This window comes from Petromyzon marinus, chromosome 68 (genome assembly GCF_048934315.1).
Source record: "Petromyzon marinus isolate PM22_M1 ecotype Great Lakes invasive population chromosome 68, UKy_Petmar_22M1.pri1.0, whole genome shotgun sequence".
In the NCBI taxonomy this organism is placed as follows: Eukaryota; Metazoa; Chordata; class Hyperoartia; order Petromyzontiformes; family Petromyzontidae; genus Petromyzon; species Petromyzon marinus.
In genome coordinates this window covers 5399233-5542483 of record NC_133734.1, presented here as the reverse complement: position 1 = coordinate 5542483, position 143251 = coordinate 5399233, and the positions used below count along the sequence as shown (strand labels likewise).

General features: G+C 46.7%; 11 protein-coding genes across 26 annotated transcripts in view; 5 read left to right on the top strand and 6 right to left on the bottom strand.

Moving 5' to 3' along the window:
• The first annotated feature begins 19063 nt into the window (after window positions 1–19063).
• LOC116956894 (aerolysin-like protein) lies at window positions 19064–20003 on the top strand. The gene is made up of 2 exons (XM_076054929.1): window positions 19064–19667; window positions 19819–20003. The coding sequence occupies exons 1-2, from the start codon at window positions 19064–19066 to the stop codon at window positions 20001–20003; spliced, it is 789 nt and encodes a 262-aa protein (XP_075911044.1).
• Window positions 20004–38490: 18487 nt separating this feature from the next.
• Window positions 38491–40818, top strand: LOC116956885 (aerolysin-like protein). The gene is made up of 3 exons (XM_032978749.2): window positions 38491–38526; window positions 39209–39272; window positions 39788–40818. Exon 3 carries the CDS (start codon window positions 39797–39799, stop codon window positions 40736–40738), a length of 942 nt encoding a protein of 313 aa, XP_032834640.2. The 5' UTR covers window positions 38491–38526; window positions 39209–39272; window positions 39788–39796; the 3' UTR covers window positions 40739–40818.
• A 2819-nt stretch (window positions 40819–43637) lies between these two features.
• On the top strand, window positions 43638–45959 carry LOC116956893 (aerolysin-like protein). Its single transcript, XM_032978761.2, has 3 exons — window positions 43638–43668; window positions 44353–44416; window positions 44932–45959. The coding sequence occupies exon 3, from the start codon at window positions 44941–44943 to the stop codon at window positions 45880–45882; it is 942 nt and encodes a 313-aa protein (XP_032834652.2). The 5' UTR covers window positions 43638–43668; window positions 44353–44416; window positions 44932–44940; the 3' UTR covers window positions 45883–45959.
• A 3114-nt stretch (window positions 45960–49073) lies between these two features.
• LOC116956890 (aerolysin-like protein) lies at window positions 49074–51480 on the top strand. Its single transcript, XM_032978755.2, has 3 exons — window positions 49074–49163; window positions 49839–49901; window positions 50446–51480. Exons 1-3 carry the CDS (start codon window positions 49089–49091, stop codon window positions 51394–51396), a joined length of 1089 nt encoding a protein of 362 aa, XP_032834646.2. The 5' UTR covers window positions 49074–49088; the 3' UTR covers window positions 51397–51480.
• Window positions 51481–56643: 5163 nt separating this feature from the next.
• Window positions 56644–65173, top strand: LOC116956876 (aerolysin-like protein). 6 transcript variants are annotated; one of them, XM_076054837.1, is made up of 3 exons: window positions 56644–56766; window positions 57524–57583; window positions 63298–65173. In XM_076054837.1, exons 1-3 carry the CDS (start codon window positions 56659–56661, stop codon window positions 64369–64371), a joined length of 1242 nt encoding a protein of 413 aa, XP_075910952.1. In that variant the 5' UTR covers window positions 56644–56658; the 3' UTR covers window positions 64372–65173. The 6 variants fall into 6 exon arrangements, with proteins under 6 accessions (XP_075910952.1, XP_032834621.2, XP_075910953.1 ...); XM_032978730.2 differs by lacking the exon at window positions 63298–65173 and adding an exon at window positions 58144–59176; XM_076054839.1 differs by having other exon boundaries at window positions 56734–56773.
• A 7532-nt stretch (window positions 65174–72705) lies between these two features.
• Window positions 72706–91111, bottom strand: LOC116956881 (aerolysin-like protein). Of its 5 annotated transcripts, none has more exons than XM_076054844.1 (3): window positions 75262–75302; window positions 74239–74301; window positions 72706–73718 (listed from the first exon to the last, which is right to left on the bottom strand). In XM_076054844.1, the coding sequence occupies exon 3, from the start codon at window positions 73707–73709 to the stop codon at window positions 72768–72770; it is 942 nt and encodes a 313-aa protein (XP_075910959.1). In that variant the 5' UTR covers window positions 73710–73718; window positions 74239–74301; window positions 75262–75302; the 3' UTR covers window positions 72706–72767. The 5 variants fall into 5 exon arrangements, with proteins under 5 accessions (XP_075910959.1, XP_075910961.1, XP_075910960.1 ...); XM_076054845.1 differs by lacking the exons at window positions 72706–73718; window positions 74239–74301; window positions 75262–75302 and adding exons at window positions 81788–82812; window positions 83335–83397; window positions 91069–91090; XM_032978742.2 differs by lacking the exons at window positions 72706–73718; window positions 74239–74301; window positions 75262–75302 and adding exons at window positions 88565–89589; window positions 90146–90208; window positions 91069–91111.
• A 3563-nt stretch (window positions 91112–94674) lies between these two features.
• On the bottom strand, window positions 94675–103225 carry LOC116956879 (aerolysin-like protein). Of its 5 annotated transcripts, none has more exons than XM_076054840.1 (3): window positions 103136–103173; window positions 102399–102463; window positions 94675–95706 (listed from the first exon to the last, which is right to left on the bottom strand). In XM_076054840.1, the coding sequence occupies exon 3, from the start codon at window positions 95695–95697 to the stop codon at window positions 94756–94758; it is 942 nt and encodes a 313-aa protein (XP_075910955.1). In that variant the 5' UTR covers window positions 95698–95706; window positions 102399–102463; window positions 103136–103173; the 3' UTR covers window positions 94675–94755. The 5 variants fall into 5 exon arrangements, with proteins under 5 accessions (XP_075910955.1, XP_032834639.2, XP_032834638.2 ...); XM_032978748.2 differs by lacking the exons at window positions 102399–102463; window positions 103136–103173 and adding exons at window positions 96263–96326; window positions 96954–97108; XM_032978747.2 differs by lacking the exons at window positions 102399–102463; window positions 103136–103173 and adding exons at window positions 96263–96326; window positions 96986–97074.
• Window positions 103226–107034: 3809 nt separating this feature from the next.
• Window positions 107035–109397, bottom strand: LOC116956889 (aerolysin-like protein). Of its 2 annotated transcripts, XM_032978754.2 has the most exons (3): window positions 109308–109351; window positions 108571–108635; window positions 107035–108065 (listed from the first exon to the last, which is right to left on the bottom strand). In XM_032978754.2, the coding sequence occupies exon 3, from the start codon at window positions 108054–108056 to the stop codon at window positions 107115–107117; it is 942 nt and encodes a 313-aa protein (XP_032834645.1). In that variant the 5' UTR covers window positions 108057–108065; window positions 108571–108635; window positions 109308–109351; the 3' UTR covers window positions 107035–107114. The 2 variants fall into 2 exon arrangements, with proteins under 2 accessions (XP_032834645.1, XP_075910956.1); XM_076054841.1 differs by lacking the exon at window positions 108571–108635 and having other exon boundaries at window positions 109308–109397.
• A 3299-nt stretch (window positions 109398–112696) lies between these two features.
• LOC116956886 (aerolysin-like protein) lies at window positions 112697–115023 on the bottom strand. The gene is made up of 3 exons (XM_032978751.2): window positions 114980–115023; window positions 114239–114302; window positions 112697–113724 (listed from the first exon to the last, which is right to left on the bottom strand). Exon 3 carries the CDS (start codon window positions 113716–113718, stop codon window positions 112777–112779), a length of 942 nt encoding a protein of 313 aa, XP_032834642.2. The 5' UTR covers window positions 113719–113724; window positions 114239–114302; window positions 114980–115023; the 3' UTR covers window positions 112697–112776.
• A 4477-nt stretch (window positions 115024–119500) lies between these two features.
• LOC116956887 (aerolysin-like protein) lies at window positions 119501–121626 on the bottom strand. Of its 2 annotated transcripts, XM_032978752.2 has the most exons (3): window positions 121590–121626; window positions 120974–121024; window positions 119501–120531 (listed from the first exon to the last, which is right to left on the bottom strand). In XM_032978752.2, exon 3 carries the CDS (start codon window positions 120520–120522, stop codon window positions 119581–119583), a length of 942 nt encoding a protein of 313 aa, XP_032834643.2. In that variant the 5' UTR covers window positions 120523–120531; window positions 120974–121024; window positions 121590–121626; the 3' UTR covers window positions 119501–119580. The 2 variants fall into 2 exon arrangements, with proteins under 2 accessions (XP_032834643.2, XP_075910958.1); XM_076054843.1 differs by lacking the exons at window positions 120974–121024; window positions 121590–121626 and adding an exon at window positions 120850–120897.
• Window positions 121627–129135: 7509 nt separating this feature from the next.
• LOC116956895 (tripartite motif-containing protein 14-like) overlaps window positions 129136–143251 on the bottom strand; it is an 18133-nt gene continuing 4017 nt past the window's right edge. The window contains exons 2-6 of the mRNA XM_032978763.2: window positions 142007–142114; window positions 137244–137357; window positions 135797–135876; window positions 132771–133089; window positions 129136–131465 (exon numbers count right to left, since the gene is read on the bottom strand). Coding sequence (XP_032834654.2) covers window positions 130936–131465; window positions 132771–133089; window positions 135797–135868 — 921 coding nt within the window. The 5' untranslated portion in view covers window positions 135869–135876; window positions 137244–137357; window positions 142007–142114 and the 3' untranslated portion in view covers window positions 129136–130935. The remainder of the gene's footprint in view (window positions 131466–132770; window positions 133090–135796; window positions 135877–137243; window positions 137358–142006; window positions 142115–143251) is intronic.

Genomic DNA, 143251 nt, shown 5'->3' with positions numbered 1-143251 from the left:
TGGTGTGTGTGTATGTGTGTATATGTGTGTATGTATGTGTGTATATATGTGTGTGTGTATGTATGTGTGTGTATGTGTGTGTATGTATGTGTGTGTGTATGTGTGTGTGTATGTGTGTATGTATGTGTGTGTATGTATGTGTATGTGTGTGTGTGTATGTGTGTGTGTATGTGTGTGTATGTGTGTGTATGTGTATGTATGTATGTGTGTATGTGTGTATGTGTGTGTGTATGTGTGTGTATGTGTATGTATGTGTGTGTGTATGTGTGTATGTGTGTGTGTATGTGTGTGTATGTGTATGTATGTGTGTGTGTATGTGTGTGTGTGTGTATGTGTGTGTATGTGTGTGTGTGTATGTGTGTGTATGTATGTGTGTATGTGTGTGTGTGTGTATGTGTGTGTATGTGTGTGTATGTGTGTGTGTGTGATGGGGGTGGGGGGGTGACACAGGGAAGGGGTGGCGACGTGGTCAGCGCTGCGCTCCGAACCCACGGGAGTCCCGGGTCCGATTCCCGCTCACGGCCACCAACACGACGATTGTTTGCAAAATTCCTCGCCCTCCCTTAGGTTGACTCAGCCTCAAACGAGTGTCTGGTCCAGTGGTGTGTAACAAAAAATAACATTGCCACTGGGGAGACAAAGGCGGCCGGGCGTCGCGCTGGTCACCCACCCTACCTTGCCTGGTATGTATAGCACTTGCCCCCATCAATCTGTTCAGGCTATACGGGGGATTTTTGTCTTTGATTTTTGTTTTTCGTGTCTCTCTGTGTGCTTCTGTGTGTGTCTGTGTACTTCCTCAACAGATGGCACCTCAGCCAGCCACTCACAGGGGGTGACTTCTTCCAAATATTTGAGGCACCGCAGCCTCAGCAGGGTCATCCCCACTTGTGCTACGATGTTTTCCTGGCTGAGGAATTTTCCCTCCCCAAAGAACTTACAGAAATGTTCAGCAAATCTGCAAACCTGTTCCTGGGGGTCGGAGATTGGATCATCGTTTTTTCCCCTAATGATGGTAATAGGTGTGGTGCTGTAGGTTACTTTTTTGATGGAGTTAAATAGAGATTTGTGATCGCGGGCCACTGAGGCAGACTCCATCTCCTCAGCAACCCGCGACCACCACCCATCCTTGCAGCGCCTCACGGCTCTCCGAACCTCCGAGCGAAGGCTGCGGTAAGCCTCCTCATTCTCTGACGTGGGATTCTGTAGCTGATGACAGTGGGCCTGTCGCTTTTTCTCAACTATCCTGAACACCTCCTCTGTCAGCCAGAGTCTCTGAGGAGATCTGGACCAGGTACACAAAGCAGCCAATGCAGCTGCATGAGTGACAGTCATAAACCTCACCCATTTGCCCTCGACATCAGGAGGAGTGGTGGACGATGCCAACCCCAGCCGCAAGCGATGATGAAATTCTCGCTTGCAACTTTCATCAGATAACTAAGACCAGGCCACTTTAGGTTGGAATGGGGTCCTGGGTGTACACCCACCACCGGAGCGGAAGAATGGCAGGCGCATCTTACAGATGACAAGTCGATGGTCAGAGGGCAGATCAGCTCCACGGTAGGTCCTGGTGTCAAGGACATGGGCTCGCATCCCCTGGTCCGTCACTATGTAGTCCAGCAGATGTTCTTGCTTGGACCCGGCATGCATCCATGATGTTGTGGATGCGCCGATGCTGGAACAGCGTGTTGGTAATTACAAGCCCATGGGCTGCACAAAAATCTAGCAGCCTCCTACCGTTGTTATTGAGCTGATCTGGCCAATGCCCTCCAATCACTCCAGACCAGGTGCCAGTATCATGACCAACTCGGGCATTGAAGTCACCCAACATGATGACTCTATCCCGAGGGGCCACTTTAGCCAGCACCTGTGACAGGAGGTCACAGAAGGCATCTGACTCATCGGCTTTGCCTGCATCCCTCCACGGATGTTCGTCTTCGGGGGGGAGAATAAGTAACCACAACCACCACTCCTCGCCTCCGGTTCATGGGAAGGCGAGTCCAAAGTAGCCTGGGGCTTACCGCTTCCCACACCTCACCGCCACGCTCCCCCGCCCCCTTCATTATTTTGTTCAAAAGAAGAGCCACACCCTGTTGATTGGCAGTCTGCTGCCCCGAGTAGAGGACTGTCCACCCCTCATGGTGGCAGGAGCCAGAACCGGTCCACTGGACCTCCTGAATGCCACAGAGATCCTGGCGGTACCGGGCCAGCTCCCGACAGAGGAGTGGCAGCCTCTCCTCCGCAGTGAGCGTTCGAACATTCCACATGGTCACACGAAGTGGCTTTTCGTTGTTTCTGGAGGAGCCCCGAGGGTAGAGATTCAATCTCCTGGCTCCGCCAATTGGGGTTTGGCCAGGAGACGTCATAGACGCCTGTCCCCCCGGGGCCTCCGGCACAAGCTTAATAGATAGATATTTTAGACGTGGTTTAGTGGTAAATTTTTGAAGGTGGAGGGGTTACCAGCCCATCGCACCCGTCCAGAGCCCCCCTTTAGCCCCTGTGGTGGTCACAGATGCCATGAGGGGAGGAGCCAATCGGAATTGGCCCTCCCCCCACAGCACTGTCCACGACAGAGTTGCCCGTCCGGCACCGCGAGCAGGTAGGGGTTGTTTTGCTTTATTGACCTGGTCAAGGCCTATGATACCATCAGTAGGCCTGGGCTCTGGGTTGTTCTTCGTGCTTTTGGAGTACCTGACCCTCTGCTCACGATCATTAAGGACCTTCATGATGGTGAGCGGGCCCGGGTAAAACTACGTGGCCGGGAGTCAGAGCCATTCCCTGTACACCTTGGGGTGCGACAGGGATGTCCTCTGGCCTCCACATTATTTAACATCTATTTTGACCACGTAGTTCGTGAAGCCTTCAATAGCTGTACCGGGGAATCTCCATATGGTACAGATATAATGGGAGGCTGATCGATGCCCGGGTGCGGTCTAGGGATGGCTCCCTATTGCTCAACCACGTTATGTATGCTGATGGTTCGGTAATAGCTGCTCATTCAGAGGAGGAGTTGGAGACGCTGCTGCTGAGGCTGGAGCGTGCCACTAAGAGGTGGGACCTTACCATCAGCCCCACCAAAACTAAGCACCTGCCTGGGTATTTTGTACCATCGGACACTCCACCCCCACAACTCCCAATCGGTGATGGGGCAGTTGTGGAGAGAGTGGAGAGTTTCCCATACCTGGGCAGTGTGCTTATGACTGGCTCCAGTTTAACAGCAGAGGTCTCACTCCGAATCAGTCGAGCGGCAATATCTTTTCATCGGTGGCGTAACGCTGTGTGGAAGCTACCTGGTCTGTCGTTCCGCACTAAGCTTCAGGTCTTCTCGGCCACGGTCATTCCCTCCCTTCTCTACGCTTGCGAAACGTGGACCCCCCTAATGGAACATCTTCGCCGGTTAGAAACATTTAGGCTGGCCTGCCTACGATCCATCCTGGGTTTAACCAGACTGGATTGTGCGAGGAGCTCACAAATCCTTGAAAGATCAGGGCAAGGTCCCATCGGTGAGCTCCTCCGGCGGGCAAGGCTGCCGTGGCTGGGTCATGTAGCCCGCATGCCCAGCCACCGCATGACGAAACAGCTTTTGTTCGGCCAGATTGAGGGGGCTAAACGGGCGCAGCATGGGCTAGAGAAGAGATGGAGTGATGTGGCACAGGAGGACCTGGAGCTGAGTGGACTTGCCGATAACTGGTACCAGCGGTGTCAAGATCGGCCTCTGTGGAGGAGGCTCGTGAAGGACGCTACTGGGCAGTTGGAGGCAGTCGCCCTCCAACAACAACGGAGGGCGGAGGAGCGACGCTCACAACAACGAGCGGAGCGCCGGGTGGCTGAAGCACAGTGGGTTGGCACAGTAGGGGGCACAGGTGATGCATCAGCCAGTCATCTCAGTCAGTCGACCCGTGGCACCTGGGTCTGCCCCGTGACCTCCTGCCAGCGGGCATTCGACACTTCACGTGGCCTCAGGGTGCACATAGCCTGGCACAAGCGTCGTGGTGACGTCACCGCCACTTAGTGGCGAATGGCGGTTGTTGTTGTGTGTGTGTCTTGTGTGTGTGTGTGTCTGCGTGTGTGTCTCTGTGTGTGTGTGTGTGTCTGTGTGTCTATGTGTGTGTGTGTGTGTCTCTGTGTCTGTGTGTGTGTCTGTTTGTGTGTCTGTGTGTGTCTGTTTGTGTGTCTGTGTGTGTGTCTGTATGTGTGACTCTGAGTGTGTGTCTGTGTGTGTCTGTGTCTGTCTGTGTGCGGCGTAACGGTAGCTCGGAGATGTTAACTACATCGCCTGGTACGCAGGAGGTCGTGGATTCGATCCCGACCCTGACGCCAAACCACCCACTCAGCGACCCACTAACTCACTCATCCACTCACCCACACCCACTCACCCACCACCCACTCACCCACTCACCCACCACCCACTCACCCACTCACCCACTCAGCCACCCACTCGCCCATGCACTCACTCATTCACTCACCCACCCACTCACAAACTCACTCATCCACTCACCAACCCACTCACTCACAAACTCACTCACTCATCCACTCACTCACCCATCCACTCACTCACCCATCCACTCACTCATTCACTCACCCACCCACTCACAAACTCACTCACTCATCCACTCACCAACCCACTCACTCACTCACAAACTCACTCATCCACTCACTCACCCACTCACTCACTCACCCATCCACTCACTCACCCACGAAACCTATTTTTTTTTCACGGAAGACAGAGAGAGAGGGATTACTTTGGAAGTTAGACATCGGCACTTCACGCTCTGATTGCCGTAACAAATAAAATATTCCACAGAGGTGGCCGCTTAGGCACCGAGGTCAGAGAGAGGAGAGCTGACTGCAGACATTTTGAACAACGCCGGGATTCGATTCCATGTCGCAGGCGTTTGCGATATCTGAGTGAGGGGGTGAGTGGCTGAGTAGGTGGGTGGGTGGGTTAGTGAGTCAGTGGGTGGGTGTGGATGAGCGTGTGGGTGTGCGAGTGAGTGGGTCAGTGGCTGGGTGGTTGGGTGAGTAGGTGGGTGAGTAGGTGGGTGGGTGAGTGAGTGTCTGGGTGAGTGAGTGGGTGTGAGTGTGAATGAGCGTGTGGGTGTGTGAGTGAGTGGGTGGATGAGTGAGTGGGTCAGTGGCTGGGTGGTTGGGTGAGTAGGTGGGTGAGTAGGTGGGTGGGTGAGTGAGTGACTGGGTGAATGAGCGTGTGGGTGTGTGAGTGAGTGGGTGGATGAGTGAGTGGGTCAGTGGCTGGGTGGTTTGGTGAGTAGGTGGGTGATTGCGTGAGTGAGTGGGTGAGTGTGTGAGTCAATAGGTGAGTGTGGCTGTGACTGTGTGAGTGAATGTGTGACTGCGTGAGTGAGTGTGTGAGTGTTTGTGTGTTTGAGTGAGTGAGTGTGCGAGTGTTTGAGTGAGAGGGTGGGTGAGTGAGTGGATGAGTGAATGAGTCAGTGTGCGTGAGTGGGTAGGTCAGTTAGAGTGTGGTTACGTGAATGAGTGAGTGATTGCATGAGTGTTTGTATGAGTGGGTGAGTGTGTGAGTGTGTGAGTCAATGGGTGAGTGTTTGTGTGACTGAGTGAGTGGGTGAGTGAGTCAGTGGGTGCTTGTGTGTGAGTGAGTATTTAAGTGAGTGTGTGAGTGTGACTGTGTGGGTAAGTGAGTGAGTGTATGTGAGTGTGCGAATGAGTGTGTGACTGTGTGGGTAAGTGAGTGAGTCAGTGGGTGCTTGTGTGTGTAAGTATATTTAGGCGATCGGACCACAACAAACGCCTCTATTGTGGATAATCTTAGCCGGTAATGGACGCTACTGCTGCTACTGCTGCTACTGCTGCTGCTACTGGATGTTAAACAAGAAAGGAAATGCAAATTTGCGTAAGAGAAGTTGTAACAAATTCTGGAAGGTGACTTTGGCTCCTTCTCTGATCTTAACTTGACCGGCATGGGCCAGTTCTGGACAGCATCGAGAAGTTCATCACCTGGGTGGTGGTGGTGGTGGAAGTTGTGGTGGTGGTGGTCGTGGTAGTGGTGGAAATGGTCATAGTGGTTGTAGTGGTGGTGGTAGTGGTGATGGTTGTAGTGGTGTAGGCGTGGGTGGTAGTGGTGGTGGTAGTGGCGGTTTGGGGCTGAGTCGACTTAGGGGAGGCCCAGGACCGGTTCAGATAATCGTCAGCGGTGTTTGCTGGCCGTGAGCGGGAATCGAACCCGGGTCGTCAGGTTCGTAGCGCAGCGCCACCGCAACCACCACCACCACAACCACCACAACCACCACCACGTACTTCCTCCCGAAACCGGTACAGACACAGACACATACACACATATACGCACATACATACACGCATACAAGCGAGCACCTATGAAGGCAGGAACGGTACACGAGGGGTGGGTGGCCAGCACCACGCCCAACCGCCTTTGTCTCCCTAGTCGCAATGTTTACACACTGCACCAGGTACTCATTTGATGCTGAGTCGACCTAGGGGAGGCCCGGAACCGGTTCAGATAATCGTAACTGGTGTTGGCCGTGAGCGGGAATCGAACCCGGGTCGCCAGGTTCATAGCGCAGCGCGCTAACCGCTACACTACCGCTCCCCACACACGCACACACACATGCACACACACGCACGCACACACACACATACACACAAAGCGCACGCACACACACACGTATGCACACACGCACGCACACACAGCGCACGCACACACACACAGCGCACGCACACGCGCACACACACGCACACACACACCGGTACACGCACAGACACACCGGTACACGCACAGACACGCGCACACAAACACACGCACGCACACGCGCACACACGCACACAAACGCACGCACGCACACGCACGCACACGCACGCACACGCACGCACACACACACCGGTACACGCACAGACACGCGCACGCACACACACGCGCACACAAACACACGCACACACACGCACACACACACGCGCACACAAACACACGCACGCACACGCACGCACACACACGCGCACACACGCACACAAACACACGCACGCACACACACGCGCACACACGCACACAAACACACGCACACGCACACACGCGCACATACACGCATACATGCACACACAAACACGCACGCACATACGCACACGCGCACACACGCGCGCCCGTATTTTTTTGCATCGAGGTTCAAAGCCTTCGCCCGCATGCGAGAGGCATCCCTGGCACGGCGATACGCCAACCGCCCTCGCCGCATATCTCTCTCATCATCATCATTCATCTCTGTGTTGATCGCACAGAGATGTTGACTACCTCGCCTGGTCTGCAGGAGGTCGTGGGTTCAATCCCGACCGTGACGATGCCTGCTGCTGTATATTTGGAGTGTGCGTCTCTCTGTCTCTCTCATCATCATTCATCTCTGTGTTGATCGCACAAATATGTTGACTACCTCTCTCTGTGTGTCTCTCTCTGTATGCGTCTCTCTTTCTGTATGTGTGTCTCTGTCTCTCTCTGTATGCGTCTCTCTCTCTGTGACTCTCTCTGTGTCTCTCTCTCTCTGTGTCTCTCTGTCTATGTGTGTCTCTCTCTGTTTCTCTCTCTGTATGCGTCTCTGTTTGCCCCTTTATCTGTGTGTGTCTCTCTCTGTGTGTCTCTCTGTATGCGTCTCTCTCTCTGTGTCTCTCTCTCTGTGTCTCTCTGTCTGTGTCTCTCTGTCTATGTGTGTCTCTCTCTGTGTCTCTCTCTGTATGCGTCTCTCTCCGTGTCTGTGTGTCCCTCTCTCTGTGTGTCTCTCTCTCTGTGTCTCTCTCTGTATGTGTGTCTCTCTCTGTGTCTCTCTCTCTCTGTGTCTCTCTCTGTGTGTCTCTCTCTGTGTGTCTCTCTCTATGTGTGTCTCTCTCTGTTTCTCTCTGTGTATGCGTCTCTGTGTGTCCCTCTCTCTGTGTGTGTCTCTCTCTGTGTCTCTCTCTGTGTGTCTCTCTCTATGTGTGTCTCTCTCTGTTTCTCGCTGTGTGCGCGTCTCTGTTTGTCCCTCTATCTGTGTGTCTCTCTGTATGCGTCTCTCTCTCTCTGTATGTGTGTCTCTCTCTATGTGTGTCTCTCTCTGTGTCTCTCTGTATGCGTCTCTCTCTCTCTTTGTATGTGTGTCTCTCTCTTTGTATGTGTGTCTCTCTCTGTATGTGTGTCTCTCTCTGTGTCTCTCTCTCTGTGTCTCTCTGTGTGTGTGTGTGTCTCTCTATGTGTCTCTCTCTCTCTCTCTGTTTCTCTCTGTGTATGCGTCTCTGTGTGTCCCTCTCTCTGTGTGTCTCTCTCTGTGTGTCTCTCTCTCTCTGTGTCTCTCTCTGTGTGTCTCTTTCTCTATGTGTCTCTCTGTTTCTCGCTGTGTGCGCGTCTCTGTGTGTCCCTCTCTCTGTGTGTCTCTATGTATGCGTCTCTCTCTCTCTCTGTATGTGTGTCTCTCTCTGTGTGTCCCTCTCTCTGTATGCGTCTCTTTCCATGTCTGTATGTCCCTCTCTCTGTGTGTGTCTCTCTCTCTGTCTCTCTGTATGTGTCTCTCCCTCTCTCTGTATGTGTCTCTCTCCGTGTTTGTATGTCCCTCTCTCTGTGTGTCTCTCTCTCCCTGTGTCTCTCTCTGTATGTGTGTCTCTCTCTGTGTCTCTCTCTCTCTGTGTCTCTCTCTGTATGTGTGTCTCTCTCTGTGTCTCTTTCTCTCTGTGTGTCTCTCTGTATGTGTCTCTCTCCGTGTTTGTATGTCCCTCTCTCTGTGTGTCTCTCTCTCTGTGTCTCTCTCTGTATGTGTGTCTCTCTCTGTGTCTCTCTCTCTGTGTCTCTCTCTGTATGTGTGTCTCTCTCTGTGTCTCTCTCTCTCTCTGTGTCTCTCTGTATGTGTCTCTCTCCGTGTTTGTATGTCCCTCTCTCTGTGTGTCCCTCTCTCTGTGTGTCTCTCTCTCTGTCTGTGTCTCTCTCTGTGTGTCACTCTGTGTGTCACTCTCTCTGTCTCTCTCTCTGTGTGTCTCTCTCTCTGTGTATCACTCTCTCTGTGTCTCTCTCTCTCTCTGTGTCTCTCTCTGTGTATCACTCTCTCTGTGTGTCTCTCTCTCTCTGTGTCTCTCTCTGTGTCTCTCTCTGTGTGTCTCTCTCTCTCTCTGTGCCTCTCTCCGAGCTTGCATTCATTCACACCTGATGACGGTTGCTTGTGTTGCAATCGAAACGTCGCATTCTATTATTATTTATTTTATTTCTACGTGGAAAGAACCAAAGAGTAATTCCTGCAGTCACGAAAGCTTAAAACAATAGTTTAGTTTTGTTTACATAGATCACCGGGGTTGATGTTCAAGGGTTCCTGCACCAAACTAACGGGGGCGCCTGCCTAAGCTTCGCGTGGTGGGGGGAGCGGCGGTGGGAAGGGAGTGACGACCACAATCCATCCGGTGGATGACGCCGAAAAGTCCACAAGCAAGGGTTGTGTCACGTAAACAGAACGTGGCAGATTCGTGGCGCTAACCGCTGCACCACCGCTCAACCTCCTACCACAACCGCCAGGACACGGGCGGGTGGTGGGGGGGGGGGCGGGGCTCCACCTGACGCCCCCCCTGAACAAAAACCGTCGCCAAGATCGGCGATCCACGCTCTCCCAGGCCTTCGAATGCCGAGCAAGCGCGGTCGCGCCCGCACACAGAGGGACAACTCCGAGCGTCGCCGCGCGCCTCGTGAGAGGGGTGACCGCATGTTTGGGATGCAGCGAGATCCAATGATTGGGCCCATTTAGATGATACTCGTGTCTGGCGAAGGCTGTTAGTTGTTCACAATTGCATCCGGTAAGATATTTGCCCGGTAACATATTTTTCGTGGATGCAGGAATTCATATTTGCTTGGGTCTTTCGGTAAAGTCCACGTTAGATGGTTTCAAAGAAAATAACCAAAAAAATAAATAGATATAATTTGTGGCTATCACGATTTGAATTTGTTATTTTCTGTGAACCTATCTACGTGACTTTACCGAAAGACCCAAGAATAGAATGCTTATTTGTTTGTTATTTTTGTTAAACTTTCAACAACCACGAATCCTCGCTTCCACACCCCCATCATCTCTCCCATACCCATCGGCTCTATTCATTGGGGCCAGGGCCGGGTCAAGGCGTGGGGGGCTTTAGGCGCTGCAGCCCAGGGGCGTCTGCCAGCTGGAGCGCCTCCAGAGAAATTAAGTGAAAAGTGATTTCATTCGTGAACGCTGAATTTTATTTGTTGTTTAGCCTTGTAAAAAAAAAGTATTTTAAAATTTTCTTGAACTCTTTTTTTTTCTTTTTAAAATATTACAGGGGGGAGGGGAGGGGGAGGGCTCTCTACATGGGGAGGGCAGGTCCATTCCCGAGCCTGAGAACAGTCTTACAATACCTGAACATTAGACAAGTTTCACAATACCTGAACATTAGACCAGCCTTACAATACCTGAAAATTAGACCAGTCTTACAACACCTGAAGATTCTACCAGTTTTACAATACCTGAACATTCTACCAGTTTTACAATACCTGAACATTCTACCAGTTTTACAATACCTGAATATTAGACCGGTCTCACAATACCTGAACATTAGACCAGTATTAAAATACCTGAACATTCTACCAGTCTTACAATACCTGAACACTCTACCAGTCTTACAATACCTGAACATTAGACCAGTTTTACAATACCTGAACATTAGACCAGTCTTACAATACCTGAGCTTTAGACCAGTCTTACAATACCTGAGCTTTAGACCAGTCTTACAATACCTGAACATTAGACCGGTCTTACAATACCTGAGCTTTAGACCAGTCTTGCAATACTTGAACATTGGACCAGTCTTACAATACCTGAGCTTTAGACCAGTATTGCAATACCTGAACATTAGACCAGTTTTACAATACCTGAGCTTTAGACCAGTCTTACAATACCTGAGCTTTAGACCAGTCTTACAATACCTGAACATTAGACCGGTCTTACAATACCTGAGCTTTAGACCAGTCTTACAATACTTGAACATTGGACCAGTCTTACAATACCTGAGCTTTAGACCAGTATTACAATACCTGAACATTAGACCAGTCTTACAATACCTGAGCTTTAGACCAGCATTGCAATACCTGAACATTAGACCAGTATTACAATACCTGAACATTAGACCAGTTTCACAATACCTGAACATTAGACCAGCCTTACAATACCTGAAAATTAGACCAGTCTTACAATACCTGAAGATTCTACCAGTTTTACAATACCTGAACATTCTACCAGTTTTACAATACCTGAACATTAGACCAGCCTTACAATACCTGAAAATTAGACCAGTCTTACAATACCTGAAGATTCTACCAGTTTTACAATACCTGAACATTCTACCAGTTTTACAATACCTGAACATTAGACCAGTCTTACAATACCTGAACAATAGACCAGTTTCACAATACCTGAAAATTAGACCAGTGTTACAATACCTGAACATTAGACCAGTCTTACAATACCTGAACATTAGACCAGTATTACAATACCTGAACATTAGACCAGTTTCACAATACCTGAAAATTAGACCAGTGTTACAATACCGGAACATTACAATACCTGAACATTCTACCAGTTTTACAATACCTGAACATTAGACCAGTCTTACAATACCTGAACATTAGACCAGTATTATAATACCTGAGCTTTAGACCAGTATTACAATACCTGAACATTAGACCAGTATTACAATACCTGCACATTAGACCAGTTTCACAATACCTGAACATTAGACCAGCCTTACAATACCTGAAAATTAGACCAGTCTTACAATACCTGAAGATTCTACCAGTTTTACAATACCTGAACATTCTACCAGTTTTACAATACCTGAACATTAGACCAGTCTTACAATACCTGAACATTAGACCAGTATTACAATACCTGGACATTAGACCAGTTTCACAATACCTGAAAATTAGACCAGTGTTACAATACCTGAACATTAGACCAGTTTTACAATACCTGAACATTCTACCAGTTTTACAATACCTGAACATTAGACCAGTCTTACAATACCTGAACATTAGACCAGTATTACAATACCTGAACATTAGATCAGTATTACAATACCTGAACATTAGACCAGTCTTATAATACCTGAACATTAGACCAGTTTCACAATACCTGGACATTAGACCAGTCTTACGATACCTGAACATTAGACCAGTCTTACAATACCTGAACATTAGACCAGTCTTATAATATCTGAACATTAGACCAGTCTTAGTATACCTGAACATTAGACCAGTCTTACTATACCTGAACATTAGACCAGTCTTACAATACCTGAATATTAGACCAGTCTTACCATACCTGAACATTAGACCACTCTTACAATACCTGAACATTCGACCAGTCTTATAATACCTGAATATTAGACCAGTCTTAAAATAAATGAACATTAGACCCGTATTACAATACCTGAGATTTAGACCAGTCTTACAATACCTGAACATTAGACCAGTCTTACAATATTGAACATTGGACCAGTCTTACAATACCTGAGCTTTAGACCAGTATTACAATACCTGAACATTAGACAAGTTTCACAATACCTGAACATTAGACCAGTATTACAATACCTGAACATTCGACCAGTCTTACAATAAATGAACATTAGACAAGTCTTACAATAAATGAATATTAGACCAGTCACAAAACACCTGAAACTTAGTCAGTCTTACAATATCTAGACATTAGACCAGTCTTACAATACCTGAACCTTAGACGGTATGTTGGAGAGCAAACCCACAACAACATTTACAATTCGAGTCCTTGGTAACGTTTCGCTGATGATTGCGACAACATCAATAACAACAGCCAGCTCAAAATCAGGAGACTGTTTTTTTTTGCCAGCATTGTCGAAACAATAATAATCACACAATAAAACCGGAGTTTTTTTGGGGGGGCGGGTGGAATTAGATCCCGTAAAAATGAATATTTAGTTAAACCCACCATTACCACCGGACACAATAATTATTACTTGCATACACTTGCATAGTAGTCATTGACAATAACTGTAATCATGCCAAGTGCCCGTATGTATACTCACGAATATGTCTGTAGATCTGTTTACACCGCTGTCACCACGTGTGTCGGTCTGGCTGTCCTTTGCATATGACCTTGGCTTGACATCAGTCCATGGAGTTGCAGCCGCGTTCCCCTCCTCATATATAGGCCAGGGCGTCACCCAGCCTTCTGACGTCTCTAAGTGTTTGGGGAGCGGTGGCGCAGCGGTTAGCGCTACGAATCCGGCGGAGGACCCGGGTTCGATTTCCGCTCATGGCCACCACCAGCAGAACGAGTTATAGCAGCGAGTTTATCTGATCAACCGATCCTGCTGAACCTCCCCTACGTGTGGTGGTATGTCGGTGTGGAGTAAGCGTCGCTAGCACTGGGGGAGAGACAAAGGCGGCTGGGCGTGGCGGTGGTGCTGGTCACCCACCCCCTCTGTGTGTGTAGCCACAGTGCCGGGAGCCTTCATAGGCAGCTGCTGCTACTCGCTACCAGCAGCACTTGCAACCTACAGATCTGTTGCAGGCTACACGGGGGATCTTTGTTCGGGGTTGACCGAAGTGCATGTGCGGGTGAGGTTATGCAGGGTCGTCTGGAGAGGCGAGGCTTGCCCCCATTGGGAACCCGTCCAACCAGTGTCGTGTCAATAACAAAGCTCAGCAATGTATAACAATCAGGGTATCGGTCATGCAGGATGGTCCAAAAGTCAGGACACGTAGGGGTTGTTGTTGTTGTTGTGCAGGGTGGCCCAAAAGTCAAGACACACGGGGGTTGTTGTTGTTGTTGTGCAGGGTGGCCCAAAAGTCAAGACACGCAGGGGTTGTTGTTGTTGTTGTGCAGGGTGGGCCAAAAGTCAGGACACATAGGGGTTGTTGTTGTTGTTGTACAGGGTGGCCCAAAAGTCAGGACACATAGGGGTTGTTGTTGTTGTTGTACAGGGTGGCCCAAAAGTCAGGACACACAGGGGTTGTTGTTGTTGTACAGGGTGGCCCACAAGTCAGGACACACAGGGGTTGTTGTTGTTGTACAGGGTGGCCTAAAAGTCAGGACACCGGGTTATTATAACTACTATTATACAGGGTAGCCTAAAAGTCAGGACAGACAGTGATATTATTATACAGTGGCCCAAAAGTCAGGACACAGGGTTGTCATAACAGTGTCCCAAACGTCAGTATCCATATGGTTATTATTATACAGGGTGGCCCAAAAATAAAGACACGTAGGGCTGTTATTCATTTTAGCACTGGCATAAAAAAATGTTCATGCTTTTACTCATTTTAAATGTCGATTTAAAGCTTTCGTGACTGCAGGGATTCATCTTCGTGGTTCTTTCGGTAAAGTCACGTAGAATGGAAATAAAATAATAAAAATAAAACATGATTAAATAAAATTCTCACGACGTTTCGGCCAAAACACAAGTAGCCTTCTACAGGTGGAGAAACAGGACTGTCCAGAAGACAGCGCTTGAGTGAACACTGCCAAGCATGGACCGCGTCTTTTAAGCTGTGTGGGCGTAATTAAAATGTGAATTAGCATGTTGCCCAGCCCCACCTCAGGAGTGGAGGAGGGGGGCTGGGTGCACAAGAAAGAAAAACAGCCACGGTGCGCTGCTCTGTCCTTTGTTGCGTTTGCAACTATGCTTTAAACTGGACTACTATACAATACAATAGTATACATTCCAATCTAAAATACATTGTGTAATATCATATCCATAGACAAATTCTACCTTTGAATTATACAATGCGTTACTATACACTACCCTATATTTTAGACTATAAAATATTAGACTTGTAATATTACACTGTCTTATTCTATCGACCATACTGTTTACCACACTGCTGTATATTCACTATACAATTATGATACTATATATTGCCTTATGAATTATGTTAAACATTACAATGTTATGCTATTTATTATACCACATGCTATAAACCATACCATTGGCCGTTGTGTGAAAGGTATTAAGAGGCAGTGCCAGCGAATGGACTGCGGTCTGAAGATCACCGTAAAATACAATCAATTAAGAACCGAAATGGTTTATAACATCTTTCCAATGGTTACTAAGCCAGAATCCATCTTCTCGGTTGAAATTGTCTCTGTGTTTGTATATGTGGATGGCCTCATGAACGAATCTCTCATGGTAGCCGGATGGCTTGCAGAGAACCTCCGTCTTGGAGAAGTCAATGCCATGTGAGCCCACTGAATTATAACAGTGATCTGCCACGGCAGTGGAGTTCATCCTGCCGTGTTTCAAGTCTGCTTTATGTTCACGGATGCGGTCCGAGATATGTCGTTTAGTTTCTCCAATGTAGCTGTTACCACAGAGGCAACTTAGTTTGTAAACGCCCGGGTACTGTATGTCTGGAACTACATCTTTTACAGATGGAACCAAATCACGGATTTTATGTACTGTGTTGAATCGGACCTGGATCTTGTGTTTATTCAGGATTTTGGAGATCTTTTTGTGACCCCCACAATGTAGGGTAAGGTGATGGTTTTGAATGACTCCTCAAGAGGATCCTTCTTCATGACTGGAGTGATGGCTTTGCGGATTGTGTAGTCAGAGTAACCATTAGCCTTGAGAGCTTGGTGTACGTGCTTGAGTTCACTGGCAATGTGTTCCTGGTCGGAAATGCATTGGGCTCTATGGCATAGAGTCTTGATGAGGGAGTTCTTCTGGGATGGATGGTGGTGGGAATCCGGTTTTAAGTAAGCATCCGTATGGGTAGCTTTCCTGTAGACAGAGTGGCTCATTGAACCATCAGGTCTCCTTTTAATTAGGACATCCAAAAAGGATAGCTTGCCATCTTTTTCGACATCCTTGGTAAATCTGATGGCTGGGTGTATGGAATTGATGTGGTCGAGGAATTGGTCTAGAGCAGGTCGGCCATGTGGCCAGATGACAAAAGTGTCATCCACGTACCTCTTCCATAAGGTCGGGCATAAAGTGGCAGTCTGGATGGCGTCAGTTTCAAATTTTTCCATGAACACGTTGGCTACAACCGGAGATAGGGAGGAGCCCATTGGGGTGCCCTCAGTTTGTTTGTAGAAAGTTCCATTCCAGGTGAAGAATGTGTTGGTTAAGCAGTGCCTCACCAGAGGGGGGGGGGGGGGGTACATCAGTAGGCAGTCCATGATGAACCAAGTCTTCAATTATTACGATGGTGTCAGGTACCGGAACTTTGGTTAATAAGGAAACCACATCAAAACTGACAAGCAGGTCGTCTGGGGACAGGGAAATACCCTTGATTGTCGATACCAGGTGAGTAGAGTTTAGTACCGCAGAGGTGTTTTTTCCAGTAAAAGGTCGCAGGATGTCAGACAGAAAACGAGCCAGTTTGTAGTTGGGGGAGTTGATAGTGGTGACGATGGGACGAAGGGGTGTATCTTCTTTATGTGGGGATTTGCAGAGCAGCGGTCGCAACAATTTGGCGTCAGAAGGGCACACAACAGTTGCTGTTGTGTGCCCTGTTCAGACCATGGTGGGAACGTTATGGTTACTCCTTTTTTACACACTTTCTTTGAACTTTCTGTTTTTTTTTCTGTTACACAAGCAGCTCGCAAGACTTCAATATTTCCTTTATATAAAAAGCACCTGCCCAGGTATTGGGCATTGTGCTAATTATCGCGTTTTAACTAAACTAATAATGACGCCTTCCTTTTCATCGACACGCTTAACTTTCTTTTGCGCAAGCCAAACGCTTGTTAGGCACACCAAATTTGTAAAACTTCAGGGTCAAGAACACTTTATAATTGGCGTGCAAAAAGAGTGCGTTGAAAAGATTGTTTACCTAATTTTTCCCTTGCCTACATCAACAAGAGGCTTGTGTTGTGGTTTGCTCAATAGATTATTTCTAGGATAGGTCTGTTTTGATCTCCCCTGGAATATTCTTATACCATGCCTATTCTGTACCGTTTTCATATTCTCACCTGACACTTCCAGCAGACTAATGTTGTAAAAATCGTTTCCTAGCATAGTGCCTGACCTATTTACGTTTTACCGACCTGGAGTCTGAGGGTTGTATGGCTGAAGCTGAAAGCCCGTTTAAATTTGATTTGCAGTTGATGGACTTCTCAATTCATTTTATTTAGCCTGCCACTTGGTATTTTAAAAATAAGATGTGTCTAATTTGACCCCTTTTCAAACAGTACTATCGTCTATTTCTGCAGCCCTCATATGATGCAACTCCTCATGACTACTGGATTGTGCCTGCTCTCTAAAATACCTCTGCTAGGAATGAGCCAGGATGGTTCTTGCATGGGCGAATCTGGATATGCAAAATTCCTTGCCTTGAAGGGTTAATCTGGTTTCCCCACACTACCGTAACCCAACTGCTTCTGTCCCTATGACCCGTGTAGGTCGATTGCAGCCAAGTCCCTGGATCGTCTATCCGAGCTTTTGATTGTTCGTGGAAAGAAAAAAGGTATTTGTGCTACCGCTCCCTGCAATCTGACACATGCAGCCCTCTTGTATTGCCAATGTTTGATGGGTTACTGTGGGTGAGTGGATTGAGGGTTGTAGAATGGACCATGAACAATATCCTGTTGTTTTTAGTAAGAAAGTAAAGTTAATTATTTTTGATACTCCCATCCACCAATAATGCCCCACAGTTCCATGAGCACGCACACTTGTGCTTAAAGGACTAATTGTTAATTGATCAGCGGAAAGTTCATTGTGTAGTGCACTCTCTGCTGTAATTGATTCCACAAATTGAAATCTAAAACGGTGTTGATTTTGACGGATTAGGTTTGCTTTGCATACTTGACAAAGATTTTTAAAAAATGACTTTGATTTTACGTGTGAAATGGTTATTGCGCACTATTTGGTGCCCACTATGTTTCAGCCCTTCCGAAACATTTAAATGTCAAATTTTCAAGACACGAATGGTACACTGAACTGGTGTAATGCCACTTTTATTATACTAAGGTGGCCATAATGGGGTTGGGCTTTACACGTCCTTGCCATGCTCCACCTTGATTTGAAGCTTTTGTGACTGCAAGAATCCAAACTCTTTGGTTCTTTCGGTAAAGTCACGTAGGTATAAAATAAATCGCGACGTTTTGGTCGCAACACCAAGCGTCCTTCATCAGGTGGGAAAGCATGGGCTGAGGCAGACCGTTTTAATAGGTTTGAAATGGGTGGAGCCCAAGGGTCCTAAAGAAGTGGGCGGGGCTATTGATGTTAATGTGAGAAATTATGTAACTAAGATAGGAGGAGAGCGGCCTCCTCGACGAGGGCACGGAAGTGGCCATGTTAATGTAAAATCGAAGAGTGGTGCAATCCAAAGGATGTGAGGTATGAGAGTGCAATGCAAAGGACATGTGAACATGAGAGGTCTAAGAGAACCACAGAGAGACAGTCGGAAATAACAGGTGACATAGGCAGGTAGGATTAAAACACCACAGTCAAGACTTTACCTGGTAATAACGTCCTTCCAATGATTGCTCAGTTTGTACCCATCCTCTCGGTTGGCGTTAAGTCTGTTTATACATCTGGATGGCTTCATGAACACATCCTCTGAAGGTAGCCAGTACGTTTGCAGAGTACCTTCGTCTTGGGAAAAATCAATTTCGTGTCAGCCCACAGCTTTAAAACAATTATCAGCAATGCAGAGGTTTTGGTCCTACCGTGTTTCAGATCTCCTTGTGTTCATGGCCGTGGTCCGAGACGTTGTTTCGTTTCCCCAATGTAACTGCTGCCACAACTCTTTGTAGACACCAGGGTATTGCATGTCAGGCATAGTATCCTTTACAGATAGGATTGAATAACGGATAGTGTGCTGTGAAACGAACCTGGATCTCACAGTTGCATGCTAATTTCTCACATTAACATCACTAGCCCCGGTCACTTCTTTATGACCCTTGGACTACACCTATTTCAAACCTTTTAAAACGGTCTGCCTCAGCAGCAGACCATGCTTTCCCACCTGATGACGGACGCTTGTGTTGCACCTGAAACGTCGTGATTTATTTTATACCTACGTGCCCTTTACCGAAAGAACCAAACACTTTGCTCTACCCTCTGTCCCCTCCAGGTTGACATAATGTCGTACCCACTTACGCTGCACATCATTGGAGGCCAAGGTGGAAATGCGTTCTCGTTTGATGGGAGGAGCAATGCGGCCACGCTGCAGAAACTCTCCGTGAGCGTTGGAGGCTGGCAAGTGAGGGGCGTGGAGGTGTGGCTGACTGACGGGCGAAGGCAGAAATTCGGCACCGTGGACTCCTCTGCTCAGCAGTTTGAATTCCAGTCGGGCGAGTTCATGTCGCAGCTCTCCCTGTGGGGCAATGGGGCCGGCACGCGTCTGGGTGCCATCAAGTTCAGAACGAGCCGCAACCGCGAGTTCTTTGCAAAGATGACAGACGAGGATCTCAATACCGAGTTCAAGATCGACGTGGGCTCTGGTGTCTGCTTGCGTGTTGAGGGCCGATCGGGGACCGACATCGACTGCATGGGCTTCCTGTTCCTCAATGCTATAAAGTCGTCGATGATTGATAACATGAACTACCCAACTATGCACCAGGTTATTCCAAACGTGCAGATAGAGGAGAGTAAAAATAAGGTGTACGAAAACGACACCACTATCGTGCAGTCTCACACCTTCCAGACCTCCAAGAAGCTAACCAGAACGTCATCGTGGTCTACAAGCAACAAAATCGACTACCTTCAGCCTAACAGTGTCTGCAGGCATTCCCCTAATTATGGAGATGGAGGCTGGATTCAGCTTCACCGTGAGCTCTGTGAAAACGCACGCATTGGTGGAATCTGTGGAGTGGATGGAAACTCTCACGTTCCCAGTCCTAATTCCACCGTGCAAGACCGTCACCGTTGTCGCCAACATCGGGCGTGCAAACATCGACCTCCCGTACAAGGCCCTGCTGCGCATCACCTGCATGAACGGCGCTCTCTTTGACGTTCCCCTGAGTGGCGTCTACAAGGGGCTCTCGTACACCAAAATGACCGCTCGTGCTACCCAGAGCTAGAGAAGCATTTTGTACCGTTTTTGACCAAATGTTCTGAAATAATACTTGCGGCTGACTACGAATTAAAGCCTTCTGCATTGCACTGCCATTTTCTCTGCATACTTGTAGCTGCATGTAAAGCCTTTCACCTTCAGTGTAGTACGCGTTACACACCTAGGCATTTAACTTGACAGCAGGCCTTTTGTAGGTCCATGGTGCTCGCATGGTCCCCATTGCAACTCTTGAAACGGGCTTGGTGGCATGGTATGCTTCCAGTAGATTTACAGCATTTTCAAATTACAGTCCTATGCAGATCTTCAAGTAGGATTTATTTTAATAGTAATAGGTTTTTACCCTTTTAGCTGGCAGAAAAACTGACGCCTTTATACAAGGGATCATGTTTGCAATAACCACAACACAAGCAGTCAAAAATTCAAACAAAAAAAGACAACTCTGATAATGATATGCCCTGTCCTTAAATTTGATTGGTCCACACCCGAGACAGCTTTTCTTAGCGCCTAGTCTCCACTGGTGTTGGACCAGTTTGACATAATGTCGTACCTACTTACGCTGCACATGACGCATTTTGGTGTCATGTGCAGCGTAAGTACCCTGGGACCCTCAACCGAGGCTCTCGTAAGAGCCGGGTTGTAGCGGACCAGCAGTGAGACCAGTACCCTGGCTAGGTCAGGTCAGCCTAGCCTCCCCTAGCTCCCGTAGCAGAGGACCCATGAGAGCGTAGCCCGGAGTCTGTAGGGCCCGCTAGAAGGGAGACTGTGCCTCCCTTAGGTTATCGGGTGAAGGGGCCGTACCCCTTAGTGTTACAGGGGCCATTCCCCTCAGTGTTACGGTTATTATTTATCAGAAATAAACGCGTTGCCTCTAAGAAGACGTCCCCTCATAGTTTATGCCCACAACACAAGTACACCAACGGACGCCTGTTATGTCGACGTGCTGGTGTCACGATTGGCCCCTCAATACAGATCTCAAATCCCTGTCCAGTGGTCACGTGACTGCAAATTGAATCACGTGCCTGCCTATCCTGAGAGGATGAAGGGCGTGGCCAATTTACCCCAGAAACATAAGGTATAAAAACCACAATATTGCAGTGCGAATGGATGCACCATTTATTCGTAACACAACCACGCTGGTTACACTATCAATCCCACTGTTGCGCTTGCTGCAATTTAGTTGCAACTGAGCCCACAAATGAAAAAGGGACGTTATTCGAATCGTCGTGTTGGTGTGGTTAATTATAAATAGCATTGACGACGTCAATCCCTGTACCGAGATTAAACCCTGAGACGTGAAGATGGGGAATTGTGGCTGAGAAATGATGAGAGAGGTGTGAGCGGAGGGAACGAGAGAGGGTCCATGGAGATGATAGGAGACATCGGCAAGAGTGACGAGAGCAGAGATCTGTGGATTGAGATATAACGGTACATGGAGGAGGGAGCTGTGTGGGATGGACGTGGAATAAAGAAACTGGAACCCTTACCTATCTCTGCGTGTTCGTGTGAAAACTATCCACTCCACCCCAGTAAGAATGGAAATTCTTAATAAGCATTATAATAGTTTCGCAATAGTACAGTGACATTATAAAGTCACGTAATGAAGAAATGAGACCACACATGAAAGTTTGATTCATCTGTTAAGTCGATTAACTACGTGCAATTGAGACGCACCTTTCCCACATCCTCAATGTCGTTTTGGATCATACCTATTGAAGGTATTGAAGGTATTTGATGTCAGAAAACACGTTACATCAGAATCAGATGTTTAGTTCTCAGGTAAAACAACTTGAGGTGAGTAGTGTTTTTCAGGCAAGACTCGGCCAGCAGACAACATCAAAGCATTCCACAATTTATCAAATTAGTTACAAGAGTGTAAAACTAGTTACTACTGGCTAAGACTAATTCGAAAATATTTATAAATTGAGGGAAGTAAAAATATTTTTTTACCATTCGTATAGCTACAAACTGAGTGCTTCTTGTAAGCGAATCATCAAAATAAACATTGTTTAAATGCAAGCCTATACAGGTCACCATACTTCAATGGAGATTCACCGTTGAACAATAACAGGGACTCATATTCTTAGTTCTTTCGGTAAAGTCACGTTGAAGGGAAACAACAAAATAATAAAATATATATAAAACAATAAAAATTCTCACGACGTTTCGACCATAACACAAACGGTCGTCTTCAGGTGTGTCGGTTTGCATAAATTTATTTATTTTCAAACGGCATATTTATTTAGTTATTTAAAAAAAAACGTTAGCGCCACATGCAGCAATTTGGCAGTTTATTTAGACGGACTAGTCCATCTATGTTCTGAAAAGAGGAGGGGGGAGACGATTTTTTTTGTATTCTGTATGAAAGCCACTGTAAGCGTGAACAATCAATTAAGACATGAAATGGTTTATCAAATCTTTCCAATGATTGCTAAGCCAGAATCCATCTTCTCGGTTGAAATTGTCTCTGTGCTTGTATATGTGAATAGCCTCATGAACGAATCTCTCATGGTAGCCAGATGGCTTACAAAGAACCTCTGTCTTGGAAAAGTCAATGTCATGTGAGCCTACTGAATTATAACAATGATCTGCCACGGCCGAGGTGCTGGTCCTACCGTGTTTAAGGTCTGCTTTGTGTTCACGAATGCGGTCCGAGACATGGCGTTTGGTTTCTCCAATGTAACTACTACCACAGAGGCAACTTAGTTTGTAGACACCAGGGTATTGTATGTCCGGAATCACATCTTTTACAGACGGAAGCAGATCATGGATTTTATGTAATGTGTTGAAACGGACCTGGATCTTGTGTTTATTCAAGATTTTGGAGATCTTTTTTGTGATCCCCACAATGTAGGGTAAAGTTATGGTTTTGAAAGGCTCCTCAAGAGGGTCCTTCTTCATGGTTTGAGTGATAGCTTTGCGGATTGTATAGTCGGAGTAACCATTAGCCTTAAGAGCTTGGTATACGTGCTTGAGTTCACTGCCTATGTGTTCCTGGTCGGATATGCATTGGGCTCTATGATACAGAGTCTTGATGAGAGAATTCTTCTGTGATGGATGGTGGTGGGAATCCGGTTTCAGATAAGCATCCGTATGGGTAGCTTTCCTGTAGACAGAGTGGCTCATTGAACCATCAGGTCTCTTTTTAATTAGGACATCCAAAAAAGGTAGCTTGCCATCTATTTCGACTTCCATGGTAAATCTGATGGAATTCATGTGGTCGAAAAATTGGTCTAGAGCAGGCCGGCCATGTGGCCAGATGACAAAAGTGTCATCCACGTACCTCTTCCATAAGGTTGGGCGCAGAGTGGCAGTCTGGATGGCGTCAGTCTCAAATTTCTCCATGAAAATGTTAGCTATAACCGGAGATAGGGGGGAGCCCATTGGGGTGCCCTCAGTTTGTTTGTAGAAAGTTCCATTCCAAGTGAAGTATGTATTGGTTAAACAGTGTCTCACCAGGGGGGGTACCTCAGTGTTTAGTCCTTGATGAACCAAGTCTTCAATGATTGCAATGGTGTCAGGTACAGGAACCTTGGTGAATAAGGAAACTACATCAAAACTGACAAGCAGGTCGTCTGGGGACAGGGAAATACCCTTGATTGTCGATACCAGGTGAGTAGAATTTTGTACCGCAGAGGTGGTTTTTTCAGTGAAAGGACGCAGGATTTCAGACAAAAAACGAGCCAGTTTGTAAGTGGGGGAGTTGATAGTAGAGGCGATGGGACGAAGGGGTGTATCTACTTTATGTATTTTTGGTAAGCCGTGTAATTTTCGATTTAAAGCTTTCGTGACTGCAATGATTCATCTTCTTTGGTTCTTTCGGTAAAGTCACATAGAATGAGAATAAAATAATAAATTGATAAAATAAAATAACACAATAATATTCTCACGACGTTTCGGCCACAACACAAGCGGCCTTCATCAGGTGAAGGGATGAGACTGTCTGATAGGACAGCGCTGGAGTGAAAGACCCACGTTCAGATCACAGCCTTTAAGCTGTGTGAGAGGAACAAAGCGCCTTTACAAAGGAATTAGCATATAATTTAGCATTGAAATGGCTGAATGATTAGCTTGTGACTGGTCACAGAAATAGCTATGTTAAAAGTTAAAGCATACACATCCGCAGAGGCACCCCTTGATAAAGGAATTATGCTTTAACTTAGCTATTTCAATGCTAAATTCTATGCTAATTCCTTTATCAAGGGGTGCCTCTGCGGATGTGTATGCTTTAACTTTTAACATAGCTATTTCTGTGACCAGTCACAAGCTAATCATTCAGCCATTTCAATGCTAAATTATATGCTAATTCCTTTGTTCCTCTCACATAGCTTAAAGGTCGTGATCTGAACGTGGCTCTTTCACTCCAGCGCTGTCCTACCAGAGAGTCTCGTCCCTTCACCTGATGAAGGCCGCTTGTGTTGTGGCCGAAACGTCATGAGAATATTATTGTGTTATTTTATTTTATCAATTTATTATTTTATTCTCATTCTACGTGACTTTACCGAAAGAACCAAAGAAGCCGTATAATCTTGGTGGCCTGGCAGGGACGTCTATTTTAATGCACACAGAAGGAACATGAACAATCGCCTTGCATAGATCGCATGTTTCATGTACGTTGAGTTCCATCTAAATAACCCAACTGGAAATGGATACTCAGTCTTGATTTGAAGCTTTCGTGATTGCAGGAATCCAAACTCTTTGGTTCTTTCGGTAAAGTCACGTTGGAATAAAATATCATAAATCACGACGTTTCTGGCGAAACACAAGCGTCCGTCATCAGCTGAGTAATTTATATGCATTAATTACCCCCATCCCTCTAAATTCGTGCAAGAAGGCCTCACAAGTGATGTCATCACATATACCTATTTATTTAATGAACGAAACAGGAGAATTTATCCACAAATCTGGCTGGCACCTGATGCTGCTACCTGTAATTATTGGCGAAACGTCGTACTCAGATTGTAAATGTTGTGGCGTTGCTCTCCAATACACCAGTGTGCAGTACAATTAACGAATTGACGTGTTTACGTGAAAAAACATAATAATTTGCTGTTTTTTCTGTGGTGGTGGGCTTCCCGACACATTTATATACTAATGCAATCTAACAACAACAAAGTAAACCTCTATAATGAATGGTATTGGTCATGAAAGCCCACGTGTTCAAGAAGACAAGATGGCCGCCTGAGGCGCGCGCACTCCCAGCAGAGGCTGGCGGGGGCCGTTTGTGAGGGGGCCGAGGGAGCCAGGGGGGGGCCGACGGAGCTGGGGGGGCTGACGGAGCTGGGGGAGGGGGGGCGACGGCGCGAGCAGAGGGAGCCGACACTGACACACTCACACATCATACACTGACTCACTCACACATCATACACTGACTCACTCACACATCATACACTGACTCATTCACACATCATACACTGACTCACTCACACATCATACACTGACTCACACATCATACACTGACTCACTCACACATCATACACTGACTCACTCACACATCATACACTGACTCACTCACACATCATACACTGACTCACTCACACATCATACACTGACTCACTCACACATCATACACTGACTCACACATCATACACTGACTCACTCACACATCGTGCACTGACTCACTCACACATCGTGCACTGACTCACTCACATCATGCACTGACTCACTCACATCATGCACTGACTCACTCACACATCATACACTGACTCACTCACACATCATACACTGACTCACACATCATACACTGACTCACTCACACATCATGCACTGACTCACTCACACATCGTGCACTGACTCACTCACACATCGTGCACTGACTCACTCACACGTCATACACTGACTCACTCACACATCATACACTGACTCACTCACACATCGTACACTGACTCACTCACACATCGTGCACTGACTCACTCACACATCATGCACTGACTCACTCACACATCATGCACTGACTCACTCACATCATGCACTGACTCACTCACACATCATACACTGACTCACTCACACATCATACACTGACTCACTCACATAATGCACTGACTCACTCACACACCATACACTGACTCACTCACACACCATACACTGACTCACTCACACATCATGCACTGACTCGCTCACACATCATGCACTGACTCACTCACATCATACACTGACTCACTCACACATCATGCACTGACTCACTCACACATCATACACTGACTCACTCACACATCATACACTGACTCACTCACACCATACACTGACTCACTCACACATCATACACTGACTCACTCACACATCATACACTGACTCACTCACACATCATGCACTGACTCACTCACACATCATACACTGACTCACTCACACATCATACACTGACTCACTCACACATCATACACTGACTCACTCACACACCATACACTGACTCACTCACATCATGCACTGACTCACTCACACATCATACACTGACTCACTCACACATCATACACTGACTCACTCACACATCATACACTGACTCACTCACACACCATACACTGACTCACTCACACATCATACACTGACTCACTCACACATTATACACTGACTCACTCACACATCATGCACTAACTCACTCACACATCATACACTGACTCACTCACACATCATACACTGACTCACTCACACATCATACACTGACTCACTCACACACCATACACTGACTCACTCACATCATGCACTGACTCACTCACACATCATACACTGACTCACTCACACACCATACACTGACTCACTCACACATCATACACTGACTCACTCACACATCATACACTGACTCACTCACATCATGCACTGACTCACTCACACATCATACACTGACTCACTCACACATCATACACTGACTCACACATCGTACACTGACTCACTCACACATCATACACTGACTCACTCACACATCATACACTGACTCACTCACACATCGTACACTGACTCACTCACACATCATGCACTGACTCTCTCACACATCGTGCACTGACTCACTCACACACCATACACTGACTCACTCACACATCGTACACTGACTCACTCACACATCGTGCACTGACTCACTCACACACCATACACTGACTCACTCACACATCATGCACTGACTCACTCACACATCATGCACTGACTCACTCACATCATGCACTGACTCACTCACACATCATACACTGACTCACTCACACATCATACACTGACTCACTCACATAATGCACTGACTCACTCACACACCATACACTGACTCACTCACACACCATACACTGACTCACTCACACATCATGCACTGACTCACTCACACATCATACACTGACTCACTCACACATCATACACTGACTCACTCACACATCATGCACTGACTCACTCACACATCATACACTGACTCACTCACACATCATACACTGACTCACTCACACATCATACACTGACTCACTCACACACCATACACTGACTCACTCACATCATGCACTGACTCACTCACACATCATACACTGACTCACTCACACACCATACACTGACTCACTCACACATCATACACTGACTCACTCACACACCATACACTGACTCACTCACATCATGCACTGACTCACTCACACATCATACACTGTCTCACTCACACATCATTCACTGACTCACTCACACATCATACACTGACTCACTCACACATCATACACTGACTCACTCACACATCATACACTGACTCACTCACACATCATGCACTGACTCACTCACACATCATACACTGACTCACTCACACATCATACACTGACTCACTCACACATCATACACTGACTCACTCACACACCATACACTGACTCACTCACATCATGCACTGACTCACTCACACATCATACACTGACTCACTCACACATCATACACTGACTCACTCACACATCATACACTGACTCACTCACACACCATACACTGACTCACTCACACATCATACACTGACTCACTCACACATCATACACTGACTCACTCACACATCATGCACTAACTCACTCACACATCATACACTGACTCACTCACACATCATACACTGACTCACTCACACACCATACACTGACTCACTCACATCATGCACTGACTCACTCACACATCATACACTGACTCACTCACACACCATACACTGACTCACTCACACATCATACACTGACTCACTCACACATCATACACTGACTCACTCACACATCATACACTGACTCACTCACACATCATACACTGACTCACTCACACATCATACACTGACTCACTCACACATCATACACTGACTCACTCACACATCATGCACTAACTCACTCACACATCATACACTGACTCACTCACACATCATACACTGACTCACTCACACATCATACACTGACTCACTCACACACCATACACTGACTCACTCACATCATGCACTGACTCACTCACACATCATACACTGACTCACTCACACACCATACACTGACTCACTCACACATCATACACTGACTCACTCACACATCATACACTGACTCACTCACACATCATACACTGACTCACTCACACATCATACACTGACTCACTCACACATCATACACTGACTCACTCACACATCATACACTGACTCACTCACACCATACACTGACTCACTCACACATCATACACTGACTCACTCACACATCATACACTGACTCACTCACATCATGCACTGACTCACTCACACATCATACACTGACTCACTCACACACCATACACTGACTCACTCACATCATGCACTGACTCACTCACACATCATACACTGACTCACTCACACACCATACACTGACTCACTCACACATCATACACTGACTCACTCACACACCATACACTGACTCACTCACATCATGCACTGACTCACTCACACATCATACACTGACTCACTCACACATCATACACTGACTCACTCACACACCATACACTGACTCACTCACATCATGCACTGACTCACTCACACATCATACACTGACTCACTCACACATCATACACTGACTCACTCACACATCATACACTGACTCACTCACACATCATACACTGACTCACTCACACATCATGCACTGACTCACTCACATCATGCACTGACTCACTCACACATCATACACTGACTCACTCACACATCATACACTGACTCACTCACACATCATACACTGACTCACTCACACATCATACACTGACTCACTCACACACCATACACTGACTCACTCACACATCATACACTGACTCACTCACACACCATACACTGACTCACTCACACATCATGCACTGACTCACTCACACATCATGCACTGACTCACTCACACATCATACACTGACTCACTCACACGTCATACACTGACTTTCTCATACACCATACACTGACTCACTCACACATCATACACTGACTCACTCACATCATGCACTGACTCACTCACACCATGTGCTTACTCATTCACACATCAAACACTCACTCAAGCTACTACTGACTCAATCATCATACACTTGCTCACACATCATACACTGACTCATCATGCGCTGACTAACACATCGTGCGCTGAATCACACATCATACACTCATTCACACTGCCGCTGACTCGCTCACACATCTGTAGTGGGGAGCCTTAGCGGACGTTGTTGTAGCCACCAAGGTGTGGGTGAACCACACCTTCCTGTGCCATGTGTTTATTCCCCATAGCACCCCTACATCACCCGCTCCTGTGTAACCCGCAGCCGTCCCGGCTGCAACAATACTCGAACAATAAACACAACAAACCCCCACCCGTGCGTGCCTCATAAGAACGAACACCCCAATAAATAACCCAACCCACCTATACAAAATTACACTATATACACATATACATTGTACCCCCCCCCCCCCCCCCCCCATCAACGCAGCAAGAAAACTTAACAGTGAACAACAAGAGTAACAAGAACCATTTTTACAACAAGCGGCGCATTTTGGCGCGAGTCCGATTTGCGGGTCCATCGTAGGGGGAGGGTCCGGTCGGCCCGGCAGTGGGCACCGGCTGTGCAGGTGCACCGTCTTCCGTCACCCCGGAAGGGCAAACTCCGTCCCCACCGGGTGGCGCAGGCGCGCTGGAAGCCGTCATTCTTGAGGCGCCTGAAGGTGGAACAGTTAGCGAAGCATCAAGGGCAGGTGACGAAGACGCCGTCCGGGAGTCAGCGGAGACATCACATGCTCGGCCTGTGTAATGTGGTGGAGGGACGCGCGGCGCCACAAACGGCTTCAGACGCGAGGGGTGTACGTACCAGCGGCGTTTCCCCCACTGGATACGAACGCACTGCGGCCGCATAACCTTCACAATAACCACAGGGCCCCTCCAAGGCCGCAACAATTTCGCCGAGGTCGCCAACGGCACCTGAGGGCAGTGCAGCCAGGCTTGATCGCCTGGCTTCCACGCATGTGTGCGTGATTGGCGCGATCGCAACCTCTCGTTGGCCTTCTGCCGAGAGGAAGAGTTTTGGGCCGCTGCCTCCCGCGCCATTTAACGTGGTTGGCCAATTTCGATTTTCTGCTGGTTTTCGAGATGCGGAGCTGATTCGCAATTGGTGGGTCAACGTCGCGACCGTACATCAAAAAGAACGGCGAGAAGCCGGTTGCCGCGTGAGGAGCCATTCTATAGGCGGCCAAAACCCCCGGAATGTGAAGGTCCCAATCGGTCTGGGAGTCACACACCTGGTGACACAACATAGATGTGAGCGTCCTATGCAGCCGCTCCACCATGCCATCGGTTTGTGGGTGATAGGGGGAAGTGCGAATCTTTTTCGTACCAAGAAGCGCACACACCTCGTGCAGAAGGACGCCAGAGAAGTTCTTCCCTTGGTCAGTCAGCAGCCGTTCGGGAGCACCCTTGTCGAGGACATAGCCCTGGACAAAGGCCTCGGCAACGGCTGCTGCTGACTGGTTAGCAAGAGGCCATGCCATAGGCCATCGGGTGAAATATTCCACGCCAACCAGCAGGTACTTGTTACCCCTAGGGGTCGCAGGGAAGGGCCCCAATATATCGAGTGCGACGAGTTCGTTAACCCGAGAGACCGTGATAGATTGTAGCGGTGGGCAGGCGCCTTTCGCTGGTGGTTTTCGTTGGGCGCACTGAGTGCATGCACCCAGGAGGTCATCCACATCCCTTGCCATACCCGGCCAGAAGAAATCCAGCTGGAGCACGGCAAGGGTCTTGTGGGTCCCCAGGTGCAAAAGTCGCTCGTGTGCGGCCCAAACGGCCTTACCCCGCAAAGCGGATGGCACCACAAGCCTGTGACGGCAGGCCCTCCCATCCCAATGCATTAGGAGCCCCTGGAGCAGCCCGTACTAATCAATCCCCGTGACCCCCCGCACGGAACCCCCTGCGCGACGACGCAACGCGAGGAGGGATGCGTCCTCCATCTGGAGGCGCCCCCATTCCGCAACGGACAACCCCAGCAAGGAGTCCGCACCTCCCTCCCCGACAGGACCCTCAGGCAAGGGGTCCTCAGTGGCAGCAGCGAGAACCGGGATATCTAAGGGGGGGCTATCCTCTGGCGGCTTACAACGCCCCGATCCCCTGAGACAAGCGCAATCTGAGGCGGGCGGCAGGCGAGACAGCGCATCCGCATTAGTGTGCCGAGCACCCTTACGATATGTGGTCGTGAAATCATAATCCTGAAGGATTTCGAGCCATCGGGACAATTGCCCCGAAGGCTGTGTCACCCGCAAGGCATATTGTAATGCCGCATGGTCCGTACGGACAGTAAAATGCCGACCGTACAGGTATGGGCGATACTGTTGCATAAAAAATACAATAGCCAAGAGTTCCCGACGCGTGACGCAGTATCTCTGTTCCGCCGGAGACAAAACCCTACTGCCATAAGCCACGACGCGTTCCACACCACAGATCACCTGTGAGAGCACACCCCCAATGCCCGTATTGCTGGCGTCTGTATCGAGCAGGAAGGGTTCCGAAAAATCGGGGTAGCTCAATGGAGGGGCCCGCACGAGAGCGTCGCGAAGGGAACAAAAAGCGACCTCCTCCTCCTGGCCCCAGTGAAATTTCACTCCCTTCGCCGTCAGAGCGTGTAAGGGCTTAGCAATGGTCGTGAAATCCGCGACGAACCGCCGGTAATAAGACGCAAATCCAATGAAACTCCTGACCTCAGCCACCGAGGTGGGGGTTGGCCAGGAGTTGACACACTGCGTCTTTGCGGGATCGGTGGATATGCCCGAGCGGCTGACGATGTGCCCCAAATAGCGTACGGATTCCCGTAGCAGGTGGCACATTTGCGGCTTAAATTTCAAATTCGCAGCACGCATTTTGAGGAACACGGCGCGCAAGCGCAAAAGGTGTTCGTCAAATGTCTTGCTGAACACGATGACGTCATCCAGATAGATCAAACAGACGTTCCACTGTAAGCCAGCCAAAACCAGTTCCATAAGGCGCTGAAATGTCGCCGGAGCGGAGTGTAATCCCATAGGTAACCGGTTAAATTGGAATAGGCCGTGTGGTGTGCGAAACGCAGTCTTTGGCTTGGACTCATCATCCAATGGGAGTTGCCAGAATCCGGATAACAAGTCCAACGTAGAAAAAAAACGTGCGCCAGCCAGAGCATCCAGAGATTCGTCCATCCGGGGAAGTGGATACGCGTCGGCCACGGAGATCTTATTAAGGCGGCGAAAATCCACACAGAATCACAAGGACCCATCGTGCTTTTTGACAAGCACTATGGGTGCTCCCCATGGACTGGTGGAAGGGGCTATAATGTCTGCAGCCAGCATGTCATCCACTGCCAATTTGACATGATCTTTTTCGGCCGGACTTAACCGAAAAGGATTCTGGCGTACCGGGGCATTGTCACCCGTGTCAATGTGGTGACGCAACAATTTCGTGCACCCAATGTCATATTTGTGTTTGCTAAAAACATCGGAAAATTCCGTCAGAAGGGTGCGTAGGCCGGCACGCTGGGAGTCGGACAGATCACTCGTGCCCGAACATAGTGCGTCCATCCAACTATCGTCCCCCTCAGAATGCGGTTGAGCCAGAGGATCGGTCCCCACATTACCCATAACCGTGTCTACCACGGGGACCGGTGTCGCGTGCGCGAGCACAGTTCCCTGAGGAACGACGGCCGTCTGTACGCCAACGTTAAGGACGAGGATAAACGGGTCATCGCTCCCCTTAACGAGCGTTTGAGCGGCCACCAGATCCAGCCCGTTTTCCCCAGCCCTCGAGGGCCCTAACAGAATTCCCTGGTCCAGAACACCGGGCACGAAAGGCCGACGCAAGCGAAGGGGCACGAGCATTTGCGCCCCGGGAGGTACACGCACCGTCCGAGTGACGAACGCTTGTATCGACGCGCACGCTGCCCTTGAGGTGACAGGGGAAGGCAGGAATGTTACCCGTCGGCCCGAGGGAAGCTCGATGCAACCCTGATCAATTAGAATTTTAATCGGCATTTTGCCCAAAAAGTCCGTCCCCAACAAGCACGGAACCGCCAGCGAGGACGAGACTAATAACGGCCCGGAGAGTTTGATATCGCCAATGCAAATTTGTGCTCGAATTTGGCCTATGATACCCAGCGAACCCCCGTTCGCTGCGTAACACGGAACGGTGACTGGGAGCAAGGGGCGGCTTTGAACGGGAAGAATATTATAAATCAAGTCTGACACAATGGTCGCCGAAGCTCCCGTATCGACGAGGATACGCACCTCGACCCCGTCAATGCGACCCGCGACCACGGACGAGCCTGCCGACGCAGCAACAATGCGGTGGGCCAATTCCGTCCACTGCCCGGGCCCGAGCACCCTCTCGACCCCGCCGCCACCCAACAAACCAATGGGCGTACCCCGAGGCCCGTACACCGAAACGCGCGAGGTGGGGACAGGTGTGTGCACAGGCCGAGCATGTGGGGTGCCGTGACTTGCCGGGTTGCGATGCGGAGGCCTGTAGGCTGGAGCGCCGTCCGACCGTCCCGGCTGTCGTTGACGAGGCGCCCGGCATTCCGCAGCCACGTGGCCCTTGCGGCCACAGTTGTAGCACGTGATGAGCGCCTTGGGGTGCTCCTGGCGATCCGGTGTGGTCCGAGCCGGCCTCCCTCCGGATCTCCACTCCACCGGGCGACCCGCCGCGAAGACCTCCTCGGAGGGGGGGATGGTCGGCGTCCCAGCGCACACCGCAGCTGCGCCCTTGGGGACGAGAGGTGATCGACGCTGCGCTATCAGGTGCGCGTGGATGTGTCTTGCTGCCCGCAAGGAGCACATGTCCGCGTCGTCCTCTGCGACGATGACGATCTGTAGCTCCTGGGCCAACGCCAGGAGCTTCTCCGTCACCATCGCGTCCACCCCTTCGCCGTCCATCCGCGGGAAAGCCGCTTTTGCGAGGGCCAGGAGAGCCGTGCGATACGCCAGCGGTGGCTCCTTCTGGCCCCTGCACCGCTCGTGGAAGAGTTTGCGGCAGTCCGACGATGGCCCGTAGACTATGGTGAGGACCTGGAGCGCCGACTGTAGCGTAGATCGCGTTGATCTGGGAGCTGTGATGAGCATAGCAAGGGCGTCATCGTCCAGCATGGCCGGTAGCGCACTCAACGCCTCATTGTCCGTCCAGCCAGCCATCTCTTGATGAGCGAGAAAGCGGCGTTGAAAGGCCCCCCAGTCGCCACCGTCTGAAACGAACTCCTTCAACACCGGCAGGCGTTGTTGAAACGATGGCTTCGTCTCTGAGAGGTGCCGCGCGCCATTTCCGGCCTCTCCACCGGTGTTTGAGGGGTTGGGGACACCCATCGGCGGTCGCGCAGGTGATGACGATGCGCCCGCCGATTGGTCCTGACAGCGGGCGTCCGTTGGGGTCGACGTCACCACCGCTGATTGGCCCACAGCATCCACGTGGAGCTGCGACCCTCCAATCGCCGTGGCGGACACTGTCATGGCGGCAAATCCGAAATCTGGTGGCTGTGTTTCGGCGGGAATGGCCGTTGAACGGCGTTCGTCTCTCTGCCGCCTTTGCGCCCGCAGCCCCGCGCGGTTGATTTCCTCCAGCGTGGAAGCCGCGGCATACAGCAGCTCAGCCAGTCGAGAGTGAGCCGCCTGCAACCCGTCCTCCATCGGCGGCCACTCCTCCAGCGGCGGCTGCTGTTGGGGCGTCTGGGACATCCCAGGATCGTCGGCCGCGGCCTCTGGCGCAATCCCAGGCGAGCCGTCCCCCTCCTGGGGTTCCTGTGATCGGTTTGTACTCCTTGTGTCCATTTTAAGACCACTTCTGACACCAGTTGTAGTGGATTCCAGGACACGGAGACGACAGAATAGAAGCAGCACTATTTATTTAAACCTTAACAAGGGTTACACTAGAAGGGGTAGCGGCCCCTCCACCCGTATAACTCAGGAACACACCCCAGGCTCTCTAGCCTAAGCTCTAGGCTCCCAGTTCCTCCTGGTAGGGCTCTAAGGGAGGCTATCAGATCCGGCCCTGGTTAGGCACAGATCTCGGCACCCCGCCGACCAGACCGGCCCTTAGAAGGACTCTGACTCTGGGGCTCTGGGGCCGCACCACTGGCTTGCTGTGCCGGCCCTGAAAAGGGCAGCGGTCACAGGAGTTCCAGGGTCTCACCTAGCTGGCCTTCTTTCTTCACTGGTTGCTTCAGCCTCGGGCCCCACACTCTGCCCCGAGCTCCCTGGCTCCCCGCACTTTATACCCACTGGAGCCTTAGCGGACGTTGTTGTAGCCACCAAGGTGTGGGTGAACCACACCTTCCCGTGCCATGTGTTTATTCCCCATAGCACCCCTACACATCATACACTGGGAGTGTCGTGCTGCCAGCTATGGCTGCAGTTTTTGTCGTACCTGTTATGTATATCGTTTATTGCTAAATTAAAAATCACAGTTCCTATGATCACTGTTGTTACATTGTTTTAATAGCTTTATTTTGGTGATTCGAAAACATGGTTTATCTATATTCTTAGTTTTTTCGGTAAAGTCACGTTGAAGAGAAACAACAAAATAACAAAATATATATATAAAACAATAAAAAATTCTCACGACGTTTCGACCATAACTCAAACGGTCATCATCAGGTGTGTCGGTTTGCATAAATTTATTTTTAAAACGGCATATTTATTTATTTATTTAAAAAAACCGTTTGCGTCACGCGCAGCGATTGGCAGTTTGCCCAGGACTAGTCCATCTATTTTTTGAAAAGAGGAGGGGGGAGACGAATTTTTGTTTTTAATGTATGCTGTCTGAAAGCCACTGTAAGCGTGAACAATCAATCAAGAACTGAAATGATTTATCAAATCTTTCCAATGATTGCTAAGATAGAATCCATCTTCTCGGTTGAAATTGTCTCTGTGCTTGTATATGTGGATAGCCTCATGAACGAATCTCTCATGGAAGCCAGATGGCTTACAAAGAACCTCCGTCTTGGAAAAGTCAATGGCATGTGAGCCTACTGAATTAGAACAATGATCTGCTACGGCCGAGGTGTTGGTCCTACCGTGTTTAAGGTCTGCTTTATGTTCACGAATGCGGTCCGAGATATGGCGTTTGGTTTCTCCAATGTAACTACTACCACAGAGGCAACTTAGTTTGTAGACACCAGGGTATTGTATGTCCGGAATCACATCTTTTACAGACGGAACCAGATCACGGATTTTATGTAATGTGTTGAAACGGACCTGGATCTTGTGTTTATTCAAGATTTTGGAGATCTTTTTTGTGATCCCAGCAATGTAGGGTAAAGTGATGGTTTTGAAAGGCTCCTCAAGAGGGTTCTTCTTCATGGTTTGAGTGATAACCATCACTTTACCCTACATTGCTGGGATCACAAAAAAGATCTCCAAAATCTTGAATAAACACAAGATCCAGGTCCGTTTCAACACATTACATAAAATCCGTGATCTGGTTCCGTCTGTAAAAGATGTGATTCCGGACATACAATACCCTGGTGTCTACAAACTAAGTTGCCTCTGTGGTAGTAGTTACATTGGAGAAACCAAACGCCATATCTCGGACCGCATTCGTGAACATAAAGCAGACCTTAAACACGGTAGGACCAACACCTCGGCCGTAGCAGATCATTGTTCTAATTCAGTAGGCTCACATGCCATTGACTTTTCCAAGACGGAGGTTCTTTGTAAGCCATCTGGCTTCCATGAGAGATTCGTTCATGAGGCTATCCACATATACAAGCACAGAGACAATTTCAACCGAGAAGATGGATTCTATCTTAGCAATCATTGGAAAGATTTGATAAATCATTTCAGTTCTTGATTGATTGTTCACGCTTACAGTGGCTTTCAGACAGCATACATTAAAAACAAAAATTCGTCTCCCCCCTCCTCTTTTCAAAAAATAGATGGACTAGTCCTGGGCAAACTGCCAATCGCTGCGCGTGACGCAAACGGTTTTTTTAAATAAATAAATAAATATGCCGTTTTAAAAATAAATTTATGCAAACCGACACACCTGATGATGACCGTTTGAGTTATGGTCGAAATGTCGTGAGAATTTTTTATTGTTTTATATATATTTTGTTATTTTGTTGTTTCTCTTCAACGTGACTTTACCGAAAAAACTAAGAATATGAATTACTGCAGTCACGAAAGCTTTAAATCAAAATTTATGGTTTATCTAATTTGTCTTATGGTTGTTGTTGGCTTGCACCACATTGTGATTTTTGAACACAGCGTTTTAAAAAATATATATTTGTGTGGAGTATTTGCTGGTGTATTCCAGGATGTTTCTGTTGCGCGTTGTCACTTTGGGATGTCCTGTGTTCATATTTTGTTTGTTGCGGTTGCACCCGACTTAAGAGGCGCATGGCTCACAGGGCTATACCTAAAAAATGAAACTTGAATCTTGAAACTTGAGTTACGAATAAAGTCACTAGAGGCACGTACAGTTCAAAGGTCATTACAAAATATGGCACTCATCACAACTATGAATTTCAAAATGGCGATTGTAGTGAGGCTAATTTGACCTATTACGTTGGGGTCATGTTAAAAAGTTTAGACAAAAACTCTAAAATCACTTGAATCCACAACTCAATTGACTCTCTCGGCCTCGTATCAGGACCGTGATTGCATTAACGAGGCGCGTGACCGTAGCTCGGCTGATAAACGGCGGCTCACACAATGGGAGCGCTTGCACGGACCGACCACCATGCAATGAGCGAATCCTCGTTGTGATTGGCTCGCAGTGATTGGCCTGGAGGAGAAGATGGTCGGAAGCACGCGAGCGCAATCATGCCACGTGCCGTGAGCTCCCACAATGGACTATCAACAGACTCATAACGGATCCGTGATTAAACTCATCAGGCGCCAGCGCGTCGCTCGGCTAATTAACGGCTGCCCACACCAAATGGGTACGCGGTCAGGAAGCGCCACCCATTCAAAAAGTGAATCCTCGCGATGATTGGCTCGCCATGATTGCCTTATCTCTGCCACCCCCACGAATGGCCAGGGATGTGAAGGCACACCCACGTAATTATACCACGTGATGTGTACTCCATTGTATTTAAAGGAGGGCAGAACCAACACAAAATATCAGCGCTTCACCGATTTGACGCTTAAGGTAAGTGTGGTGCACAGCTTAAATGTTGGTGCTGGGTTTTTGCGGTGGACGTTGCAAACCATGTTGAAAGCGTTCACGAAAAACTTCAAATTGCGCCTCTTTGCCCATAGACCCATTAACTGGTTGCTATTGCCGTTTAATGGTTTGCAGTTTTTTTTTATTTGTAGATTTTATCGCTCCGCATTTTTCTCAACCATCCCTGCTCTGCACCGTTTCTAATTCTCAACCACCACGAATAATTACCGCGGTTGAGAATCTGCTGTATTTTGGTTCATTAGCATAGTGTGCCTATCCACTGGGAAAAGCCCTTTTAAACTGACCTGAAATCCGAGGGTTTCATGGAGGAAGCTGAAAGACCTGGAACTTTTGAATTGAAATTCATGGGAGTTCTCGGATTTCAGTAAATTGTGGTGTGCCCCTTAATGTTTAAAACTGATCTAATTTGACATGTATACAAACCGTCTTGTCTTATATTGCCTTAACCCGAATACCCTTCGATGCCAAAATAACTGCTCTGGATTGTGCCTACTCTCTAAAAGACCTCTGCTAGGCATTTTTGAACCAGGATGGTTTTGTCTGGCCCATCTGCATATTGATCTTTAGTTCTTGGATAATAGGTTTAATCTCATTTCTTACCCTTGCCACCTTAACCCAACTGCTCCTCTTACTATGAACTGTGTAGGTCGACTGCAGCCAAGTGCCTGGATCGTCTCTCGGAGCTTTTGATTATTCGTGGAAAGAATAAGGTATCTGTGCTACAGCTCCCCACACTGTAACACGTGCTGTCCTCTTGCGTTGCCAATACTAGAAGGGTTACTCTGACGGTGTGGATTAAGAGTTGTGGACTGCACTGTACATCTTGCTGGTTGATGTCGGGAGGTAAAGTTAATTAAGTAATGACTCGCAGTTCCATGAGCATGCACACTCGTGCTTGCGTTTAATTGTTCAGTTGTGGGATCGCTAGCATGCACTTTTTACTGTAAGTTAGCTTCTGCAAGATTGCTCAATCTAAAATGGTAGGACTGAGATTTGCTTCTTTTTTTCCAAATTGCAAAACCATTATTCTAATGATGACCCAAAAAAGGAATGTTTATTGGGTATAAATGTGGTGCCCAATGGTTTTCAGCCCTTCCGAATTGCAAAATGTTCAACTTTAAGATGAATGGTGTACTGTACGAATGCTTGTGTTTTATATTCGGACAGCCATGATTGTTCATGCTTCAAGCATTCTTGTGCTTGCTCTCCCTGCTGTCTCTTCCAGGTTGACATAATGTCGTACCCACTTACGCTGCACATTATTGGAGGCCAAGGTGGAAATGCGTTCTCGTTTGATGGGAGGAGCAATGCGGCCACGCTGCAGAAACTCTCCGTGAGCGTTGGAGGCTGGCAAGTGAGGGGCGTGGAGGTGTGGCTGACTGACGGGCGAAGGCAGAAATTCGGCACCGTGGACTCCTCTGCTCAGCAGTTTGAATTCCAGTCGGGCGAGTTCATGTCGCAGCTCTCCCTGTGGGGCAATGGGGCCGGCACGCGTCTGGGTGCCATCAAGTTCAGAACGAGCCGCAACCGCGAGTTCTTTGCCAAGATGACGGACTGGGGGCTCAAGACCGAGTACAAGATCGACGTGGGCTCCGGCGTCTGCTTGGGCGTTCAGGGCCGAGCGGGGGCCGACATCGACTGCATGGGCTTCCTGTTCATCAATGATATAAAGTCGTCGGTGATCCAGAACATGAACTACCCAACTATGCACCAGGTTCTCCCCAACGTGCAGATGGAGGAGATTAAAGAAATGGAGTACATAAACGACACCAGCGTCATGCAGTCTCACACGTTCGAGAGCTCCAAGAAAATAACCAAAACGTCATCGTGGTCTACAACCAACAAGATTGAGTCTACCTTCAGCCTTACTGTCTCGGCAGGCATCCCGGAGGTCGTGGAGGTGGAAACTGGGTTCAGCTTCACCTTGAGCTCTGAGACCACGCACGCATTGGAGGAATCTGAGGAGCGGATGGAAACTCTCACGTTCCCCGTCTCTGTTCCTCCGCACAAGACCGTCACCGTTGTCGCTAAAATTGGGCGTGCAAACATCGACCTCCCGTACACGGCCCTGCTGCGCATCACCTGCATGAACGGGGCTCTCTTTGACGTTCCCCTGCGTGGCGTCTACAAGGGGCTCACCTACACCAAGATGACCGCCCGTGCGACTGAGAAATAGAGCAGCATTTTGTGCCCTGTTTGATCAAGTGTTCTGAGAATAATTGTGACTGACTACGAATAAAAGCCTTCTGCACTGCACTTTTCGCCTTTCCATGTTTTGTGGTTGCTTGTAAGGACTATTACTTTTCCCATTTTCAGTTTAAGGGTTTACAAACATGAACATTTCACTTGCCAGCAGGCCTTTTGTAAGTCCATGCTGCTGACGTCCTCCCGCATTGCAATTCTTGACCGTTGATGGCATGGTATGTTTCCCGTAGATTTCAGTGTTAAATTACAATCCTTTGCAGAGCATCGAATAGGCTTTTATTTGGAGATCGAGTAAATTCTGAAACGGTCGCTGGCCATCATACCCCACTAGCGAATAAGTAAAGATTGAATGGAAACGTCCCTGGTTCAAGCATTTGCAAAACTTGTCAAGCCACACTTAATTATTATTGCTTCAGGGAGCCTTGTCTCAATTGTGCAGAGAAGCAGTTTTCCAAGGACGAACCAAAATTATTCTTTGACAATGAGCTGCTTTGCTATTTGCCCTGAATAGTTCTAACCAAGTTACAAGAGTGTAAAACTAGTTACTACTGGCAAAGACCTATTCGAGAATCTATAGAAATTTAGGGAAGCAAAAATAATTGTAACTGATCGTATAGCAACAAACTGAGTTTCTTGGAAGCGAATCGTCAAAACAAACATTGTTTAAATGCAAGCCTATACAGGTCCTCATACTTCAATGGGGATTTACCTTTGAACAATAACAGGGTCGACTATTTTAGTGCACACAGAAGGAACAAGAACAACGGCCTTGCATAGATCGCATGTTTCATGTACGTTGAGTACCATCTAAATAACCCAACTTGAAATGGATACTCAGTCTTGATTTGAAGCTTTCGTGACTGCAGGAATCTGTACTCTTTGGTTCTGTCGGTAAAGTCACAAAGGAATAAAATATCATAAATCGCGACGTTTCCGACGCAACACAAGCGTCCGTCATCGGCTGAGCAATTTACAAACATTAACCCCCATACCCGTAAATTCGCGCAAGAAGGCCTCACACGTGATGTTATCACATATACCTATTTATTTGAATAAAACAGGAGCATTTATCCACAAATCTGGCTGGCTCCTGATGCTGCTAGTTGTAATTATTGGCGAAACGTAATCAGATTGTAAATGTTGTGGCGTTGCTCTCCAATACACCAGTGTGCTGTACTAGTAACGAATTGGAATGTGTTTACGTGACAAACCATAATCAATGGCTGTTTTTTTGTGGTGGTGGTGGGCTTCCCGACACATTTATATACTTATGTAATCTAACAAGAACAAAATAAACCTCTTATGAATGGTATTGGTCATGAAAGCCCACGTGTTCAAGAAGACAAGATGGCCGCCTGAGGCGCGTGCGCTCCCAGCAGAGGCTGGCGGGGGCCGTTTATGAGGGGGCCGAGGGAGCCGGGGGGGGGCCGACGGAGCCAGGGGGGGGGGGCGACGGCGCGAGCAGAGGGTTCCGACACTGACTCACTCACACATCATACACTGTCTCACTCACACCATGCGCTTACTCATTCGCACATCATACACTCGCACAACCACTGACTCATTCACTCATCATACACAGGTTCACTCATCGTGTGCTGGCTGACTCGCACATCATACACTCACTCAACCTAATACTGACTCACACATCATACGCTGACTCGCACATCATACGCTGACTCGCACATCATACACTCACTCAACCTAATACTGACTCGCACATCATACACTCACTCAACCTAATACTGAATCACACATCATACACTCGCTCACACTGCCGCTGACTCGCTCACACGTCATACACTGGGAGTGTCGTGCTGCCACCTATGGCTGCAGTTTTTGTCGTACGTGTTATGTATATCGTTAATTGTTAAATTTCAATCACAGTTCCTATGATCACTGTTGTTACATTTTTTAATAGCTTTATTTTGGTGATTCGAAAACATATGGTTAATCTAATTTGTCTTATGGTTGTTGTTGTTGGCTTGCACCACATTGTGATTTTTGAACACAGCGTTTTAAAAAAAAAACATTTGTGTGGACTATTTGCTGGTTCATTCCAGGATGTTTCTGTTGCGCATTGTCACTTTGGGATGTTCTGTGTTCATATTTTGTTTGTTGCGGTTGCACCCGATTTGAGAGGCGCATGGCTCACAGGGCTATACCTAAAAAATGAAACTTGAATCTTGAAACTTGAGTTACGAATAAAGTCACCAGAGGCACGTACAGTTCAAAGGTCATTACAAAATATGGCACTCATCACAACTATGAATTTCAAAATGGCGATTGTAGTGAGGCTAAATTGACCTTTTACGTTGGGGTCATGTTAAAAGGTTTAGACAAAAACTCTAAAATCACTTGAATCCACAACTCAATTGAATCTCTCGGCCTCGTATCAGGACCGTGATTGCATTAACGAGGCGCGTGACCGTAGCTCGGCTGATAAACGGCGGCTCACACAATGGGAGCGCTTGCACGGACCGACCACCCATGCAATGAGCAAATCCTCTTGGTGATTGTCTCGCAGTGATTGGCCTGGAGGGGAAGATGTTCGGAAGCACGCGATCGCAATCATGCCACGTGCCGTGAGCTCCCACAATAGACTATCAACAGACTCATAACGGATCCGTTATTAAATTCATCAGGCGCCAGCGCGTCGCTCGGCTAATTAACGGCTGCCCACACCAAATGGGCACGCGGTCAGAAAGAGCCACCCATTCAAAAAGTGAATCCTCGCGATGATTGGCTCGCCATGATTGCCTTATCTCTCCCACCCCTACAAATGGTCAGGGATGTGAAGGCACACCCACGTAATTATACCACGTGATGTGTGCTCCACTGTATTTAAAGGAGGGCAGAACCAACACAAAATATCTGCGCTTCACCGATTCGACACCTAAGGTAAGTGTTGTGCGCAGCTTAAATGTTGGTGCAGGTTTTTGCATTGGACGTTGCAAACCATGTTGAAAGCGTTCACGAAAAACTTCAAATTGCGCTTCCTTGCCCATAGACCCATTAACTGGTTGCTATTGCCGTTTAATGATTTGAAGTTTTTATTTTTTAATTTGTAGATTTTATCGCTCCGCATTTTTCTCAACCGTCCCTGCTCCACACCGTTTCTAATTCTCACCCACCACGAATAATTACCGCGGTTGAGAAGCTGCTGTATTTTGGTTCATTAGCATAGTGTGCCTATCCACTGGGAAAAGCCTTTTAAACTGACCTGAAATCCGAGGGTTTCATGGAGGAAGCTGAAAGACCTGGAACTTTTGAATTGCGATTCATGGGAGTTCTCGGATTTCAGTTGATTGTGGTGTGCCCCTTAATGTTTAAAACTGATCTAATTTGACATGTATACAAACCGTCTTGTCTTATATTGCTTTAACCCGAATACCCTTCGATGCCAAAATAACTGCTCTGGATTGTGCCTACTCTCTAAAAGACCTCTGCTAGGCATTTTTGAAACAGGATGGTTTTGTCTGGCCCATCTGCAAATTGATATTTAGTTCTTGGATAATAGGTTTAATCTCATTTCTTACCCTTGCCACCTTAACCCAACTGCTCCTCTTACTATGAACTGTGTAGGTCGACTGCAGCCAAGTGCCTGGATCGTCTCTCCGAGCTTTTGATTATTCGTGGAAAGAATAAGGTATCTGTGCTACAGCTCCCCACACCGTAACACGTGCTGCCCTCTTGCATTGCCAATACTAGAAAGGTTACTCTGACGGTGTGGATTAAGAGTTGTGGACTGCACTGTACATCTTGCTGGTTGATGTTGGAAGGTAAAGTTAATTAAGTAATGCCCCGCAGTTCCATGAGCATGCACACTCGTGCTTGCGTTTAATTGTTCAGTTGTGGGATCGCTAGCATGCACTTTTTACTGTAAGTTAGCTTCTGCAAGATTGCTCAATCTAAAATGGTAGGACTGAGATTTGCTTATTTTTTTCCAAATTGCAAAACCATAATTCTAATGATGACCCAAAAAAGGAATGTTTATTGGGTATAAATGTGGTGCCCAATGGTTTTCAGCCCTTCCGAATTGCAAAATGTTCAACTTTAAGATGAATGGTGTACTGTACGAATGCTTGTGTTTTATATTCGGACAGCCATGATTGTTCATGCTTCAAGCATTCTTGTGCTTGCTCTCCCTTCTGTCTCCTCCAGGTTGACATAATGTCGTACCCACTTACGCTGCACATCATTGGAGGCCAAGGTGGAAATGCGTTCTCGTTTGATGGGAGGAGCAATGCGGCCACGCTGCAGAAACTCTCCGTGAGCGTTGGAGGCTGGCAAGTGAGGGGCGTGGAGGTGTGGCTGACTGACGGGCGAAGGCAGAAATTCGGCACCGTGGACTCCTCTGCTCAGCAGTTTGAATTCCAGTCGGGCGAGTTCATGTCGCAGCTCTCCCTGTGGGGCAATGGGGCCGGCACGCGTCTGGGTGCCATCAAGTTCAGAACGAGCCGCAACCGCGAGTTCTTTGCCAAGATGACGGACTGGGGGCTCAAGACCGAGTACAAAATCGACGTGGGCTCCGGCGTCTGCTTGGGCGTTCAGGGCCGAGCGGGGGCCGACATCGACTGCATGGGCTTCCTGTTCATCAATGCTATAAAGTCGTCGGTGATCCAGAACATGAACTACCCAACTATGCACCAGGTTCTTCCTAACGTGCAGATGGAGGAGATTAAAGAAATGGAGTACATAAACGACACCAGCGTCATGCAGTCTCACACGTTCGAGAGCTCCAAGAAGATAATCAAAACGTCATCGTGGTCTACAACCAACAAGATCGAGTTTACCTTCAGCCTGACTGTCTCGGCAGGCATCCCGGAGGTCGTGGAGGTGGAAACTGGGTTCAGCTTCACCTTGAGCTCTGAGACCACGCACGCATTGGAGGAATCTGAGGAGCGGATGGAAACTCTCACGTTCCCCGTCTCTGTTCCTCCGCACAAGACCGTCACCGTTGTCGCTAAAATCGGGCGTGCAAACATCGACCTCCCGTACAAGGCCCTGCTGCGCATCACCTGCATGAACGGCGCTCTCTTTGACGTTCCCCTGAGTGGCGTCTACAAGGGGCTCACCTACACCAAGATGACCGCCCGTGCTATTGAGAAATAAAGCAGCATTTTGTATCGTGTTTGATCAAATGTTCTGAGAATTGTGGCTGACTACGAATAAAAGCCTTCTGCACTGCAGTTTTTGCCTTTCCATGTTTTGTGGTTGCTTGTAAGGACTTACTTTTCCCATTTTCAGTTTAAGGGTTTACAAACATGGGCATTTCACTTGCCAGCAGGCCTTTTGTAAGTCCATGCTGCTGACGTCCTCCCGAATTGCAATTCTTGACCGTTGATGGCATGGTCTGTTTCCCCTAGGTTTCGGTGTTTAAATTACAATCCTATGCAGAGCATCGAATAGGCTTTTATTTGGAGATCGCGTAAATTCTGAAACGGTCGCCGGCCATCATACCCCACTAGTGAATAAGTACAGATTGAATGGAAACGTCCCTGGTTCAAGCATTTGCAAAACTTGTCAAGCCACACTTAATTATTATTGTTTCAGGGAGCCTTGTCTCAATTGTGCAGAGAAGCAGTTTTCCAAGGACGAACCAAAATTAATCTTTGACAATGAGCTGCTCTGCTATATGCCCTGAATAGTTCTAACCAAGTTACAAGAGTGCAAAACTAGTTACTACTGGCAAAGACCTATTCGAGAATCTATAGAAATTGAGGGAAGCAAAAATAATTGTAACTGATCGTATAGCAACAAACTGAGTTTCTTGGACGTGAATCGTCAAAACAAACATTGTTTAAATGCAAGCCTATACAGGTCCCCATACTTCAATGGGGATTTACCTTTGAACAATAACAGGGACGACTATTTTAGTGCACACAGAAGGAACAAGAACAACGGCCTTGCATAGATCGCATGTTTCATGTACGTTGAGTACCATCTAAATAACCCAACTTGAAATGGATACTCAGTCTTGATTTGAAGCTTTCGTGACTGCAGGAATCCATACTCTTTGGTTCTGTCGGTAAAGTCGCAGGTATAAAATAACATAAATCACGACGTTTCTGACGCAACACAAGCGTCCGTCATCAGCTGAGTAATTTACAAACATTAATTAACCCCCCATCCCTGTAAATTCGCGCAAGAAGGCCTCAAGTGATGTGTTCACATATACATATTTATTTGATTAATAAAACAGGATAATTTTTCCACAAATCTGGCTGGCTCCTGATGCTGCTAGTTGTAATTATTGGCGAAATGTCGTACTCAGATTGTAAATGTTGTGGTGTTGCTCTCCAATACACCAGTGTGCTGTACTAGTAACGAATTGGCATGTGTTTACGTGAAAAACCATAATAATTGGCTGTTTTTTTATGCGGTGGTGGGCTTCCCGACACATTTATACACTTATGTAATCTAACAAGAACAAAATAAACCTCTTTTATGAAAGATATTGGTCATGAAAGCCCACGTGTTCAAGAAGACAAGATGGCCGTCTGAGGCGCACAAGCTCCCAGCAGCGGCTGGCGGGGGCCGTTTGTGAGGGGGCCGAGGGAGCCGGGGGGGGGGGATCGACGGGGCGAGCAGAGGGTTCCGACACTGACTCACTCACACATCATACACTGTCTCACTCACATCATACACTGTCTCACTCACATCATACACTGCCTCACTCACATCATACACTGACTCACTCACACATCATACACTGTCTCACTCACACCATGCGCTTACTCATTCACACATCATCCACTCGCACAACCACTGACTCATTCACTCATCATACACAGGTTCACTCATCGTGTGCTGGCTGACTCGCACATCATACACTCACTCACACTACTACTGACTCACTCATCATACACTCGCTCACACATCATACACTGACTCACTCATCACACGCTGACTCGCACATCATACGCTGACTCGCACATCATACACTCACTCACACTACTACTGACTCACTCATCATACACTCGCTCACGCATCATACACTGACTCACACATCATACATCAGACTCACTCATCACACGCTGAATCACTCATCATACACTCACTCACAATGCCGCTGACTTGCTCACACATCATACACTGGGAGTGTCGTTTTGCCATCTATGGCTGTAGTTTTTTTGTCGTACGTGTTATGTAAATCATTTATTGTTAAATTACTGTTGTTACATTTCGATTTAAAGCTTTCGTGACTGCAAGGATTCATCTTCTTTGGTTCTTTCGGTAAAGTCACGTATAATGAGAATAAAATAATAAATTGATAAAATAACACAATAAAATTCTCACGACGTTCTCGGCCGCTTGTGTTGTGGCCGAAACGTCGTGAGAATTTTATTGTGTTATTTTATCAATTTATTATTTTATTCTCATTCTACGTGACTTTACTGTTGTTACATTGTTTTTACAGCTTTGTTTTGGTGATTCGAAAACATATGGTTAATCTAAATTGTCGCATGGTTGTTATTGTTGGCTTGCACCACATTGTGATTTTTGCGCATAGCGTTTGAATAAGTTTTTTTAGTGTGGAAAATTTGCTGGTGTATTCCAGGATGTTTCTGTTGCGTGTTGTCGCTTTGGGATGTTCTGTGTTCATATTTTGTTTGTTGCGGTTGCTCCCGACTTAAGAGCCGCATGGCTCACAGGGCTATACCTTACAAATGAATTTTGAAACTTGATTTACGAAATCAAGTCACCAGAGGCACGTACATTTCAAAGGTCATTACCAAATATGGCACTAATTAACACTTTGAATTTCAAGATGGCGATTGTAGTGAGGCTAATTTGACCTTTTATGTTGGGGCCATGTTAAAATGTTTAAAGAAAAACTGTAAAATCACTTGAATCCACAACTCAATTGACTCTCTCGGCCTCGTATCAGGACCGTGATTGCATTAACGAGGCGCGTGCCTGTAGCTCGGCTGATAAACGGCGGCTCACACAATGGGAGCGCTTGCGCGGACCGACCACCCATGCAATGAGCGAATCCTCGTGGTGATTGGCTCGCAGTGATTGGCCTGGAGGAGAAGATGGTCGGAAGCACGGGAGCGCAATCATGCCACGTGCCGTGAGCTCCCACAATGGACTATCAACAGACTCATATCGGATCCGTGATTAAACTCATCAGGCGCCAGCGCGTCGCTCGGTTAATTAACGGCTGCCCACACCAAATGGGTACGCGGTCAGGAAGAGCCACCCATCCAAATAGTGAATCCTCGCGGTGATTGGCTCGCCATGATTGCCTTATCCCTCCCACCCCCACGATTGGCCAGGGATGTGAAGGCACACCCACGTGATTATACCACGTGATGTGTGCTCCATTGTATTTAAAGGAGGGCAGAACCAACACAAAATATCTGCGCTTCACGGAGTCGACGCCAAAGGTAAGTGTGGGGCGCCGCTTAAATGGTGGTGCAGTTTTTGCGTTAGACTTTGCAAACCAGTTTGCAAGCGTTCACGAAAAATTCAATTGCGCCTCTTTGTCAATAGACCCATTAACTGGTTGATATTGCCGTTTAATGGTTTGCAGTGTTTTTTTTTAATGCATACGTTTTATTGCCCCACATTTTTCTCAACCACCCCTTCTCTGCACCGTTTCTAATTCTCACCTGCCACGGATAATTACCGTGGTTGAGAATCTGCTGTGTTTTGGTTTATTAGCATAGCGTGCTTATCCACCGGGGAAACTCCTTTAAACTAACCTGAAATCTGAGGGTTTTATGGAAGAAGCTGAAAGCCCTGTAACTTTTGAATTGCAATCCATGGGAGTTCTCGGATTTCAGTTAATTGTGGTGTGCCCTTTATTGGTGATAACTGATCTAATTTGACAAGTATACAAACCGTGTTGTCTTATTGCCTTAACACCAATACAATTGTATGCCTAAATGACTGGTCTGGACTGTGCCTACTCTCTAAAAGACCTCTACCAGGCATTTTTGAACCAGGATGGTTTTGCCTGGGCGATCTGCATATTGATATTTATTTCTTGGATTTTAGGTTTAATCTGGTTTACCCTTACCACTTTAACCCAACTGCTCCTGTTACTATGAACTGTGTAGGTCGACTGCAGCCAAGTGCCTGGATCGTCTCTCCACGCTTTTGATTATTCGTGGAAAGCAAAGGTATCTGTCCTACAGCTCCCTACAACATGACACGTGCTGCACTCTTGCTTTGCCAATGCGTGATAGGTTACTGTGGCCGTGTGATTTGCGGGTTTCAGAATGGACTGTACTGTACATTTTGCTGGTTGATGTCAGAAGGTGAAATTAATTATTTTAGATACTCCAGGCCACTAATAATTCCCCGCAGTTCCATGAGCATGCACTCTCGTGCTTGCGTTTAATTGTTCAGTGGTGGGTTCACTAGCATGCACTTTTTGCTGTAATTGCCTCTGCAAGATTGCTCAATCTAAAATATTTGGCATGAAATTTGCTTATTTTATGTCCAAATTGCGAAACCGTAATTCTAATGGTCAACAAAACAGGAATGTCTAATGGGTGTAAATGTGGTGCCGAATGGTGTTCAGCCCTTTCTGAATTGCAAACTGTAAGTTAAATGTAACCCTGTTATATGGTGTACTCTACGACTACTTGTGTTTTTATACTTGTACAGCCATGATTGTTCATGCTTTACGCATTCTTGCCATGCTCTCCCTTCTGTCTACAGGTTGACATAATGTCGTACCCATTTGCGCTGCACATCATTGGAGGCCAAGGTGGAAATGCGTTCTCGTTTGATGGGAGGAGCAATGCGGCCACGCTGCAGAAACTCTCCGTGAGCGTTGGAGGCTGGCAAGTGAGGGGCGTGGAGGTGTGGCTGACTGACGGGCGAAGGCAGAAGTTCGGCACCGTGGACTTCTCTGCTCAGCAGTTTGAATTCCAGTCGGGCGAGTTCATGTCGCAGCTCTCCCTGTGGGGCAATGGGGCCGGCACGCGTCTGGGTGCCATCAAGTTCAGAACGAGCCGCAACCGCGAGTTCTTTGCCAAGATGACGGACTGGGGGCTCAAGACCGAGTACAAAATCGACGTGGGCTCCGGCGTCTGCTTGGGCGTTCAGGGCCGAGGGGGGGCCGACATCGACTCCATGGGCTTCCTTTTCATCAATGATGTAAAGTCGTCGGTGATCCAGAACATGAACTACCCAACTTTGCACCAGGTTCGCCCCAACGTGCAGATGGAGGAGATTAAAGACCTAAAGTATACAAACAACACCAGCATCGTGCAGTCTCACACCTTTATGACCTCTAAGAAACTAACCAAAACGTCATCGTGGTCTACAACCAACAAGATCGAGTTCACGTTCAGCCTGGAGGTCTCTGCTGGCATCCCTGAGGTGGTGGAGGTGAAGACCGGTTTCAGCTTCACCTTGAGTTCTGAGACCACGCACGCATTGGTGGAATCTCAGGAGCGAATGGAAACTCTCACGTTCCCCGTCTCTGTTCCTCCACACAAGACCGTCACCGTTGTCGCCAACATCGGGCGTGCAAACATCGACCTCCCGTACACGGCCCTGCTGCGCATCACCTGCAAGAACGGCGCTCGCTTTGACGTTCCCCTGCGTGGCGTCTACAAGGGGCTCACCTACACCAAGATGACCGCCCGTGCTACTGAGAAATAGAGCATCATTTTGCGCCCTGTTTGATCAAATGTTCTAAAATAATAGCTTTGGCTGATTACAAATAAAAGCCACCTGCAAGTGCAATGTTGTCTTTTCCCTGTTACGAGGAAAGCAGTTCACTTTGTTGCGTTTCCCCTTCATTTTAAGTTTTACAGGCGTGAGATTTTCACTGGTTGCATGTGGCACATCTGTGTATAGCTCCTGAGCTTCATACGCTCAGTTCTTGAAACCGGGAGTTGGTAGCATGCTCTGGTTTCCACTCGATTTCAGCATTGCCAAATGACCATTGTAGCGCTGGCAAGTATGTACCATCGATAGACCAAAAACGTCGCTGTCCACGAATTAACAAAGACTTGCACTGAAGGCACACTGCATAATTAGTGTGCTGGGGAGCAGTGCTTAAGTCGCCAAGAATTGTAGGGTGGCAGTTGAGAGGAGACCTGATGGCTCATTGGGGCATTCTGTCTACAGGAAACCCACCCACACAGTTTCCTACTTGAAACCTGATTCCCACCACCACCCAGCCCAAAAGAATTATCTCATCAAAACTTTATACCATAGGGCTCATTGCATGTCGGACCAACACCACCTGACCAGTGAATTAAAACATGTACACCTGCCCTCAAAAGGAATTGTTATTCTGACCGTACCATCCGCCAAGCTGTTTCTCCCTCCATACCATACAGAAACAACCACTTGATACTCCGGTTAAAACCATCACACTATATATAGCAGGCGTTACTAAAAAGATTTCCAAAATTCTAAACAAACACAAGATCCATGTCCGGTTCAATACAGTACACAATTTGTGATCTGATCCCATCCGTGAAGGATGTCATTCCTGACTTACAGTACCCCGGGGTTTACAAATTGAATTGTACCTGCGGTGATTGCTATATCGGGGAGACAAAGCGACATGTCTCTGACCGAATTCGCGAGCACAAATCAAATGTGAAACACGGCAAAACGAATTCGTTCTGCCGTGGCTGATCACTGTTACAACGCTGTGGGTGATCACGACATAATTTTCTCCGATACCAAGGTTCTTTGCAAACCCACGGGTTTTTATCAGATTTGTTCACGAGGCAATTCAGATCTACAGACACAATTTCAACCGAGAAGATGGTTTCAAATTAAGCAACCATTGGAAATGTTCTAAATCGAACTAAACATTAAACTAATTTCAATGGTACAGTATATTTTTTCAAGTAGTGGTACCCCAAACTTTCGCAGCTCTTATAAATTCCCTTTTCCACACCATTAATAGGTAAACTCCCCTCCACCCCCCCCCCCCCCCGCGCGCCAAACGGCAAGTCCACCGGCACGTACACCACCTCTTTTCTAAAATCGGCCAATCAAATGCTAATTTGTATGCTTATTTCTTTGTCAGGACACCTTGTTTGCTCGCACACAGCTTAAAGGTCCGCGGTCTGAGCGTGGTTGTGTTTCGCTTAATTCTCCTGTTTGATTTGTACTAGGTGCCTCGGTGAATGTATATGCTCTGACTTTAACATAGCTATTTCTGTGACCAGTTACAAGCTAATCACTCGGCTATTTCAATCCTAAATTCTATGCTAATTCCTTTGTCAAGGGGTGCCTCTGCGGATGTGTATACTTTAACTTAGCTATTTCAATGCTAAATTCTATGCTAATTCCTTTGTCAAGGGGTGCATTTGCGGATGTGTATCCTTTAACTTTAACATAGCCATTTCTGTGACCAGTCACAAGCTAATCACTCAGCCATTTCAATGCTAAATTATATACTAATTTCTTTGTCAAGGCGCTTTGTTTCTTCTCACACAGCTTAAAGGTCGTGATCTGAGCGTGGCTTTTTTCACTCCAGCGCTGTCCTCCAGACAGTCTCGTCCCTTCACCTGATGAAGGCCGCTTGTGTTGTGGCCGAAACGTCGTGATTTTTGTTATTATTATTATTTTTTACCTACGTGACTTTGCCCAATAGAACCAAAGAGTAGGGTGGCAGTTGCCAAAGCGTCCCACAATTGCTAAGCCTTGAAATGGGCCAATCTGGCTTAGGACTGAACAGGCCTCGTGTCAAGGCACATGTGTAATGTATGGATCTCTCCCTTTAACAATTGTCACGGCATTAACAATAAACTCAAACCCACGACAGTAACTACAGTGCCTTATCGTAGCATATGCTATGGGCCCTGCACAAACTCAATGTGGCAAAGTAACTCCGGTAGCTCTTGTTTGCCAGGTTTACAACTCTGCTGAATTGACACTTGGTTACATAGTTTAATTGTGGCGCTTTCCTTTTTTAAAACTTACGTCGACAAGGGAAACGTAAAGTTAGAATTCGTAACCTGTGATAGGAATTGTAAATGTGCTCTAAGGACAAGTAACCAGGCTATTGTGACCCGTGCCCACACTCAATCTGGCCTTGATTGTTATTGAGGACACGATGGTCATTAAAGCATGAGGAAATACGAGTTTTGAAGTTTCTTGGTTTGGCTGCGGGATCTTCTTGGTCAAATGCGACACGCCTCTCGCTCGCAACACCGTCCACGTGCACACCAGGACTTTGAGGGGTTGACGATAGTCCAACACTGCATTTTTTTTTCGTTTGGCTGCCAGCAAAGATACACCAACTGCACGATTGACCCCATGATACAGATCTCCCTCCCCAAAATCCCTGACTATTTATTCGCGTGCCTGCCTATTCTGATAAGTTAATGAATGGCGTGGCCGAACGCACCACCCATTTCTCCTAAGCCACCGTGACCTAGCGAATTTCACAAGGTTAAAAAAAAAACACATTGCGAATATATGCACCATTTATACTGGTAGGAACGAAGTTGTAAACTGAGTGTACCAGCCTGCAATAGATTAATGTGTCCGTCCGTCCGTCCCCTTTCAATACTTTAACGAAGTGAAATCTCGTGCTGTTGGGGTGTAAAAATAAAATTGCGCAAAATTCCAATGTTCCTACCAGCCCACCCTGCAGGGACCTGTTTAGTAACAACCACACTGGTTCCACTATCCATCCCACCGTTGCGCTTGCTACCATTCATTGGCATCTGGGCCCGCACAGGAAAAATGTGCGTAATATTGCTATTGTTATTTTAACCTTGTGGCGGGACCCCGGGGTCCCATAAGCCCCTGGCTCTCGCATAAACTCCGTAGCGACGTCATTTCATGTCTGTTGAAGGTGAACGACACGGCGATCTATTCCTCTCGACGAGCTTTACACGATGTGCTAATTAAAGTTTCTAAGTTTTGTTTCTTCTGCGCATTCGTTTTTGCTGTGCTTGGACGACGTGACGACAGAATTATCCATGCCAGTTGGGTCGCGGCATTTATGCATGCGGTGGGATGGAGTCGCCAAAAATGAATACATTCATTACAATTTTAACTTCCGATTATTCGGGACCCGGGGGTCGCGACATAAGGTTCATTTGTATGGTTAACTATACGTAACATTGACGTCAATCACTGTACCGAGTTGACCGTGAGTAATCTGAGATGTGAAGACAGGGGGGATTGGTGGCTAGGCTTGAGGAGATGGTGTGAGGGCGGGGGAGGAATGGGAGAGGGGGCCATGGAGATAAGAACCAACGTCGGCAAGAGTGAAGAGAGGCCTGTGGATGAAGTGATAACTGTACATGAAGGAGGGAACTGTGTGTGGTGGAGGTGGAATCTAGGGATTGAAACCCTTACCTGTTTCTGCGTGTTGGTGTGAAGAACGTCTGCCAAACCCCATTCAGACTGGAAACGATTATTCAGCATTATAATGTTTTTGAAATAGTACAGTGCCATTATAATGTAACTTTATCAAGATGGAATGAGACCAGACATGAACCTATGTTTAATCGGTTGCGCCCATTAAATACCTGCAATGCGGACACACCTTTCACACATCCTCAATATGCAGTTATGGCTCATGCCATTCCATTTCGAGGTGTTTGATGGAAGGAAACACATTATGTCACAATCAGAAGTTTACTTCCCGAGTAAAGCCCATTCGGCATGAAGCTTCTTTTCAAATGAGACTTGGCCAGCAGACAACAGCAAAGCATTCCACAAGTGAACATATTAATAACAAAAGAGTGAATCAAGAGGCACGTCGAGTTGGAAGATTTATGCTTAATAAGGTACTCATCAATACTAGCAATTACAAAATGACGATAGCATCGAGGCTGTTTATGTCCTTGTATGAGGAGGCCATATTCAAATTTGAAGGGGAAATAAGCAATATTAAAAAAAAAACTTTTATAAAAACACGCTTTTATTAAATGTACCGAACTAGTAATGGCAGAACTCCACGACTCCAGGAAGAAGCCCCGAAGCTTTCCATAACGTAAGGGACCGTGGCCAATTACAGCTAACGGCAGTTTACCGTGGACAATTACCATGCTGAAACATAACATATACAAAATAATCAGTTTAACACGTAGGCTTTCGCGACCAATATTATTCATAATAAAGGTTTTTGGGTTAGATCGCGTTTATTTATAAATGTGTCGTAACCCTCCACCACCCGACACGGCCAATCAGCAAAAAAAGTGTCACGTTGACAAAAGACAAATAATTCACTACTTCAGCCCACCGGTGTGTTGAAGAGTTAATCCACATTTACAGTTTGAGTACGACGTTTCGCTGGTAAATACTTCCAGCATCATCGGGCAATTCGCCAGAATTATGAATATACAAAATAATGTTTAAAAATACATATTTATTTGTAATGATATAATATAGTATTGTCATCAGTATGACATAAGCATACCAAGTTTGCAGTCGATACCACATTGTGAAGTGGGTAAAAATGGAGTTACAAGATTTGAGGATACAACAACAGACAGAGTGAATTAATAAAACGCGTGTAATAACAAAAAAAACCGTGAAAGCACTTGAATCCACAACTCAATCGACGCCCAAGAATTCGTTTCGGGACCGTGGTTCCATGAACCAGGCGCGTGGCGGTTGGTCGACTCATTAACGGCGGCTCACGCGGAACTGCACCCCGCCCTCCCACACAATGAGCGAGTCCTCACGCTGATTGGCTCGCGCTGATTGGTCTGGAGGGGAACGTGGGCGGAGGCCCGTGCGTGTAATTATACCACGTGACCTAAGCACCCCTCAATAGACTCTCAACAGACTCGCGTGGGAAGGGTGATTGAATCCATGAGGCGCCACCACGCGTGGCTCACACAAATGGGCGCGCGTGCAGGAAGCTCCGGCCATACAATTGGTGAATCCTCCACGATCATTCCCCCCACCCCCTACCCACGTGATTGGCCCTGCATGGGAAGGAACGCTCGCGTGATTGTACCACGTGACGTGCGCTCCGTCGATATAAAGGAGGGAGCGACCGACATACTGCATCTGCTCTTCACGGGATTGACTGCGCAGGTTCGTGGTGAGCTGGGTTCGTAGCTAGCTGGGCTTGATGTAGGAGTTGTTGTTGTGCCCCTGTTCAGACCATGTTGGGAGTGTGTCGCTTGTCTTTGTTCTTATTACTTTATTTTACTTTCTGTGTCTGATGTTTTTTTCTGTCATCTTTGAGGATTGATATCTTCGGCGCTATTAAGCCTAACGAGCTAAACCTTTCTAGACACACTTGCTGTGCGTAACGATCCAAGGTTTTATACTGTTTTGGTTTTGTCGGTAAAGTCACGTAGGTAAAATAAATGGAAACGACTAAATTAAGTCACGACGTTTCGGAGGAAACACAAGCTTCTGTCTTCAGGTGGAATAGTCGCTGCAGAATAGCTGTTGCTCAACAATGCTCACCTGCGACAATTATGGCAGGTGAGAATTGTGCCTAACTACTTCCGTTAGACCAACCTGCAATCTGAGGGTTGTATGGTAGAAGCTGAAAGCCCTTTCAACTTTGACTCTCAATTGATGGGAATTCTCATTCATTTTAATTTGTGCTGCCACTTAATCTTTTATAATCTAAGACTGATCTAATTTGACCCATTTTCAAACCGTCCTATCGTGCATTGCTGCAACCCTAAAATACGATTTCATGCCTCGTAACCACTGAATTGTGCCTGCTCTCTAAAAGACCTATGCTATCCCTCTTTTAGCCAGTATGATTCTTGCCAAGGTGATCTGCCTATGCAAACTTTGTCTTGACCTGCTTCTGTTCCTACGAACCGTGCAGGTCGACTGCAGCCAAGTCCCTGGATCGTCTATTCGAGCATTTGATTGTGGAAATAAAAATGTATTTGTGCTACCGCTCCCTGCAAAGTGACACATGCAGTCCTCTTGCATTGCCCCACCTCTGGATGGTCAACTGTGGCTGAGTGGAATGGACCAAACTCTATATCCTGCTGCTGTTTGATGTAGTGAGGAATAAGAAAAGTGACTGACTTTAGATACTCCCGGCCACCAATAATGCCCCGCAGTTCCATGAATGCACACTTGTGCTTAAAGGTCTAATTGTTCATTGATCAGCAGTGAGATCATTGTGTAGTGCACTTTTTGCTGTAATTGATTCCACAAATTGAATATGAAACGGTATTAATTTTGACTAGGATTTAGGTTTGACTTGCATACTTGCCCAAGATAAAACGCAATTTACCAACGTAAAATGCCCATTGTGCACTTTGGTATCCACTATTTTTCAGACCTTGCGAAGTATTTGTCGCTTTTTATGATACGAATGGTACACTAATCTACAGTTGCGTGTGACCTGGAGTAATGCATCTTTTATTTATTATACTAAAGCGGCCATAATGGGGTTGGGCTTTAAACATGACATGCTCTCCTTGTCTCTTCCAGGTTGATATAATGTCGTACCCACTTACGCTGCACATCATTGGAGGCCAAGGTGGAAATGCGTTCTCGTTTGATGGGAGGAGCAATGCGGCCACGCTGCAGAAACTCTCCGTGAGCGTTGGAGGCTGGCAAGTGAGGGGCGTGGAGGTGTGGCTGACTGACGGGCGAAGGCAGAAGTTCGGCACCGTGGATTTCTCTGCTCAGGAGTTTGAATTCCAGTCGGGCGAGTTCATGTCGCAGCTCTCCCTGTGGGGCAATGGGGCCGGCACGCGTCTGGGTGCCATCAAGTTCAGAACGAGCCGCAACCGCGAGTTCTTTGCCAAGATGACGGACTGGGGGCTCAAAACCGAGTACAAGATCGACGTGGGCTCTGGTGTCTGCTTGGGCGTTCAGGGCCGAGCGGGGGCCGACATCGACTGCATGGGCTTCCTGTTCATCAATGCTATAAAGTCGTCGGTGATCCAGAACATGAACTACCCAACTATGCACCAGGTTCTCCCCAACGTGCAGATGGAGGAGATTAAAGAAATGGAGTACATAAATGACACCAGCGTCGTGCAGTCTCACAGCTTCGAGAGCTCCAAGACAATTACCAAAAAGTCATCGTGGTCTACAACGAACAAGATTGAGTCTACCTTCAGCCTTAAAGTCTCGGCAGGCATCCCGGAGGTCGTGGAGGTGGAGGCTGGTTTCAGCTTCACCTTGAGCTCTGAGACCACGCACGCATTGGAGGAATCTGAGGAGCGGAAAGAAACTCTCACGTTCCCCGTCTCTGTTCCTCCACACAAGACCGTCACCGTTGTCGCCAACATCGGGCGTGCAAACATCGACCTCCCGTACACGGCCCTGCTGCGCATCACCTGCATGAACGGTGCTCTCTTTGACGTTCCCCTGAGTGGCGTCTACAAGGGGCTCACCTACACCAAGATGACCGCCCGTGCTACTGAGAAATAGAGCAGCATTTTGTACCCTGTTTGAGCAAATGTTCTGAAAGAATAATTGTGGCTGACGACGAATAAAAGCCTTCTGCATTGCACTGCCATTTTCTCTTTGCATCTTTGTGCGTTGCATGCGAGGCGTAAATGACGACTCGGAGGCAGATCTTCATGCAGGGGCTTGCGCCAGTTTTATTAAGGACTTTTCTTCGTACACGACTGTGGACTGCACGCTCACTGCCTACACGCCACACCCCAGGGGAAGGGTATTGGGTAAGTCCCTAGCACCCCCAGGCTACCCTAGCCTGGTGCTAATTTCCCCCTACCCTGGGTCCCAACTTCACACGTTCCTGGCTCCCCGCAACAACCTCAATCACGTCACGAGTCCCCCACCTAAATATCCCAGGGGGACATGATGTCACCATCCCGCCCCCTGTTCATGACGTCACTATACGTGACGTCATCGTACCGGAGGGCGAGCGTGATATTACGTCACTAACTACTACGATACACGTTAGAAACTTACATTTTTTACTAGGATTGTTTATGGATGTGGATATTTCACCATTTGCTGTGGTTGAAGGCTTGTTTTGTCGTTCGATTGAGCTTTCATAACCTCTATTCCCCATTGCGTGACCGTTCTTGAAATGGTGAGTCGGTGGCATTATATATTTCACTTTATTTTATCGTTGTCAAATGACCATGCAATGCACCACTTAAAATGGGATTATATTTGCAATGGGCAAAACATTCCTAAATGGCTGCCTGCCATCAGGCCCTGCTGGTGGATAACGATGAAGCTTTAATGAAAATGTCCGTCCAAGCATTAACAAAGACTTGGCACAAAGCACGCTTCAATCTTGCTCCCAGGCAGCAATTCACTGTTTTGGTTCGTCTGGCTCCCAGACCACAGGTACGTCAATGGACCCCAGTAATATCGACGTGCTGGCATCACTATCGCCCTCCACCACCCACACGGATTTTTTTTTTTATTCTCTTCAAAATTCCCGTACACTAGTCTCGACTGGCTATTGAATCGCTTGCCTGCCTATTCTGAGGTTGAAAAGCGTGGCCTAGCCGTATCACCCATTTATCCGAGGTAAATCCTAACCCAGCAACATTCACAAGGATTAACAGCGACTCGTAATATTTCAGTGAGTTTATATGCACCATTTATTAATTGCCTAGCCACACTGCTTATACGATTAATCCCACGGTTGTGCTTGCTGCTATTTCGTGGCAACTGAACCCGCAAACGAACACGTGACCTAATATTGTTGTTATTGCGGTTAATTATAGGTAACGTTGACATCCATCCCTGTACTTAACTCCGAGAAGTGAAGGCAGGGGCTTGGTGGGTGGGATTGAGGAGACGAGGGGGGTAGAGGGAGGGGCTGTCGGCAATGAGTGGAGAGAAGAGCGAGCTGTGGATGGAGATAACTTTACATGAAAGAGTGGAGCTGTGTGTGTGATGGAGGTGGAACAGAGGACTGGAACCCTTAACTGTCTGTGTAATGGTGTGAAGAATGTCCGCTCCACCCCATTAAGACTGGAAACCATTAAGCATTGTTATGGTTTTGCAATTGTACAGTAAGTCGCATTCTAATGAAGAAATTATACCAAACATTCACGTATTTTTTTTATCTGTTACAACTATTATGTGCATGCAAGGTGAAGACGCCCTCCACACGTCCTCATAACGTAGTTTTGGCTCGTATCATTCCATTTAACGGTGTTTGACGTCAGAAACCCCATTAAATCAGAATGAGAAGTTTATTTCCAGAGTAGAGCACATTGACTCAGAAACTCATTTTCAAGGGACACTCGGCCAGCAGACAATATGAAAGCATTCCACAATTGAACAAATGAGTTTCAAAAAAATATCCAGAGGCACGTTCAGTTCAAAGGTCTATACTCAATAAGGCACCTATTAGCAATATGAATTACAAGACGGCGATGGTAGCGAGGCTGATTTGACCTTTTACGCGTGGGTCATGTTATCGGGACCGTGATTGCATTAACGAGGCGCGTGCCAGTAGCTCGGCTCATTAACGGCGCCTCCCATAATGAGCGCGCGTGCATGGAACTTCCACCCGTGCAATGAGCGTATCATCACACTGATTGGCTCGCGATGATTGCCTTCTCCCTCCCACCCCCATGATTGGCCAGGGATGGGAAGGCACGCCCGCGTGATTGTACCACGTGATGTGCACTCCCTTGTACATAAAGCAAAGGCAGAACCAACATAATATTTGCGCTTCACGGAGCCGACTACTTAGGTAAGTGTGGTGCCTAGCTTTACACGATTTAGGTAAAGTTGTTGTTTGACCTTTCGCATTCGCAAATAAATTCACTAGTGTCTCTTTGTCCATAGATACATTAACTGGGTGCTTACTCTTTGTTTTTTTCGGTAAAGTCACGTAGATAAAACAAAATCAAAATAAAAGAAAACAACTAAATCAAATCACGACGTTTTGGATGCAACACAATATTCCGTCTTCAGGTGGAACAGTCACAGCAAGACAGCTGCATGCAGCTGTGATGCATGTGATGCCTCCGAAACGTCGTGATTTGATTTAGTAGTAGTTTTTTTTAATTTTTATTTTGTTTCATCTACGTGACTTTACCGAAAAAACAAACGGTGAATCCTTGCAGTCGCGAAAGCTTCAAATCTAGAATTAACTGGGTGCTTTTTGCCGTTCAATGGTTTGCACCGGCTTTTTAAAAAAATCGTGGGTTGCTCTCCCTGCATTTTTTTAAAACTATCCCTGCTCGGTACCGTTTCTATTTCTCACCCGCCACGGATAATTGCCGTGGTTGAGAATCTGCTGGAATTTGGTTCATTAGCATAGCGTGCCTATCCACTGGGAAACTCCTCTTTACTGACCTAAAATCTGAGGGTTGCATGAGGAAGCTTAAAGCCCTGCAACTTCTGCATCATAGTTTGTGGGAGTTCTCTTTAATTGTTTTAAAACGTAAGGCTGGTCTAATATGACAAGTTTTGCAAACCGTCCTATCAACTTGCCACAACCCTAATATAATTCCACGCCTAATGACTATCTGGATTGTGCCTGCTCTCTAAACGGCCTCTGCTAGGCATTTTTGAGCCAGGTTGGTTGTCTTGAATTGTAGGGTTTAATCTGATTTCCCCACACTATGTTAAACCAACTGCTCCTGTTACTATCTACTGTGTAGGTCGACTGCAGCCAAGTGCCTGGATCGTCTATCCAAGATTTTTTTTATTGTTCGTGGAAAGAGAAATGTATTTGTGCTACCTCTCCCTGCAACCTGAGATGTGCAGCCCTCTTGTATTGCCCCACTGATAGATGGGATACTGTGGCCGTGTGGATCGAGGGTTGTGGAATTGACTGTATTGTATATGCTGATGGTTGATGTAGGAAGGTAAAGTAACGTTAATTGTTTTTGATACTCCCAGCCGCCAATAACGCCCCGCAGTTCCAAGAGCATGCACACTTGTGCCTAAAGATTAACTGTTAATTACTCAGTGGTGGGTTCAAAATCGGGCACTTTTTACTGAGCAATACCTTGCAGAAGCAATATTACAATCTAGCATGGATGGCGTGAAGTTTGCTTATTTTACTTGACAAAATGTGAAACCATAATTTACTTTAATGATGAACATAAATGAATGGCAATTGGGTATAGATTTGGTGCCCAATACTTTTTCATCCCTTCTAAAGTATAAGAAAGCACAACTTTAACATGAATGGTACACTAAACTCCATTTGATGGTGAACTCTAATGATTGTCTATTTATACTGGGGCAACCAAAATGGTTTCGGCATTAAACATGCTCTCCCTTCATCATGGGGCCTCTTTTGCCAGTACCAAAATATGAGAATAGGTTTTCACCTTTCTCATTTTGGTACTGTCAACGGAGGTCCCATGATGTAGATGCTCAACCCAAGCCCTCGTTACTGTGATAATTATTGTCTTTGTGCTGGACACCTTTTGGCGTCCTCTGGTCTAACACCGTTTGAGACTAGGCTCAAACGAAAGCTGTCTCTGGTGTGAACCAATCGGGTTCAAAGACAATGCATATATTATCAAAAAATGTTTCATTCTGACCACAAGCATTGTGGTTAATGCAAACATGATTCCTTGTAAAAGGTTTCAGTTTGGTGTTTGAACATCTTAACACAGCTGTTTTGTGCCAGAAAGGGGAAACGAATTCTCATCCTCTCCCTTCTGTCTCTTCCAGGTTGACATAATGTCGTACCCACTTACACTGCACATCATTGGAGGCCAAGGTGGAAATGCGTTCTCGTTTGATGGGAGGAGCAATGCGGCCATGCTGCAAAAACTCTCCGTGAGCGTTGGAGGCTGGCAAGTGAGGGGCGTGGAGGTGTGGCTGACTGACGGGCGAAGGCAGAAATTCGGCACCGTGGACTTCTCTGCGCAGCAGTTTGAATTCCAGTCGGGCGAGTTCATGTCGCAGCTCTCCCTGTGGGGCAATGGGGCCGGCACGCGTCTGGGTGCCATCAAGTTCAGAACGAGCCGCAACCGCGAGTTCTTTGCCAAGATGACGGACTGGGGGCTCAAGACCGAGTACAAAATCGACGTGGGCTCCGGCGTCTGCTTGGGCGTTCAGGGCCGAGCGGGGGCCGACATCGACTGCATGGGCTTCCTTTTCATCAATGATATAAAGTCGTCAGTGATCCAGAACATGAACTACCCAACTATGCACCAGGTTCTGCCCAACGTGCAGATGGAGGAGATTAATAAAATGCAGTACACAAACGACACCAGCGTCGTGCAATCTTGCACCTTCGATGGCTCCAAGAACATAACCAAAAAGTCATCGTGGTCTACGATCAGCAAGATCGAGTCCACCTTCAGCCTGACTGTCTCGGCAGGCATCCCTGAGGTCGTGGAGGAGGGGGCTGAGTTCAGCTTCACCTTGAGCTCTGAGATCACGCACGCATTGGAGGAATCTGTGGACTGGATGGAAACTCTCACGTTCCCCGTCTCTGTTCCTCCACACAAGACCGTCACCGTTGTCGCCAACATCGGGCGTGCAAACATCGACCTCCCGTACACGGCCCTGCTGCGCATCACCTGCATGAACGGCGCTCTCTTTGACGTTCCCCTGAGTGGCGTCTACAAGGGGCTCGCCTATTCCAAAAATGACTGCGTGTGCTACTTGGAGCTAGAACAGCATTTTGTATCTTTTTTTATCAAATGTTTGAGTAATTGGATCCGAATTTGCAATAAAAGCCTTCTGCACTGCAAATTTCTCTTTTCATGTTTTGTAGTTGCATATATGGTATTTTAACTTTCCTATTTGCCTTCAGTTTAAGGGTTTACATACATGGGCCTTTCACCCGTGCTTGTAGCTGTTAACAGGACTTAATTTGTAGTTCCAATGAGCTTCACATGCTTGATTACTCATTTATTTAAACAACCAGTTGATGGCATTATGTTTCCACTCGATTTCAGCATTGTCAAATAAGCATGCTATGCAGCACTTGGATGGGATTTGATTTGAAGATAGCCAGTACATACTGACATGGCTGCTTTTTTCCTGCAACTGCGGTTCAGTATATAGTATGGATTGAACGGAAACTTCACTGTCCAATAGTTAACAAAGACATCACCAAGGCACACTTATTATTGCTCCTGGTTTCACTGCTTGTAACGCCATTTCCATGAGCTACTCATTTTGTTAAAAACTCATTTTGTTAAAACAAAATGAGTTGCTCAGGCTAATGACTGAGTCGGCATCAAGGTACGTAGAATGCTTGAACATCTTTTCAAAATTGTCACTGCATTAATAATACACTACCTCCGATAGTAACGACAGTTGCAAAAAAATGTTTCTTTCCAGAATTGCATCTCGTCTGGATTGACACTCTGTTACAGAGCTTAAATATGGCAAATCCATATAAAAATGGCTGAATGTCAATCGGGATTCCAATTCTTAAGCTTTATCTGTGTTTAGGAATTGTTAACTCTCAAGTGACCAGGTTTCCTAACCAGGCCGTGACCCGTGTTCTTTTTGCCTTCATCTTTCCTGGCCGTGGTTATTGACATAGTGGTCATCAATAACTGATTAATTAGACGTTTTGGTAGCACAATGCGTTGTTTGTTTGGTTCTGCTGCATGATCCTCCTCGTCAACTAAGACTCGCCTCACACTAGCTATAATCACCGGCCACGTTCACACCAGAACTTTGAGAGGTTGAATAGGGCCGAAAATTGCATCGGTTTATTTGTCCGGCTCTCAGCACACGGGTACACCAATGGACCAATGTAATATCGACGTGCTGGTGGCACGATTGCCCCCCCCCCCCCAATGCAAATCTCCTTCCCCAAAATTCCTGTCCAGTGGTCACGTGACTGGCAATTTAATCACGTGCTTGCCTATCCTGAGGATGAAGGGTGTGGCTTACCATACAACCCATTTATCCTAGGTAAATCCTAATCCAGCAACATTCACAAGCATTACCGACTAAATTTTTTGCAGTATGAATATATGCAACATGTATTAGTTACAGTTATATATTCTTAGCTCTTTCGGTAAAGTCACGTTGAAGAGAAACAATAAAATAATAAAATATAAAAAAATAAAAATTCTCACGACGTTTCGACCATAACACAAACGGTCGTCATCAGGTGTGTCGGTCTGCATTAACTTATTTATTTTTAAACGGTGTATTTATTTAAAAAAAACGTTAGCGCCATGCGCAGCGATTTGGCAGTTTATTTAGAAGGACTAGTCTATCTATGTTCTGAAAAGAGGAGGGGGGAGACGAAAAATTAATGTATGCTGTCTGAAAGCCACTGTAAGCGTGAACATACAATTAAGACCTGAAATGGTTAATCAAATCTTTCCAATGATTGCTAAGCCAGAATCCATCTTCTCGGTTGAAATTGTCTCTGTGCTTGTATATGTGGATAGCCTCATGAACGAATCTCTCATGGTAGCCAGATGGCTTACAAAGAACCTCTGTCTTGGAAAAGTCAATGTCATGTGAGCCTACTGAATTATAACAATGATCTGCCACGGCCGAGGTGTTGGCCTACCGTGTTTAAGGCCTGCTTTGTGTTCACGAATACGGTCCGAGACATGGCGTTTGGTTTCTACAATGTAACTACTACCACAGAGGCAACTTAGTTTGTAGACACCAGGGTACTGTATGTCCGGAATCACATCTTTTACAGATGGAACCAGATCATGGATTTTATGTAATGTGTTGAAAGGGACCTGGATCTTGTGTTTATTCAAGATTTTGGAGATCTTTTTGTGAACCCCGCAATGTAGGGTAAAGTGATGGTTTTGAAAGGCTCCTCAAGAGGGTCCTTCTTCATGGTTTGAGTGATAGCTTTACGGATTGTATAGTCGGAGTAACCATTAGCCTTAAGAGCTTGGTGTACGTGCTGCCTATGTGTTCCTGGTCGGATATGCATTGGGCTCTATGGTACAGAGTCTTAATGAGAGAATTCTTCTGTGATGGATGGTGGTGGGAATCCGGTTTCAGATAAGCATCCGTATGGGTAGTTTTCCTGTAGACAGAGTGGTTCATTGAACCATCAGGTCTCTTTTTTATTAAGACATCCAAAAAAGGTAGCTTGCCATCTTTTTCGACTTCCATGGTAAATCTGATGGCTGGGTGTATGGAATTGATGTGGTCGAAGAATTGGTCTAGAGCAGGCCGGCCATGTGGCCAGATGACAAAAGTGTCATCCACGTACCTCTTCCATAAGGTTGGCCGCAGAGTGGCAGTCTGGATGGCGTCAGTCTCAAGTTTCTCCATGAAAATGTTAGCTATAACCGGAGATAGGGGGGAGCCCATTGGGGTGCCCTCAGTTTGTTTGTAGAAACTTCCATTCCAAGTGAAGCATGTATTGGTTAAACAGTGTCTCACTAGGGGGGGTACCTCAGTGTTTAGTCCTTGATGAACCAAGTCTTCAATGATTGCGATGGTGTCAGGTACAGGAACCTTGGTGAATAAGGAAACTACATCAAAACTGACAAGCAGGTCGTCTTGGGACAGGGAAATACCCTTGATTGTCGATACCAGGTGAGTAGAATTTTGTACAGCAGAGGTGTTTTTTTCAGTGAAAGGACGCAGGATTTCAGACAAACAAAAAAACGAGCCAGTTTGTAGGTGGGGGAGTTGATAGTAGAGACGATGGGACGAAGGGGTGTATCTACTTTATGTATTTTTGGTAACCTGTATAATCTTGGTGGCCTGTCAGCAGAAGGTTTCAACGAAAACTGTTTAGATTGATCAATTAATGCCGTTGAATTAGAAATTATTTTGTTGGTTTGTGTGACGAGGCTGTTGGTGGGATCTCTTTTTATTTTTGTATAACTACCATCGTCGAGTAATTCTTTAATTTTGTTGTTGTATTCTATTTTATCCATGATGATAGTAGCATTGCCCTTGTCAGCTGAGAGGACTACAATATAATCCCTCTTTTTTAATTTATATAATTCAAAACGCTCATCTTTGCTGAGGTTGCTAGCTGGCATCGTAGCGTTTTTTAGGGTTGCAGCGATTTCAGATCTTGCTACGTCTGCAGCGATGTGACCCAAGCCCCTGAGAGCAACGTCTACTTGGGCAATTATATCATTAACTGGTATGTGTTTAGGTGTGACTGCAAAGTTTAGACCTTTAGCTAAAACGGATTTCAGACCATCGGAAATAGAACTGTTACTGCGATTAATTACGACTTTGTTAACGTCTAACTTTTTGGTGTGTGGGTCCGGTCTTTTGTTGAAGAGGAGGTTAAATTTGGAAATCAGGTTGTCCTTACATTTGGTCGACATAGTAGCAGTTGAAGAGGCAGTCATATTGTCTACATGTTCCCAATCCGATGTGGACATTGTTGCCGTCAATGATAAGTGTGATTTGTAGAGTGTCTTGTCTAACTGATCTAGTTCGGTGCGTATAAGTCTGATTTTTTCTGAGATAAGAGCTAAGCTAGTTTTGAAAAGAATTAGTTTCGCATTAGAAGAAGTTACAGCAGCAGAGGTCAGTGTAAATGCGAATTACTCGACGATGGTAGTTATGCAAAAATAAAAAGAGATCCCACAAACAGCCTCGTCACACAAACCAACAAAATAATTTCTAATTCAACTGCATTAATTGATCAATCTAAACAGTTTTCGTTGAAACCTTCTGCTGCCAGGCCACCAAGATTATACGGCTTACCAAAAATACATAAAGTAGATACACCCCTTCGTCCCATCGTCTCTACTATCAACTCCCCCACCTACAAACTGGCTCGTTTTTTTGTCTGTTATCCTGCGTCCTTTCACTGAAAAAAACACCTCTGCAATACAAAATTCTTCTCACCTGGTATCGACAATCAAGGGTATTTCCCTGTCCCCAGACGACCTGCTTGTCAGTTTTGATGTAGTTTCCTTATTCACCAAGGTTCCTGTACCTGACACCATTGCAATCATTGAAGACTTGGTTCATCAAGGACTAAACACTGAGGTACCCCCCCTGGTGAGACACTGTTTAACCAATACATACTTCACTTGGAATGGAACTTTCTACAAACAAACTGAGGGCACCCCAATGGGCTCCCCCCTATCTCCGGTTATAGCTAACATTTTCATGGAGAAACTTTGAGACTGACGCCATCCAGACTGCCACTCTGCGCTCAACCTTATGGAAGAGGTACGTGGATGACACTTTTGTCATATGGCCACATGGCCGGCCTGCTCTAGACCAATTCTTCGACCACATCAATTCCATACACCCAGCCATCAGATTTACCATGGAAGTGGAAAAAGATGGCAAGCTACCTTTTTTGGATGTCTTAATAAAAAAGAGACCTGATGGTTCAATGAGCCACTCTGTCTACAGGAAAGCTACCCATACGGATGCTTATCTGAAACCGGATTCCCACCACCATCCATCACAGAAGAATTATGTCATCAAGACTCTGTTCCATAGAGCCCAATGCATATCCGACCAGGAACACATAGACAGTGAACTCAAGCATGTACACCAAGCTCTTAAGGCTAATGGTTACTCCGACTATACAATCCGTAAAGCTATCACTCAAACCATGAAGAAGGACCCTCTTGAGGAGCCTTTCAAAACCATCACTTTACCCTACATTGCGGGGATCACAAAAAAGATCTCCAAAATCTTGAATAAACACAAGATCCAGGTCCGATTCAACACATTACATAAAATCCGTGATCTGGTTCCGTCTGTAAAAGATGTGATTCCGGACATACAGTACCCTGGTGTGTACAAACTAGGTTGCCTCTGTGGTAGTAGTTACATTGGAGAAACCAAACGCCATGTCTCGGACCGTATTCGTGAACACAAAGCAGACCTTAAACACGGTAGGACCAACACCTCGGCCGTGGCAGATCATTGTTATAATTCAGTAGGCTCACATGACATTGACTTTTCCAAGACAGAGGTTATTTGTAAGCCATCTGGCTACCATGAGAGATTCGTTCATGAGGCTATCCACATATACAAGCACAGATACACTTTCAACCAAGAAGATGGATTCTGGCTTAGCAATCATTGGAAAGATTTGATTAACCATTTCAGGTCTTAATTGTATGTTCACGCTTACAGTGGCTTTCAGACAGCATACATTAATTTTTCGTCTCCCCCCTCCTATTTTCAGAACATAGATGGACTAGTCCTTCTAAATAAACTGCCAAATCGCTGAGCGTGGCGCTAACGTTTTTTTAAATAAATACACCGTATAAAAATAAATTAATTAATGCAAACCGACACACCTGATGACGACCGTTTGTGTTATGGTCGAAACGTCGTGAGAATTTTTATTGTTTTATATATATTATTATTTTATTGTTTCCCTTCAACGTGACTTTACCGAAAGAGCTAAGAATATGAATTACTGCAGTCACGAAAGCTTTAAATCAAAATAGTTACAGTTATTTAAAAACGCACTGGTTACACTGTCAATCCCACGTTTGTGCTCTCTGCCATTTAGTGGCAAATGAGCCCACAAACGAAAAAGGGACCTAACATTACTTTTGTTATTATTGCAGTTAATTATAAATAACATTGACAACAATCCCTGTACCGAGATTACTGGGAGTGGCCCATTTATCCCAAGAACATTCACGAAGTTTAAAAGCCACTAATTATAATGCAGTGTGAATATGTGCACCATGTGTTCATAACACAACCACACTGGTTACACTATTAATCCCACCATTGCGCTTGCGCCATTTAGTGGCAAATAGGCCCACAATAATCGCGAGCCAATCAGTGCGCGGATTCACTAATTGGATGGGTGGCACTTCCTCCACGCGCGCCTATTTTTTTCGACCCCGTTAATAAGCCGAGCGACGAGCGCTGTGGCATCTCATGAATGCAATCACGATTCCCATATGAGTCTGTTGAGAGTCCATTGAGGGGAGCTCACTTCACGGGGCATAATTACGCGCGCATGCCTCCGCCCATCATTCCCCTCCAGACAGATCATCGAGAGCCAATAGGCGTGAGGATTCGCTCATTGCATGGGCGGCAGTTCCAGCATGCGCACCCATCGTGTGAGCTACCGTTTATGAGTTGAGCTTCTGAGACTCACTTCGATAATGGCGTCACGATCCCGATATGAGGCCGTGAGAATGAATTGAGTTGTGAATTCAAGCGATTTTAGAGAGTTGTATTGTTTAACATGGAATCTATCTCTTATAATTCCTAGTGTTAATAAGTGCCTTATTGAGTACAAACCTTTGAACTGTACCTGCCTCTGATGACTTTCAATCGTAACTTATTTGTACAATTGTGGAATGCTTTGATATTGTCTGCTTGCCGGGTCTCTTTTGAAAATTTGCTTCCTAGCTCACTGGGCTTTACTGTGGAAACAGACTTTTCATTCTAATAGAACGTGTGTTCTAACATCAAATACCTTTCAATGGAATGACATGGACCAAAACTAAGCAATGAGGATGTGTGAAAGGTGTGTCCATATTGCAAGTATTTGATGGACTTAACCAATTAAACATACTTCATGTCTGGTATAATTTATTGATTAGAATATGACTTCATAATGTCACTGTACTATTTCAAAACCATTTTAATGCTTATTGATGGTTACCAGTTTTAATGGGGTGGAGCGGACATTATTCACACCAACACGCAGACAGGTAAGGGTTCCGGTCCCGTAATTCCACCTCCATCACACACAGCTCCCTCCTTTGCATACCATTATATCTTCATTCACAGCTCTCTTCTCTCGTCACTCTTGCCGACGTCCCGTCTTACCACCATGGCCCACCTCCCATTGTCCCCTCGTCCGTGTCTCCTTATTCCCAACCACCAATCCCCTGCCTTCACATTTCGGTGTTACGCCCTGTCAACTTGGTACAGGGATTGATGTCAATGTTAGTTATAATTAACCATGCAAACCATACAATAACGATAGGATTGATAATGTAGCCAGTGTGGTTGCGTAATGAATTAATGGTGCATATATTCACACTGCAATATTAGTGGCATTTAAACTGTGAATGTTGCTCGGATAAATGGGCCACGTCCTTCATCCTCAGGATAGGCAGGCACGTGATTCAACTGCCAGTCACGTGACCACTGGACGGATTTTGGGGAGGGAAATCTGCATTGGGGGGCCAATCATGACGCCAGCACGTTGATATTACAGGGGTCCATTGGCGTACCCGTGTGCTGCGAGCCAGACGACTAAAACAAAGTCATTTTGGACCCTCGACAACATCTAAAAGGTCTGATGTGCACGTGGCCAGTGTTTGGAGAGAGGCGTGTCAGTTGACAAGGATGATCACGCAGCAGAGCTAAGGAAAACAACGCAGCTCTACCAAACCTTTTATTCATCATAACCAACTTGATAAATGTCCGTGATAACAATCGCAGTCACAGGGTCAATACCCTGGTCACTTGAGTTAATTCCTAAACTGAGAAAGGTTAAGAATTGGAATTTCGATTGACATGCCCCTTGTCACGACCATCCCAATGCAGCCGTTTTTTTTTAATGGAATCACGTTTAAGCTCCAACGAAGTGCAATTCCAGCCGAGATGCTGACAATTGTTTTTCCAGGATAGGCAACTGGTTACTTGTATAGGTGTTAAATGCTGTGGCAATTTTGAAAGGGAGAGTTCCATGCATTATACGTGCCTTCGAGGCTTATTCAATCATTAGCACGAGCAGTTACTTTAGTTAAAAAATAGCGCAATATTGTTGCTAGATTATGGAAACTGCTTCCCTACATAATTTTGCAATTGACGCATTCAGCCCCCTACCCCCCCAGGAGCAATAATAAGTGCAGCGAGCTGTAGCTCTTAAATGGACAGTGAAGTTTCTGTTCAAGCCAAACTAGATAGTCAACAGCTGTGGAGGATAAAGCAGCCATGACTGGATGTACTGGCCATCTTCAAATTAAATCCCATAGCACGGTCGTTTGACAATGCTGAAATCTAGTGGAAGAATATGCCATCAACCAGTTGTTTAAATAAATGGGGAATTACGCATGTGAAGCTCAGGTAGAATGGAAAATAAGTCCTATTGACATCCACATGAAAGGTAAAATGCCCAAGTCTGTGAACCCTTAAACCGAAAATGGGAAAAGCAAAACATGTAAATTCCTTACATGCAACCAAAACACGGAAATAAAAAAATGCATTGCAGAAGGATTTATTCAGAAAAAACATTTGATCAAACAGGGCACAAAAATGCTGTTCTATTTCTCAGTAGCACGGGCGGTCATCTTGGTGTAGGTGAGCCCCTTGTAGACGCCACTCAGGGGAACGTCAAAGAGAGCGCCGTTCATGCAGGTGATGCGCAGCAGGGCCGTGTACGGGAGGTCGATGTTTGCACGCCCGATGTTGGCGACAACGGTGACGGTCTTGTGTGGAGGAACAGAGACGGGGAACGTGAGAGTTTCCGTCCGCTCCTCCGAGTTCTCCAATGCGTGCGTGGTCTCAGAGCTCACGGTGAAGCTGAACCCAGCCTCCCCGTCCACGACCTCCGGGATGCCTGCCGAGACTTTAAGGCTGAAGGTAAACTCAATCTTGTTCGTTGTAGACCACGATGACTTTTTGGTAATTGTCTTGGAGCTCTGGAAGCTGTGAGACTGCACGACGCTGGTGTCGTTTATGTACTCCATTTCTTTAATCTCCTCCATCTGCACGTTGGGGAGAACCTGGTGCATAGTTGGGTACTTCATGTTCTGGATCACCGACGACTTTATAGCGTTGATGAACAGGAAGCCCATGCAGTCGATGTCGGCCCCCGCTCGGCCCTGAACGCCCAAGCAGACGCCGGAGCCCACGTCGATTTTGTACTCGGTCTTGAGCCCCCAGTCCGTCATCTTGGCAAAGAACTCGCGGTTGCGGCTCGTTCTGAACTTGATGGCACCCAGACGCGTGCCGGCCCCATTGCCCCACAGGGAGAGCTGCGACATGAACTCGCCCGACTGGAATTCAAACTGCTGAGCAGAGGAGTCCACGGTGCCGAATTTCTGCCTTCGCCCGTCAGTCAGCCACACCTCCACGCCCCTCACTTGCCAGCCTCCAACGCTCACGGAGAGTTTCTGCAGCGTGGCCGCGTTGCTCCTCCCATCAAACGAGAACGCATTTCCACCTTGGCCTCCAATGATGTGCAGCGTAAGTGGGTACGACATTATGTCAACCTGGAAGAGACAGATGCAAGGGTGAGCATTGTAAGCAAGGTTAAAGCCCAACCAGTACGGCTGCATTAGTGTAATAAAATAGTAGCATTACTCCAGTTCAGTACCATTCGTGTCATAAACATTTGGACAGTCAAATTTCGGAAGGGCTGAAATAGTGGGCAATAGCCATTTTACATGTTATAGAAATTAATGGTTTAAATCTTTGGAAAGTAAGCAAAATAAGCAAACCTAATCCTAGTCAAAATGCCGTTTTAGATTTACATTTTTGTGGAAATAATTACAGCAAAACCTGCGCTACACTATGAACTCGCTGCTGATCAATTAATTAGTTTTTCAAGCACAAGTGTGCGTGCTCATTAAACTGTGGGGCATTATTGATGGCCGGGGGTATCAACTTAATTCAAGTTACTGTCTCCCTACATCAAACCCTCGATCCACACAGCCACAGTAGACCATCCAGAGGTGGGGCAATGCAAGAGGGCTGCACGTGTCACGTTGCAGGGGGCAGTAGTACAAATACCTTTTCTTTCCACGAATAAGCAAAAGCTCAAATAGACGATCCAGGGACTTGGCTGCAGTCGACCTACACGGGTCATAGCAACAGATGCAGTTGGGTTAAGGTAGTGTGGGAAACCAGATTAACCCTACAAGCCAAGGCAACCAAGATTGCAAATCGCTCAGGCAACGACCATCCTGGTTGAAAAATGGATAATGGAGGTTTTTGTAGAGTGCAGGCATAATCCAGGGGTCATTAGGCGTTGCATCATTTTAGGGTGGATAAATTTATGATTGGATGGTTTGAAAACGGGTCAAATTAGACCCCTCTTACAGCTAAAAAAAAAATAGGGGGCAAGTCAAATACAATGTGAGAACTCCCATTCACTGCGAATTAAACTTAAAGGGGCTTTCAGCTCCGACCATAGAAGTCAGATTTCAGGTCAATAAAATGGAGATAGTTGGGCACTATGCTAAAAACCCATTTTTGCAACAGATTCAACAGCCAGAAATGTAGCAGGTGAGAATTTGAAAAACGTACAGAACAGGCATGTTTAATAAACTTGCAGGGAGATTAATCATCTAATTTTGGGAAAAAATATATATATTATTCAAACCACAACCTCATTGATGTTATGAAGTTAAAATGTAGGTAAACAAGCCAATGCACGCTTTTATTTGCACAAATCAGAAAATGTATTCGTGCCACCGAAATTTAAAATCAAATTGTGTGCTTAAAAAGTGGTTGGCTAGCATTAAAAAAAAAAGTCTGAGGCAAGTTTCATGAGTTATATTTTAGTTAACAACGCACAATATGCGAGACCCGGTGAGGGTTTAAGAAAATCTTGAATCATCTTGCAGCAAGTGCATGGAGAAACGGTCAGCTCGTTAGCCAGGAAGCACCGACGATAGTAAGCCTCAAAATTAATAAAAGCAAGCCATATAAGACAGAAAATGCAATAAGAGTAGAAAAAGACAACCAACACGCGCCTAACATAGTCTGAAAAGGTGCACTATAACAAGCTGTTAACCCAACTCACTCGCTTACCTAAGCAGTCCTCCCCGTGAAGAGCAGCGGTTGTGTGCTGGTCGCTCCCTCCTTTATATCGCGGGAGCGCACGTCACGTGGTACAATCACGTGGGTTTGCATTTCCATCCGTGGCCAATCATGGGTGTCGGAGGGAGAAGGCAATCATCGCAAGCCAATCAGCACGATGATTTACCAATTGGATTGGTGCGCTTTCTCCACGCGTTCCCAGTTTGCGTGAGACTCCGTTAACGAGATGAGCCACGCGCGCTAGCGCCTCATAGACGCAATCACAGCCCACATATAAGTCTGTTGAGAGCCCATTGAGGGAGCTCAAATCACGTGACATAATTACGCGCGCGTGCCTCCGCCCATCTTCCCCTCCAAGCCAATCATCAGGAGCCAATCACAGCGAGGATTCGCTCATTGCACGCGTGGCAGTTCCACGCACGCGTGCCCATTGTGTGAGGCGCCGTTCATGAGCCGAGCTACTGGCATGCGCCTCGTTAACTGAATCATGGTCCCGATACCTGGCCGTGGGATTCAATTTGGTTGTGTATTCAAGTGATTTTAGCGTTACTCTTTTGTTCTTTTGTGGTGCCACAGCAGCGAGGCCGCTCCGTCGGAGCCGTGCCCGCGACCGTGATGCCGCAGCAGCGAGGCCGTCCTGCCGACGCCGTGGCCGCGACGCCGCCACCTCTGAGCGACGGGGCCGGCGCTGCTCTTCCCTCACCACCCCCCACATGAACACCCCCACATAGAGCCCCCACATGAACACACACACACACCCCCACATAGAGCCCCCACATGAACACACACACCCCCACATAGAGCCCCCACATGAACACACACACCCCCACATAGAGCCCCCACATGAACACACACACCCCCACATAGAGTCCCCACATGAACACACACACCCCCACATAGAGCACCCACATGAACACACACACCCCCACATAGAGCCCCCACATGAACACACACACCCACGCATATGTGTCCACCACAGGGGCTAAACGGGGGCTCTGGACGGGTGCGAGGGGCTGGTAACCCCTCCACCTTCAATTAATTACCACGAAACTACGAATTAAACTGAAATATGTAACAACTAAGCTTGTGCCGGAGGCCCCGGGGGGCCAGGCGTCTATGACGTCTCCTGGCCAAACCCCAATTGGCGGAGCCAGGAGATTGAATACCTACCCTCGGGGCTACTCCAGAAACAACGAAAAGCCACTACGGTTGGCCACGTGGAATGTTCGAACGCTCACTGCAGAGGAGAGGCTGCCACTCCTCTGTCGGGAGCTGGACCGGTACCGCCTGGATCTATGCGGCATTCAGGAGGTCCGGTGGACCGGCTCTGGCTCCTGCCACCATGAGGGGTGGACAGTCCTCTACTCGGGGCAGCAGACTGCCAAACAACAGGGTGTGGGTCTTCTTTTTAACAAAAGAATGAAGGGGGCGTGGGAGCGTGGCGGTGAGGTGTGGGAAGCTGTAAGCCCCAGGCTACTTTGGGCTCGCCTTCCCATCAACCGGAGGCGAGGAATGGTGGTCGTGGTTACTTATGCCCCCACCGAAGATGAACATCCGTGGAGGGATGCAGGCAAAGCCGATGAGTCAGATGCCTTCTATGACCTCCTGTCACAGGTGCTGGCTAAAGTGGCCCCTCGGGATAGAGTCATCATGTTGGGTGACTTCAATGCCCGAGTTGGTCATGATACTGGCACCTGGTCTGGAGTGATTGGAGGGCATGGGCCAGATCAGCTCAATAACAACGGTAGGAGGCTGCTAGATTTTTGTGCAGCCCATGGGCTTGTAATTACCAACACGCTGTTCCGGCATCGGCGCATCCACACAACATCATGGATGCATGCCGGGTCCAAGCAAGAACATCTGCTGGACTACATAGTGACGGACCAGCGAATGCGAGCCCATGTCCTTGACACCAGGACCTACCGTGGAGCTGATCTGCCCTCTGACCATCGACTAGTCATCTGTAAGATGCGCCTGCCATTCTTCCACTCCGGTGGTGGGTGTACACCCAGGACCCCATTCCAACCTAAAGTGGCCTGGTCTCAGTTATCTGATGAAAGTTGCAAGCGAGAATTTCATCATCGCTTGCGGCTGGGATTGGCATCGTCCCCGACTCCTCCTGATGTCGAGGGTAAATGGGCGAGGTTTAGGACTGTGACTCATGCAGCTGCAATGGCTGCTTTGGGTACGCGGTCCAGACCTCCCCAGACACCCTGGATGACAGAGGAGTTGTTCACGATGGTTGAGAAAAAGCGACAGGCCCACTGTCATCGGCTACAGAATCCCACATCAGAGAATGAGGAGGCTTACCGCAGCCTTCGCTCGGAGGTTCGGAGAGCCGTGAGGCGCTGCAAGGATGGGTGGTGGTCGCGGGTTGCTGAGGAGATGGAGTCTGCCTCAGTGGCCCGTGATCACAAATCTCTATTTAACTCCATCAAAAAAGTAACCTGCAGCGCCACACCTATTACCATCATTAGGGGAAAAAAACGGTGATCCAATTTCCGACCCCCTGGAACAGGTTCGCAGATTTGCTGAGCATTTCTGTGAGGTCCTGGGGGAGGGAAAATCCCTCAGCCAGAAAAACATCGTGGCACAAAGTGAGGATGACCCTGCTGAGGCTGCGGTGCCTCAAATATTGGATGAAGTCACCCCCTGTGAGTGGCTGGCTGAGGTGCCATCTGCTGACGAAGTATTGAAGGCGATCCGGAGTCTGAGACCAGGAAAGGCAGCGGGCAGAGATGATCTCCCAAGCGAAATGCTGAGGGAGGGTGGCGTTTGTGCACAGACTGCCCTATATGACATCATAACAACAGTCTGGACCACTGGACGGGTTCCGCAGGATTGGAAGGATGCCCTGGTGGTCCCCCTTTTTAAGAAGGGGGACCGCACAGACTGTAACAACTACAGGGGCATCTCACTCCTCAGTGTGCCGGGAAAGGTCCTGGCAAGGATTATTCAGCATCGCCTTGCCAGGCACGCTGAGGAGAGGCTTGCGGAGCCCCAATGTGGTTTCAGGAAAGGGAGGTCCTGCACAGATGCCATATTTTCTGTCCGTCTGCTACAGCAGAGGTGTAGGGAATTCCAACAAGACCTACATCTCTGCTTTATTGACCTGGTCAAGGCCTATGATACCATCAGTAGGCCTGGGCTCTGGGTCGTTCTTCGTGCTTTTGGAGTACCTGACCCTCTGCTCACGATCATTAAGGACCTTCATGATGGTGAGCGGGCCCGGGTAAAACTACGTGGCCGGGAGTCAGAGCCATTCCCTGTACACCTTGGGGTGCGACAGGGATGTCCTCTGGCTCCCACACTATTTAACATCTATTTTGACCACGTAGTTCGTGAAGCCTTCAATAGCTGTACCGGGGGAATCTCCATATGGTACAGATATAATGGGAGGCTAATCGATGCCCGGGTGCGGTCAAGGGATGGCTCCCTATTGCTCAACCACGTTATGTATGCTGATGACTTGGTAATAGCTGCTCAGGCAGAGGAGGAGTTGGAGACGCTGCTGCTGAGACTGGAGCGTGCCACTAAGAGGTGGGGCCTTACCATCAGCCCCACCAAAACTAAGCACCTGCCTGGGTATTTTGTACCATCGGACACTCCACCCCCACAACTCCCAATCGGTGATGGGGCAGTTGTGGAGAGAGTGGAGAGTTTCCCATACCTGGGCAGTGTGCTTATGACTGGCTCCAGTTTAACAGCAGAGGTCTCACTCCGAATCAGTCGAGCGGCAATATCTTTTCATCGGTTGCGTAACGCTGTGTGGAAGCTACCTGGTCTGTCGCTCCGCACTAAGCTTCAGGTCTTCTCGGCCACGGTCATTCCCTCCCTTCTCTACGCTTGCGAAACGTGGACCCCCCTAATGGAACATCTTCGCCGGTTAGAAACATTTAGGCTGGCCTGCCTACGATCCATCCTGGGTTTAACCAGACTGGATTGTGTGAGGAGCTCACAAATCCTTGAAAGATCTGGGCAGGGTCCCATCGGTGCGCTCCTCCGGCAGGCAAGGCTGCGATGGCTGGGTCATGTAGCCCGCATGCCCAGCCACCGCATGCCGAAACAGCTTTTGTTTGGCCGGATTGAGGGGGCTAAGCGGGCGCGGCACGGACTTGAGAAGAGATGGAGTGATGTGGTACAGGAGGACGTGGAGCTGAGTGGACTTGCCGATGACTGGTACCAGCGGTGTCAAGATCGGCCTCTGTGGAGGAGGCTCGTGAAGGATGCTACTGGGCAGTTGGAGGCAGTCGCCCTCCAACAACAACGGAGGGCGGAGGAGCGACGCTCACAACAGCGAGCGGAGCGCCGGGTGGCTAAAGCACAGCAGGTTGGCACAGTAGGGGGCACAGGTGGTGCATCAGCCAGTCATCTCAGTCAGTCGACCCGTGGCACCTGGGTCTGCCCCGTGAACTCCTGCCAGCGGGCGTTCGACACTTCACGTGGCCTCAGGGTGCACATAGCCTGGCACAAGCGTCGTGGTGACGTCACCGCCACTTAGTGGCGAATGGCGGTTGTTGTTGTTGTTGTAGAGATTGTGTGAATTGATCGCAGGTGGCTAAGCGCCAGCCACGAATCATGCCCCAAGGGGCCGCAGCGAAGGGGCGAGAGTCGGTGAGCAGCAACCCTCCCCAGGACACGGAAGAGGGGAGCAGTGGATCCCACGTGAGCGAGGAGCCGGGGGTCAGCCTCCCTGACACTTTCGGTAAAGTCACGTAGAAAGAAAATAAATGTAATAATAGAAGAGGACTTTTCGATTGCAACACAAGCAATCGTCATCAGGTAGAACTAAATTTGAGAGAGAGACAACACAGACACGCAGACACACAGACAGACACACAAGCAAAGAGAGACACACAACATAGACACACAGAGCTCTGCTTCTCCCTGCTTGTGTGTCTGTCTGTGTGTCTCCGTGTCTGTGTTTTGTCTCTCTCTCAAATTTAGTTCTACCTGATGATGATTGCTTGTTGCAATCGAAAAGTCGTATTTTGTTATTTAATTTATTTTCTTTCTACGTTACTTTACCGAAACAACCAAAGAAAGATCAAATTAGCCTCATTACCATCACCATCTTGTAATTCATATTGTTAATAAGTGCCTTGAGTATTGACCTTTGAACTATACGTGCCTCTGGATATATTTTGTAACTAATTTGTTCAATTATGGAATTCGTTGATATTGTCTGCTGGCCAGGTCTCCTTTGAAAATGAGCTTCTGAGCCAATGGGTTCTCATCTAGAAAGAAACTTATCATTCTGAGTTAATGTGTTTCCTGAAGTCAAACACCGTTAAATGGAATGACACGAGCCAAAACTACATAATGAGGACGTGTGAAAGGTGAGACCATCTTGCATGTTTTTAATAGACGTAAAAGATTAAACATACGTTCATGTCTGGTCTAATTTTTTCATCAGAATGTTACTTTATGTCACTGTATTATTGCAATACCATAACAATGCTTAATGGTGTAGTATTAATGGGGTGGAACGGACATTCTTCACACCAACACGCAGACAGTTAGGGGTTTGTCCCCTTCACCTACATCACACAGCTTCACTCTTTCATGTCAAGTTATCTCCATCCACAGCTCGCTCTTCAACTCATTGTCGACGGCCCCTCCTATCCAACTCGTCACAAGTCTCCTGAATCACAGCCACCAATCCCCTGCCTTCACTTCTCGGAGTTAGGTACAGGGATCGATGTCAATGTTAGGTATAATAAATCGCAATAACAATATTAGGTCTCTTGTTTGTGGGTTCAGTTGCCACTAAATTGCAGCAAGCACAACCGTGGGATTGATAGTTACCTAACCATTGGTTACTCATAAATGGTGCATATTCACACTGAAATATTACGAGTCGCTGTTAATCCTCGAATGTTGCTGGGTTACAGTTTACCTCAGATAAATGGGTGATATGGCTATGCCACGCTTTCAACCTCAGAATAGTCAGGCAATCGATTAAATAGCCAGTCGAGACTACTGGATGGGAATTTTGATGAGAAAATAAAATCCGTGTGGGTGGGGGCAATAGTGATCACAGCACGTCGATATTACGGGGTTTGATGGCGTACCTGTGGTCTGGGAGCCAGATGAACCAAAACAGTGCATTGCTGCCTGGGAGCAAGATTGAAGTGTGCTTTGTGCCAAGTCTTTGTCAATGCTTGGACGGACATTTTCATTTAAGCTTCATCGTTATCCACCAGCAGGGCCTGATGGCAGGCAGCTGTTTAGGCATGTATTGGCCATCTGCAAATATATTGCTAATTTAAAGTGGTGCATTGCTTAGTCATCTTACAACACTAAATTATCGTGGAAAATACCATGCCACCGACTCAGCATTTCAAGAACAGCCATGCAAATGGGGAATAGAGGTTATGAAAGCCCAATGGAACGACAAAAAAGAAAGCCGTCAACAACCACAGCAAATGGTGAAATAGCCACAGCCATAAACAATCCTAGTAAAAATGTAAGGTTCTTACATGCAACCCACAAATATGCAAGGAGAAAATGGCAGTGCAATGCAGAAGGCTTTTATTCGTAGGTCAGCCACAATTCTCAGAACATTTGAACAGGGTACAAAATGCTGCTCTATTTCTCAGTAGCACGGGCGGTCATCTTGGTGTAGGTGAGCCCCTTGTAGACGCCACTCAGGGGAACGTCAAAGAGAGCGCCGTTCATGCAGGTGATGCGCAGCAGGGCCGTGTACGGGAGGTCGATGTTTGCACGCCCGATTTTAGCGACAACGGTGACGGTCTTGTGTGGAGGAACAGAGACGGGGAACGTGAGAGTTTCCATCCGCTCCTCAGATTCCTCCAAGGCGTGTGTGGTCTCAGAGCTCAAGGTGAAGCTGAACCCAGCCTCCCCGTCCACGACCTCAGGTATGCCTGCCGAGACAGTCAGGCTGAAGGTAAACTCGATCTTGTTGGTCGTAGACCACGATGACGTTTTGATTATTTTCTTGGAGCTCTCGAACGTGTGAGACTGCACGACGCTGGTGTCGTTTATGTACTCCATTTCTTTAATCTCCTCCATCTGCACGTTTGGGAGAACCTGGTGCATAGTTGGGTAGTTCATGTTCTGGATCACCGACGACTTTATAGCATTGATGAAGAGGAAGCCCATGCAGTCGATGTCGGCCCCCGCTCGGCCCTGAACGCCCAAGCAGACGCCGGAGCCCACGTCGATCTTGTACTCTGTTTTGAGCCCCCAGTCCGTCATCTTGGCAAAGAACTCGCGGTTGCGGCTCGTTCTGAACTTGATGGCACCCAGACGCGTGCCGGCCCCATTGCCCCACAGGGAGAGCTGCGACATGAACTCGCCCGACTGGAATTCAAACTGCTGAGCAGAGGAGTCGACGGTGCCGAATTTCTGCCTTCGCCCATCAGTCAGCCACACCTCCACGCCCCTCACTTGCCAGCCTCCAACGCTCACGGAGAGTTTCTGCAGCGTGGCCGCATTGCTCCTCCCATCAAACGAGAACGCATTTCCACCTTGGCCTCCAATGATGTGCAGTGTAAGTGGGTACGACATTATGTCAACCTGGAAGAGAGAGATGCAAGGGTGAGCATTGTAAGCAAGGTTAAAGCCCAACCAGTACGGCTGCATTAGTGTACCATTCGTGTCATAAACATTTGGACAGTCAAATTTCGGAAGGGCTGAAATAGTGGGCAATAGCCATTTTACATGTTATAGAAATTAATGGTTTAAATCGTTGGAAAGTAAGCAAAATAAGCAAACCTAATCCTAGTCAAAATGCCGTTTTAGATTTACATTTTTGTGGAAACAATTACAGCAAAACCTGCGCTACACAATGAACTCGCTGCTGATCAATTAATTAGTTTTTCAAGCACAAGTGTGCGTGCTCATTAAACTGTGGTGCATTATTGATGGCCGGGGGTATCAACTTAATTCAAGTTACTGTCTCCCTACATCAAACTGCAGGATATGCAGTATGATCCATTCCAAAACCCTCGATCCACACAGCCACAGTAGACCATCCAGAGGTGGGGCAATGCAAGAGGGCTGCACGTGTCACGTTGCAGGGGGCAGTAGTACAAATACCTTTTCTTTCCACGAATAAGCAAAAGCTCAAATAGACGATCCAGGGACTTGGCTGCAGTCGACCTACACGGGTCATAGCAACAGATGCAGTTGGGTTAAGGTAGTGTGGGAAACCAGATTAACCCTACAAACCAAGGCAACCAAGACTGCAAATCGCTCAGGCAACGACCATCCTGGTTGAAAAATGGATAATGGAGGTTTTTGTAGAGTGCAGGCATAATCCAGGGGTCATTAGGCGTTGCATCATTTTAGGGTGGATAAATTTATGATTGGATGGTTTGAAAACGGGTCAAATTAGACCCCTCTTACAGCTAAAAAAAAATTAGGGGGCAAGTCAAATACAATGTGAGAATTCCCATTCACTGCGAATTAAACTTAAAGGGGCTTTCAGCTCCGACCATAGAAGTCAGATTTCAGGTCAATAAAATGGAGATAGTTGGGCACTATGCTAAAAACCCATTTTTGCAACAGATTCAACAGCCAGAAATGTAGCAGGTGAGAATTTGAAAAACGTACAGAACAGGCATGTTTAATAAACTTGCAGGGAGATTAATCATCTAATTTTGGAAAAAAAATATATATATTATTCAAACCACAACCTCATTGATGTTATGAAGTTAAAATGTAGGTAAACAAGCCAATGCACGCTTTTATTTGCACAAATCAGAAAATGTATTCGTGCCACCGAAATTTAAAATCAAATTGTGTGCTTAAAAAGTGGTTGGCTAGCATTAAAAAAAAAGTCTGAGGCAAGTTTCATGAGTTATATTTTAGTTAACAACGCACAATATGCGAGACCCGGTGAGGGTTTAAGAAAATCTTGAATCATCTTGCAGCAAGTGCATGGAGAAACGGTCAGCTCGTTAGCCAGGAAGCACCGACGATAGTAAGCCTCAAAATTAATAAAAGCAAGCCATATAAGACAGAAAATGCAATAAGAGTAGAAAAAGACAACCAACACGCGCCTAACATAGTCTGAAAAGGTGCACTGTAACAAGCTGTTAACCCAACTCACCGCTTACCTGAGCAGCTGTTGTGTGCTGGTCGCTCCCTCCTTTATATCGCGGGAGCGCACGTCACGTGGTACAATCACGTGGGTTTGCATTTCCATCCGTGGCCAATCATGGGTGTCGGAGGGAGAAGGCAATCATCGCAAGCCAATCAGCACGATGATTTACCAATTGGATTGGTGCGCTTTCTCCACGCGTTCCCAGTTTGCGTTAGACTCCGTTAACGAGATGAGCCACGCGCGCTAGCGCCTCATAGACGCAATCACAGCCCCCATATTAGTCTGTTGAGAGTCCATTGAGGGAGCTCACATCACGTGACATAATTAAGCGCGCGTGCCTCCGCCCATCTTCCCCTCCAAGCCAATCATCAGGAGCCAATCACAGCGAGGATTCGCTCATTGCACGCGTGGCAGTTCCACGCACGCGTGCCCATTGTGTGAGGCGCCGTTCATGAGCCGAGCTACTGGCATGCGCCTCGTTAACTAAATCATGGTCCCAATACCAGGCCGTGGGATTCAATTGAGTTGTGTATTCAAGTGATTTAGCGTTACTCTTTTGTTCTTTTGTGGTGTCACAGCAGCGAGGCCGCTCCGTCGGAGCCGTGCCCGCGACCGTGATGCCGCAGCAGCGAGGCCGTCCTGCCGACGCCGTGGCCGCGATGCCGCCACCTCCGAGCGACGGGGCCGGCGCTGCTCTTCCCTCACCACCCCCCACATGAACACACACACAGAGCCCCCACATGAACACACACACACCCACATGAACACACACACACATAGAGCCCCCACATGAACACACACACCCCCACATAGAGCCCCCACATGAACACCCCCCCACAGAGAGCCCCACATGAACACACCCCCACAGAGAGCCCCCACATGAACACACACACACCCCACAGAGAGCCCCCACATGAACACACACACACATAGAGCCCCCACATGAACACACACACCCCCACATAGAGCCCTCACATGAACACACACACACACCCACAGAGAGCCCCCACATGAACACACACACCCCCACATAGAGCCCCGAGGGAAGGTCACCTGGCCGACAGGTTTTCACCCAGAAGCCCTCTCATGGGACCAAACTTCACGGTTTCCTGCGACCAGGGAATTGGGCGACCTCCCCCGAGGCTAACGTGCACCACGGCGCCGTGAATTGGGTTGTAATCACGTGGTCACGACGGGGCTGCTGAGCCACCGCGGATAGAAAACGCACACACCACACACTGGTCAGCAGGCAGGTAGGGGGCGACGGAGTCACGAGCGGCGGGAAAAACAGGGCCGGTCCTCTGATTGGTAGGACAGATGCGCTTGTTTAGAGGGTGAAAAGTGGACGTCTGAGAGCGCACCAGTCCGAGAGAGTGGCGGGAAATCCGAGCCACCTGATTGGACGGGAGACCAGCGGATCAGCACCGATTTATCTTTGATGTAGAGGACAAAAAAATGAGTAGAGAAGGTAGGGAGAGGGAGTTCGTATTGAACTCAAGCCAGGCTCGGGACGGTCGACTTCCCAGCCACTCGAACGTCCGTGAGACGAGTCGAAGTGCAGCGAGGATCCGACCCAGCAGCTCCATACGAGTCGAACCGTGAGTACCCGAGAGTGAGATAATGAGGCCATTGTGAGATTGTCTTAGGAGAGTGATTTGAAAGAGGCGATACAAATCGGGTCTTAGACCATCGGAAGATAGGTTTGACCTGCCCTGCTGACTCAAACTGAATTGACTAATTTAGCCTCGTACTCGTTGAGAATAAACTGTTGGGGATCAATAGACCTTGTCGTGTGGTTTCCACGAGGGTGGAACGGATGCATGTTGGTGTGCGTCCTTGTACCCTGTGTTTGTGCGTGAGTGTGTTTTTACCCTCGTGTGTGCGCTCGCCCATGCGTGTAGCTCGTGGTTAGCGTGTGTGTGTGGCGAGCGGCGGCGGACTCATACAGGGGCACGTGAGATTACTCACACGCCCTTTCGTTTAAACGTGTGCGTGAGGCTAACAGGCGGCGTACACGCGAGATTATTCGTGCGGCCTTTTGTTTAACGTGTGCGTGGGGTGAACGGGCGGCGTTCCCGCGAGATTGGTCACACGGCCCTTTAAATAAATCTCCGAGACAACCCCCCCAATCGGCTGCACGTGTGCGAGTGACATCCCTGCCCTCTGATCCCGAGTTCCGCTTGCGCGATTGGTGCGTGGCACGGGAGAAGAGCGACGTCGGATTTCGAGTGAGTGGGTGTGAGTGTGTGCGGAGATTGCGTGAATTGATCGCAGGTGGCTAAGCGCCAGCCACGAATCATGCCCCAAGGGGCCGCAGCGAAGGGGCGGGAGTCGGTGAGCAGCAACCCTCCCCAGGACACGGAAGAGGGGAGCAGTGGATCCCACGTGAGCGAGGAGCCGGGGGTCAGCCTCCCTGACACTTTCGGTAAAGTCACGTAGAAAGAAAATAAATGTAATAATAAAAGAGGACTTTCGATTGCAACACAAGCAATCGTCATCAGGTAGAACTAAATTTGAGAGAGAGACAACACAGACACGCAGACACACAGACAGACACACAAGCAAAGAGAGACACACAACATAGACACACAGAGCTCTGCTTCTCCCTGCTTGTGTGTCTGTCTGTGTGTCTCCGTGTCTGTGTTTTGTCTCTCTCTCAAATTTAGTTCTACCTGATGATGATTGCTTGTTGCAATCGAAAAGTCGTATTTTGTTATTTAATTTATTTTCTTTCTACGTTACTTTACCGAAACAACCAAAGAAAGATCAAATTAGCCTCATTACCATCACCATCTTGTAATTCATATTGTTAATAAGTGCCTTGAGTATTGACCTTTGAACTATACGTGCCTCTGGATATATTTAGTAACTAATTTGTTCAATTATGGAATTCGTTGATATTGTCTGCTGGCCAGGTCTCCTTTGAAAATGAGCTTCTGAGTCAATGGGTTCTCATCTGGAAAGAAACTTCTCATTCTGAGTTTATGTGTTTCCTGAAGTCAAACACCGTTAAATGGAATGACGAGCCAAAACTACATGAGGACGTGTGAAAGGTGAGACCATTTTGCATGTTTTAATAGACGTAAAATATTAAACATACGTTCATGTCTGGTCTAATTTTTTCATCAGAATGTTACTTTGTCACTGTATTATTGCAATACCATAACAATGCTTAATGGTGTAGTATTAATGGGGTGGAGCGGACATTCTTCACACCAACACGCAGACAGTTAGGGGTTTGTCCCCTTCACCTACATCACACAGCTTCACTCTTTCATGTCAAGTTATCTCCATCCACAGCTCGCTCTTCAACTCATTGTCGACGGCCCCTCCTATCCAACTCGTCACACGTCTCCTGAATCCCAGCCACCAATCCCCTGCCTTCACTTCTCGGAGTTAGCTACAGGGATCGATGTCAATGTTACGTATAATGAATCGCAATAACAATATTAGGTCTCTTGTTTGTGGGTTCAGTTGCCACTAAATTGCAGCAAGCACAACCGTGGGATTGATAGTTACCTAACCATTGGTTACACTCATAAATGGTGCATATTCACACTGAAATATTATGAGTCGCTGTTAATCCTCGAATGTTGCTGGGTTACAATTTACCTCGGATAAATGGGTGATATGGCTACGCCACGCTTTCAACCTCAGAATAGGCAGGCAATCGATTAAATAGCCAGTCGAGACTACTGGACGGGAATTTTGATGAGAAAAAAATCCGTGTGGGTGGGGGCTATAGTGATCACAGCACGTCGATATTACGGGGTTTGATGGCGTACCCGTGGTCTGGGAGTCAGATGAACCAAAACAGTGCATTGCTGCCTGGGAGCAAGATTGAAGTGTGCTTTGTGCCAAGTCTTTGTCAATGCTTGGACAGACATTTTCATTTAAGCTTCATCGTTATCCACCAGCAGGGCCTGATGGCAGGCAGCTGTTTAGGAATGTATTGGCCATCTGCAAATATTCCTAATTTAAGTGGTGCATTGCATGGCCATCTTACAACGCTAAATTATCGTGGAAAATACCATGCCACCGACTCAGCATTTCAAGAACAGCCATGCAAATGGGGAATAGAGGTTATGAAAGCCCAATGGAACGACAAAATAGGCCGTCAACAACCACAGCAAATGGTGAAATAGCCACAGCCATAAACAATCCTAGTAAAAACGTAAGGTTCTTACATGCAACCCACAAAATGCAAAGAGAAAATGGCAGTGCAATGCAGAAGGCTTTTATTCGTAGGTCAGCCACAATTCTCAGAACATTTGAACAGGGTACAAAATGCTGCTCTATTTCTCAGTAGCACGGGCGGTCATCTTGGTGTAGGTGAGCCCCTTGTAGACGCCACTCAGGGGAACGTCAAAGAGAGCGCCGTTCATGCAGGTGATGCGCAGCAGAGCCGTGTACGGGAGGTCGATGTTTGCACGCCCGATTTTAGCGACAACGGTGACGGTCTTGTGTGGAGGAACAGAGACGGGGAACGTGAGAGTTTCCATCCGCTCCTCAGATTCCTCCAATGCGTGTGTGGTCTCAGAGCTCAAGGTGAAGCTGAACCCAGCCTCCCCATCCACGACCTCCGGGATGCCTGCCGAGACAGTCAGGCTGAAGGTGAACTCGATCTTGTTGGTCGTAGACCACGATGACGTTTTGATTATTTTCTTGGAGCTCTCGAACGTGTGAGACTGCATGACGCTGGTGTCGTTTATGTACTCCATTTCTTTAATCTCCTCCATCTGCACGTTAGGCAGAACCTGGTGCATAGTTGGGTAGTTCATGTTCTGGATCACCGACGACTTTATAGCATTGATGAACAAGAAGCCCATGCAGTCGATGTCGGCCCCCGCTCGGCCCTGAACGCCCAAGCAGACGCCGGAGCCCACGTCGATTTTGTACTCGGTCTTGAGCCCCCAGTCCGTCATCTTGGCAAAGAACTCGCGGTTGCGGCTCGTTCTGAACTTGATGGCACCCAGACGCGTGCCGGCCCCATTGCCCCACAGGGAGAGCTGCGACATGAACTCGCCCGACTGGAATTCAAACTGCTGAGCAGAGAAGTCCACGGTGCCGAATTTCTGCCTTCGCCCGTCAGTCAGCCACACCTCCACGCCCCTCACTTGCCAGCCTCCAACGCTCACGGAGAGTTTCTGCAGCGTGGCCGCGTTGCTCCTCCCATCAAAGGAGAACGCATTTCCACCTTGTCCTCCAATGATGTGCAGCGTAAGTGGGTACGACATTATGTCAACCTGGAAGAGGCCAAAGGGAGAGCATGGCAAGCACGTTTCAAGCCCAACGTATGCCCGTCTTACTTTCATTTACAACATAATCATTACGACAGTTTACTTGTAACTAGTTCAGTGTGCCATTTGCGTCTTAAGTTGGACATTCAAATATTCGCAAGGGCTTAAAAATAGCCATTTGACATGTTAAATCATAGTAAATTACGCTTTCAATCTTCGGCAAGTATGCAAAATGAGCAAACCTAGTCAAAATTAATACCGTTTTAGATTTAAGTTGGTGGAATCAAAATCAAAGTAAATAGTGCGCTACACAATGAACTCGCCGCTGATCAATTAACAGTTAGTCCTTTAAGCCCAAGTGTGCGTGCTCGTGGAACTGCGGGGCATTTTTGGTGTCAGTGTCAAAATTAAAGGCACATGAATTTCTCCCTACATCAAAATGGATAGAGTATGGCCCATTCCACAACCCTCGATCCACTCAGCTACACAGTAGACCATCTAGCAGTAGGGAAATGCAAGAAGGATGCACGTGTCAAGTTGCAGGGGGCAGTAGTACAAATACCTTTTCTTTCCACGAACAATCAAAAGCTCGACGAGACAATCCAGGGACTTGGCTGCAGTCGACCTGCACAGTTCATAGCAAAAGTTGATATATGCAGATCGCCCAGGCAAGAACCATCCTGGCAGAAAAAGCTAGCAGAGGCCTTTTAGAGCGCAGGCATTATCTAGTGGTCATTAGGCGGTGCATAATAATAGGGTGGAGCCATTCATGATAGGACGGTTTAAAAAAAAGGAACTAAACCAACCTTAGATTGTAAAAAAGAAAGTGGCAGGACAAATAGAGCATTCCCATTATCTGTGAATCAAACTTAAATGGCTTCAGCTTCCACCAGCCAACCCTCAGCTTTCAGATCAATAAAATGAAAGTAGAAAGCACTAAGCTACGAACACATTTTTACAACATTAAAGATTCAGCGAAAACTGTGGCACGCAATTTGAAAAGGTACAGAACAGGCATGGTTTAGAAAAATTGCAGGAAGATCAATCCGGGTAATACTGGAAAAATATTGCCGCGAAAACCACAACCTCACAAGCCCATTGACGTAGGGAAAGGAAACTTACATAAGCATTACCCAAGTTATTATTTGCAGAAAGTAGAAAACCTATTCACGACCCCGAAATTATTTCAAATTTCGAAATGGAAAGTTCAATCCATTTGTTAAAACGCGATGAGCATTATGTACATGACCTGTACACGGTTTTTTTAATGGAAACCTTGAATTAGCATGCGCGGTGAATCGGTGACAAAAGGTTCAGCTCGCTAGGCTTAGTAGCACACAATATATTAATCTTCAACGCAATAAAAAACGCAGAAAGTTCAATAAAAGCATGAAAAAGGACAACCAACACGCACCCAACATGGTCTGAAAAGGGCGCAGCAGCAGCAAATCCTACAGCAAGCTATGAGCCCAACGCACCACTTACCTAAGAAGTCCACCCCGTGAAGAGCAGATGTTGTGTGGCGTCTGCTCCCTCCTTTATATCGAGGGAGCGCACGTCACGTGGTACAATCACGCGTGTTTGCCTTCACCATTCCTGGCCAATCACGGGGGTCGGAGGGAGAAGGCAATCATCGCGAGTTAATCAGCATGATCATTCACTAATTGTATTGGTGGCACTTCCTGCGTGAGACTCCGTTAACGAGACAAGCGACGCGCGCTAGCGCCTCGTAGACGCAATCACGGCCCCCATATGAGTATGTTGAGAGTCCATTGAGGGAGCTCACATCACGTGACATAATTACGCGCGCGTGCCTCCGCCCATCTTCCCCTCCAAGCCAATCATCAGGAAGGCAATCACAGCGAAGATTCGCTCATTGCACGGGTGGCAGTGCCATGCACGTACGCCCATTGTGTGAGGCGCCGTTCATTTGCCGAGCTACTGGCACGCGTCTCGTTAATGCAATCACGGTCCCGATACCAGGCCGTGAGAGTCAATTGAGTTGTGTATGAAAGTTTATTTTTTTATTTTTAACATGGCCAACACGTAGAGGTCAAATTAGATTCGCTACCATCGTCGGCTTGTAATTCATATTGTTAATTCGTGCCTTATTGAACAGTTTGTGCCTCTGGATATATTTTTGCAACTCATTTGTTCAATTGTGGAATGCTTTGATATTGTCTGCAGGCCGGGTCTCCTTCGAAAATGATCTCTGGAAAGGAAATAAACTTCTCATTCTGAGTTAGTGTGTTTTCTGACGTCAAACACTTTTAAATGGAATGACATGAGCCAAAACTACGTAATGAGGACGTGTGAAAGGTGTGTCCATCTTGCATGTATTTAAAAGACGTAACAGATTAAACATACGTTCATGTCTCGTCGAATTTCTTCATCAGAATGTGACTTTATAATGTCACTGTACTTGCAAAATCACAATACTGCTTAATGATGGGTTCCAGTTTTAATGTCGTGGAGCGGGCATTCTTCACGCCAACACGCCAACACGCAGACAGTTAAGGGTTCCAGTCCCTTTTCCACCTCCATCACACACAGCTCCACTCTTTCATGTCCAGTTATCTCTCCATCCACAGCTCTTTCTTCTCTTCACTCATTGCCGATGGCCCCTCTCTCATTCCCTCTCCTCACATGTCTCCTCAATCCCAGCCACCAATCCCCTGCCTTCACATCTCGGAGTTACTCCCGGTAATGTCGGTTCAGGGATTGTTGTCAATGTTATTTACTATTATATTTACCCAAGAATGGCTGTGTCCCGTGCGTGACGTCACTCCACGTCGAACATCCCTCCCCACATTAATAATTATGAGCGGGTGACGTCACTCTGCATGGAGACCCCCCCCCCCCCTCATTAATAATAATGAACAAGTGACGTCCTCCAAATGTACACACCCCACCCCTGCATTAATAATTAGTCGGTGACGTCACTCCACATGGGGGTCGAGGCGCCTCCTCCCCCCTGCTCATTGTCAACCGATAACCCTCACTGCAATGTCAGAACTCTCACGTCACGCGATCTCCGTAACACTATTAATAATATAAACGCCCAACTTTATCTGTGATTAATATGACGAACGCTGCACTTACCGTCATGTCCTGCAGGGGGCGCTGCAAACCTCCCGCGCCCCGTGCATGAACGACGGAGGCGCAGGGACAGACGTTCGATACGTTGGAATCGATCCGCAGACGGCACTCGCCTCGCACTTCCTTATCTCGATCCCGCAATCTCAAAACAGGTGAAAGTCCGCATCGAACCGAACCCCCCAGCAAGGACATCTACTTAACGACGAGAGAAAATTCACACGAAATGTCGTTTTCAATTAAGTCTGCCAGATGTAAAATTGTATTTATAAACAACTTTCTCTATCTATGATGAATATTATGAACGCTTGAGAGAGGAGGCGATTCGGTGTTGATTCCCAGAATCGTCTTGGCCCCCACCGACACGACTTTGCCATTTGTTTTGCGACGACAATTCCCCATTATCCCCACGTACAGTCTCACAATCAACAAGTCGCAGGGACAGACGTTCCATTAGGTTGGCACGCACACAACGTTATCTATCTTTCTATGATGAATGCTAGTTGATACATGGAAGTAAAAAGGAAGTCATGATGAACAACCTTTAAATTAAATAAGTCCGTCACCACAGCCTCATAAAATTGCACACGAATGGATGCAATGATATCACATCGCGGTCTGCTTTACGGTTGGAAACTTCAGATTTATTGCAATACACCCGTACTTGGACAGGCAAAAGGCTGGTGTATAATTAATTGCAATAACAAAACTAATATCAGGTCGCCTTTTCGTTTGTGGTCTCGGTTGCCACTGAATGGCAGAGTGCAACCTTGGGATTGATAGTCTAACCAGTGCGGTTGTGCAACTAATCAATGGTGCATATACTCCTCACACTGCACTATTGTTAGTCGTTAATGCTTGTGAATGTTGCTGGGTTAGAATTGACAGGGGATAAATGGGCATCACGTGACTTTTGGACGGGGATTTTGAAGCGGGGAAAAATAATAGGTACGGGGTAGTGGGCAAGTGATGCCAGCACATCGATATTACAGGGGTCCATTGGCATACCCTTGTGGTGGAAGCCGGACCAACAACAAAACGATGTTGGACCACCCTTCCTCTCAAATTCTTGGTTCGCTTGTGGCCAGTGTTGGGAACGAGCCAGAGCAGTTTCGCAATTGAGAAGTTTAAACAAATAGAGCAATGAAACCAATATTCATTAATTTATCGACTACCACCCTTGTGTTCACAAACGATCAAGGAACAGGGAGCACAGGTCAATGGTCTGGGGGGGGGGGTTAAGAAACCTGGTCACTCCACCCTTGCAAGCAATTACAATTCCCAACAGGCGAATTGGAATCCAGATTGACGTGCACCTGGACATGTAGAGGCAACCGTTGAACAATGCAATCGCCATTATTTAGAAATGCAATAAAGTGTCAATCCAGCGAAGTTGCAACCCCCCAAAAAAAACACAATTGTGAGCAACTAATGTAGTTACTAAAGGTCAAAGCCGTGAAGCCATTTTAAAAGGGAGAATTGCCATGCACTACATGTCCCCTGGCACGTGACCTTGTCATGTCATAAGGCAGAGCAGCATTGTTAAATAACGAACAATAGTGTTGGTCATTCTTAGAAACAGCTTCCCTACATAATTATCGAGACATGCATTGCTCCCTGGGAGCAATATAATTAAGTGTGCCTAGTCACAAGTCTGTTAGTTTGGCAAGTGACATTTCAATTGAATCTATACTGTTAAACGCAGCAGGGCATCATAGCAGGCGGCCGTTTAGGAATTTATTGCCCATCCCGTTTTAAGTGGTGCATAGCCTGGTCATTTGACACTGCTAAACTCTAGTGAAAAAACACACTATGCCAGACCCACAGTTTCAATAATGGCCATGCAATGGGGAAATAGAGAATATGAAGCTCAATGCGACCACAAAATAATCAATGCCAACAACCACAGAAAAATGTCCACGTCTATGAACATTAAAATCTCAAAAATGTAAATTCCTTACATGCAACCACAAACACGCAAAGAGAAAATGGCAGTGCAATGCAAAGGCTTTTATTCGTAGGTCAGCCAAAATTATTTCTCAGAACATTTGATCAAACAGGGCACAAAATGCTGCTCTATTTCTCAGTAGCACGGGCAGTCATCTTGGTGTAGGTGAGCCCCTTGTAGACGCCTCGCAGGGGAACGTCAAAGAGAGCGCCGTTCATGCAGGTGATGCGCAGCAGGGCCGTGTACGGGAGGTCGATGTTTGCACGCCCGATGTTGGCGACAACAGTGACGGTCTTGTGTGGAGGAACAGAGACGGGGAATGTGAGAGTTTCCATTCGCTCCTCCGTGTTTTCTACCTTGTACGTGCTAGAAGAGCCCACGGTGAAGCTAAATCCGGTCTCTACCTCCACGACCTCCGGGATGCCTGCCGAGACAGTCAGGCTGAAGGTGAACTCGATGCTGTTGGTTGTAGACCACGATGACGTTTTGATTATCTTCTTGGAGCTCTCGAACGTGTGAGACTGCATGACGCTGGTGTCGTTTATGTACTCCATTTCTTTAATCTCCTCCATCTGCACGTTAGGCAGAACCTGGTGCATAGTTGGGTAGTTCATGTTCTGGATCACCGACGACTTTATATCATTGATGAACAGGAAGCCCATGCAGTCGATGTCGGCCCCCGCTCGGCCCTGAACGCCCAAGCAGACGCCAGAGCCCACGTCGATTTTGTACTCGGTCTTGAGCCCCCAGTCCGTCATCTTGGCAAAGAACTCGCGGTTGCGGCTCGTTCTGAACTTGATGGCACCCAGACGCGTGCCGGCCCCATTGCCCCACAGGGAGAGCTGCGACATGAACTCGCCCGACTGGAATTCAAACTGCTGAGCAGAGAAGTCCACGGTGCCGAATTTCTGCCTTCGCCCGTCAGTCAGCCACACCTCCACGCCCCTCACTTGCCAGCCTCCAACGCTCACGGAGAGTTTCTGCAGCGTGGCCGCATTGCTCCTCCCATCAAACGAGAACGCATTTCCACCTTGGCCTCCAATGATGTGCAGCGTAAGTGGGTACGACATTATGTCAACCTGGAGGGGATGGACGGGAGAGCATTGCACGAATGTTTAAAGCCCAACCCCATTATTGCCCCTTGAATACCGATAAACAGAAGAATTACAGTTTACTGTAGAACATAGTTTAGTGTAACAGTGAACTTAAAAGGTGTACATTCTCATAAGCTAGAAGCTCTGAAAAACATTGGGCACCAAATGTATACCCAAATTGCCATATATGTTGTGTTCACTATAGTAAATTATGGCTTCACATTCTGGCAAGAGCAAACTTTCTGCCAACCTTATTAGATTACAATATTGCTTATCAAAAGAATACACGCAAGTGAACCCAACTGAACAATTGACAAATAATCTTTAGGTGCAGATGTGCATGCTCATGGAACTGCAGGGCATTATTGGTGGCTGGTAATATAAATAAAGAATGCCCTTTACCTTCTCCCTACATCAACCAGCAGGATATTCTGTACGGTCCATGCCGCAACCCTTGATCCATACGGCTGCAGTAACCCATCTAGCATTGGCAATGCAAGGGGGCTGCACGTGTTACGTTGCAGAGCAGTAGCACACATACCTTTTTCTTTCCACGAACAATCAAAAGCTCAGACAGACGATCCAGGCACTTCGCTGCAGTTGACCTACACGGATCGTAGGAACAAGCAATCGGATTAAGGTGTTGGGGGGGTGGTCAACCAAATTAAACCTTATAATCCAAGACAAAGTCAGCATACATGGGTCACCCTGGCAAAAACCATCATGGCCAAGAAATGCCTAGCAGCGGTCTTTAAGAGAGCAGGCACAATCCAGCTGGTCATTATGGTGTTGAATCTTATTAGGCTCGCGGCAAGTAGCAAATTTTAGTCGCCTTGCATTTTAATACAGTGATGGGGACACCAGGATTCAAAACGGAATGCAGAGAACTCCCATGAACTGTGAATCGTGGCTGGTGTTACAGGACTTTTTAGCTTCAGCCAGTAAATAAATAAAAATAATATTTACCCAGTGGATTGGCACACTTTACTATAAACCAAATAATATATTCTCAACGATAATTATGCGAGGCGGGTGAGAATTAGAAATGGTAGAAGGGCTGGTTTGAAAAAAATATAAGGGAATAAAACCGACAAACTGAAAAAAAATCACGTTGCACAATCCATTAACCATAGAAAGCACTCCATTAATGTATCAAAACAAAAAATAGGCGCAAGTTAAATTTTCGTGAACGCTTACAACATTGTTTAAAAAGGTAAAAGCAACAACTATACCTAAATCGTATTAAGCTGGGCTCCTCACTTACCTCCCAGACAACTCCGTAAAGAGCTGATAGTGTATGTCGGTTCTGCCCTCCTTTATATACAAGAGAGCGCACATCACGTGGTACAATCACGTGAGCGTGCCTTCCCATCCCTGGCCAATCATGGGGTGGGAGGGATGAGGCAATCATCGCGACCCAATCCGAGTGAGGATTCACTAATTGGATGGGTGGCGCTTCCTGACCGCGAGCGCATTTTGTGTGGGACGTCGTGAATAAGCCGAGCCACGCACGCAGGCGCCTCATGAATGCAATCACGGTTCGAATACGGGGTCTGTTGAGAGTCCATTGAGGGAGCTCACATCACGTGGCATAATTACGCGCGCGTGCCTCCGCCCATCTTCCCCTCCAGGCCAATCATCGCGAGCCAATCACGGCGAGGATTCGCTCATTGCACGGGTGGCTGTTCCGCCCACGCGCTTCCGTTGCGTGAGGCGCCGTTCATGAGCCGAGCTACCGGCCCGTGCCTCGTTAATGCAATCGCGGCCCCGGCACGAGTTCGTGAGAGTCAATGGAGTTGTGGATTCAAGTGATTTGAACGTTTTTGTTTTCAACTTTTTAACATGGCCTCTCTACCATCGCCATCTTGAAATTCAGTGTTGATAAGTGACTTTTTTTAAGTATTGACCTTTGAAGTGTACTTGCCAATGGATACTCTCTTTCGTAACTAATATGTTTAAAAGTGAAATGCTTTGATTTTGTCTACCCAGTTTTATATCCCCTGGAAACAGCTTCTTAGCTCAGTGTTTTACTCGGGAAGTAAACATCCGATTATGATAGAATGTCTTTTCAGAAATCAAATAACTTTAAATGGAACATGAACCAAAACTACGCAATGAGGATGTGTGAAAGGTATTGCAGGTATTTAATGGACTTAACCAATTAAACATACGTTCATGTCCGGTCTCATTTCTTCATTATAACGGTAAGTTATGTCACTGTACTATTGCAAAACCATTATGATGCCTAATAATCATTTCCAGTCTTATCGGGGTGGATTGGACATTCTCCACAAACAGGCAGAGGGGTAATCTTTTTGTCCCTTTCTTCCACCTTCATCACACACAGCTCCATCCTTCATGTACGGTGATCTCTTCATCTACAGCTCTTTCCTCTCCCCACTTTTGCCGACGTCCCATCTTATCTCCATGGCCCCTCTCCCATTTGCTCCCCTCACACCGGTCTCCTCATTCTCAGCCACAAATTCCCCATCTTCACATCTGAGGGTTACTCTCAGGCATCTCTGTGCAGGGATTAACGTCATTTTTTTTATTAACCTCAATAATGAAAGTAATAGTAATGTTAGGTCCCTTTTTCTTTTCCGAGCCCGGTTGCCACTAAATTGCAGTCAGCACAACGGTGGGATCGAGTGTAACCATTGCGGTTGTTTTACTAATAAATGGTGCATATTGGCACTGCAATATAATTGTCATTTTTTAAACCTTGTGAATGTTTCTAGGTCGCAATTGGTTTAGGATAAATGCGTAGTACGTTAGGCCATGCCCTTCAACCTCAGAATAGGCAGGCACTCGATTCAATTGCCAGTCACGAGAGTAGACTAGGATTTTGAGGAGAAAGATCTATGGGGGCCGGGGGCAATTGTTATGCCAGCACGTGGATATTACAGGGATCCGTTTGTGTACCTGTATTGGGAGCCAGAAATTATTTTAAAATTCCGTGTTGGACCCTCGTGAACCTCTCAAAGTTGTGGTGCAAGTAGTCGGTGTTGGTAGGAAGCGGCGTGTCGCAGTTGACAATGATGATCCCTGCAGCAGAACCAAAACTTATATTTCCTCATTTGATGACTAACGTGTGCTCAATAAACATCACGTCCAGGAAAGAACGAGGCAGTGGGCACAGGTAAAAAATAGCCTGGTTAGGATACCTGGCAACTTTACCCTCGAGCATTTACAATTCCTCATTCAAGAGTGGCACCCGTATATTAAAGTGAACCGTGGTTACCGTCGTAGGGAGAGTTTTGTTAATGCATCGACAATTTTAGAAAGGAGTTCCATGTATTCCACATGTAGTGGGTTCGAATTAGGTGCACACACGACTACTTGGGAGGCAACGCTGATTTATTAGAACGGTAAGTAATATAACACTGTACATAAGATGGTGACCACCGACCTACTCTAGCTAACACATACTTCTCAAATACTCTAGCGTTAATCCAGCCAGGTGGGCTACTGCCAGGTCCGCTGACTGGAGGCTTAACTCCTCTTGGCGTCTTCACGATGCATCTTCGTTCTTGATTACTGGCAGCCTCGAACCTCGTGAGGAGGCTGCTTATATGGGCCTCGGCGTGCCCGGGCCCCACCCCGGCCACGCCTCCCTTCAAAAACCCTCTCGAAGCCCCCCTGCTGTCCACGTGCCCTCCGAGGTGCCCCCTAGGCCCCCAGCCCCCACTGGGGTCCAGTCACGTGTCCAGCCGGGGTCACAGAGAGTGCCACGGCCTCACACCACCCTCGTGGTCTCCCGGAGCCCAGAACCGGCCCTGACGTTATTCCCGCCTCCAGCCGGGATGACGTCATGCGTGTGTGTAGACCCGCGTGGTCATGACGCTCCCCCGCATAGTGACGTCACGCTTGTGCGTGTGTACACAGTAGTGATTCTACAATCACTACACACACACACATGCCTATTCAGGACATGCCAGCTTGCGTCATTTAAGACAGCAATATGTTCAACCCGTTTAGAAAGTTATTCTGCGTAATTCTTGGAAATCCTCACATTGCTCCTTAGTGCAAGAATGAAGTGTGCCTTGCCACAACGCTTTGTTAATTCTTGGACAGCAACATTTCCATGCAAGTCACAATATATTTGAGTGCTATGGGCGAGCAGAGGCTTTGGAATTCACTGCCCATCGCCAAATAGAATCTTAATTGATTTTGCGGATGACATGGCCATTTGAAAACGCTGAAATGTAGTTGTAAAATGGTCACGAACCAGCAAGTTCAAGATAATGCAATTCAGAAATTGAGCATCCGACTGTCAGAGGCAGATACAAAATCCTGCTTACAGCCGCAAACTCTTCGATTTAAAGCTTTCGTGACTGCAATGATTCATCTTCTTTGGTTCTTTCGGTAGAGTCACGTAGAATGAGAATAAAATAATACATTGATAAAATAAAACGCAATTAAATTCTCACGACGTTTCGGCCACAACACAAGCGGCTTTCATCAGGTGAAGGGACGAGACGTCTGGTAGGCCAGCGCTGGAGTGAAAGAGCCACGTTCAGATCACGACGTTTAAGCTGTGCGAGAGGAAACAAAGCGCCTTGACAAAGGAATTGGCATATAATTTAGCATTGAAATGGCTGAGTGATTAGCTTGTGACTGGTCACAGAAATAGCTGTTAAAAGTTAAAGCATACACATCCGCAGAGGCACCCCTTGATATTTCAATGCTAAATTCTATGCCAATTCCTTTATCAAGGGGTGCCTCTGCGGATGTGTATGCTTTAACTTTTAACATAGCTATTTCTGTGACCAGTCACAAGCTAATCACTCAGCCATTTCAATGCTAAATTCTATGCCAATTCCTTTGTCAAGGCGCTTTGTTTCCTCTCACACAGCTTAAACGTCGTGATCTGAACGTGGCTCTTTCACTCCAGCGCTGGCCTACCAGACGTCTCGTCCCTTCACCTGATGAAAGCCGCTTGTGTTGTGGCCGAAACGTCGTGAGAATATTATTGTGTTATTTTAGCTTATCAATTTATTATTTTATTCTCATTCTACGAGACTTTACCGAAAGAACCAAAGAAGCCGTAAACTTGTCTAACCCCCTTATAAAATTGAGGGAATTTACCTTTTGCTTTTTCTGTACATGCAACCACAAAACATGGAACGAAAACTGTACAGTGCAATGCAGAAGGCTTTTATTTGTAGTCAGCCACTATTATTCTCAGAAAATTTGATTAAACAGGGTACAAAATGCTGCTCTATTTCTCAGTAGCACGGGCGGTCATCTTGGTGTAGGTGAGCCCCTTGTAGACGCCACGCAGGGGAACGTCAAAGAGAGCGCCGTTCATGCAGGTGATGCGCAGCAGGGCCGTGTACGGGAGGTCGATGTTTGCACGCCCGATGTTGGCGACAACGGTGACGGTCTTGTGTGGAGGAACAGAGACGGGGAACGTGAGCGTTTCCATCCGCTCCTCAGATTCCTCCAATGCGTGCGTGGTCTCAGAGCTCAAGGTGAAGCTGAACCCAATTTCCACCTCGATAATTAAGGGAATGCCTGCAGACACCGTCAGGCTGAAGGTAGACTCGATTTTGTTTGTTGTAGACCACGATGACGTTTTGGTTATCTTCTTGGAGCTCTCGAAGGTGTGAGACTGCATGACGCTGGTGTCGTTTATGTACTCCATTTCTTTAATCTCCTCCATCTGCACGTTAGGCAGAACCTGGTGCATAGTTGGGTACTTCATGTTCTGGATCACCGATGACTTTATAGCATTGATGAAAAGGAAGCCCATGCAGTCGATGTCGGCCCCCGCTCGGCCCTGAACGCCCAAGCAGACGCCGGAGCCCACGTCGATCTTGTACTCGGTTTTGAGCCCCCAGTCCGTCATCTTGGCAAAGAACTCGCGGTTGCGGCTCGTTCTGAACTTGATGGCACCCAGACGCGTGCCGGCCCCATTGCCCCACAGGGAGAGCTGCGACATGAACTCGCCCGACTGGAATTCAAACTGCTGAGCAGAGAAGTCCACGGTGCCGAATTTCTGCCTTCGCCCGTCAGTCAGCCACACATCCACGCCCCTCACTTGCCAGCCTCCAACGCTCACGGAGATTTTCTGCAGCGTGGCCGCATTGCTCCTCCCATCAAACGAGAACGCTTTTCCACCTTGGCCTCCAATGATGTGCAGCGTAAGTGGGTACGACATTATGGCAACCTGGAGACAGAAGGGAGAGGAAGAATGCACGAAGCATGAACAATCATTGCTGTCCCAGTATAAACAAGCATTCGTACAGTACACCATTCATCTTAAAGTTGAACATTTTGCAATTCGGAAGGGCTGAAAACCATTGGGAACCACATTTATACCCAATAGACAAAGGCATGCCTATCATTAGATTTATGGTTTCGCAATTTGGAAATAAAATATGCAAATTTTGTGCCAACTATTTTAGATTTTGCTTCTGCAAGATTGCTCACTTACAGTAAAAAGTGCATGCTAGTGACCCCATCACTGAACAATTAAACGCAAGCACGAGTGTGCATGCTCATGGAACTGCGGGTCATTATTTAATTAACGTCACCTTCCAACATCAACCAGCAAGATGTACAGTGCAGTCCATTCCACAACTCTTAACCCACACGGTCAGAGTAACCCTTCTAGCATTATCAATGCAAGAGGGAAGCACGTGTCGCGTTGTAGGGAGCTGTAGCACAGATACCTTTTTCTTTCCACGAATAATCAAAAGCTCGGGAGAGACGATCCAGGCACTTGGCTGCAGTCAACCTATACAGTTCATAGTAACAGGAGCAGTTGGGTTAAGGTGGGAAGGGGAAACCAGATTAAACCTAAAACCCAAGAACCAAATATCAATATGCAGATCGCCCAGAGAAAACCCATCCTGGTTCAAAAATGCCTAGCAGAGGTCTTTTAGAGAGTAGGCACAGTCCAGGTCAGTCATTTAGGCATCGAATGGTATTGGGCTTAAGGCAATTAAAGAGAAGACGGTTTGTATACTTGTCAAATTAGATCAGTTTTTAACATTAAGGGGCACACCATAATTATAAACTGAAATCAATGAACTCCCAAGAATTGCAATCAAAAATTTGCAGGGCTTTCAGCTTCCTCCATAAAGCCCTCGGATTTCAGGTCAGATTAAATGAGTTTCCCCAGTGGATAGACACTATGCTAATGAACCAAAATACAGTAGATTCTCTACCGCGGTAATCATCGATAGCGGGTGAAAATTAGAAACGGTGCAGAGCAGGAATGGTTGAGAAAAATGCGGGGTGACAAAACCTACGAATAAAAAACGCCAAACCATTAAACGCCAATAGCAACCAGTTAATGGGTCATGGACAAAGAGGCACAATTGAATTTTTCGTGAACGCTTTCAACATGGTTTGCAAAGTCCAACGCAAAAACTGCACCAACATTTAAGCTGCGCACCACACTTACCTTAAGCGCCAAATCCGTGAAGCGCAGATATTTTGTGTGGGTTCTGCCCTCCTTTAAATACAATTGAGCACACATCACGTGGTATAATCACATGGGCGTGCCTTCACATCCCTTGCCATTCGTGGGGGTGGGAGATATAATGCAATCATGGCGAGCCAATCATCGCAAGGATTCACTTTTTGAATGGGTGGCGCATCCTGACCACGTGCCCATTTGGTGTGGGCAGCCGTTAATTAGCCGAGCGACGCGCTGGCGCTTGGCGAATTTAATCACGGATCCGTTGTGAGTCTGTTGATAGTCCTTTGTGGGAGTTCACGTCACGTGGCATAATTACGCTCGCCTGTTTCCGAACATCTTCCCCTCCAGGCCAATCACTGCGAGCCAATCACAACGGGGATTCGCTCATTGCATGGGTGTTCGGTCCGCGCAAGCGCTCCCATTGTGTGAGCCGCCGTTTATCAGCCGAGCTACAGGCACGCGCCTCGTTAATGCATTCACGGTCCTGTACGAGGCCGAGAGAGTCAATTGAGTTGTGGATTCAAGTGATTTTAGCGTTTTTGTCTAAACTTTTTAACATGGTCCCAACGTAAAAGGTCAAATTAGCCTCACTACAATCGCCATCTTGAAATACATAGTTGTGATGAGTGTCATATTTGGTAATGACCTTTGAATTGTTCGTGCCTCCGGTGACTTTATTTCGTAACTTCTTTAACACGTAGGTTTTTATGACCAATACCATTCATAATATAGTTTTTTATGGTGTTGTTAGATTGCATACGTATATAAATGTGTCGGGAAGCCCACGACTACATAAAAAAAACAGTCAATTATTATGGTTTGTCACATAAACACATGACAATTCGTTACTAGTACAGCACACTGGTGTATTGGAGAGCAACGCCACAACATTTACAATCTGAGTACGACGTTTCGCCAATAATTACAACTAGCAGCATCAGGAGCCAGTCAGATTTGTGGATAAATTTTCCTGTTTTATTCATCAAATAAATAGGTATATGTGATGACATCACTTGTGAGGCCTTCTTGTACGAATTTAGGGGGATGGGGGTTAATTAATGTGTATAAATTACTCACCTGATGACGGACGCTTGTGTTGCGCCAGAAACGTCGTGATTTATGTTTTTTTTTACCAACATGACTTTACCGAAAGAACCAAAGAGTTTGGATTCCTGCAGTCACGAAAGCTTCAAATCAAGACAATGATTATCCATTTCAAGTTGGGTTATTTAGATGGTACTCAACGTACATGAAACATGCGATCTATGCAAGGCCATTGTTCTTGTTCCTTCTATGTGCACTAAATAGACGTCCCTGTTATTCTTCCACGGTGATCGCCATTGAAGTATGGTGACCTGTATAGGCTTGCATTTAAACAATGTTTGTTTTGATGATTCGCTTACAAGACGCACTCAGTTTGTAGCTATACGAACGGTAAACAATATTTTAACTTCCCTCAATTTCTAGAGATTTTCGAATTAGTCTTAGCCAGTAGTAACTAGTTTTGCACTCTTGTAATTAGTTCTATTGTGGAATGCTTTGATGTTGTCTGCTGGCCGAGTCTCCCTTGAAAACCACTACTCACCTCAAGGTGTTTTACTTGAGAACTAAACAACCGATTCTGATATGTTTTCTGACATCAAATGCCTTCAATGGAACGACATGATCCAAAACAACATTGAGGATGTGGGAAAGGTGCACTGTAATTAATCGACTTAACTAATTAAACAAACTTTCATGTCTGGTCTCATTTCTTCATTACGTGATTTTCTAATGTCACTGTACTATTGCGAAACTATAATAATGATTATTAATAATTTCCATTCTTAATGGGGTGGAGTGGATAGTTTTCACACGAACACGCAGAGATAGGTAAGGGTTCCAGTTCCTTTATTCCACGTCCATCCCACACAGCTCCCTCCTCCATGTACCGTTATATCTCAATCCACAGATCTCTGCTCTCTCGTCACTCTTGCCTTCGTCCCCTATCATCTCCATGGACCCTCTCTCGTTCCCTCCGCTCACACCTCTCATCATTTCTCAGCCACAATTCCGTCTTCCCATCTCAGGGTTTAATCTCGATACAGAGATTGACGACGTCAATGCTTATGTATAATTAACCACACCAACAATTGTCGAGTAACGTCCATTTTTCATTTGTGGGCTCAGTTGCAACTAAATGACAGCAAGCACAAGTGGGAATGATAGTCGAACCAGCGTGGTGGTGTTACGAATAATTGGTGCATCCATTTGCACTGCAATAAAATTAGTGGTTTTTAAACCTTATGTTGCTGTGGTAAATAGGCTACGCCCTTCCCCCTCCGGATAGGCAGGCACGTGATTCAATTTAGTCACGTGACCACTGGACGGACTTTGTGGAGGGAGATTCTGTAGAGGGGCCAATCGTGACACCAGCACGTCGACATTACATGGGTCCATTGGTGTACTTGTGTGCCGGACGAATGGACAGATGCCTTTTCTGGACGCTAAACCGCCTGGTGTGCATGTGGCAAGTGTAGGGAGTGAGAGGCATATCGCAGTTGACATTGCAGATCACGCAGCAGAACCCATGAAAACAAGGCAGAGTGCTACCCAACACATTTATATCGTCAGGTGAGGACCACCATGTCCTCAATAACAATTCCAGCCAGGAAAGCGCAAGGCACAAGCTTTGTTAGAAAACCTGGTCACACTAAACCCTCGAGAACATTTACCATCCTAAACAAAAGGTTAAGAAATAGAATCGCGATTGACGCGACCCCCTGATGGCATGACCATGCAGCGGGAGCCCTTTAAAAATAAATTGATATCACCATGTTTTGAGCTCTGTACCAAGGTGCTAATCCAAGCGAAATACAATATGGTGAAGGTTGTAGGTAGTGTTGTTAATGCCGTCACAATTGGAGAGAGTTCGATGCATTGTGCCTTGATTAGAACTATTCACGGCATAAGGCAGAGCAGCTCACTGTCAAAGAACAATATTTTTGGTCCCTCTTTGGAAAACTGCTTCTTTGCACAAAGCGAGACACATTGCTCCCTGAAGCAATAAGTGCGGCTTGACAAGTCTTACAAATGCTTGAACAGGGACGTTTCCATTCAATCTGTACTGTTGTTCGTTAGCAGGGTATGATGGCCGGCGACCGTTTGAGTTTACTCGATCTGTAAATAAAATGGTAGTCTATGCTCTGCATAGGATTGTAATTTGACAACTAAAATCCAGGGGAAACATACCATGCCATCAACGGTCAAGAATTGCAATGCGGGAATACGTGAGCAGCATGGACCTACAAAAGGCCTACCGGCAAGTGAAATGCCCATGTTTAAGCTCTGTACCAAGGTGTCAATCCAGGCGAAATCCAATATGGTCAAGGTTGTAGGTAGTCTTAACGCCGAAAGAATTGGATGGAGTTCGATGCATTATAAATGTGCCTTGATTAGTAGTAGTCGTCATGGCACAAGGCAGAGCAGCTCATTGTTGAACAATATTTTTGGTTCCTCTTTGCACAATTGAGACAATGCTCCCTCAAGCAATAAGTGCGGCTTGACAAGTCTTACAAATGCTTAAACATGGACGTTGTCAATCTGTACTGTTATTCGCTAGTGGCATATGATGGCCAGTGACCGTTTCATAATTTACACGGATCGCCAAAAAAAATCCTATTCGATGCTCTGCATAGCATTGTAATTTGACAATACTGAAATCTAGGGGAACCAGACCATGCAATTAACGGTCAAGAATTGCAATGCAGGAGGACGTGAGCAGCATGGACTTACAAAAGGCCTGCTGGCAAGTGAAACGCCCATGTTTGTAAACCCTTAAACTGAAAATGGGAAAAGTAATATTCCTTACAAGCAACCACAAAACATGGAAAGGCGAAAACTGCAGTGCAGAAGGCTTTTATTCGTAGTCAGCCACAATTATTCTCAGAACATTTGATCAAACAGGGAACAACATGCTGCTCTATTTCTCAGTAGCACGGGCGGTCATCTTGGTGTAGGTGAGCCCCTTGTAGACGCCACTCAGGGGAACGTCAAAGAGAGCGCCGTTCATGCAGGTGATGCGCAGCAGGGCCGTGTACGGGAGGTCGATGTTTGCACGCCCGATGTTGGCGACAACAGTGACGGTCTTGTGCGGAGGAACAGAGACGGGGAACGTGAGAGTTTCCATCCGCTCCTCCGAGTTGTCTACCTTGTACGTGCTAGAAGAACCCACGGTGAAGCTGAACCCGGTCTCCACCTTCACAACCTCCGGGATGCCCGCCGAGACAGTCAGGCTGAAGGTAGACTCAATCTTGTTTGTTGTAGACCACGATGACGTTTTGGTTATTTTCTTGGAGCTCTCGAAGGTGTGAGACTGCAAGACGCTGGTGTCGTTTATGTACTCCATTTCTTTAATCTCCTCCATCTGCACGTTAGGCAGAACCTGGTGCATAGTTGGGTAGTTCATGTTCTGGATTACCGACGATTTTATATCATTGATGAACAGGAAGCCCATGCAGTCGATGTCGGCCCCCGCTCGGCCCTGAACGCCCAAGCAGACGCCGGAGCCCACGTCGATTTTGTACTCGGTCTTGAGCCCCCAGTCCGTCATCTTGGCAAAGAACTCGCGGTTGCGGCTCGTCCTGAACTTGATGGCACCCAGACGCGTGCCGGCCCCATTGCCCCACAAGGAGAGCTGCGACATGAACTCGCCCGACTGGAATTCAAACTGCTGAGCAGAGGAGTCCACGGTGCCGAATTTCTGCCTTCGCCCGTCAGTCAGCCACACCTCCACGCCCCTCACTTGCCAGCCTCCAACGCTCACGGAGAGTTTCTGCAGCGTGGCCGCATTGCTCCTCCCATCAAACGAGAACGCATTTCCACCTTGGCCTCCAATGATGTGCAGCGTAAGTGGGTACGACATTATGTCAACCTGGAAGAGACAGAAGGGAGAGGAAGAATGCATGAAGCATGAACAATCATTGCTGTTCAAGTATAAACAAGCATTCGTACAGTACACCATTCATCTTAAAGTTGATAATTTTGCAACTTTTAAGGGCTGAAAACCATTGGGAACCACATTTATACCCAATAGACATGCCTTTGTCTATCATTAGAATTATGGTTTCGCAATTTGGAAATAAAATATGCAAATTTCGTGCCAACTATTTGAGATTGAGCAATCTTGCAGACGCAAACTTACAGCAAGTGCATGCTAGTGACCCCAACACTGAACAATTAAACGCAAGCACGAGTGTGCATGCTCATGGAACTGCGGGTCATTATTTAATTAACGTCACCTTCCAACATCAACCAGCAAGATGTACAGTGCAGTCCATTCCACAACTCTTAACCCACACGGTCAGAGTAACCCTTCTAGCATTATCAATGCAAGAGGGAAGCACGTGTCGCGTTGTAGGGAGCTGTAGCACAGATACCTTTTTCTTTCCACGAATAATCAAAAGCTCGGGAGAGACGATCCAGGCACTTGGCTGCAGTCAACCTATACAGTTCATAGTAACAGGAGCAGTTGGGTTAAGGTGGGAAGGGGAAACCAGATTAAACCTAAAACCCAAGAACCAAATATCAATATGCAGATCGCCCAGAGAAAACCCATCCTGGTTCAAAAATGCCTAGCAGAGGTCTTTTAGAGAGTAGGCACAGTCCAGGTCAGTCATTTAGGCATCGAATGGTATTGGGCTTAAGGCAATTAAAGAGAAGACGGTTTGTATACTTGTCAAATTAGATCAGTTTTTAACATTAAGGGGCACACCATAATTATAAACTGAAATCAATGAACTCCCAAGAATTGCAATCAAAAATTTGCAGGGCTTTCAGCTTCCTCCATAAAGCCCTCGGATTTCAGGTCAGATTAAATGAGTTTCCCCAGTGGATAGACACTATGCTAATGAACCAAAATACAGTAGATTCTCTACCGCGGTAATCATCGATGGCGGGTGAAAATTAGAAACGGTGCAGAGCAGGAATGGTTGAGAAAAATGCGGGGTGACAAAACCTACGAATAAAAAACGCCAAACCATTAAACGCCAATAGCAACCAGTTAATGGGTCATGGACAAAGAGGCACAATTGAATTTTTCGTGAACGCTTTCAACATGGTTTGCAAAGTCCAACGCAAAAACTGCACCAACATTTAAGCTGCGCACCACACTTACCTTAAGCGCCAAATCCGTGAAGCGCAGATATTTTGTGTGGGTTCTGCCCTCCTTTAAATACAATTGAGCACACATCACGTGGTATAATCACATGGGTGTGCCTTCACATCCCTGGCCATTCGTGGGGGTGGGAGAGATAATGCAATCATGGCGAGCCAATCATCGCGAGGATTCACTTTTTGAATGGGTGGCGCATCCTGACCACGTGCCCATTTGGTGTGGGCAGCAGTTAATTAGCCGAGCAACGCGCTGGCGCTTGGCGAATTTAATCACGGATCCGTTTTGAGTCTGTTGATAGTCCTTTGTGGGAGTTCACGTCACGTGGCATAATTACGCTCGCCTGTTTCCGAACATCTTCCCCTCCAGGCCAATCACTGCGAGCCAATCACAACGAGGATTCGCTCATTGCATGGGTGGTCGGTCCGCGCAAGCGCTCCCATTGTGTGAGCCGCCGTTTATCAGCCGAGCTACAGTTACGCGCCTCGTTAATGCATTCACGGTCCCGTACGAGGCCGAGAGAGCTAATTGAGTTGTGGATTCAAGTGATTTTAGCGTTTTTGTCTAAACTTTTTAACATGGTCCCAACGTAAAAGGTCAAATTAGCCTCACTACAATCGCCATCTTGAAATACATAGTTGTGATGAGTGTCATATTTGGTAATGACCTTTGAATTGTTCGTGCCTCCGGTGACTTTATTTCGTAACTTCTTTAACACGTAGGTTTTTATGACCAATACCATTCATAATATAGTTTTTTATGGTGTTGTTAGATTGCATACGTATATAAATGTGTCGGGAAGCCCACGACTACATAAAAAAAACAGTCAATTATTATGGTTTGTCACATAAACACATGACAATTCGTTACTAGTACAGCACACTGGTGTATTGGAGAGCAACGCCACAACATTTACAATCTGAGTACGACGTTTCGCCAATAATTACAACTAGCAGCATCAGGAGCCAGTCAGATTTGTGGATACGTTTTCCTGTTTTATTCATCAAATAAATATGTATATGTGATGACATCACTTGTGAGGCCTTCTTGTACGAATTTAGGGGGATGGGGGTTAATTAATGCGTATAAATTACTCAGCTGATGACGGACGCTTGTGTTGCGCCAGAAACGTCGTGATTTATGTTTTTTTTTACCAACATGACTTTACCGAAAGAACCAAAGAGTTTGGATTCCTGCAGTCACGAAAGCTTCAAATCAAGACAATGATTATCCATTTCAAGTTGGGTTATTTAGATGGCACTCAACGTACATGAAACATGCGATCTATGCAAGGCCATTGTTCTTGTTCCTTCTATGTGCACTAAATAGACGTCCCTGTTATTGTTCAACGGTGATCCCCATTGAAGTATGGTGACCTGTATAGGCTTGCATTTAAACAATGTTTGTTTTGATGATTCGCTTACAAGACGCACTCAGTTTGTAGCTATACGAACGATAAACAATATTTTAACTTCCCTCAATTTCTAGAGATTTTCGAATTAGTCTTAGCCAGTAGTAACTAGTTTTGCACTCTTGTAATTAGTTCTATTGTGGAATGCTTTGATGTTGTCTGCTGGCCGAGTCTTGCTTGAAAAACACTACTCACCTCAAGGTGTTTTACTTGAGAACTAAACAACCGATTCTGATATGTTTTCTGACATCAAATGCCTTCAATGGAACGACATGATCCAAAACAACATTGAGGATGTGGGAAAGGTGCACTGTAATTAATCGACTTAACTAATTAAACAAACTTTCATGTCTGGTCTCATTTCTTCATTACGTGATTTTCTAATGTCACTGTACTATTGCAAAACTATTATAATGATTATTAATAATTTCCATTCTTAATGGGGTGGAGTGGATAGTTTTCACACGAACACGCAGAGATAGGTAAGGGTTCCAGTTCCTTTATTCCACGTCCATCCCACACAGCTCCCTCCTCCATGTACCGTCATATCTCAATCCACAGATCTCTGCTCTCTCGTCACTCTTGCCTTCGTCCCCTATCATCTCCATGGACCCTCTCTCGTTCCCTCCGCTCACACCTCTCATCATTTCTCAGCCACAATTCCGTCTTCCCATCTCAGGGTTTAATCTCGGTACAGAGATTGACGACGTCAATGCTTATGTATAATTAACCACACCAACAATTGTCGAGTAACGTCCATTTTTCATTTGTGGGCTCAGTTGCAACTAAATGACAGCAAGCACAAGTGGGAATGATAGTCGAACCAGCGTGGTGGTGTTACGAATAATTGGTGCATCCATTTGCACTGCAATAAAATTAGTGGTTTTTAAACCTTATGTTGCTCTGGTAAATAGGCTACGCCCTTCCCCCTCCGGATAGGCAGGCACGTGATTCAATTTAGTCACGTGACCACTGGACGGACTTTGTGGAGGGAGATTCTGTAGAGGGGCCAATCGTGACACCAGCACGTCGACATTACAGGGGTCCATTGGTGTACTTGTGTGCCGGACGAATGGACAGATGCCTTTTCTGGACGCTAAACCACCTGGTGTGCATGTGGCAAGTGAAGCTAGAGGCATATCGCAGTTGACATTGCAGATCACGCAGCAGAACCCATGAAAACAAGGCAGAGTGCTACCCAACACGTTTATATCGTCAGTCGAGGACCACCATGTCCTCATTAACAATTGCAGCCAGCAAAGATCAAGGCACAAGCTTTGTTAGTAAACCTGGTCACACTAAACCCTCGAGAACATTTACCATCCTAAACAAAAGGTTAAGAAATAGAATCGCGATTGACGTGACCCCCTGATGGCGTGACCATGCAGAGGGAGCCCTTTAAAAATAAATTGCTAGCACCATGTTTAAGTTCTGTACCAAGGTGTCAATCCAGGCTAAATACAACATGGTCAAGGTTGTAGGTAGTCTTAACGCCGAAATAATTGGATGGAGTTCGATGCATTATATATGCACCTTGATTAGAAGTATTCATGGCATGAGGCAGAGCAGCTCATTGTTGAACAATATTTTTGGTTCCTCTTGCACAATTGAAACACTGCTCCCTCAAGCAATAATAAGTGCGGCTTAACAAGTCTTACAAATGCTTGAACAGGGACGTTCAGTCAATCTGTACTGTTATTCGCTAGTGGGATATGATGGCCAGCGACCGTTTCAGAATTTACTCTGATCGCCAAAAAAAATCCTATTCGATGCTCTGCATAGCATTGCAATTTGACAATACTGAAATCTAGGGGAAACAGACTATGCAATTAACGGTCATGAATTGCAATGCGGGAGGACGTGAGCAGCATGGACCTACAAAAGGCCTGCTGGCAAGTGAAATGGCCATGTTTGTAAACCCTTAAACTGAAAGCAAAAGCAAGTCCTTACATGCAACCACAAAACACGGAAAGGCGAAAACTGCAGTGCAGAAGGCTTTTATTCGTAGTCAGCCACAATTAGTCTCAGAACATTTGATCGAACAGGGCACAAAATGCTGCTCTATTTCTCAGTAGCACGGGCGGTCATCTTGGTGTAGGTGAGCCCCTTGTAGACGCCACTCAGGGGAACGTCAAAGAGAGCGCCGTTCATGCAGGTGATGCGCAGCAGGGCCGTGTACGGGAGGTCGATGTTTGCACGCCCGATGTTGGCGACAACGGTGACGGTCTTGTGTGGAGGAACAGAGACGGGGAACGTGAGCGTTTCCATCCGCTCCTCCGAGTTTTCTACCTTGTACGTGCTAGAAGAGCCCACGGTGAAGCTGAACCCGGTCTCCACCTTCACAACCTCCGGGATGCCTGCCGAGACAGTCAGGCTGAAGGTAGACTCAATCTTGTTCGTTGTAGACCACGATGACTTTTTGGTTATTTTCTTGGAGCTCTCGAAGGTGTGAGACTGCATGACGCTGGTGTCGTTTATGTACTCCATTTCTTTAATCTCCTCCATCTGCACATTAGGAAGAACCTGGTGCATAGTTGGGTAGTTCATGTTCTGGATCACCGATGACTTTATATCATTGATGAAAAGGAAGCCCATGCAGTCGATGTCGGCCCCCGCTCGGCCCTGAACGCCCAAGCAGACGCCAGAGCCCACGTCGATCTTGTACTCGGTCTTGAGCCCCCAGTCCGTCATCTTGGCAAAGAACTCGCGGTTGCGGCTCGTTCTGAATTTGATGGCACCCAGACGCGTGCCAGCCCCATTGCCCCACAGGGAGAGCTGCGACATGAACTCGCCGGACTGGAATTCAAACTGCTGAGCAGAGGAGTCCACGGTGCCGAATTTCTGCCTTCGCCCATCAGTCAGCCACACCTCCACGCCCCTCACTTGCCAGCCTCCAACACTCACGGAGAGTTTCTGCAGCGTGGCCGCATTGCTCCTTCCATCAAACGAGAACGCATTTCCACCTTGGCCTCCAATGATGTGCAGCGTAAGTGGGTACGACATGTCAACCTGGAGGAGACGGACGGGAGAGCATGGCAAGAATCCTTAAAGCATGAACAATCATGGCCGTCCGAATATAACCAAGCATTCGTACAGCACACTATTCATCTTAAAGTTGTACATTTTGCAATTCGGAAGGGCTGAAAACCATTGGGCACGACATTTATAACCAATAGACATTCCTTTTTTTTGTTCATTGTTACAATATGGTCTCGCATTTAGGAAATAAAAAATAAGCAAATCTCAGGCCTACCATTTTAGATTGAGCAAGCTTGCAGAAGCAAACTTCCAGTAAAAAGTGCATGCTAGTGACCCCACAACTGAACAATTAAACGCAAGCACGAGTGTGCATGCTCATGGAACTGCGAGTCATTATTTAATTAACTTTACCGTCCAACATCAACCAGCAAGATGTACAGTGCAGTCCACAACTCTTAATCCACACCGTCAGAGTAACCCTTCTAGCACTGGCAATGCAAGAGGGCAGCACGTGTCACAGTGTGGGGAGCTGTAGCACAGATACCTTATTCTTTCCACGAATAATCAAAAGCTCGGAGAGACGATCCAGGCACTTGGCTGCAGTCGACCTACACAGTTCATAGTAAGAGCAGTTGGGTTAAGGTGGCAAGGGAAAACCAGATTAAACCTATACTCCAAGAACCAAATATCAATATGCAGATCGCCCAGACAAAACCATCCTGGTTCAAAAATCCCTAGCAGAGGTATTTTAGAGAGTAGGCACAATCCAGAGCAGTCATTTAGGCATCGAAGGGTATTCGGGTTAAGGCAAAATAAGACAAGACGGTTTGTATACTTGTCAAATTAGATCCGTTTAACATTAAAGGGCACACCACAATTAACTGAAATCCGAGAACGCCCATGAATTGCAATTCAAAAGTTCCAGGTCTTTCAGCTTCCTCAATAAAACCCTCGGATTTCAGGTCAGTTTAAAAGGAGTTTCCCCAGTGGATAGGGACACTACGCTAATGAACCAAAATACAGCAGATTCTCAACCGCGGTAATTATCCGTGGCGGGTAAGAATTAGAAACGGTGCAGAGCAGGGATGGTTGAGAAAAATGCGGGGTGATAAAATCTACGAATTAAAAAATATATATACTGCAAGCAATTAAACGGCAATAGCAACCAGTTAATGGGTCTATGGACAAAGAGGCGAAATTAAAATTTTCGTGAACGCTTTCAACATGGTTTGCAAAGTCTCACGCAAAAACCTGCACCAACATTTAAGCTGCGCACCACACTTACCTTTGGCGTCGACTCCGTGAAGCGCAGATATTTTTTGTTGGTTCTGCCCTCCTTTAAATACAATGGAGCACACATCACGTGGTATAATCACGTGGATGTGCCTTCACATCCCTGGCCATTCGTGGGGGTGGGAGAGATAAGGCAATCATGGCGAGCCAATCATCGCGAGGATTCACTTTTTGAATGGGTGGCGCTTCATGACCGCGTGCCCATTTAGTGTGGGCAGCCGTTAATTAGCCGAGCGACGCGCTGGCGCCTGATGAGTTTAATCACGGATCCGATATGAGTCTGTTGATAGTCCATTGTGGGAGCTCACGGCACGTGGCATGATTGCGCTCGCGTGCTTCCGAACATCTTCTCCTCCAGGCCAATCACTGCGAGACAATCACCACGAGGATTCGCTCATTGCATGGGTGGTCGGTCCGCGCAAGCGCTCCCATTGTGTGAGCCGCCGTTTATCAGCTGAGCTACAGGCACGCGCCTCCTTAATGCAATCACGGTCCTGATACGAGGCCTAGAGAGTTGAGGATTCAAGTGATTTTAGCGTTTTTGTCTAAACTTTTTAACATGACCCTAACGTAAAAGGCGAAATTTGCCTCACTTCAATCGTCATTTTGAAATTCATAGCTGTGATGAGTGCCATATTTGGTAATGACCTTTGAGCTGTACGTGCCTCTGGTGACTTTATTCGTAACTCAAGTTTCAAGATTCACGTTTCATTTTTTAGGTATAGCCCTGTGAGCCATGCGCCTCTTAGTCGGGTGCAACCGCAACAAACAAAATATGAACACAGGACATCCCAAAGTGACAACACGCAACAGAAACATCCTGGAATGAACCAGCAAATACTCCACACAAATGTTTTTTTTATTTAAACGCTGTGTGCAAAAATAACAATGTGGTGCAAGCCAACAACAACAACCATGAGACAATTTAGATTAACCGTATGTTTTCGAATCACCAAAATAAAGCTATAAAAACAATGTAACAACAGTGATCATAGGAACTGTGATTGAAATTTAACAATTAACGATATACATAACACGTACGACAAAAACTGCAGCCATAGGTGGCAGCACGACACTCCCAGTGTATGACGTGTGAGCGAGTCAGCGGCAGTGTGAGCGAGTGTATGATGTGCGAGTCAGTATTAGGTTGAGTGAGTGAGTGTATGATGTGCGAGTCAGCCAGCACACGATGAGTGAACCTGTGTATGATGAGTGAATGAGTCAGTGGTTGTGCGAGTGTATGATGTGTGAATGAGTAAGCGCATGGTGTGAGTGAGTCAGTGCATGATGTGTGAGTGAGTCAGTGCATGATGTGTGAGTGAGTCAGTGCATGAGGTGAGTGAGTCAGTGTATGATGTGTGAGTGAGTCAGTGCATGATGAGTGAGTCAGTGCATGATGTGTGAGTGAGTCAGTGTATGATGTGTGAGTGAGTCAGTGTATGATGTGTGAGTGAGTCAGTGCATGATGTGTGAGTGAGTCAGTGTATGATGTGTGAGTGAGTCAGTGTATGATGTGTGAGTGAGTCAGTGTATGGTGTGTGAGTGAGTCAGTGTATGTTGTGAGTGAGTCAGTGTATGGTGTGAGTGAGTCAGTGCATGATGTGTGAGTGAGTCAGTGTATGATGTGTGAGTGAGTCAGTGCATGATGTGTGAGTGAGTCAGTGCATGATGTGTGAGTGAGTCAGTGTATGATGTGTGAATGAGTCAGTGTATGATGTGTGAGTGAGTCAGTGTATGATGTGTGAGTGAGTCAGTGTATGATGTGTGAGTGTGTCAGTGTCGGCTCCCTCTGCTCGCGCCGACGCCCCCCCGGCTCTGTCGCCCCCCCCCCCCCGGCTCCGTCGCCCCCCCGCTCCAGCTCCATCGGCCCCCCCTCCTGGCTCCCTCGGCCCCCTCACAAACGGCCCCCGCCAGCCTCTGCTGGGAGCGCGTGCGCCTCAGGCGGCCATCTTGTCTTCTTGAACACGTGGGCTTTCATGACCAATACCATTCATAAAAGAGGTTTATTTTGTTCTTGTTAGATTACATAAGTATATACATGTGTCGGGAAGCTCACCACCTCATAAAAAACAGCCAATTATTATGGTTTGTCACGTAAACACATGCCAATTCGTTACTAGCACAGCACACTGGTGTATTGGAGAGCAACACCACAACATTTACAATCTGATTACGTTTCGCCAATAATTACAACTAGCAGCATCAGGAGCCAGCCAGAATTGTGGATAAATCCTCCTGTTTTATTAATCAAATAAATAGGTATATGTGATGACATCACTTGGGAGGCCTTCTTGCACAAATTTAGGGGGATGGGGGTAATTGATGCGTATAAATTACTCAGCTGATGACGGACGCTTGTGTTTCGCCAGAAACGTCGTGATTTATTTTATTTTATTCCAACGTGACTTCACCGAAAGAACCAAAGAGTTTGGATTCCTGCAGTCACGAAACCTTCAAATCAAAACAATGAGTATCCATTTCAAGTTGGGTAAATTAGATTGTTCTCAACGTACATGAAACATGCGATCTATGCAAGGCCGTTGTTCTTGTTCCTTCTATGTGCACTAAAATATACGTCCCTGTTATTGTTCAACGGTGAATCCCCATTTAAGTATGGTGACCTGTATAGGCTTGCATTTAATCAATGTTTGTTTGGATGATTCGCTTACAAGAAGCACTCAGCTTGCAGCTATACGGTTACAATTATTTTTATATCCCTCAATTTCCATAGATTCTCGAATTAGTCTTGGCCAGTAGTAACTAGTTATGCACTCTTTTAACTAATTTTTTTCAATTGTGGAATTATTTGATGTTGTCTGCTGGCCGAGTCTCCCTTGAAAAACACTACTCACCTCAAGGTGGTTTACTTGAGAACTAAACATCAGATTCTGATATAATGTGTTTTCTGACATCAAATACCTTCAATGGAGCGACATGATCCAAAACGACATATTGAGGATGTGGGAAAGGTGCATCTCAATTGCACGTAGTTAATCGACTTAACTGAATAAAACAAACTTTCATGTGTGGTCTCATTTCTTCATTACGCGACTTTTTAATGTCACTGTACTATTGTGAAACTATTATAATGCTTATTAATAATTGCCATTCTTAATTGGGTAGAGTGGATATTTTTCACACGAACACGCAGAGATAGGTAAAGGTTCCAGTTTCTTTATTCCACGTCCATCCCACACAGCTCCCTCCTCCATGTATCGTTATATCTCAATCCACAGATCTCTCTTTATCCGGGTGTCCGGATACACGTGGACAGACATCCAAAATTAATCCCCTGCCTCCTGTGAATTAATCCCAGTTGGGCTTCCAGTCAACTAAGTTTCATACCAATATAAATGGTGCATCCATTCGCACCGCAATATAATTAGTGGTTTTTAAACCTCGTGCTGCTGGGGTAAATAGGCCACGCCCTTCATCCTCAGGATAGGCAGGCACGGGATTCAATTTGTAGTCAAATGACCACTGGACAGGGACTCTGCGGAGGGAGATTCTGTAGAAGGGCCAATCGTGACACCAGAACGTCGACATTACAGCGGTCCATTGGCATACTTGTGTGCCAGACGCATGCACAGATGCCTTTTCTAGACCCTCAACCTCTCCAAGTCCTCGGGTGCATGTGGCCAGTATAGGGAGCTAGAGGCATATCGCAGTTGACACTGAAGATCACGCAGCAGCACCGAGGAAAACAAGGCAGAGTGCTACCCAACACGTTTATATCGTCAGGTGAAGACCACCATGTCCTCATTAACAATTGCAGCCAGCAAAGATCAAAGCACAAGCTTGGTTAGTAAACCTGGTCACACTTGACCCTCGAACATTTACCATCCTAAACAAAGGTTAAGAATTGCGATTGGCACGACCCCTGATCACGTGACCATGCAGAGGGAGCCCTTTAAAAATAAATTGCTAGCACCATGTTTAAGCTCTGTACCAAAGTGTCAATCCAGGCGAAATCCAATATGGTCAAGGTTGTAGGTAGTCTTAACGCCGAAATAATTGGATGGAGTTCGATGCATTATATATGGGCCTTGATTAGAAGTATTCATGGCATAAGGTAGAGCAGCTCATTGGTCAAACAATATTTTTGGTTCCTCCTTGGAAAACTGCTTCTTTGCACAATTGAGCACTGCTCCCAGATGCAATAATAAGTGTGGCTTGACAAGTTTTACAAATACTTGAACAGTGACGTTTCCATTCAAGCTTTACTTATTCGCTAGTGGGGTACGATGGCCGGCGACCGTTTCAGAATTTACGCGATCTCCAAATAAAAGCCTATTCGATGCTCTGCATAGGATTGTAATTTAACACCGAAATCTAGGGGAAATAGACCATGCCATCAACGGTCAAGAATTGCAATGCGGGAGGACGCGAGCAGCATGGACCTACAAAAGGCCTGCTGGCAAGTGAAATGCCCATGTTTGTAAACCCTCAAACTGAAAGGTGAAAGCAAAAGCAAGTCCTTACATGCAACCACAAAACATGGAAAGGCAAAAACTGCAGTGCAGAAGGCTTTTATTCGTAGTCAGCCACAATTATTCTCAGAACATTTGATCAAACAGGGCACAAAATGCTGTTCTATTTCTCAGTCGCACGGGCGGTCATCTTGGTGTAGGTGAGCCCCTTGTAGACGCCACGCAGAGGAACGTCAAAGAGAGCACCGTTCATGCAGGTGATGCGCAGCAGGGCCGTGTACGGGAGGTCGATGTTTGCACGCCCGATGTTGGCAACAACGGTGACGGTCTTGTGTGGAGGAACAGAGACGGGGAACGTGAGAGTTTCCATCCGCTCCTCCGTGTTTTCTACCTTGTACGTGCTAGAAGAGCCCACGGTGAAGCTAAAGCCGGTCTCTACCTCCACGACCTCCGGGATGCCTGCCGAGACAGTCAGGCTGAAGGTGAACTCGATGCTGTTGGTTGTAGACCACGATGACGTTTTGATTATCTTCTTGGAGCTCTCGAACGTGTGAGACTGCATGACGCTGGTGTCGTTTATGTACTCCATTTCTTTAATCTCCTCCATCTGCACGTTAGGCAGAACCTGGTGCATAGTTGGGTAGTTCATGTTCTGGATCACCGACGACTTTATATCATTGATGAACAAGAAGCCCATGCAGTCGATGTCGGCCCCCGCTCGGCCCTGAACGCCCAAGCAGACGCCGGAGCCCACGTCGATTTTGTACTCGGTCTTGAGCCCCCAGTCCGTCATCTTGGCAAAGAACTCGCGGTTGCGGCTCGTTCTGAACTTGATGGCACCCAGACGCGTGCCGGCCCCATTGCCCCACAGGGAGAGCTGCGACATGAACTCGCCCGACTGGAATTCAAACTGCTGCGCAGAGAAGTCCACGGTGCCGAATTTCTGCCTTCGCCCATCAGTCAGCCACACCTCCACGCCCCTCACTTGCCAGCCTCCAACGCTCACGGAGAGTTTCTGCAGCGTGGCCGCATTGCTCCTCCCATCAAACGAGAACGCATTTCCACCTTGGCCTCCAATGATGTGCAGCGTAAGTGGGTACGACATTACGGCAACCTGGAAGAGACAGAAGCAAGGGAGAACATGACATGTTTGTTAAAAATGGAAGGCTCCTAGACGCAAATCGTGAAAAATGCAGTTTAACATTTTCAAGTAGGAAAAAATAAACAAACTTCACGCCAAGATTGTGCAATCAAAAGCCTTTGGATTTGGCAACATTATTACAGCAATATTTTGGGGAACAAAATAGTGGACACGTCATAATTAACCCACTACTGAACAATTAAGCTTTTTAGGCACAAGTGCACACGCTCTTGGAACTGCAAGGCAGTGGCACAGCAAAACGGAGCTTCCATTTTTGCTTTCGCTTCTCACCTGAAAAGCTGCAATAAGCAGTATACAAGCCATGGTCCAGTCCACTACCCACACGCCCAGTCGCTCATCCAGTAACGGCAGAACCAGTGCCACATGTTATATTGGCGACTCGCAGGACAAATACCTTTTTCCTTCGAAAATTCAAAGCTCCAACAGGCAATTGGCTGCAGTTGACCTACACGGATCACAGGAACAGAAGCAGTCGGATGAAAGTGGTGTGGGGAAAACTAGATTAAACTATAATCTAAGAAAAACAAGTTTTAAGACGCAGATCCCTATGCAAGAACCACCCTGGCTGAAAAATGCCTCATTAGAAGTATGTTAAGAGTGCAAGCACAATCCAGATCAGACGTTGAAACTTAAAAGGCAGTTTCCTGCACACACACACACACCTTTGGAGGTAAATAAAAAAAAGTATCTTCCCCATGCCTTAGAAACTATGCTACGAACCCAATTACAACATTCTTAAAATGTTGCAATTAGCCGTAGCACGTGACAATATGGACCGGTCGAGTTGGAATGGTTTAAGAAAAAACATGGGAGACCAAACCAGCAAAAACTTTTAATGTCTTTTCTACAAACCAATACACAACGGCAGAAGCCGATAGTTGATGCAGGTTAGTGAAACAAACGTAAACAAAACGTGCCCAACCACATACAACAGGGTCTGAAAAGAGAGCACAACTACACATCCTACCAAAAGCACTGCAACATAGGCACCCACCTCACTCACAACTTACCTAGACAGTTACCGCCGTGAGGAGCGGATGTTTTGTGCCGATCGCGCCCTCCTTTATATACAAGGGAACGCAAGTCACGTGGTACAATCACGCGAGCGTTCATTCCCATCCGCGGACAATCATGGGGGAGGGGCAATCATCGTGAGCCACTCAGTGCGCCGACTCACTAATTGTGTGGGTGGAGCTTCCTGCGCGCGTGCCCATTTTGTGTGAGACGCCGTTAATAATCCAAGACACGGGTGCTGGAGCCGAATGAACGCCATCACGGTTCCGATACGAGTCTGTTGAGAGTCAATTGAGGGAGTTCATGTCACGTGGCATAATTAGGCGCGCGTTCCTATGTCGATCTTCACCTCCAGGCCAATCACTGCGAGCCAATCATCACGAGGATGATATAATCTTTGGTTTCTTTTGGTAAACTCACGTAGATAGAAAATAATAATAAAAAAAACAATAATATTACAAATAAAATTATAAATTAAAGCAAATCTTTTTGGTTATCCCTGCTATATAAGGCAAGGTGATGGTTTTGATTGGATCCTCAGATTGCTCCTTCCTCACGATTTGGGTGATGGCTTTGCGGATTGTGTAGTCAGAATATCCATTCGCCTTGAGAGCTTGGTGTACGTGTTTGAGTTCACTGGTTAGGTGTTCATGATCGGAGATACATTGAGCACTATGGATTCGCTAATTGCATGGGTGGACGTTCCTCGCACGCGCTCCCATTGTGTGAGTCGCCGTTCATGAGCCGAGTTACTGGCACGCGCCTCGTTAATGCAATCACGGTCCCGATACGAGGCCTTGAGAGTCAATTGAGTTGTGTATTCAAGTGATTTGAGAGTTTTTGTTCAACCTTTTTAACATGGCCCCAACGTAAAAGGTCAAATTAGCCTCACTACCATTCGCCATCTTGAAATTCATAGTGTTGACGAGTGCCATATTAAGTAATGCCCTTTGAACTGTACGTGCCCCTGGTCACTTTCTAGTGTAACTAGTTTAACACGTAGGTTTAGGCAACCAATGTCCATAACGCATGTTTTTTTTGGTTAGATCGCGTAAATATTTAAATGTGTCGGGAATCCCGCAACCACCCGACACAGTCAATTAGTAATGTTTGTCATATTCTTAGTTTTTTCGGTAAAGTCACGTTGAAGGGAAACAACAAAATAATAAAATATATACAAAAACAATAAAACATTCTCACGACGTTTCGACCATTTGAGTTATGAAGACGACCGTTTGAGTTATGGTCGAAACGTCGTGATAATGTTTTTATTGTTTTTATATATATTTTATTATTTTGTTGTTTCCCTTCAACGTGACTTTACCGAAAAAACTAAGAATATGAATTACTGCAGTCACGAAAGCTTTAAATCAAAATTTAATGTTTGTCATGTTAACAGAATGTGCAAATTCGTTGCTTGTGCAGCACTAATGTATAGTGTATTGTACAAGTACAGCACACCGGTTGTGTGTTGTGGAACAAAGCCACAACATTTACAATCTATTTATAACCAGCTGCATCAGGCGACAGCCACAGATTTGTGGAAAAATTGTACTGTTTCGTTCCTTAAATAGAGGGGTAGATGTGATGCCATCACCTGTGAGCATTGAAAATGTGTGATACTCCTGCTGTTATGGAGTGACTCATGCTGCCAGCTATGGCTGCAAAGTTTGGTCATACATGTTACATATATCGTTTATTGTAAAATTTGAATCGCAGTTCCTGTGATCACTGTTACATTGTTTTTATAGCTTTATTTTGGTGATTTTCGGAAACGTACGGTTAAGCCATGTTTGTTTGTTCAAGTACGGAGTTAGCCTGATAACTTTATCGAAATTGTCTTATGGTTGTTATTGTTCGACTTGCATCCCATTGGGATTTTTGCACACAGCGATTGATATACGGTGCTTTTTTTCTGGAAGACTTTTCCTGGTTTTTCCTGAATGTTTCTGTTGCGAAACGTCCCTTTAAGATCTTCTTTGTTCATGATTTGTTTGTTGCGGTTTGCACCCGAGTCAAGAGCCTCATTGCTCACAGGGCTATACCTAATAAATGAAACTGAAACTGAAAACTGAGCATTTCTTGCGCGAATTAAGGGGGGGGGGGGGATTAATTAATGCGTATGAATGACTATGAATGATTATGAATGATTATGGGTATCCATTGCTGGTTTGGTTATTTATACGCAGCAGACGGCGCTGCTGCTTCTGCGCCTCTCACAGCACCAGCAGATGGCGCTGCTGCTTCTGTGCCTCTCACAGCCCCAGCAGACGGCGCTACTGCTTCTGTGCCTCTCACAGCACCAGCAGACGGCGCTGCTGCTTCTGCCGCTCTCACAGCGCAGTAGACAACACGACTGGTTCTGTTGCCATTTCCACTGCTAAGGGCTCGTTGTACACCCACTTTGTTCTCATGTGCTGATGTGAGTTCATTAACGTTAACATGCGACTCTCTTCCTTAAGCTCTTTCTACATATTCTCTCTCTCTTCTGAGCCGTTCTTATGCGATGACGGAAGCTCATTAACTTTGCACTATAATCCAACATGCTAATAAGTTATTTCCCTAAGCTGTTTCTACACATTCTCTTTGATTTTTCAATCCTTCTCAAACTATTATAAGTAGCAGCTTTCTCGCCATTTTTCACCTGATGACAGACACTTTTGTTGCGTCCGAAACGTCGTGATTTATTTTATTTTATTTCTACCTCCGGGGTCTCGGGAAAGAAACATCTGATTCTATTAGAATGTTTTCTGACATAAAATACCTTCAAATGGAACGACACGATTCAAAACAACGTATTGACGATTGTGAAATCTGTATCAGTATAGCAGATATTTATTAGACGTAACAGATTAAACATACTTTCATGTCTGGTCTCATTTCTTCATTAGAATGGGAAATTATAATGTCACTGTACTATTGTGAAACCATTATAATGCTTTATAATCATTTCCAGTCTTTTTGGGGTGGAGCAGATATTCTTCACACCAACACGCAGTGACAGGTAAGGGTTCAGTCCCTTTATTCCATCTGTATCCCACACAGTTCCCTCTCTAATGTACTGATATAACGCCATCCACACCTCTCTCCTCTCTTCCCTTTTGCCGAATTTCCATCTCATCTCCATGACCCCTCTCCCATTCCGCCCCCTCATCCCTGTCTTCTTATTCTCAGCCACCAATCCCCTCTCTTCACATGTTTGGATTACTCCCGATAAACTCGGTACAGGGATTGACGCCAACGTTATTTCTAATTCACCGCATCGATAACAATTGTAAGGTTACGTCCCTTTTCAATCTGCGGGCCCAGTTCCTAATAGATGGCAAGCACAACGGTGGGATTGATATTGTAACCAGTGTGGGTGTGTTACTAATAAATAGTGCATTTATTCGGACTACAGATTGATGCTGGGATTAATGGGTGGTACACTCGTCCACCTCCTTCATCAACCTTTCATAACAGGCAGGCACGTGATTCAATTGCCATAGTCACGTGACCACTTGACGTATTATGGAGAGAGATTTGCATCAAAAGTCCAATCATGACACCAGCAGTTGGATTGTACATGTGTCCATTGGTGTACCTCATTGCTGTGAATTGGACGAATAAACCCATGCCATTTTGGACCCTCAATCTCTCAGAAAGTTTTGGTGTGCACGTGGCTGGCGTTTAGAGCGAGAGGATTGTCACAGTTGACGAGGAAGATCACGCAGTGGAACCAAGGAAAACGCAAAGCTACCAAAAATTTTATTTCATAATTTATTGAAGACCGTCTACTTGACAACAATCGCGGCCAGGAAAGATCGAGGCACAGGGGGCACAATAGCCTGGTTAGGAAACCTGGCCACTTACCCTTGAGATAATTTACAATTCCAAACACAAATAAAGGTTAAGAATTGGAATCCCGATAGATGCCCCTGGTCACAACCATACATAGGCAGCCATTTTAAAATATGGCGAATTGCCCGATTATGCTGGATGTATTTACCAGCGAAACGTCGTACTCAAACTGTAAATGTGGATTCACTCTTCAGCACACCGGTGAGCTAAAGTAGTGAATTATTTGTCTTTTGTCAACGTGACACTTTTTTTGCTGATTGGCCGTGTCGGGTGGTGGAGGGTTATGACACATTTATAAATAAACGCGATCTAACCCAAAAAACTTTCTTATGAATAATATTGGTCGCGAAAGCCTATGTGTTAAACTGATTTTAAAATGCAATGTACACGTTATGCTCTGTAACAAAGTGTCAATCCAGAGTTGCAACCCTATAAAAAACAAAATTGCGACCTAAATGTGGTTATTGTCGTAGGTTGAGTTTATTGTTACTGCCGTGATAATCTTTTTAAAGGGAGAGTTCCATTCGTTACACATGTGCCCTGACATCAGTCCGAGCCAGTCATAACACAGAGCAGCTCATTTTGTTAACGGAGCAATATTGTTGGCTTTATCGCAAAATTCTTGGCGATATAAGCATTGCTCCCTGGCGCAGGAATAATGAGGTTTGCCTTGTGACAAATCTTGGGTTAATTTTTGGACAGCACGTTTCCATTCAATATACTTGCCAGCGGTGCAGGATAGCGAGCGGCTGTGTCGGCATTAACGCCATCTCCAAAATGAAATCCTATTTGAAGTGGTGCACATCATGGTAATTTGACAATGCTGAAATCTAGGGGAAACATACCAGGACAAACCGCGGTTTCAAGAATGGCCATGCAATGAGGAATGGAGCATGAGAAGCACAGAGGCACCACATCAAAGGCCTGCTGAAAGCCACAAAAATACGGGTGAAATACCCAGGTCTGTAATTACTTAAATTGAAGTGTAAAATAAAAACGTGAACTACGTACACTCAACCAGGAACATGGAAAAAAAACACGAGAACATTTTAGTGCAATACAAAATGCTTTTATTTCGTGAATTAACAGCCACAATTTATTATTATTTTTAAAACATCCGATCAAGCACTGTACAAATTCTGCTCTAGCTCTCGGCAGAACGGGCGGTCATCTTGGTGTAGGTGAGCCCCTTGTAGACGCCACGCAGGGGAACGTCAAAGCGAGCGCCGTTCTTGCAGGTGATGCGCAGCAGGGCCGTGTACGGGAGGTCGATGTTTGTACGCCCGATGTTGGCGACAACGGTGACGGTCTTGAGGAACAGAGACGGGGAACGTGAGAGTTTCCGTCCGCTCCTCCGAGTTCCCTACTTTGTACGTGCTCGATGAGCCCACGGTGAAGCTGAAGCCGGCCTCCCCCTCCATAATTAAGGGAATGCCTGCCGACACCGTCAGACTGAAGGTGGACTCGATCTTGTTAGTGGTGGACCACGATGACGTGACGGTTTTCTTCTTGGCGCTCACGAAGGTGCGGGACCGCACGACGTCAGGGCCGTTCGTGAACTCAACTTTTTCAATCTCCTCCATCTGCACGTTGTGTTGACAAGTGGCTTATCTATATATAAGGGAAATTTGTGAATGTGTCTGTTCAAAATGTTTAGCATGCTTCCCGACATGAAACAAACTTGAAATTTGGCATGTGGGTAGCTTCCAGACTGTACACAATGCAAAAAGTATAAAAATATAATTTTGTATTTTGGGGGGCGGGGGGGGGGGCGCAATAATGGATATATTTTGCACGGCAAGTAAGCAGTGAGGTCACATCTCTGTCACGTCAACGGCATGCGGCAGCATTACGCAGAGAGCCTGCTGACGTCACGCATACCCCCCCCACCCTCCGCGTAGGCTGTGTTATATAATCCAAAACAAGAAACCAAGTCCCGGGCGAAGCCGGGTAGTAAAGCTAGTTAAGTATAAACCGCTCAACTGTACGTGCCTCTGAATACTTCATTTGGGAACTAATTTGTTCAATTGTGAAATGCTTTGATGTTGTCTGACGGCCGAGTCTCCTTTGAAAAAGAGCTTCTTATATCAATGGGCTCTACTCGGGAAGTAAACTTCTCATTCTGATATAATGTGTTTTCTGCCACCAAACACCTTGAAACGGAATGTATTGAGCATGTGTGAATAGTGTGTCCTTATTGCGGGTATCTAATAGACTGCATAATTATTCTTGAAATGACATATTGATGCAAACAGTTCTTGAATGTGACGCCTCTTTGTTGCTGACAACATGACACTACCAGAAATACTTCACACATTTGCGTCTGAGTGTCTCTGCATAATGTTAGTCTGCGGGTTACTGGTGGAGTCGTTTAGTGTCAATGATGTGGTAAGCCTGACTACCCCCAAAACTGACCCTCTTTACCATTTGAGTGGACAAATCCCCCCCCCCCCCCCCCCATATATTCTGAAAGCTCCGAATCTATATTCATGAAAATGTCTGGTAGACTGGTAACAGATGGAACCAATTGTTTGGCAATACTGCCTTAGTAGTGCACATGCACAAACAACAGATGGCTAATCTTCTTTGGTTCTTTCGGTAAAGTCACGTAGAATGAGAATAAAATAATAAATTGATAAAATAAAATAACACAATAATATTCTCACGACGTTTCGGCCACAACACAAGCGGCCTTCATCAGGTTAAAGCATACACATCCGCAGAGGCACCCATTGTTTAACAATGGGTGCCTCTGCGGATGTGTATGCTTTAACTTTTAACATAGCTATTTCTGTGACCAGTCACAAGCTAATCATTCAGCCTTTTCAATGCTAAATTTTATGCTAATTCCTTCGTCAAGGCTCTTTGTTCCTCTCACACAGCTTAAAAGCCGTGATCTGAACGTGGCTCTCTCACTCCAGCGCTGTCCTACCAGACAGTCTCGCTCCCTTCACCTGATGAAGGCCGCTTGTGTTGTGGCCGAAACGTCGTGAGAATATTATTGTGTTATTTTATTTTATCAATTTATTATTTTATTCTCATTCTACGTGACTTTACCGAAAGAACCAAAGAAGATGAATCATTGCAGTCACGAAAGCTTTAAATCGAAATTTAACAGATGGCTAATTTGGGGTGAAAATTGAAAATATTTTTTATGTTTTACATGAACTGTAAGTTACTCAATTCAAGCTACTAATAGCTACCTCTTAAAATGACAAAATCCGCTGGGGACTTTTCATCTAATGTAAATTATTACTTAGCTCAAGGCTGTAAAGTGCGGTCGCGGTAGGCAGCATGCGTTCAGCGGGGTCCAGACTTGGGCCCTTGGTCACGTGACCATTCAGAGGCGGGGCCAACCATTAAAAAAAAAATCGGTCGCCATGTTTAAGCTCTGTGATTACGCGTTAATCCAGCCGAGTACCAACCCTGGAAACAACAAATGTGAGTAATCTTCTTTGGTTCTTTCGGTAAAGTCACGTAGAATGAGAATAAAATAATAAAATAACACAATAATATGGTGAGAATATTATTGTTATTTTATTTTATCAATTTATTATTTTATTCTCATTCTACGTGACTTTACCGAAAGAACCAAAGAAGATGAATCATTGCAGTCACGAAAGCTTTAAATCGAAATGTGAGTAAATCATGTTGCGACTTCCCCGTAGGCGACCGACAAAAAAAGTCCAAACGCCAAGTGCATTAAAGGCGAAAATTTTTATTACATTTTGAAAAGCTTTGCAGATTGTATCCTTTATTTGAATCGGGAGCTGAACCGCAGGCATATTTAAAAAAAAAACGTGATAAGTGCTTTGGCTCCTTCTGCGCAAAAGGCCGACGCTGTGTAGCATATCAAGTCGTGGAAAAAAAATACACGACAAAATGCTCCATCCAACAAATCTATAGACTAAATTTAACAATGATTCAATGTAAATTGGAAAATAGCTAATCGTAGAAGGCGAATTGGAATTATTTTACATTTAGGGAAACATCTACAATAAATGTGGTTGTCTCGTGGTGTGCATGGGTTTTCTTGCTGACCTGGACATCCTCCCTCCTGCTCTCCCCTACTCCCTCTCTCTCCCTCCTCCTCCCTCCTCCAGTCGAAATAAAGATTTTTTTTAACTGGGTAGTGTTAGTCTATGGGCAGTGTTGGATCTATATGGCTAGTGTTAGTCTATGGGCGTTGTTGAATCTATATCGGTATTGGTAGTCTATGGGCGGTGTTGAAACTATATGGGTAGTGTTAGTCTATGGGCAGTGTTGAATTTATATGGGTAGTGTTAGTCTATGGGCAGTGTTTAATCTATATGGGTAGTGTTAGTGTATGGGCGATGTTGAATCTATATGGGTAGTGTTAGTCTATGGGCAGTGTTGAATCTATATGGGTAGCGTTAGTCTATGGGCGGTGTTGAATCTATATGGGTAGTGTTAGTCTATGGGCAGTGATTGCCGAGTCTGTACATGCGACCGAACGTCCGGCGGTATAACTGGTACGGGAGCAATTGTTCGACCTGTAGCTGCGGAGTGCTGGGCCCACCTGCGTGTGGACATGTCCCGACTCTCAGCAACAGCTCCCTCTGCTCTGAGGTTAACGGAGCAGCCGGGTAGCCGGCTCAAGGAAACTGCCAAGAATTCCCCCACGAGTGACACTACCAAGTACGTCTTCATGCCACATTGCCAGTTGCGCGGGTTGACAAGGAGCGCACAGGCAGTTTTTTCACCAGCCAGCTGTGACGAGTGTGCTACGCAAGCCCTGGAAGTGAACTGGCGCTAAAAAACAAAAAATACAGACCACTGATGAAGAGGCGCACATATTGCCTGAGGTTACAAATAGCGGGCAACAACGTTGAATTGGTAAAATCGTTCACATATCTCGGCTGCACTATTCAACGAGATAGAGCTTAAAAGGCGAATCTCAATTGCACGCAAGTGCATGAAAGAGCTCGACAGACACATCTGGCGCTCCAGTGTCACGACAGCAACAAATATTCGACTTACACAATGCATCCCGTACAACTGTAAAGGCTCAGAGATGTGGTCGATGACGGCGTCCCTGAGCAGGGAAGCTGGATGCCTTCGACCAGTGGGTGCCTGTGATGGACACTCCGCGTCCACTTCAGTGAACGCATCGCCAATGCTGGGGTCCGCCTTCGCACGGGATACCCGGCAGTGCATGAAACGGTCAGAGCCAGAAGACTTCAGGCTCTTCAGACACGCTGCCAGGGCGGACGCATCGATGTAGCATGCCAGGGCCCTGAGCGAGATCACCGACGGACCACTGCTGGACTTGAGGCGCACCCTGGGCAGACCCCGGCTGACGTGGACACGCACGATCGAGGCCGATCTTCGACACCACGGCCTTGGCTCGCGTTCAGCGTGGCGGCTGGCGCGGGATAATATTGTGCTGTGGCAGCTCGTGGGGACTGCTATGCCCCGAGAGGCATGCACAGGATGATGATGGGGCTTGGGGTGAGGGGGATGGGGAAAGGTTGTCTACGTCTAACGCAAGTCGATGCTCTTCACCGATCCGTCGTGCAGGTGGACCGCGAAACACAGGGGCCTGGCGAAATTGGCGTGGAAAGAGTGGAACAGCCGCCTGGGCTCGGCGATGTAGAACGCCACGATGCCCTCGTCGCAGTTCACGTAGACGCCCACCCTCCGCGGAGCCTCGTGCACCACGTGGCACACCGCCATCCTCCCGTGCATCGCGATGCACCTGGTGCCATCCTTGCGCAGCGCCCACGAGTCGCGGTTGCATCCCAACGCGCAGCCGAGCTCCGCCCCCTTCCGCGAGATTGTCTCGTAGGCCACGCCCACCCGGCAGTCCCAGGAATTGCTCACGTCCACCTCCCAGTAGTGCTGACCCGTCGAGAAATGGTTGGAGCACAGCGCCTGGTGCCAGTGGTCGAACCTGCCTTCGTGCGCTTGGCACGGTTGAGCCTCTTCCGTCTTCGTCGCCATCTTCAGGTCTTCGGAGATCAAGAGGTTTGGATGTGCGGTGCTTTTGTTGAACGTTATTGAGCAGCCATCTGTCAGTATAGACACATTAATTGTTTGTTAGATCGTTTTCTCTTCACGCGTGTGTTATATATATATGTGTGTGTGTGTAAGGCAGACTTCGCTTAGCGTGAAACTGTGTGAAGCTGATTCGTTATAGCACTATTTTGTCATTGATATAATGTTTTACGAACCAAAAAAATAATAATCGAATCATCATAAAAAGCTAATACGAGTGAGAACACGCAGTGGCAGCACTGGTCGAGCAAACGTTCCCGCCCCCCATCATTCGCTTGGCCAATGAGAGAGCGGCGCACTCTTGTCAACCAAACAGATCTTTCCTCACTCCCCCACCACAATTCGTTGATGAAAATTCGTGGTCACGATAATTTTTTTTTAAATATATTAAAATCTATTTTTCTTTCCTTTTCAACAATAGCCAGGGCAACGACTCACGAGACCAGGGTGGAAGCGTCTCAGGCTGAGCTCTACCTCAACCAAACCTCACCACCGACACTTGGATCGAGGGCATCGCCAAGACCCCGACTGTGGGCAGCTGAGCAGATCACCCAACCTCGTCTACCCTCCCCTAAGCCTTCTGGGAGCAGGAATGGGGTAGCATGCGCCCATGGGTGGGTGCAGTACATAATACTTACTGGTGTTACAATTAATTTATAATTTAGCTTCTGAAAAAACTTTCACCATCCGTATTGTAATTAGCACCATTACCGATACCGACCAAACGAAGCGATTGTATAATGCTCACAACAAAAGTGATAACACCATCGAGAACCTATCCCATGTGTACACAATTGTACAGTGAGCCCCTGTTAGCGCCGATTCCATTAGCGCTCGGTCATTCACTCACTCACTCACAACTCTCCAGAATTATGACGAATGAATTGAATGAATGGAGGTGTTAATGATTGATAGCCGTATCATGAAACTATGAAGAGGGAAGAGAAACTGTGCTGGTCATAAGGGGGAGATTAAGGGGAGGGTGGGGGTGTCGGGTGAGCGAGGGGTGACAATCAGTGTGAGTTTTGAGTGCGGAGCGAAAAAGTCATTGAGTGAAGGTGACCGCTTAATGTGGCCGGGGCGACGGGGGGTGGGGGGGAGTTTGTTCCATTGAAGGGGGGCGGCCAAGAAGAGAAAGAGAGAGCGAAAGCGTGGATTGAGCGTTAGGAGAAAAAGACAGGCAGCAAAGATTGAGGACGTAGAGAGGGAGCGAGAATGCGATGCGCGGAGAGCTGGCAAGATACAGGCGGGGCAAGACCACGGAGGGATGTGTTGACCCCCACCACCAACGCGGGTCAACTCAGCGCAGCTTTACGCACATCGAGAGGCGAGCGCTTGCATGGCCGACGCCTGCTCCCTCATGATGCCGGAGAACATGTCCAGGAGCTTCTGCGCACTCGCCTCCCCTCTCTCCACGACGGTCTGCAGGATGTAGTCAGTGCGCCGCCACACGTTGGACTGCGCGGCCGCCACATCGCGGGCTTCTTCCGCGATGATGCCCTGGCTGCACAGCCTCTCGGTGAACAGCTGAGGACGCAGGTCGACGCACTCCCGGAGCTGTGGCAGGTTTTCCGCCATCGCTTTCCACACCGCCGCCTCGCTCGCGTCGATCTTGCCCTCGATGATTTCCTTAACGTTCTTCAGTGTTTCGAGTTCGCACCGCAGCATTAGCACGGTGGGGGGGGGGGGGGGGTGGGGGGGTGGGTCAGACAGCATTCAATAATAGTTCAAGGTAGTGTATAGGCATCGCACATTGATTCTGAAAATAACCGCAACTTCTTACTCTGCTGCAGTAATCGGAAAAAAATCTCGCACAAACCACGACACGCAACAACCAGAATACAAAGACAAGAGATCCCCCGTACAGCCAGAACGGACTCTTGCGGTAAGTGCTGTTAGCGAGTAGCACTTATGAAGGCCACACTGTGGCAACACAAGGCGATTTGAGAGGCCAGCACCACGCCCGGCCGCCTTTGTTTCATGGTTGGCGATGCTTATTACACACTGCACCAGGTACTCATTTGAGGCCGTGTCAACCTCGAGGGGAGGCCCGGGACCGATTCAGATGCTCGCTAAACACTGCTGTTGGCATGCACCTGCAGTGCTAATACCCACGTGATCCGGGGGTACAAATACCCACGGGATCCCAAGTTACAGTTAAGATGACGTCACGAAGGAAAGGAAAGAGAAGGCCGGGGGCGTGAGAGAGGGAGGGAGGGAACGCCAAGGGAGGGGAGCGGTGACGTCACTCTATGAGGTGGGGCGATCGGGGGGGGGGGTTCCTGGTGGGATCCGGTGCGGAGTGGTCCGCGCGCAGCGTGAGCTCGTGCGATGAATAAAGAAGCGTGTGTCATCCTTATCTTCGTCTGGTGAGCTCATTAAACATGTATCAATATGCCGCATTGGCGATATGATAACTACCTCGCCGAATCTGACGCCTTATGTATATTTCGGAATCTGCATCTCTCTATCCCCCTGCGGTCGTGTGGCGTTTTTTCTCCGGGTCCCGTGTTTTTTTTTCTCCCCTCCACATTCAGAAGCAACGTGACCACACGTTTAGAGAGTTTGACGACTGCTATGAATTTCCACTTCGTTCGAGCTGCTATCATTTGTGATCGCCAAGGTCGCTTCTGCAAAAAAATTGCTATTACATAACAGCTCAGTAGTGGGGCCCTACACCAGGTGAAATACAACATAGATTTAGTTTAGTTTAATGCCAAGAAAATATAGAAAGTTGATCACGTAGGATTTCGCAACCAATGTTATCCATAATTAAGGTTTTTGGGTTATATATGAATGTGCCGTTAAACCGGCCACCACCCAACACAGCCACTTAGTAAGGTTTATGACGTACACAAAACATGCAAATTCGTTACTAGTTCAGCACACCGGTGTGTTGGAGAGTAAACCCACTACAATATTGACAATTCGAGTAGCATGACGTTTCACCAGTAATTACAACAACAACCAGCATCATTAGGCGACGGCCAGACTTGCGGAGAAATCCATCTCTTGTTTTGGTCTTAAATAGAGCAGGGCATGATGTTGTCACTTGTGAGCCAATCAGGTGCGAAGGCCAGAGAGGGGGGATGGTGAATTATGTAAATGTAGTAGTGGATTTACTCTCCAACACACAACCGCTTCGGGCTGAACTAGTATACAACACTATACACTACACTATGCACTACATTAATATACACTACACTATTATACACTACAACATACTCTACACTATAATTGTAAATGTAGTAGTGGATTTACTCTCCAACACACAACCGCTTCGGGTTGAACTAGTATACAACACTATACACTACACTATGCACTACATTAATATACACTACACTATTATACACTACAACATACTCTACACTATAATTGTAAATGTAGTAGTGGGTTTACTCTCCCAACACACAACCGGTTCGTGCTGAACTAATATACAACACTATACACTACACTATACACTACACTACTATACACTACACTACTATACACTACACTATATTCTACACTATAATTGTAAATGTTAGAGTTGGTTTACTCTCCCAACACACAACCACGTTGTGTTTACGTGAGAAACCCTCCTTACCGATTGTCCATGCCGGGTGGTGGTGGCGGGTTTCACGACGCACACAACACATTTATATTTACGCTACCTAACCCAACAAAAAAACTTCTATTGTGGATAAACATAGACGCCTGTCTGAAGTTTGTGTTTCTTAACGGTGGCTAACGTGCATCCTATTTGTAGTGTTCTTAACGGAGGCGCACACTTTGACTTAGAGGCAACACGTTTATTACACAGCCCCAAAAGGGCTAACTACATAAACTTACACACACTAACTCGACCCCAACAGGGTAACACCACCTAGGCTCAACGGGGTAACTACATAACCGAGTCAGTCAGTATCATGCTGGCTGACCCACGTTGCCGATCGAAGACCGAAGATCGAAGAGACGTAGCGCCGAGGGCTGAGTCCAGAGAACACCCAAGAACGCTCTCGGCACTGCCCCTTTGTGCCCCTGAGCGTGGCATCTCTCCGCCCTGGGCCACGCCCCCTTGTGCATCTTTGTCAGAAGGATCTGAAGCCAGTATCACGCGTCCCTCAAGCCCCCCTTTTGGGCCCCCTTTCTACCCCGTGCCGGTCACGTGCCCTCTCGGGTTCACCCTTACGGCCACATCCTCACGAGCCCCTCTCCCTGCCCGTCAACGGGGCCATACCCTCTAGGGACCGCTTCCCTGCCGTACCTACTCCTATGCCAGAGGCACAAGACGCGGAGTTACCGGCTGGTGACCATAGATGGCGCACACGTCATGGAGTCTCTATTAAAACGTCTCCATATATACCCCAGAGGGAAATTCCTTCTTCAGCGGTGGATCTTTTGGCAAAATCTCTTCACATTGCACTTCCATATCCATCGGTCTCCCTGTTTGGTGGGGGGGGGAAGGGTAAAAAATAAATAATAAATACACCTTAATTTGTAATTTATTTCTTCCAAAAGGCTATCATCTATTGTGGTGTTTGGACATCTTAACACATCGCCTGATTTGTTACTGCAACAAAGGAAAAAAAAACCTGTTTTTATTTTTCCATTATTTATTTTTGAGTGTTTTAAATGTTATTTACCGTGTGAAATTGGTTTAAACAATGACACAATAAAACCAAAAAATAAACACCCTATTTGAACAAAAGTTAACGCGCTTGCTGTACCGTGCTTACCACACTAATCTCGAAGACTCACGGGGGGGGTGATGTGTACACACGTGTGCAGTACTTTCATTGTTGTGTATGATGTAACGTATGTAATATGTGTCGCTGTGGCGAATCTCGGTACAGGACTTGCATCTTTGTCCACAAATGATTCAGCCGGTGTTTGCGGACCAGAGAGACCATCAAAGCCACCCAGAGTATTCTCGTGCGCTTCATTGAACTTGCAGACTATGTCGATTTACATAATTGCAGGTTCTGGCGTTTAAACGTAATGATATTGAATCTCCATGGATTAAATTATTTTCTATAATTTAGAATTTGCGTTTTTTTATTTCATAAAAAAGCTATTGGCAAAACAAATCAGTTTGTTGTTTATGGCCCACCGTGTATATCAATACCTAAGTGTTTTAAACATATACCATTATTCATAGGCAAAGAGCTATGTGTGTACGTTCAACTTATTTTGTACTATCGTACGTAGCCAACCATGGCTAATTGGAGGTGCAGTGTTGAGTCTATGGGCAGTGTTGATTCTATTTGGGTAGTGTTAGTCTATGGGCAGTGTTGAATCTATATGGGCAGTGTTAGTCCATGGGCAGTATGTACGTATGTTGAACCTTTTTCGCACCGTACATAGCCAACCGTGGCGAATCCGAGGTGTAGTGTTGAGCCTATGGGCAGTGTTGAATATATATGGGTTGTGTTAGTCTATGGGCAATGTTGAATCTATATGGGTAGTGTTAGTCTATGGGCAGTATGTACGTATGTTGAACCTTTTTCACACCATACGTAGCCAACCGTGGCTAATCGGAGGTGCAGTTTTGAGCCTATGGGCAGTGTTGAATGTATATGGGTTGTGTTAGTCTATGGGCAATGTTGAATCTATATGGGCAGTGTTAGTCTATTGGCAATGTTGAATCTATATGGGCAGTGTTAGTCTATGGGCAGTATGTTTGTATGTGTATGTTGAACTTCTTTCGCACCACCGTACGTAGCCAACTATGTGCCAATCAGAGGTGCAGTGTCGGGTCGTGAAACGGTCACGGATGACGAAATGGCAAATCGGTATTGGGCCCCACTTACGTCGTTTGTGTTGCTGGTCTCGCCGCTTGCGATAGCAACAGAAGGCGGCAAGCGACGCCAGGACGATAACCACGGTCCCGCCACCGACGGCCCAGAAAATCCAACCGTTCACTCCTAAAAAAGACATTCAAACAGAACACAGAAGTGATAACGTCCCTCTCTCTCCCACTCCTTCCGTCCCGTGTAGCCTCTAACTGACAGTGAGGGGCAAGTGCTGTTAGTAGAGAGTAACAGCACCCTGTAAAGGTCGGTACTGTGGCACACACAGAGAGGGTGGGCGGCCAACACCACACCCGGCCGCTTTTGTCTATATTATACACTACAATACACTACACTACTATACACTACTATACACTACACTACTATACACTACACTATACACTACACGACTATACACTACACTACTATACACTACACTATACACTACACTACTGTATACTATACTACTATACACTACACACTACTATACACCACACTATACACTACACTAGTATACTCTACACTACTATACACTACACTATACACTACACTACTATACACTGCACTACTATACACTACACTATACACTACACTACTATACACTACACTATACACTACAATGTATACTACACTACTATACACTACATCACTACACTACACAATACACTACAATGTATACTACACTACTATGCACTACACTACTATACACTATACTAATATACACTGCACTATACACTACACTGTATACTATACACTACACTACTATACACTAAACTACAATACACTACTACACACAACAATATACACTACACTACTATACACTACACTACTATACACTACACTACTAAACACGACACTGCTATTCACTACACTACTATACACTCCACTATACACTACACTACTATACACTATACACTACACTATACACTACACTACTATACACTACACTACTATACACTACACTACTATACACTAAACTACTATACACTCCACTTTACACTACTATACACTACTGTACACTACACTACTATGCACTACACTACTATACACTCCACTTTACACTACTATACACTACACTACTATACACTACACTACTATACACTACACTACTATACACTCCACTTTACACTACTATACACTACTGTACACTACACTACTATACACTCCACTATACACTACACTACTATACACTACACTACTATACACTACACTACTATACACTCCACTATACACTACACTACTATACACTACACTACTATACACTACACTACTATACACTACACTACTATACACTCCACTATACACTACTATACACTACACTATACACTACACTACTATACACTACACTACTATACACTACACTACTATACACTACTATACACTCCACTATACACTACACTACTATACACTACACTGCTATATACTCCACTATACACAACACTACTATACACTACACTATACACTACACTACTATACACTATACTACTACACTACACTACTATACACTACACTACTATACACTACACTACTATACACTACACTATACACTACACTACTATACACTCCACTACTATACACTATACACTACACTATACTATACACTACTATACACTACACTACTATACACTACACTACTATACACTAAACTACTATACACTCCACTTTACACTACTATACACTACTGTACACTACTATTCACTACACTACTATACACTCCACTTTACACTACTATACACTACACTACTATACACTACACTACTATACACTCCACTTTACACTACTATACACTACTGTACACTACACTACTATACACTCCACTATACACTACACTACTATACACTACACTACTATACACTCCACTATACACTACTATACACTACACTACTATACACTACACTACTATACACTCCACTATACACTACACTACTATACACTACACTATACACTACACTACTATACACTACACTACTATACACTACACTGCTATATACTCCACTATACACTACACTACTATACACTACACTATACACTACACTACTATACACTGCTCTACTATACACTACACTACTATACACTACACTATACACTACACTACTATACACTACTGTACACTACACTACACTACTATACACTCCACTGTACACTACATTACTATACACTACTATACACTCCACTATACGCTACACTACTATACACTACTGTACACTACACTACTATACACTCCACTATACACTGCACTACTATACACTCCACTTTACACTACATTACTATACACTACTATACACTCCACTATACACTACACTACCACACACTACACTATTAAACACTATTGGTAACTCATTTTAGGCTGAGTCGACCAAGGAGATGGCCCAGGACTGGTTTAAACAATCGCTATCGCTGGTGTTGGCCATGAGTGGGAATCAATCTCAGGTCTCTGCTGGGTCCGTAGCGTAGCGCTGACCGCTACGCTACCGCATGACGTCGATTCTAAAGGCGGAGACAAAAAACTAGTAGGACCCCCCCCCCCGACCAGCAATCGTTACTCGATCACGGGGGCGGAGGGATAGGGGGAGAGACACACAAATGTACAGCAGGAGTCGTCAATCAGTGTCGTGGCCGAACCCGCGACCGTTCGCCCGCATGCCAGGTGAGAAAGATATCACCGGAGAACCGTGACCCACAATCTGCTGTCCTTCTCCTGCAATGCGGCGGTAGTGGTCGCGTTCCCCCGAAGAACGCCGCGTTATCGTGAAAGATTGCACCGTGAGGTACAACGGTGAATGACGAACCACTTGAAGCGCAGTCCGCCGTTTATCGAGTGTGATGATGGCGCAACGCGGAGCCGGAGTGAAGTTCGAGGCTCGCGGTGGGTGGCGTCTACTAGAAGCATCCAGCAGCATCCCAGCGGCTCGTGTGATGATGGCAACGAGGATGATGATGATGATGACGACGCTGTTTATGACGACGTTGATCATGATGATGACGACGATGATGACGATGATGATGATCATACTTGATTTGAAGCTTTTGTGACCGCAGGAATTACTCTTTCGTTCTTTCGGTAAAGTCAATTAGAAATAAAAATAAATTTCATATTAATTGAAGAAAATATATTAAATATTATTTAATGTATTTTCTTTCTACGTGACTTTACTGAAAGAACCAAAGAGATGATGATCATGACGATAATGATGATCCCGATGATGACGACGACGATGATGATGACGACGCCGCCGCCGAGTCAGCCAAACTACAAACCACCGCATGTTCCTCACTTGGACTGCGACGCGGTTTCGTTCACTCGATCGCGTTACATTTCTTCAATTTCGCGTCGCACGTTAAGACAACAAGAAAAAAAAAACGTGTTCCTTCACACAGGGACCCTTCTACTTACGAACATTCGACTTTCAGAGATGCGAACAAACCTGGTCCGTTATGTCCAGTTGGCCATGCGGACCGAGGGTCGTAAGTTCAACTGCCGTGCAATAGATGCCGATGGTGGAATCTACATCTGCAAAACGTGAAGAACCAGTGGCATCTACATCTGCAGAACATGAAGAACCAGTGGCATCTACATCTGCAAAACATGAAGAACCAGTGGCATCTACATCTGCAGAACGTGAAGAAGCAGTGGCATCTACATCTGCAGAACATGAAGAACCAGTGGCATCTACATCTGCAAAACATGAAGAACCAGTGGCATCTACATCTGCAGAACATGAAGAACCAGTGGCATCTATATCTGCAGAACGTGAAGAACCAGTGGCATCTACATCTGCAAACATGAAGAACCAGTGGCATCTATATCTGCAGAACGTGAAGAACCAGTGGCATCTACATCTGTAGAACGTGAAGAACCAGTTGCATCTACATCTGCAGAACATGAAGACGCAGTGGCATCTACATCTGCAGAACGTGAAGAACCAGTGGCATATACATATACAGAACATGAAGAAGCAGTGGCATCTACATCTGCAAAACATGAAGAACCAGTGGCATCTACCTCTGCAGAACGTGAAGAAGCAGTGGCATCTACATCTGCAGAACATGAAGAACCAGTGGCATCTATATCTGCACAACGTGAAGAACCAGTGGCATCTACATCTGCAAACATGAAGAACCAGTGGCATCTATATCTGCAGAACGTGAAGAACCAGTGTCATCTACATCTGCAAAACATGAAGAACATAGTGGCTTCTACATCTGCAGAACATGAAGAAGCAGTGGCATCTACATCTGCAGAACGTGAAGAAGCAGTGGCATCTACATCTGCAGAACATGAAGAAGCAGTGGCATACACATATACAGAACATGAAGAAGCAGTGGCATCTACATCTGCAGGAGATTATATGTTTAAAGCCCTTCCCCGTGTTTAGTGTACATACGGTTACAATGCGTTTGGAATCGACAGGAGTAAATGTGGACTTACGAACAAAATCGACTTACAAAAACAGAAATCTGGAACCTAACTCGTTCGTAAGTAGAGGAGTCTCTGTATAGTGTAGTGTGTCTAGTAGTGTAGTGTTTATAGTAGCGTTGCAGTATATGATGCAGTGTAAGAGTGTATCATGTAGAGTAGTGCTTTAGATGCCATACAACACGTTAGGAATGGACGGGAGTGAAGTTGCACTTACGAACTGATCTCCGGAAGCCAACTCGATTGTAAGTAAGAGCAGCCCCTGGCAGACATTCTACGCATTGTGTATCATCCAAAAGTCCGCGCCATTAAAAAAAAACACCAGGGCGACGTGCACCCGGAGGGACGGAATCATTACGCCTCTGACCTGTGCCTTGCTGGCTGCAGGGCCGGTCGGGTTCGAGGCGACCGTATCCCTCCTTGCAGCGGCAAACAGTGGCGGTCTCTGTCGTGCATTCGCTCACAACGTCTTCGTCTACACGGCGGTGAGGTGGGGGGGGAGGGGAGAGACCACATGGACAGCCATCCCCAACCTTTCCCGTGTGCTGTTGGGGCAAGTGGCTGTTTCTAGCGAGTGGCTGTTCATAACGAGTGGCTGTTCTGGGCAAGTGGCAGTTCATAGAGAGTGGCTGTTCATAGCGAGTGGCTGTTCTGGGCAAGTGGCAGTTCATAGAGAGTGGCTGTTCTGGGCAAGTGGCAGTTCATAGCGAGTGGCTGTTCATAGTGATTGGCTGTTCTGGGCAAGTGGCTGTTCTGGGCAAGTGGCTGTTCATAGCGAGTGGCAGTCATAGCGAGTGGCTGTTCATAGCGAGTGGCTGTTCATAGCGAGTGGCTGTTCATAGCGAGTGGCTGATCATAGCGAGTGGCTGTTCTGGGCAAGTGGCTGTTCTGGGCAAGTGGCTGTTCATAAGGAGTGGCTGTTCGTAGCGAGTTGCTGTTCATAGCGAGTGGCTGTTCATAGCGAGTGGCTGTTCATAGCGAGTGGCTGTTCTGGGCAAGTGGCTGTTCATAGCGAGTGGCTGTTCATAGCGAGTGGCTGTTAGTAGCGAGTGGCTGTTCTGGGCAAGTGGCTGTTCATAGCGAGCGGCTGATCATAGCGAGTGGCTGTTCTGGGCAAGTGGCTGTTCTGGGCAAGTGGCTGTTCATAGCGAGCGGCTGTTCATAAGGAGTGGCTGTTCGTAGCGAGTGGCTGTTCATAGCGAGTGGCTGTTCATAGCGAGTGGCTGTTCTGGGCAAGTGGCTGTTCATAGCGAGTGGCTGTTAGTAGCGAGTGGTTGTTCATAGCGAGTGGCTGTTCATAGCGAGTGGCTGTTCTGGGCAAGTGGCTGTTCATAGCGAGTGGCTGTTCTGGGCAAGTGGCTGTTCATAGCGAGTGGCTGTTAGTAGCGAGTGGCTGTTCTGGGCAAGTGGCTGTTCATAGCGAGTGGCTGTTCATAGCGAGTGGCAGTCATAGCGAGTGGCTGTTCTGGGCAAGTGGCTGTTCATAGCGAGTGGCTGTTCTGGGCAAGTGGCTGTTCTGGGCAAGTGGCTGTTCATAGCGAGTGGCTGTTCATAGCAAGTGGCTGTTCATAGCGAGTGGCTGTTCATAGCGAGTGGCTGTTCATAAGGAGTG

Bases quoted from the DNA above. Each gene is read 5' to 3' on its own strand.
- LOC116956894 (XM_076054929.1), top strand. From the start codon at position 19,064: ATGTCGTACCCACTTACGCTGCACATCATTGGAGGCCAAGGTGGAAAT. The intron at 19,668-19,818 runs GCAACAAAATCG...TCACGTTCCCAG, and splicing joins AACGTCATCGTGGTCTACAA to TCCTAATTCCACCGTGCAAG.
- LOC116956885 (XM_032978749.2), top strand. From the start codon at position 39,797: ATGTCGTACCCACTTACGCTGCACATTATTGGAGGCCAAGGTGGAAAT.
- LOC116956893 (XM_032978761.2), top strand. From the start codon at position 44,941: ATGTCGTACCCACTTACGCTGCACATCATTGGAGGCCAAGGTGGAAAT.
- LOC116956890 (XM_032978755.2), top strand. From the start codon at position 49,089: ATGTGTGCTCCATTGTATTTAAAGGAGGGCAGAACCAACACAAAATAT. The intron at 49,164-49,838 runs GTAAGTGTGGGG...TGAACTGTGTAG, and splicing joins TCACGGAGTCGACGCCAAAG to GTCGACTGCAGCCAAGTGCC. The intron at 49,902-50,445 runs GTATCTGTCCTA...TTCTGTCTACAG, and splicing joins ATTATTCGTGGAAAGCAAAG to GTTGACATAATGTCGTACCC.
- LOC116956876 (XM_076054837.1), top strand. From the start codon at position 56,659: ATGGGAAGGAACGCTCGCGTGATTGTACCACGTGACGTGCGCTCCGTC. The intron at 56,767-57,523 runs GTTCGTGGTGAG...CGAACCGTGCAG, and splicing joins TCACGGGATTGACTGCGCAG to GTCGACTGCAGCCAAGTCCC. The intron at 57,584-63,297 runs GTATTTGTGCTA...TGTCTCTTCCAG, and splicing joins TTGATTGTGGAAATAAAAAT to GTTGACATAATGTCGTACCC.
- LOC116956881 (XM_032978742.2), bottom strand. From the start codon at position 89,580: ATGTCGTACCCACTTACGCTGCACATCATTGGAGGACAAGGTGGAAAT.
- LOC116956879 (XM_032978748.2), bottom strand. From the start codon at position 97,093: ATGGGAAGGCACGCTCACGTGATTGTACCACGTGATGTGCGCTCTCTT. The intron at 96,327-96,953 runs GTATAGTTGTTG...CGATCCGTGTAG, and splicing joins CCCAGCTTAATACGATTTAG to GTCAACTGCAGCGAAGTGCC. The intron at 95,707-96,262 runs GTATGTGTGCTA...CATCCCCTCCAG, and splicing joins TTGTTCGTGGAAAGAAAAAG to GTTGACATAATGTCGTACCC.
- LOC116956889 (XM_076054841.1), bottom strand. From the start codon at position 109,382: ATGTGTGCTCAATTGTATTTAAAGGAGGGCAGAACCCACACAAAATAT. The intron at 108,066-109,307 runs GTAAGTGTGGTG...TGTCTCTTCCAG, and splicing joins TCACGGATTTGGCGCTTAAG to GTTGACATAATGTCGTACCC.
- LOC116956886 (XM_032978751.2), bottom strand. From the start codon at position 113,718: ATGTCGTACCCACTTACGCTGCACATCATTGGAGGCCAAGGTGGAAAT.
- LOC116956887 (XM_076054843.1), bottom strand. From the start codon at position 120,882: ATGGCTTGTATACTGCTTATTGCAGCTTTTCAG. The intron at 120,532-120,849 runs GTGAGAAGCGAA...TGTCTCTTCCAG, and splicing joins TGCTTATTGCAGCTTTTCAG to GTTGCCGTAATGTCGTACCC.